Here is a 144179-nt window from a genome sequence, read left to right on the forward strand (position 1 = left end):
AAAGTGAAACTATCCCGGCTAGTCAGTCGGGCTGTTCGGGACTGCCGCGGTGAAATCGACGAATGACTCCTCCGTGCCTGAGATCCAAGCAGGAGCAGTCAAGCGCCGATAACACTGATCACAGGCGTGTGAATACACGCCAGTGATCAGCATGAGAGATCAGTGTGTGCAGTGCAAAAAAAATAACACTGCAAAAAAAAAGTGTTAATAAAGGTCATTTAACCCCTTCCCTAATAAAAGTTTGAATCACCCCCCTTTTCCCATAAAAAAAATAAAACAGTGTAAATAAAAAAAAAAAATAAACATGTGGTATCGCCGCATGCGTAAATGTCTGAACTATAAAAATATATAATTAATTAAACAGCACGGTCAATGGCGTACGGGCCAAAAAATTCCAAAGTCCAAAAAAGCTTATTTTTGGTCACTTTTTATACCATTAAAAAATTTATAAAAAGCGATCAAAACGTCCGATCAAAATAAAAATCATACCAATAAAACTTCAGATCACGGCGCAAAAAATGTGTCCTCATACCACCCTGTACGTGGAAAAATAAAAAAGTTATCGGGGTCAGATGATGACATTTTTAAACGTATACATTTTCCTGCATGTAGTTATTATTTTTTCCAGAAGTATGACAAAATCAAACCTATATAAGTAGGGTATCATTTTAACCGTATGGACCTACAGAATAATGTTAAGGTGTCATTTTTACCAAAGTATGCACTGCGTAGAAAAAGAAGCCCCCAAAAGTTACAAAATTGCGTTTTTTCTTCGATTTTGTCGCACAATAATTTTTTTCTGTTTCACTGTGAATTTTGGGGTAAAATGACTAATGTCACTGCAAAGTAGAATTGGTGACGCAATTAATAAGCCATAATATGGATTTTTAGGTGGAAAATTTAAAGGGTTATGATTTTTAAATGGTAAGGAGGAAAAAACGAAAGTGCAAAAACTGAAAAACCCTGAGCCCTTAAGGGGTTAAGCGGGGCGAGCAGAGGCAATAGGTGACCCGGACCCAAGGTACAACCTGGTGCTGGCCGGTGGCGAGGAAGGGTTAACGGACCTTAACAGTCATATGTGGGGAAACAGGTAGCGCCATGCTCCTGTCGCCCCTACCTAGAAAAAATAAAAAAGAAGAAAAAGTCTAAACACTAACACTAAAAAATAATCAAAGACCAGACCTGGAGCAATCCAGATCCGTGTTGCCTCCTATGACACTAAGCTAAAACTGAGTGTCTCTAAGGCAGGAGGCGGGGTATACCCTGCTGGGAGGGGCAGACTTCTTTTTTTGTATGCCTAGTGTCAGCCTCCTAGTGGCAGCAAGATCTACCCACGGTTCCTGTGTCCCCCAATGGAGCTGAATGAGAAATGACTGTTGTCTCAGATTTTTCCCAGCTTGCAATGCAGCCGAGACCTGACTCCATTAGTCAGCTGATGACAGGGAGCCTGTCTGCTTCAATGGGTGGAGCAATCGCTTGGTGGGGGAGGGATCAATCTGCAAATAATGCAACAGCTGTAGGCACCCTGATTGAAAACCACAGGTCTTTTGAATGAATGCAGCTCATTTATGTTTCAATGGGTGGGGTGGCTGATATGTGGGAGGGAGGAAAATGGAATTGTGGGATTTGTAGTCAAAAAAAGAAAAGTCAAACAGGAAATACCAGTTCACAAAAAGCTAGCCACAGCGTTATGGTAATCTCACAACATAGCTATTTAGCCCCAAGACAAGCGCAGATCCTTCCTAAGCATGTCCATTACTGCCTGCCAGGTACATACTAAAATCACCTTATGGTGGATAACCCCTTTAAGAGTTTCTACTTATTAAAACTGAACACTTCAGCATAATTCTACCAAAAACAGCAGCAGCTTGTCAGCTGGATATCAGACACACGTGAAGTCAGCAGGCTAAACTAATGTTGACACTGTGAGAGGATGTGAGAACTTTACCCTGCTCTGTTGGAGAATTGTTCACCTTTCTTTCTTTGGTACATGATGAAAAGGAGGTAACGAGCCAAAAGCTATTCAGGTGCCAAATTTTCCAAATCTGTTCTCTGCAGGACAGGCTACTCTGCACCATTACAATTAATTATTAATCCTGCATAAGACGTGTAAATTGATGAGTTTACTGGTATTATGTATAAAAGTCAAAGAAACTTTAGATAATAGAATATGTAGAATTACACCTGTCAAAAACAAACCTAAAGAGGTTGTCCAAACCTGTAACATTATCTCCTATCCTGTAGCATGCACATAGTTCCTCTTTATGGGAGCTGCCAAGTATAGCATTCAACTATTTCTGCGGCTCACATGGATGGACATTTATCAACGGGTTTAGTCAGGTTTTCTTTACTATAATTGTCGCAAAATTGTCGCAACTGCGATTACGTGTGTTTTCGTGCGACAATTTGCATGAAGAACAAGAAAAGCAAGAAAATTCAAACTTGCTTACGTAGTACATTTTTCAAAATGGATTTGCTTTAGTCGGGTATTTATCAACTGCGACAGTCGCAACTCCGCAAAAAAAAGTCGCAACAAGGTTAAAAATTTACTAAATTTACTCCAGCTCAAACATGGAGCAGAAAAAGCTACTACCAAAGTAAAAAAGGGAAAATTGCTTGCGTGAAAGAAAATCATCAAAAGGCTGAAACCAGTTGATAAATAAGTCACACATAAGCAAAAAAAAAAGTAAGGAAAAAATTACTAAAAAACAAAAGAATACATAAGCAAACACTGATAAATGTCCCTCATGGAGAGTAAACAGAGCAGTGACGCAATGCACATTTTGCAGCTCCCTTCTGACAGGAGATTTGGGTCGTTTTTCTTGAGATCCTTGGGAGGGGGGGGGCAGAAGTTAGACACCCAACTCCCCCACCCCATTATCCTCATTGGGACAACCCCTTCAAGCATCACAGCATATGGGCATGTTCACACAATGTATTTTTGCCTTTGTTTGGACTGGGGGGAAAAAATGCCCGTAAAGCTGCACAGGTCAAAAATTATGACCTGCAAGTCATCCAATGATAGTACTTATAGTTATTTATCCCAAACAGAGCTTGGTCATCAGTCAGAAAAAAAGGGTCGTCCCAGTCCTTGTTTGTTATATGTTGTCTTATACTATGTACATAACCGAAAGCATGAAAATAATGTTACAGTTGGTGGTCAAGTATGTCAAATTGCAGTCTGAGTTCGTACAAAGATGTTTTCTGGATGTGTCTACAAAGGACTCAAGTGCGCTGTTGCTCAGTGTCCAAATAAGTGCAGGTGGTATTTTCAAAGCTCCCTGCAATAGGCGAGGTAGCAGAATTTCTTGGCTAAAATGTAAGTGCTGATAGTATTCAGGAGAGGTACAGGCGTATGTGTGTTTATGAAGAGTCGTATCTGGATGATGACTCTAACTGGGTTTGTTTCGAAGGGGTCTGGTACCTTACAGGCTTTCTGCCTTCATCTGTTCACATCCTTTTTCCTGGCTATGGTGTAGTGTTTTATATTAAAGGGATACTCCGGCCCTAATACATCTTATCCCCTATCCAAAGGATAGGGGATAAGATGTCTGATCGCTGGGGACCCCCGCAATCTGTCATTGCGCACTCACCTTTGTGAGCTCTCCGCAGCGCTGGAGGCTCCAAATGTGTAGCGTAACGTCACAACTCCGCCCCCGTGTGATGTCACGCCCGCCCCCTCAGTGCAAGTCTATGGGAGAGGGTGGGAGCCTCCAGCACTGCAGAGCTCACAAAGGTGGGTGCGCAGTGACAGATTGTGGGGGTCCCCAGCAACTGGACCCCCGCGATCAGACATCTTATCCCCTATCCTTTGGAGTACCTCTTTAAGGAAAACAGTCAGCCTGTTCTTGCACATTAAACCCTGGGTTATAGTATGGGTGAACAGGAGTCTGATGAGGAGTCACTGACTAAAATACATACCTCAGGTCTGGAGATATGTCCTACCAAAGATCAGCGTCCATATTCTGTCAATTACTTGCTGGATGCGGGCCCCGTTGTTTGAATTTGCATATTCATTGTCTGTGACTCCATATCCTAGTGACATGGAGTTGCTGGTCACGTGAGTGCATGTGCCGACTGAGCGCTCGCATGACCAGTGACTTCATGTGGTTCAAGGCTTTGTATGGTGTTGTACTTGCAGTACAACACCGAAAGGTGAGTTACCACTACCTATCCATTTACCTGTTTTTACTTTTGATAAATGAATGTCTGCACTTTTTTTTTTTGTTCCTTTCTTCCATTTTACATATCATCAACTCCCTCTCTCAGGACTTTATAATTGATTCCAATGCACCAACTGGTACACGATGGAGTTGCTTAAAAGCAGTTCTATTTCTCTATCTTGAAGGGGGGAGACCTTCTTATTTCTGATTGGTTTTGTAGATGCCGGGGTTAGACATAAGGGGAGGGGGCGGAGGGAGGCATTTGTTGGGTGTTCGGATTGGCAACCATTATGTTTGTTTATTGAAAATGCAACACTGTTTATCCTCAACATTGTAGGCTACTTGAAGATTTTGTTCTTTGTGAATGCTTATTTTTGTCACTGGCATATTCTTTGAATTGATTTATTAGTGATTCATTAAAAAAAAAAAAGTCAAGTCTAAACAATGCTAAAGTTACACTTTAAGGAAGGGGGGGGGGGGGGGGGCTGACATTTCTTCACTGCTACCAAGAACAGCCAGGAAACCAGTTACGTTACATACACATTGTTCTGTGCTCCTGGCTTCCCCTCCTCTTCACAGCCTTAATTATGGGATTTCTCTTAGAAATACAAACTATAGGGTGGATCAGTTCTCAAAGAAAAATAACAAGCAAGATTAAAGTATTTAAGTATGAACAACAATGTTTTCTTTTTGATAATACACCTTGTAATACTTCTCTGAGCATAGTTAAACGTGTTTTGCAAGTGTCTTGGCCCAGTACGGGAGATGTTGCCCCATACCCTTGCTGCCCTGTCAGGCAGACTCCTTCAGTGTCCCCAAGGCCCCTTGCACCTGTTTCCCCCTGTACATATGTTCTGCAGTGTATTGTATTATAACATGTGTTGTATATTTAAAGCGCAACTGTCATGAGGATTGGGACATATAACCTAACCAAAGTGTGTGTGTATGGTGTTTATCCCTCTTATTACGGCTTTTATTAGCTCAAACACTTTTATATGCAACCACTGACAGTCAGATAGGAGTGGCCGAGGGTTCGCTATGCCCAGCGGCCACAACGCCCACCACACCTATCCTCTGTACACCGGCGCTGGGACCGCTGTGTGATTGACACACAGATCCCAGCGCATGCGCCCCTTATGTTTCATATGTAAGCGCCGACATTTCTTTACAGAGCGCTGACTTCAACTGTCTGACGCCTCTGTGCGCCTTCTCTTTTTACCTCTCCCTGGTCGGGAGATGCGCTGGACTCTTCTGTATTCATTAGAGACAGAGAGCGCTCACTCTCTGCCTCCAATATTGCCCGGGCGCATTGAGGTGTCAGACAGAGCGCTCACTCTGTAAAGAAATGTCGGTCAGCGCTTACATATGAAAGATAAGGGGCGCATGCGCTGGGACCTGTGTGTCCATCACACAGCGGTCCGAGTGCTGGTGTACAGGGGATAGGCGTGGCGGATGTGGGGTATAGCAGCCCCTGGCCACGCCTATCCTACTGTCAGTGGCTGCATATAAAAGGGTTTTTGAGCTAATAAAAGCCGTAATAAAAAGAGGTATAAAAGCAAGGCTGCAGGCATATTTTACACACCATGCACACACTGTGGTTAGGTTATATGCCCCAAACCTCTTGACAGTTGCGCTTTAAGAGTTATGTCATGTGATTGTTACCCAGGAGGTATCAGTGACCAGGCGATCCCAAGAGTGACCTATGGGCTCCCTGCTAGTTTCCTCCATATAAGCCCTGGGTGGAGCTTCTCTCTTGGAGCTCAGAGCGCTTGCTTCCTGCTGAGTGAGGTCCAGTGCAGTCGCCTAGTGTGTGTGTCCAGAGTGTTGGAGACCTCAAAGTCAAGTCCTGCAGCCACCACCAAGTCAAGTAAGCTAAAGTCACAGCTTTATGAGTCAAGTCAAGTCAGTGTCTGTCATCTGTCTTGTCATTGTGGTCTGCATTCAATTGTCCAGTCCTACTACAGGTCCCAGCAAGCCCTTAAGGTCTCTGCATCACTGGTCACTTCCTTTGGGCCCTGACTGAACTGTATTGCCTACCCTCAGTAAAGCTACTGTTGTCCGTAACTTGGTGTCGGAGTCTTTATCTCCCCCATGCCTAGCCCAGGATCCAGTGGAATACCTTCTGGTGGTTTTAGGCTAAACCACGCCCTGGCGTCACAAATACAAGAGGTTAATGCCATCTACCCCTAGGGTAACAACATCTGCCCTCATTGCTACCACACAAGACTGAGGAGCTGGGAGCATTAATGTATAATCAATGCTTAAAAATATACCGTATGTATCTAATGTAGCGTATTGCAATTAATGTAATTCTATATAGCTTACATATACCACAAACATAAATCCCCGCAACTAGCTGGACTCTTAATCTCATTTTTATTTTTCAACCAAATGTGCACACTTGGATTACAAGGGTTAGGTGATACTTAAGTGTGTGCATCAGAATTTTGGCACAATTTGCTAAAGAAAGAAAAATTATTTTAAAACAAATTGGACAAGAAAAATTGAGCTGTGTACTGTGAAGCCAGAGACTGCCTGCAGCAGGCAATGCATACTGTACGATGCAGTCCTGTGCTGCAGCAGCATGGGATGAGAAGCGTGTGGAGGAGGCAGTTTGGTTTTGTGGTACTCATAAGCATGGTGTGCTGCGACATTTAACAAATGAAAAATGAAAAATATACAAGAAAAAATGCTTGGGAAATGTGATAGTCATTTTAAAATACTGATGTTAATCTGATTTCTTTTTTAAGCACAAAAGGCCGATATCAACTGATGCACAGTTGTGGTCAGTTTCTGATAAAACAACTGAGCTGGTGCCACTAATACATGTGAACCCAGCATAATAACATGATGATAAGAGAAAAATCAACATCATTATGAAATTCTTAATTATTATTTTTTTTTTTTGCTTTTATTGTTTTCTTACCTTGTTTTGAATTGTTTCATCAATATCTTCCTACTCCTGTGTGTAATGATGCTCAAAGAATAACTACATTATACAATGCATAACTGAGGATTAAAACAAAACATTATTAAATGAATGTACCTGCAGTTTGTGGTTTGGCTGCACTGGTTATTGTTGAGTCCTGTCTGCATAACGCTTATTGATTTAAAAGGCCTGTATGCAGCTACTTGGTTGTGGAAACCCATGCTTGGGAACCCTTAGCAGAGGGTTGGTGACTATTTGCATGATGCATCTCAAAATTTGAATAGACCCTATAACTTTACATGGATTCCACTTTCTAGCTAAGTTGTGGTTCTTAAAGGGAATACCTTGGCAAAGCGTTATATAGGGTAAAATCTTTATTTTCACCATTCCCGGGGGACGCTCCTGCCCCCAGGGATGGTGAAGATATGAAGTTATAAACTAGTCACCGCCGCCGCCGTAAGTAGTCACCAGGGCGGGGAGCTCTTCTCACCTACTCCCATTCTTCGGCCGGCAGCGACGCCCCCTCCGCTTGATTGACGGGCAGCGTCATCGCTCTGCTCCGTCTGTTCAGTGAGCGGAACAATGACGCGGCCCATCAATCAAGTGGAGGGGGCGTTGCTCCCGGCCAAAGAACGGGAGTAGATGAGAAGAGCTCCCCGCCCAGGTGACTACTTACGGCGGCGGCGGTGACTAGTTTATAACTTCATATCTTCACCATCCCTGGGGGCAGGACCTTCCCCGGGAATGGTGAGGACAACAATTTTACCCTATATAACGCTTTGCCAAGCATTATATAGGGTAAAATCTGATGATTGGTTCCCTTTAAATACTTCCACTTTCAATAAACAGAAAGGTAAACCAGACCAAGAGATTTTTGCTGACAATCGGAGGTGTCTGGTAGACAATTCTCTTCCTCCACCTACTAAAAAAACTAGGCCTATTGCTTACTTAACCCCTTAAGGACCGGGGTTTTTTGCATTTTCGTTTTTTGCTCCTTGCCTTTAAAAAATCATAACTCTTTCAATTTAGCACCTAAAAATCCATATGATTGCTTGTTTTTTGCGCCACCAATTCTACTTTGTAATGACGTCAGTCATTTTGCCCAAAAATCTACGGTGAAACGGAAAAAAAAATCATTGTGAGACAAAATTGAAAAAAAACACCGTTTTGTAAGTTTTGGGGGCTTCCGTTTCTACGTAGTACATTTTTCGGTAAAAATGACACCTGATATTTATTCTGTAGGTCCATACAGTTAAAATGATCCCCTACTTATATAGGTTTGATTTTGTCGTACTTCTGGGAAAAATATTAACTTCATGCAGGAAAATTAATACGTTTAAAATTGTAATTTCTGACCCCTATAAAACTTTTATTTTTCCACGTATGGGGCGGTATGAGTGCTCATTTTTTTGCGCCGTGATCTGAAGTTTTTAACGGTACCATTTTTGCATTGATAGGACTTATTGATCGCTTTTTATTAATTTTTTCATGATATAAAAAGTGACCAAAAATGCACTATTTTGGACTTTGGAATTTCTTTGCGCGCACGCCATTGACCGTGCAGTTTAATTAACGATATATTTTTATAATTCGGACATTTCCGCACGTGGCGATACCATATATGTTTATTTACACAGTTTTTTTTTATGGGAAAAGGGGGGTGATTCAAACTTTTAATAGGGAAGGGGTTAAATGATCTTTATTCACTTTTTTTTTTTTTGCAGTGTTATAGGTCCCATAGGGACCTATAACACTGCACACACTGATCTTTCACATTGATCACTGGTTTCTCATAAACCAGTGATCGATGATTCTGCCGCTTGACTGCTCATGCCTGGATCTCAGGCACTGAGCAGTCATTCGGCGATCGGACAGCGAGGAGGACCTACGGCTATCCCGAACAGCCCACTGAGCTAACCGGCACACTTTCACTTTAGACGCGGCGTTCAACTTTGAACGCCGCGTCTAAAGGGTTAATAGCGCGCGGCACTGCGATCAATGCCGCGCGTGCTATTAGCCACGGGTCCCGGCCGTTGTTAGAGGTCGGGCCCGTCCCGCTATGACGCGGGGCCACGCCGTGGCCCCGCGTTATAGATTGGGAGCGGACAAATGACGTTCCAGTACGTCATGTGTCCTTAAGGGGTTAAAGGGGTACTCTGGTGGAAAACCTTTTTTTTTTTTTTTTTTTTTTAAATGAACTGGTGCCAGAAAGTTAGACAGGTTTGCAGATTACTTCTATTTAACCTTTTCAGGATGCAGGTCGTACGGGTCTAGGGTGACCCGAAAAATAAGGGACCCTGAAGGGAGAGGAGTGAGGTGGCAGGGGTGCCACCCATCCTATCCCTGTTATTGGTAGGTCAGAAGCGACCGACCAATAGCAGATCGGGGGCGGGGGGGTTAAAGTTTGGTTCCCTCGTTCTGCCCACCCATGGTAGTCAGGGCAGAAAGGGGGAACTGTGGTGTGGTTGGCGGTGGCGGTCCATTACCGGCGGCCAGCGGCAATCCTCTCCCTTGAGCGGCGATGACGTGCAGCCATCCTGCTGACTACGGAAGCCGGTGAGTTGTTGCCTAGCAATATCTAGAGAGCTACAGTTTGGAGACCACTATACAGGGGTCTCTAAACTCTAGCCCTCCAGATGTTGCAAAACTACAACTGCCAGCATGCCCAGAGACAGCTGTTTGTAACCACAATTCTTCTGAGCAAGAACATACCCCATATGTGGATGTAAAGTGCTCTGGGCACCATTGGGCATTTAGAGAGAAAATTTGTCCACAATTGAAGGCCACATGTGTTTACAAAGCTCCCATAGTGCCAGAACAATGGACCCCCCCCCCCCCCCCACATGTGACCCCATTTTGGTAACTACACCCCTCAAGTAATGTAATAAGGGGTACAGTGAGCATTTACGCCCCACAGGTGTCTGACAGATTTTTTTTTACCATAGGGGCTTCCTAAATGTGACATGCCATTGCCAAAACCATTTCAGCAAAATTTGCTTTCCAAAAGCCAAATGTGACTCCTCCTCATGTGAGCATTGAAGTGCGCCCGCAGTGCACTTGACATCCACACATGGGGTATTTTAACACTCAGAACAGAAGAGATGGGGTTACAAATTATGTGCGACATTTTCTCCTATTATTTCTTTAAAAAAATTTTAAATTTGGGGAAAAAACAGCATTTTAGTGAAAAAAAATTAACATTTATTTACACATCTAACTTTAATGAAAAGTCGTCAAACACCTGTGGGATGTTAAGGCTCACTGCACCCTTGTTACGTTCCTTAAGTATGCCATGTGGGTAATAGTATGCCATGTGGGTTGTTTTTTTTTTGTTTTTTTTGCTGTTCTGGCACCAGGGGCTTCCTAAATGTGACATGCACCCCAAAAACCAATTCAGAAAAACTCTCTTCAAAATCCCATTGTCGCTCCTTCCCTTCTGAGCCCTCTAGTGCACCCACAGAGCACTTGACATACACATATGAGGTATTTCCTTACTCGAGAGAAATTGAGTTACAAATTTTAGGGTGAATCAGCGCTAAAAGAGTGAGATTCAATAAAAAGTAATAAATAATAAAGTGCAATGAAGTGTAATAGTCTGTAGCAATCAATGGGTCTGCTTGAGAGTCGGTAAGGTGCAATGTGCTGAAAGAAATATTATATATATATATATATATATATATATATATATATATATATGCATGACTAATGCTCAAGGGATGCGTAGAACTCAGGCATGGTAGTTCTATATTCAATAACTGATAAATACCTGTATCTCCCTGATAATCTGTTAATCCAGTAAGTGTCAGCTTGTATACGATAAAGTGCATTGTACTGTGGTATAAATGAATAGAACTAAATGAAAAAAGATGCAAATGGAAATCTTTGTGTTAATTATATAGATAGTTGGTTTTATATTTGTAAATCAGTACGGTATACTGCTACTTATAGCCGCAGTAGTATATATAGATACTTGTCCTAAGCACAATGCTCTGCATTCATTTTCATAAAAATGCCTGCGATCCTTTAGGAAAATTTTCTCCGGATAGGTTGATGTACAAAAAGGGGCATCCAGAGTGTCACTGGCGATATGCAGGAATATGGTTTGTAGGGGAGGACGGGAGACAGCCCCGGCCGGTGGCGTCCCTACCGTTCCGTATCCCGCTGGTATCCAGGTAGTTCGCGGTCTCTGCTAGTGACGCCACTACAGGTAGCAGAAGAGGACAAAAACCGACGCATTTCGGAAGTAATACGACTTCCTTCATCTGGGATGGTGTGTCTAATCTCCTCCTGCTTTTATAAAGCTCCGGATCCTGATGGTTCGGTATGTACATATATCTGCACTGTCATAAAGTTATCCGGAAAAAAGGTTTACATTTCCTCTTTGTACATATATAGAATTATAAATCCGCAGTAGCTATTTAATAAAAAACAAATATCTCCATGTCCATATTTAATCCATGCGGCATGAGCGTATTTAATTCAAAAATCCAGCGGCTTTCTGCCCGTGACATTTGGGCTATAAAATCACCCCCTCTCCAATGTGGGGTTATCTTTTCCAGGCCAAACAATAGATTTTTTCCAGCCGACATAGATTTTATTACAAGGGCAACGTATTCCATAAATAACCCCCTGGGTCTTACAGTCTATGTGGTTTGCAATTCTTTTTTCCACTGTATTGTTCTTAATGGAAAATAAAGGGGTTTTGTTTTTCATTGCCAAACATGCTTGGCGACAGGGAAAAAAAAGCCTACTTTTAAGTTACAGATGGAACTAGTGGTAGATTTATTTTCCAGAATATGAATGATGGTTCCTTAGGTAACAATTCTCCAATCACTGTATCATCATTTTATAACAGATTCCAATGTTTTTTGATGATCTTTTTTTACCAAAAAACTTTGTGAACAGAAGGTAATAATAATTGGTATGTTTAATATTTCTGTTTCTTTTTCCTCTGAATGGGATTTTCTGCTAGTAATGTGTTTCGTTCTTTCCTTCTTACTCTGTCCATAGCATCAGTCAGTAAATCCTCCTTATATCCTTTACTCAAGAATTTGGATTTAAGGTTATGTGCTTCATTTTCAAAATCCTCCAGCATTGTACAGTTTCTTCTCAAGCGTAAGAACTAGCTTTTTGGGATATTGTCCAGCCATTGTGGTAAATGACAGCTACTTCTCTCAATGTAACTGTTGCTATCTGTCAGTTTTTTTAAAGTAGTGGTGATCAGTGCATTATCATTTGTATATTTAAATCTAAAAAGTGAATTCCAGTGGTACTATACAATGACATAAAATCTAGCTAAAAATCATTTTTATTAATATCGTCTAACCCCTTAAGGACCCCGCCAATTTTCACTCTAGGACCCGGCCATTTTTTGCACATCTGACCAGTCATTTTAAGCATTAATAACTCTGGAATGCTTTTACCTTTCATTCTAATTCTGAGATTGTTTTTTCGTGACATATTCTACTTTATGTTAGTGGTAAAATTTTGTCAATACTTGCATCATTTCTTCATGAAAAATTCAAAAATTTTATGAAAAAATTTAAAATTTTACATTTGTTTTACTTTGAAGCTCTCTGCTAATAAGGAAAATGAATATTGCAAATGAATTATATATTGATTCACATATATAATATGTCTACTTTATGTTTGCATCATAAAGTTGACATGTTTTTACTTCTGGAAGACATCAGAGGGCTTGAAAGTATAGCAGCAATTTTCCAATTTTTCACAATTTTCTAAATCGAAATTTTTCAGGGACCAGTTCAGTTTTGAAGTGGAGTTGAAGGGCTTTCATATTAGAAATACCCTGTAAATGACCCCATTAGAAAAACTGCACCCCTCAAAGTATTCAAACTGACAGTCAAAATGTTTGTTAACCCTTTAGGTGTTTCAAAGGAATAGCAGCAAATTGAAGGCGAAAATTCAAAATCTTCATTTTTTTACACTGGCATGTTCTTGTAGACCCAGTTATTGCATTTTTACAATGGGTAAATGGAGAGAAATCTTTCTAAAATGTGTAACTCAATTTCTCTCGAGCAAGAAAGTACTCCATGTGTGGACGTCAAGTGCTCTGCTGGCGCACTACAATGCTCGGAGGAGAAGGAGTCTTATTTGGCTTTTGAAAAGCAAATTTTGCTGAAATGGTTTTTGGGGGGCATGTCACATTTAGGAAGCCCCTATGGTGCCAGGACAGCAAAAAAAAAAAAAAAAAACACATGGCATACTATTTTGGAAACTACACCCCTCAAGGCATGTAACAAGGGGTCCAGGGAGCCTTAACACCCCACAGGTGTTTGACGACTTTTCGTTAAAGTTGGATGTGTAAATTATTTTTTTCACTAAAATGTGTGGACGTCAAGTGCTCTGCTGACGAACTACAATGCTCATAAGAGAAGGAGCGCCATTGAGCTTTTTGAAAGAGATTTGTTTGGAACAGAAGTCGGGGGCCATGTGCGTTTACAAAGCCCCCGTGGTGCCAGAACAGTCGACCCCCCCCCCCCCCACATGCGACCCCATTTTGGAAACTACACCCCTCACAGAATTTAATAAGGGGTGCAGTGAGTATTTACACCCCACTGGCGTTTGACAGATCTTTGGAACAGTGGGCTGTGCAAATGAAAAATTACATTTTTCATTTTCACGGATCACTGTTCCAAGAATCTGTCAGACACCTGTGGGGCGTAAATGCTCACTGTACCCCTTATTACATTAAATAAGGGGTGTAGTTTCCAAAATGAGGTCACATGTGGGAGGGGTCCATTGTTCTGGCACTATGGGGGCTTTGTAAACACACGTGGCCTTAAATTTCGGACAAATTTTCTCTTCAAAATCCCAATGGCGCTCCTTCTCTTCTGAGCATTGTAGTTCGCCCGCAGAGCACTTTACATCCACATATGGGGTAGGTTCTTACTCAGAAGAAATGGGGTTACAAATTTTGGGGGGCTTTTTTCCTATTTCCCCTTGTGAAAATGAAAAATGTAGGGTAACAATAGCATTTTAGTGAAAATATTTTTTTTTTTCATTTTCCCATCCAACTTTAATGAAAATTCGTCAAACACCTGTAGGGTGTTAAGGCTCACTATACCCCTTGTTACATTCCGTGAGGGGTGTAGTTTCCAAAATGGGACACATGTGGGTATTATTTTTTGCGTTTATGTCAGAACCGCTGTAAAATCAGCCACCCCTGTGCAAATCACCAATATACTCCTCAAATATAGTGCACTCTCTGGAGACCCGATCACCCGGAAAATTGTGATGATCTGACCTGTCAGTGACAGCCCAGATCATCCTGAAGGGTAGGAATGAAGTCGCAATACTGCGATTTTCTCCTATCCCCTGCCATTGGTCAGAATTGATTCTGACCAATGGCAGAGCAGGACAGTGGGTTGCCATGGCAACCCCCCGGTCTGACCACCCCTGGATATCGAGGGGATCGTGGGAAGAAGATGGAGGTCGGTACCTGCAGGAGAAGATGCCTGGAGACCCTGATCGTTGCTGGAGACTGCTGGATCTTGGGTCAGGTAGGGAAACTACTGTGGGGGAGGGGGGAATTGAAAGTGAAAGTAAAGTGATCTTTACTGTGGCAACCACTAGGAAGGCCAAACTGCAACTCCCAGCATGCCCAGAAAGCCAAAGGCCATCGTATGTCGATTTCATCATATGTCGGGGCCATCGTAGGTCGGGGAGTCACTGTATATAGCAAAGCCGAAACCAATACAAGAATACATAGAATGTATATACACAGCAAGAGTAAATAGCACTCAGAATGTATATATACACAGCAAAAATGGATAGTTTATAGCACTTACAGTTATTCGCCAAATTCAGCAGGACAAACTGGTCAGCTGAAGATGTTTGTAGGGTGTCCTCTGTTGGAATGATGGTATAAAATTATATATATATATATTTTATATATATAAACCACACAATAATAGTACTATCCCTACAATTACAGTCCTATACTAGCCCTGCCTCACAGTGGAGGATGAGCCCCCCACTTCAAGCGTTGACTGTCCGCTATATGACCCTATATCACCCTATTTTGTAATAAGGTCCCTAATGAAGATGCATCACCACTTACAGACTAAAGATAAAATACAGTGCAATAATGTGCTCAAAAGCAATATTGATAATAACAAAAGATAAAACCCAATATTTTGGGGGTCCTCAGGAGGGAGAAAAATAGATACAAGTTAGTAGCTATGTGAGAAGCTGATGAAGGCAATGCTACAATGAGGACTCTCCATAGCTGAGGTGCACATAGATGCCGTGCGTCCCTAACACTGGGAGCAGCCAAGATTTTTTTATAGCTAGATAGGAGAGGGAATAATTAAAAAGTTACACACCTGTATCGTCCCAAAGTCCGATGAAAATACATTAAATCCAATAAACATATCGCTCCAATGTTGATACCATGTGGAACGTCATCCGAGCGGAGTCCGGAAGTGTGTATCACGTATGCGCTCAGTATGTACTGAGGGTCATGCCAGACAATCACCGCCGGTCATTACGTGCGCTCTGTTGAATCTAGCGCACGCGCACAAAGTATATTGGCCCCTTAGTGTAATCTCCACCGGATATAGTATGCGTTCAGTATACTTCAGAGGAAATGCTTTACTTTTTAGATTTTTCTGATGTCATGACCACAGTGCTCTCTGCTGACCATTTTAGGAACTGTCCTGAGCAGCATATGTTTTCTATGGGGATTTTCTCCTGTTCTGGACAGTTCCTAAAATGGACAGCAGAGGTGAGCAGAGAGCACTGTAGTCATGACATCAGAGAAATCTAAAAAGTAAAGCATTTCCTCTGTAGTATATTGCCCCTAAAAAGTACTGGAAGGATAAAGATTTTTTAACCCCTTAAGGACTCAGGGTTTTTCCGTTTTTGCACTTTTGCTTTTTCCTCCTTACCTTTTAAAAATCATAACCCTTTCAATTTTCCACCTAAAAATCCATATTATGTCTTATTATTTGCGTCGCCAATTCTTCTTTGCAGTGACATTAGTCATTTTACCCAAAAATGCACGGCGAAACGGAAGAAAAAAATCATTGTGCGACAAAATCGAAGAAAAAACGCCATTTTGTAACTTTTGGGGGCTTCCGTTTCTACGCAGTGCATTTTTCGGTAAAAATTACATCTTATTATTCTGTAGGTCCATACAGTTAAAATGATACCCTACTTATATAGGTTTGATTTTGTCGCACTTCTGGAAAAAATCATAACTACATGCAGGAAAATTTATACGCTTAAAAATGTCATTTTCTGCCCCCTATAACTTTTTTATTTTTCCACGTACAGGGCGTTAGGACTCATTTTTTGCGCCGTGATCTGAAGTTTTTAGCGGTATGATTTTTGTTTTGATCGGACTTTTTGATCACTTTTTATTAATTTTTTTATAGTATAAAAAGTGACCAAAATACGCTTTTTTGGACTTTGGAATTTTATTGCGCGTACGCCATTGACCGTGCGGTTTAATTAATTATATATTTTTATAGTTCGGACATTTACGCACGCGGCGATACCACATTTTTTTTTACACTGTTTTATTTTTTTTATGGGAAAAGGGGGGTGATTCAAACTTTTATTAGGGAAGGGGTTAAATGTCCTTTATTAACACTTTTTTTTGCAGTGTTATAGGTCCCATAGGGACCTATAACACTGCACACACTGATCTTTTACACAGATCACAGGCGTGTATTAACTCGCCTGTGATCAGTGTTATCGGCGCTTGACTGCTCCTGCCTGGATCTCAGGCACGGAGCAGTCATTCGCCGATCGGACACCGAGGAGGCAGGTAAGGGCCCTCCCGGTGTCCGGTCAGCTATTCGGGATGCCGCGGCGGTCCCGAACAGCCCGACTTAGTGGCCGGGTCACTTTCACTTTAGAAGCGGCGGTCAGCTTTGACCGCCGCTTCTAAAGGTTAATACCGCACATCGCCGCGATCGGCGATGTGTGGTATTAGCCGCGAGTCCCGGCCGTTGATGAGCGCCGGGACCGACGCGATATGATGCGGGATCGCGGCGCAATCCCGCTTCATATCACGGGAGCCGCCGCAGGACGTAAATATAAGTCCTACGTCGTTAAGGGGTTAATAGAAGTACAATGGGGATCAAAAGTTTGGGCACCCCAGGTAAAAATTTGTATTAATGTGCATAAAGAAGCCAAGGAAAGATGGAAAAATCTCCAAAAGGCATCAAATTACAGATTAGACATTCTTATAATATGTTAACAAAAGTTAGATTTTATTTCCATCATTTACACTTTCAAAATAACAGAAAACAAAAAAATGGCGTCTGCAAAAGTTTGGGAACCCTGCAGAGTTAATATCTTGTACTGACCCCTTTGGCAAGTATAACAGCTTGTAAATGCTTTTTGTAGCCAGCCAAGAGTCTTTTAATTCTTGTTTGAGGTATCTTTGCCCATTCTTCCTTACAAAAGTCTTCCAGTTCTTTGAGATTTCTGGGCTGTCTGTCACGCACTGCTCTTTTAAAGGTCTATCCATAGATTTTCAATTATGTTGAGGTCAGGAGATTGTGAAGGCCATGGCAAAACCTTCAGTTTACGTCTCTTGATGTAATCCCCCATGGATTTCGAGGTGTGTTTAGGATCATTATCCATTTGTAGAAGCCATTCTCTCTTTAACTTCAGCTTTTTCACAGATGGCATCAAGTTAGCATCCAAAATTTGCTGAAATTTTATTGAATCAATTTTTCCTTCTACTCGTGAGATGTTCCCTGTGCCACTGGCTGCAATACAACCCCAAAGCATGATTGATCCACCCCCATGCTTAACAGTTGAACAGAGGTTCTTTTCATTAAATTCTGTTCCCCTTCTTCTCCAAACGTACCTTTGCTCATTCCGGCCAAAAAGTTCAATTTTAACCTCAGAACTTGTTTCCAAAATGCATCAGGCTTGTCTATATGTTCATTTGCAAAGTTCAAACGCTGATTTTTGTGGTGAGGATGTAGAAGAGGTTTTCTTCAGATGACTCTTCCATGAAGACCATATTTGTGCAAGTATCTCTTTATAGTGGAATAGTGTACCACAACTCCAGGGTCTGCCAGATCTTTCTGGAGGGATTGTGCAGTCAATTGTGGGTTTTGAATAGTTTTTCTCACAATCCTGCGAGCTGTTCTGTCTGATATTTTTCTTGGTCTTCCAGATCTTGCTTTAACTTCCACTGTTCCCGATGACTGCTATTTCTTAATTACATTCCGAACAGAGGATATTGACATCTGAAAACATTTTGCCATCTTCTTATAGCCTTCTCCAGCTTTGTGAGCGTCAACTATTTTCAGTTTCAGATTTCTAGACAACTGATTAGAAGAACCCATGGTGCTGATTGTTGGGGCAAGGTCAGATGAGTCTGGGCATTTAAAACCTTTGAGATTGACATCACCTGGTCTTCCCAGATGATGATTGAGAACAATCCATGACAGCACTGGCAGGTCTCAGCTTTGCAAAGGGGGAAGTGCATGCTATAATTTCTCCAGGGTGCCCAAACTTTTGCAGACGCCATTTTTTTATTTTCTGTTATTTTGAAAGTGTAAATGATGGAAATAAAATCTAACTTTTGTTGACATATTATAAGTATGTCTAATCTGTAATTTGATGCCTTTTGGAGATTTTTCCATCTTTCCTTGGCTTCTTTATGCACATTAATAATTTTTTTTACCTGGGGTGCCCACACTTTTGATCCCCACTGTAATTTACCAATTTGTTTAACTTTCTGGCACTAGTTGATTTAAAAAAAAAAAAAAAAAGTTTTCCACGGGAGTACCCCTTTAAGGCCAAAATGGTCCTAGTCCTTAAGGGGTTAAAAAACTCTGTATCATACCTTTCTTCTTGCTCACATAGTGCAATTCCCAGCAGGCATGACATCACTTCTGAGGGGGACAACTTCCGCCCTCACATGGTTGCAGTGCTGTGATGAATAGAAGAGCTCAGGCTCGGTGCATCGTTCAGTCTGTGTTGCTATCAGTGAGGCTCTCCTGCAGCTTTCAGTCTGTGCAGTTTTCACTTTCTGTGCAGCTGTCAATCAAGCTCAGTGTAGAGAAGCACTTCCTGAGTTTGGACTCCTGCCAGACCGGGAGGAGACCAAACTTACTGTATTAATTGTGGCAGGGAACAGAACAAAGCCACCTAGTGGCCATATATATTACATTTTAAACATATTTATGTTGATAATTTTAAAAGCCAGTGAATGGGAAAGTGCTAATTACACAAGGAACACTATATTAAAAGTTTTATTTGGGGACAGGTAGTTTTTTTTTTTTTTTTTTTAAGTGCACTTTATAGTACAAACATGTCAGTTTTACCATAAAGTGCACTGCATAAAAACAAAACCCCTCAAAAGTTGCAAAATTCAATTTCTCACCATAAATATTGTTTTTGTTGGTCCTTATGGCCAAAATGGTCTGCCTCCTTAAAGGAGAACTGTGGGGCAACACTTTTCACTTCCCATGTGCCTGCGCTGCGAAAAAAAAAACAAAAAAAACTTTAACTCACCTTCCTATGTTCCCTTGTTGCGCCAATATCGGCATCCCGTTCCTCCGGTGCTGCTCTGATTCATGGGCTCGGATCGTCACACTGCAGTCAGCGTATTGCCGGCCGCAGTGCTGTCCCACCTTGGCCGGTGATAGGCTGAGTGCACTGTCATGTAAGTAGCCCGGGCAGCAGGCAGAAGGTTAAAGAAGAATATACCATAAGGGAAAAATGATCTCCTGTACAAGGCCCTGGTTCTCCCTATATCTCTATATATCTCCATATATCTCTATGGGAGTGCCGGGGGGGGGGGGGGGGCATACAATCTAAAACATATCCCCTTTCCTTTGGATAGTGAATATGTTTTCCCCATGATACTCCTTTAAATGTCAGAAAAACAAAAACATGTAGTTGCAATATCAGCAGTCTTGTATTAACATTATTATTTCCCCTTTTAAGCTTTACAAATGCACAAATAATTCAAAGAAGTGAGAATTTTCTTCACAAATCTAAAGGCAGGGAGCTGTTCTAACCCCTTTGTCTATTATTCTTACTATAGGTGGTAACTGTCAGTGATTGAATTAGCCCTTTGCCAAATCAAATTCTATTCATATGTCAAGATAGGTGTAATTACTAGAGATTTATTTACAGATAAAACTTTTATTTTCACAGTCACAGTAGAACTGACAAGCTTTACCCCCAGGTCACCACTTTTTTTGCATGTGAAACTTTACTTGTAAGCTTTTCACTATACAATGATTTCTGTTTTTTTGGGTACAAAACTTACACATTTTTCTGAAAACCTCAATCTGAAAAAATATAAAACACAAAGAGGACTGGCAGCTGCAGCCTCCACTCAGTCCCAGGCCCTCGGACAGTGCCCGACCTGGCTGCTGTGCGGGACCATAGTGCAGAGCTGTGGCCTCTGTATTCTCCTGCCGACCTTTCGCTTCCTTTTGCCTGTGCTCAGTCATTTTTCTAAGTGTGGTCCCTGCCTGGCGTTAACTTTCACCAAAACAAGGGGTTTGCGACCTTTTTGCGACTTTTCCACAAAAAAGTTGCAATGATAAATTCCTGACCACTGCATCCACACAGACCGATTTGACTGTAAAGAGTGAGTTCTTGCAAATCAGCTGTGCGGCAAAATAGCGCAGAAAAGTCACATGCAACGGACACACAGCAAAAGAAAACCATCTCCCCCCCACCCCATTTATGATAATTTACACCAGAAAATTGGCGTTAACAATAGTAGAAATGTACAACAAATCAGTGGATACAAAAAAATGCCACAAACAAAAAATCGACTCGATCAGACATGTTATCTCCTATGCTTTGAATAGGGGATAACATGTCTAGGGACGGAGTACCTCTTTAACAACTTATCCTCAGGATAGGGCTGACATGCTGGATAACTCCTTTAGGGTCTATTCACACGTACAGTATTCTGCGTAGATTTGATGTGCAGGATTTTCTGCTGCAGATTTCAGTGTAAACTGAACACAGCTTGAAATCCTGTGCATCAAATATGCGCAGAATACTGTACGTGTGAATAGACCCTAAAAGGGGTTTTCCCGGCAAAATTGATTGATGGCCTATTCTCAAGATGGACAACAATGCCTGGCATTTACCTTAATGGGAGCGGACTACAGGCTTCCAGAATCGGTCAGATAACCTATCCTATCAATATGCCATTAAATAATGCTGCCTAGAAATATCCTTTCCGGGCTGCATAATATTGCCAATCTCGTTGAGCTATTATCCTAAATAGCAAAAAATATGCCAGTGACAGGATCCAGCTCCAAGTATCCAGAGACCATGAACTGGGAGACACTTGTCTATTCTAATTAATGTATTTCATTTTGCTCCAATCTATACTGTTGTCCCTTTCCAAAGGGCAGCACATATTGTGGTCACACATTTAAGTCACCCGCCCATATTTATTAAAATTATGCCAGTCTAGGTAAATTAGATTTCGAATGATTTGTGCCAAATGTATTAAAAGGAAAATACTTTAAGTTTAACATGGTTTGAAAAATGTATGACTGTCAGAAAACCAAATGTATGCCTGCTATGAGTAGTCCAGGGCCAGTGCTAGGCTACTTTGCACCCTAGCCAAGACTTACTTTAGCAACCCCATAGGTGGGAGGATATATTGTTAGCTCCTTTTACACAATATTATACCGTATACAGTACAGTAGATGCCTCTGGCTAATACATAAATAGGTAGGGAATATCCCTTTATTTGGTAGATGCCCCCACTATGTAGGTACCCCCCCCCTCAATTAGATATATGTCCCCACTAGGTACAATGTAGGTATGTAGATAAGTAGGGAATACCCCTGTAGGTGTGAAGATAGGTAGCTAGGGAGGTAATATGCATGTAGGCAGGTAATCCCTCTGTAGGTACCGTGTTTCCCCGAAAATAGGCCCTAGCTGGATTATCGGGGTGGGCTGCAATAATAAGACATAGACCAGTGGTCTCCAACCTGCGGACCTCCAGATGTTGCAAATGTTTGCAACATCTGGAGGTCCGCAGGTTGAAGACCACTGACCTAGACAATGCCCGGGCTGCAAATATTAAAAAACAAGCTTTAACTTACTTTAGTGACAGGTACTCTTTAACCATGTGAAACCACAACTCCCAGTACGATATAAGCAGTGGTAAGGGAATACTGGGAGTAGTTATGCTATACATAACTGCTGCATGTACAAGTGACACAATCAGGGGAATACAGCATGATATTATAGACTCATAGAGGGAGTCTTATCTGATCGGAGGAGATAACTTTTCCTTTATATTCTCTATTCAGTCAAGACCATCATAATGACTTCTCCTGGACATGACTCGTCTCCACAGAACCTGCCAGACAAACATTTTAGGCTCTTTTCTCCAGCACAATCCTCACCTCTATACAAACCCATTTGTATTGCCCTACAATAATAGTGCCCCCGTAAATAGTTAGAGAAGATATAGATCTATAATACAGGATATAACTCAGGATCAGTACAGGATAAGTAGTGTACAGTATGTACACCGTGACCTCACCAGCAGAATAGTGAGTACAGCTCTGGAGTATAACAGATGTTGCTCCTGATCCTGAGTTAGTCCCGTGCTGCATTCACTGTTATGCTGGTGGGGTCAGTTGGGGAGATTTATCAAAACCTGTGCAGAGGAAGAGTGGTGTAGTTGCCCATAGCAACCAATCAGATTGCTTCTTTCATTTTCCACAGGCCTCTTTAGAGGCCTGTGGAAAATGAAAGAAGCAATCTGATTGGTTGCTATGGGCAACTGCACCACTCTTCCTCTGCACAGGTTTTGATAAATCTCCCCCAGTGTGTACAATTACATTACTTACCTTGTAAATAGGTGTATATAAAGCAAGGTTTCCAAACCAGGGTGCCTCCAGCTGTTGCAAAACTACAACTACAGCCTTTGGCTGTCTGGGCATGCTAGGAGTTGTAGTTTTGCAACAGCTGGAGGCACCCAAGTTGGGAAACACTGCTGTATACAGTGACTCCACGCCAGCAGGGTATTCTACATAAGGAGTGCTCACCGAGCTTTTATCCATCTTTTCTCTCCACTGCTCTGCCGTCTGCTCAGCAGGACATTAGGCCCCGGCCTCATAGGCCACATGACTGACATCACCCGTGGTCCTTAAAGGGGTACTCCTAATACATCAAAAGGATAGGGCATACGATGTCTTTTCGTGGGGGTCCCGCCACTGGGGACCTCCGCAATCTGTCATTGCGCACCCACCTTTGTGAGCTCTCCGCAGCGCTGGAGGCTCCAAATGAATAGCGTGATGACCACGGGGCCGGAGTATCGTGACGTCATGACTCCACCTCCATGTGATGTCACGCCCCGCCCCCCCCAAGTCTATGGGAGGGGGTGTGACGGCGCTGCGGAGCGCTCCCAAGGTGGGTGCGCAATGACAGATTGCGGAAGTCCCCAGCGGCGGGAACCCACGCGATCAGACATTTTATCCTCTATCTTTTGGATAGGGGATAAGATGTATTAGGGCCAGAGTACCCCTTTAAAATGCAGCATATTCGGCAGATTTAGAGCAGGTCCTAGTCGGCCAGGACCCAATTAATGCAGGTGGTGAAGGGAGAGATTAAGAAATAAAAATAATTAAATAAAAAAAAACAGTACTGGCAGCTACGGGCCCCCAAGCAGGCTGGGCCCTCGGGCATTGCCCGAGTGTACGACCTGTCAGTCTGCCCCTGAGCTGACTAGTTTTAGCCTAGTGACGCCCCTGGTCTCGGTTGCTAATAGCCACCGGGTATGACGCGCATTCAGCTGCCGAGCATGCTTGATATACCTGGAGCCCGGGGAATAACCACTTTCCTTACAAGCAGAGAGCTTCAAAGTTAGAAAAATGCTAAATTTTCATGAAATTTGGGGATTTTTCACCAAAAAAGGATGCAAGTAACGCCGAAAATTTACCACCAAAATAAAGTAGAATATGTCACGAAAAAAATCTCAGAATCTGAATATTCGGTAAAAGCGTTTTCGAGTTATTAATTCGTAAAGCGACGGTGGTCAGAATAGCGAAAAAGGGCTCAGTCCTTAAGGTGAAAAAGGGCTGCGTCCTTAAGGGGTTAATGATCCTGTAGAGTGAATAATGTAAACAAATAAATTAAGAAAAACACAGAATAGCTGATTTTTGGTCACATCATGTAGCAGAAAAAAAAAAAAAAAAGGATAAAAATTCCTATCGAAACCAGAATTGCATCAATTAACCCATTCCCGCAGAATGACATATAAACATCATGTTATGCTGGTAGTTCGCGCATCCTGACATTTATATAAGTGATTCAGTTGACCCAGCGATGCACGGCATCGCACGGGTTAACAGGCAGAAGTCCCGCTGTTACCAGCGGGAGACAACTTCTGCAAGCCCCCCCAGGACCATCTGTGAATGGTCCTGGTCAGCGATCACTGTGATTGGTCCCTGTGGACCAATTACAGTCTCTCAGTTGACTGGGGGGGTTAAAGTTCAGATCCCCCGCTCTGCCCGCCCCTAGAAGTCCGGGCAGAGTGGGGGAAAATGACCCCGAGAGCTGCGGGGGGGGGGGACATACCGCAGGATCTGCGCTGACAGCGTTCAGCGGCAGGCAAGTGGAGGAGTCGGCGTCAGAGGCAGCAGTGAAGATCGCTGTAAAGTGATCTTCACTGCTGCTTCTATGAGTTTCAAAACTACAACTCCCAGCATGCTGGGAATTGTAGTTTTGCAACATCTGGAGGGCTAGTTTAGAGACCACTGTACAGTGGTCTCCAATCTGTGCTCTTCCAGATGTTGCAAAACTTCAACTCTCAGCATGCCCAGACAGTCCAGGCATGCTGGAAGTTGTAGTTCTATAACATCTAGCCCTTCAGATGTTGCAGAACTACAACTCCCAGCATGCCTGTGCAGTCTAGGCATGCTTGGAGTTGAAGTTATGCAACATCTGGAGGGCTACAGTTTGGACACCACTACACAGTGGGTCTCCAAACTGTTCTCCTACAGTTGTTGCAAAACTACAACTCCCAGCATGCCCTTCGGCTGTCTGGGCATGCTGGGAGTTGTAATTTTGCAACAACTGGAGGCACACTGTTTGGGAAACATTGTCTGTTTCCTAACTCAGTGTTTCCCAACCTGTGTGCCTCCAGCTGTTGCAAAACTATAACTCCCAGCATACACTGACAGACCATGTTGTAGTTTTGCAACAGCTGGAGGCACACGGGTTGGGAACCACTGAGTAACAAGTAACAAACTCAAGTTACAAACTCAGTGTTTTGCAACATGTGTGCCTTCAGCTGTTGCATAACTACATCCCCCAGCATGCCCAGACAGCCAAAGGGCATGCAGGAAGTTGTAGTAATATGCCTCCAGCTGTTGCATAACTACAGATCCCAGCATGCCCTTCTGCTGTCACTGCATGTTGAGAGTTGTAGTTTAGCAACAGCTGGAGGTTTGCCCTCATCGCCCCCCCACCCATGTGAACGTACATTCAGGAATTTATAGCGAGTTTCTCACTGCAAGTTTGAGATGGAGCAAATACTCCGCTGCAGCTCAAACTCCCAACGGGAAACTCGCTGTGAACTCCCGCCTGTGTGAATGTACCCTAAAAACACTACACTAAATAAAGGGTAAACACTACATGTGAAAAACATCTGGTACGGCACTGTTTCCAAAACAGAGCCTCCAGCTGTTGCAAAACAACAACTCCCAGTATTGCCGGACAGCCATTGACTGTCCAGGCATGCTGGGAGTTTTGCAACAGCTGGAGGCACTCCGGGGGCACCCTGGGAATCAGTGGCGTAGAATACCCCTATGTCCACCACTTTGCAAATCCCTAATCTAGGCCTCAAATGCGCATGGCGCTCTCTCACTTAGGAGCCCTGTTGTATTTCAAGGCAACAGTTTAGGGCCACATATGGGGTATTTCTGTATTCGTGAGAAATTGCCTAACAAATTTTGGGGGCCATTTCTCCTTTTACCCCTTATGAGAAGGTAAAGTTGGGTCTACTTCAGCATGTTATTGTAAATAAATTAAATTTTTTACACTAACATGCTGATGGTTGCCCCATACTTTTTATTTTCACAAGAGGTAAAAGGAAAAAAAGGCCCCCAAAATTTGTAACGCAATTTCTCCTGAGTACGGAAATACCCCATATGTGGACGTAAAATGCTCTGCGGATGCACAAAAAGGCTCAGGAGTGAGGGCGCCATGTACATTTGAGGTGATTTGCATGGGTGGAAATTTTTTTTTTCTTCAATTTACACATCCGACTTTAACCCCTTAAGGAATCAGCCCATTTGGGCCTTAAGGACAATTTTATTTTTACATTTTTGTTTTTTCCTCCTCGCCTTCAAAAATTCATAATTCTCTTATATTTTCATCCACAGACTAGAGGGCTTGTTTTTTGAGGGCTTGTTTTTTGTGCAACCAGTTGTCCGTTGTAATGCCATCACTTACTTTACCATAAAACTATTTGTGTGGGGAAATTAAAAAGAAAACCGCAATGTTGCTAATTTTGGAAGGTTTCGTTTTCACGCCGTACAATTTACAGTAAAAATGACATGTGTTCTTTATTCTTTGAGTCAATACGATTAAAATGATACCCATGATAACATACTTTTCTATTACTGTTGGCTTAAAGGGGTTCTCCGGTGCTTAGACATCTTATCCCCTATCCAAAGGATAGGGGATAAGATGCCTGATCGCGGGAGTCCCGCCGCTGGGGACCCCCGGGATCTTGCACGCGGCACCCCATTTGTAATCAGTCCCCGGAGCGTGTTCGCTCCGGGTCTGATTACTGACGACCCAAGAGGCAGGTGAGGGGACCTCCGGCTGCCATGCTGGAAGATCAAATCGCTGCGGCAGCGCCGTGGGCGATCCGATCATCCATTTTAGTGTCCGCAATGCTGCAGATGCCTTGATCTGTATTGATCACGGCATCTGAGGGGTTAACGGCGGACATCCGGGCGCTCGCGGATGTCCGCCATTACCGACGGGTCCCTGGCTGCTATCACCAGCCGGGACATGCCGCGCATGACACGAACATCGCTCCGATGCTCGCAGATATGCATAGGATGTAAATGTTTGTCCTGGTGCGTTAAGTACCAGCTCACCGGGACGTACATTTACGCCCTGCGTCGTTAAGGGATTAAAGAAAAGCCGCCAAACACCTGTGGGGTGTTAAGGTCACTGTATCCCTTTGTTACAAGCCTTGAGCGGTGCAATTTCCAAAATAGTATGCCATGTGTTTTTTTTTTTCCGTTTTTTACTGTTCTGGCACCATAGGGGATTCCTGAATACGACATTCCCCCCTAAAAAAACATTTCAGCAAAATTCACTCTCCAAAATCCCATTGTCGCTCCTTCGCTTCTGAGCCCTCTAGTGCACCCACAGAGCACTTTACATCTACATGCACTTTGCATTTACACTTAACATGTTTGAGTAAAAAAAAAATTGAGATTTTGAATTTTTCCCTTCATTTTTCTGCTATTCCTGTTAAACACCTAAAGGGTTAGCAAACATTACTTTGAGAGGTGCAGTTTTTATAATGGGGTAATTTGTGGGGTATTTCTAATATCAAGGCCCCTATAATCCACTTCAAAACTGAACTGGTCCCTAAAAAACTCAGATTTTGAAATTTTTTTGAAAAATTGCTGTTGAACTTTGAAGCCCTCTGATGTCTTCCAAAAGTAAAAACATGTCAACTTTCTGATGCAAACATAAAGTAGACATATTGTGTATGTGATTCAATATATAATTTATTTGGTATGACTTATTTTCCTTGCAAAGCGGAGAGCTTCAAAGTTAGAAAAAGGCAAAATTTTCACATTTTTCATGAAAGAAATGATGCAAGTATCGATGGAAATTTACCACTAACATAAAGTAGAATATGTCACGAAAAAACAAACTCAGAATAAAATTCATAAGTAAAAGTATCCAAGAGTTATTAATGCTTGAAGTGACAGTGGTCAGATGGGCAAAAAATGCTCTGGTCCTTAAGGTCAAAATGGGCTGGGTCCTTAAGGGGTAAAATGACAGATCATGTGCTTAAAAAAAATAGTCCTAAGGCCAGGTTTCCACTTGGGTTTTTCTTCTGGCAGTTTTTGGAAAACTGCCACTGAAGTTTTTGAGCCAAAGTCAGAAGTGGATCCATAAGGGAGGAGAAGTATAAGTGCTTCCATTATATGTCCTATTCCTTATGGATACACTTCTGGCTTTGGCTCAGAAACTGCAGTGGCAGTTTTCCAAAAACTGCCAGAAAAAAACCCAAGTGGAAACCTAGCCTAAAACAGACCCAAAGACTGAAAAATAGGTTTTCAGGCACTTATTTTGTTTAAAAAAATAAATGACTTCAGAACACCAATTTGCAGCTTTAAAAAAAATAAAAAAAATTATATGTGTTTATTAAATTTTTTTAACCCCTTTTTTTCTCCTATATGTACTAACTCATTTTTAATTAGTTATTTTTTTTTTTTTTTTTTTTACTTCTCATTCCAGATCTGTGCTGTGGTTTACTTGAGATTCGGAGTACGGTTACCAGCGTTTTTTTGGTTTAATGTTAATAAAATGTTTAACGAGGGCTTTTGGGGGGAGTGTTTTTTTGGAAAATTTTTTTGTTTTTTTGATTTACTTGACAGACTTAGTAGTGGAAGCTGTCTTACAGACTGAATCCAGTACTAAGCCGAGCTTAGCGTTAGCCACAAAAACAGCTAACGCTAACTCTCAATTATTACCCAGGTACCCACCGCCACAGGGGTGCTGGGAGGAGCCCTTACTCTGAGGGCATACTGGGAGTTGTAGTATTGTAGCGGGCGGGAGATGTGTGATGTGGATGGGTGGGATGTAAAGCAGTGTCCCTGTCCCCTCATTAAGTTAGAGTTAGGGGGATAGCATCAGATGGAGTCCGAGCAGCTGCAGAGTGATGCCAGCCCAGGCTCCTTTTAACATATGACGGAGCCGCAGAGTTTCTATATCCCATACTGTAATATCAAATTTCCTGCCGGGTCCTGTGATTGGCTGCTCAGTCCTGGCCAATCAAGGGACCCAGCGGGAAATGTGAAATTACAGTAGAGACTAGAAAAACTCTGCGGCGCAGAGGTAGGTTAAAAGGAGCCCGGGCTGGCATCACTCTGCAGGCGCCTGGGCTCCATCTGATGCTATCCCTGCTACCCTAACTTAATGACGAGGACACTGATTTACATGCCCCCTTGTCTCCCACCCGCACGCACAGCACCGCACATCTTTCACATGCTACCTACTACAAGACTACAACTCCCAGCATGCCCTCACTGTAAGGGCATGCTGGGAGTTGTAGTCTTGCAACAGTTAGCAGACAGATGAGAGATGTGCAGCATGGGCGGGTGGGAGACAAGTGGGGGGGGATGTAAAATCCGTGTCCCCATCATTATGTTAGGATAGCAGGGAGAAAAAAGTTTTTTTTAACCCCCTCAGGGACATTGGGTGTACTGTCTCCATAAAAGGTTAAAAAGTAGTACAACAATACAAAAACAATGTAAACATGGGTATTATTGTAATCCTATTGTCAAACATGTTCACTCTTTTGGCGGAGTCCACTCGGAAACACATTGAGATAACCCATTTCCAAGCGCTTCAGCACCAGCTTGTTTTGCTGGCTCCAGACGGAATTGAGAGTCCGTAGTGTGAATGAGACCTTAGAAAGCAAGGAGAGAAAAAATAAAAAATAAATAAATAAACTGTTAACATTCGTAACACAACAATAACAATATAATTGGGTAGTGCCATTATCGTATTGCCCTCAAGAATAAAATTGATATTTTTAAAGCACCTTGAACAGCATAAAATTTTTTTTTAAATAAAATAAAAATAATTCAAAGTTGTATTTTAGTTTTTTTGCAATCAATAAATACTTTTTCTTCGGTTTTGCCCTACATTTTACAATAAAAAAATAAATACAATTAACCCACAGTGGAAAAAAAACAAAAGCTACACCCCATAGGGAATTGTAGTTGGTATAATAAAATAATTATGGCTTTTAAGCTAATTAGATAAAAACGAAAATTGTCTGCGTCTTCTCAGCCCGAGACCTTGCCCGCCGTCTTCCTCACCTCACGCTTCGTCTCCAGTCACAGATCAGTCGCTGTATTTTCCCGCCTTCTGGGCTGTTCTGGGCGTGCTTACCAGGCATTTCTGGGCGTGGTTACCAGGCATTTCTGGGCGTGGTTACCAGGCTTCGCCAGCCTGTTTTGGGCGGAGTTATTTCTGGAGCACCGCCCCTTGCGCTAGGTGGGCGTGCCCAGCGCTCTCCACCTTTTCCCGGGATGTCGCTCCTGCACACTCGGGCTCGGAGGTGTCATGATGCCGGGCTCGGTGCTCAGTGTGCCCGGTGTTTGGCTCCTGGTGCTGTTCGCCGTGCTGGTTCCGGGCCAGGCCCATCTCTATGCGGAGGATGACCCGCTGGTGTCTCTGGAGATCGGGGGCTCCGGGCTGATGCTGAACTCCTCCAGCTGCTGGCTCGCCCAGTTCTTTGCCAGCTGGTGCGGGCACTGCCAGATGTTCAAGGCGAACTGGATGATCCTGGCGCACGATGTGAAGGGTAAGAGACCTAGGTGCCTAGGATGGGGCACAGCTGGCATGTTATCCTGTGCAGTGCCCACACATAGATGGGTAATGTAACCTCCTGCACACTGGCATACATTGGTTATATGTGATGCCCACCCGATGCCTTGTTACCATAAGAAGTACCTGAGCATGCAGTGTGCCAGTTTTATACATGCCATAGTGATCTGAATTTTTCAGATCCAAAAATATAACCTGTGCGATGTAAAAACTGTGCCAATCTGTGTTACAGAATTGCATGTTGGCACAATGTTCATCCGCTTTAAGGCACACGGTGCTTTGCCCATTGCTGTAATGATTATCATTGCAATCTGAACAAAGCTTTACGCCAGTGTTTCGCGATCAGGGTGCCCATAGCTGTAGCTAAACTACAACTCCCAGCATGCCCAGACAGCCTTCGGCTGTCTGGGCATGCTGGGAATTGTAGTTTTGCCACAGCTGGCAGTGCCCTGTTTGCATTTAGGCCATATTCACACATCTGGAATCTCAGTGCGGGATTGCGCCAGAGATTCCGGAGCAGCAGAATTCGGTAGGATTGTGCTGTGCACGGAAACTCCGTTTTCCGCGTCCGCACGGAATGCATAGCCGTCTATGAGACGGCGCATTCCTGTGCGGTCCTAGTGCTGTCCTATTATGTCTGCAGAATGTACGCACGGAGATTCAGTGGCGTGAACATAGCCTTAGTTCTTTTAAGGCTAGGTTCAGACTACGGAATTTCCGACAGAAATTCAGTCGTAAAATTTCCGTCAGAAATTCCGCTGGCTAAAGTGTCTAGTGTAGTGAGTGGTTTTCCGTTCACAAATTCACACTTTGGAATTTGTGAAGCGGAAAATCCGCTTAGTAAATCCGCTTAGAAGTTTCCGCCTGAAGAAAGGCGTTGCTCTTTCTTCAGGCGGAATTCCTCGCGGAACACATTGCAGTCTATGGGAGACTGCAGTGTCCGCGCGGTCCTAGCGCCGACTTATTCAGTCGGCGCAGGCGGAACTCAGAATCTCCGGGCGGAAATTTTCTGCCCGGAGATTCCGTAGTCTGAACCTGAGACTACGGAATTTCCGCCTGCAATTCCTCTTTGAAATTGTAGGTGGAAATTCCGCTTGCTAAAATGTACTGTATAGTGAATGGGTTTCGGAATTTGTGAAGCAGGATTTGTGGACGGAAAATCCGCTTGGAAATTTCCACCTGAAGAAAGGGGTTGCTCTTTCTTCAGGTGGAAATCCGCGCGGAACACATTGCAGTCTATTGGAGACTGCAGTGTCCGCGCGGTCCTAGCGCCCACTGATTCGGTCAGCGCTGGCCGCACTCGGAATCTCCGGGCGGAAATTTTCTGCCCAGAGATTCTGTAGTCTGAACCTAGCCTAAGGGTCTATTCACATGGCGGAATTTCCGCATGTGGAATTCCGCACAGATTCCGCCTCAAATTAAAGCTCAATAGACTTCTATGGGATTCCGCACTCCCATTCCCACTTCTGAATTTCCGCTTGCAGAATTCCACAAGCAGAAATTCAGAAGTGTGAATGGGAGTGCGGAATCCCATAGAAGTCTATGGGCTTTAATTTGAGGCTGAATTCTACTAGCGGAAATTCTGCTGTGGGAATAGACCCTAAAGAATGAACATGTTCCGCTGCAGAATTACCATAATGTGCAGCAGAATCCCATTGAGATCAATGGGATTCCGCTGCAAAGGGAATTTCCATAGTGTGCAAGGGCCTTAATGGGGTACTCCACCCCTAGACATTTTTATCCCCTATCCAAAGGATAGGGGATAAGATGTCTGATTGCCGACGTAATGAAGAAAACTGTGTCCCTGTAACGGAATGTGACCCTTTTCTGCTTTACAGCCAGCTCACTCCCTAACCCCTACTCCTAACCCTAACCCCCGACAGCGATCAGCACGGAGAAGGGCTCAGGTCACATTTGGTTACGGGTCATATTTTTTTTCACTTCAGGGGAGATCAGCTCGGCCAGCACGGCGTACTGAACACGAAAGCCATCTGGAGCGGATAGGGGATAAGATGTTTAGGGGTGGAGTACCCCCTTAAGGCTGGGTTCCAGCTTACGAAGCTCTGGACGGAAAAATTCAGTCCAGATTTAACAAGTGTGGTCAGTGCCGACTGAATCTGTCAGTGCTACCCTGTTTCCCCCGAAAAAATAAGCCCTAGTTGTATTATCGGGGTTGGCTGCCCTACCCCGAAAATAAGACCTAGGCCAGTGGGCTTCAACCTGCGGACTTCCAGATGTTGCAAAACTCCAACTCCCAGCATGCCCGGACAGCCAACGGCTGTCCGGGCATGCTGGGAGTTGGAGTTTTGCAACATCTGGAGGTCCGCAGGTTGAAGACCACTGACCTAGGCAATGCCCGGGCTGCAAATATTAAAAAAACACATTTTAACTTACCTTCGTCCTCCGTTCCCCCGTTGCTAAGAAACCGGCCTCACTGTTCTCCGCTGCTCTTGCTGCTTCCTGGTGTTGGGACGTCTCAGAGCCTTAAATGTTGTTCAATGTACATACGGTACCGTAAATAAATAAGCCCTACCCTGAAAATAAGTCCTAGTGTGTTTTTTGGTGACTAAAATGAATATAAGACCCAGTCTTATTTTCGGAGAAACACGGTAGGACTGAGCTGACATTGCCAGCAATTGCGGAAATTCCGCTCCAAAATTCCGTAGTTTGAACCCCCGGCCTACCTGTAGATTGGCTGAATTCTTATTTTTTACCAGTGAACAAGAAGTCAGGATGGATGTTTGTGTATGGTCAGGAATTCTGTCTAGAATAAGTCTGTGTCCGCTATGTGCACTTGGTTCCGTAGGTGTGCACAATGTATTGTTACAGGTTATTGTCATGTTTATTAGACTTTTATATTCATCGACTTCTGGCTTCTCTGTTGTTGCTCACTGCTGGGTTCCAGGAATGTTGGCTCCGGCTGATCCTAATCTGCAGGGACAGTGCCTTGTTTTTTTTTTTTTTTGACTTGTTAAAGGGGTAGTCCAGTGGTGAAAAACTTATCCCCTATCCTAAGGATAGGGGATAAGTTTGAGATCGCGGGGGGTTCGACCGCTGGGGCCCCCTGCGATCTCTCTGTACAGGGGCCAGGCTCTCCGGCCAGATAGCGGGTGTCGACCTCTGCACGAAGCGGCGGCCGACACCCTTCTCAATACATTTCTATGGCAGAGCCGGAGATTGCCGAAGGCAGCACTTCGGCTCTGCCATAGAGTTGTATTGAGGGGGCGTGTCGGCCGCCGCTTCGTGCGGAGGTCGACACGCCCCCTTCCCGCGGGCTGTCGGGGCTCCGTACAGGAGATCGCAGGGGGCCCCAGCGGTCAGACCCCCCGCGATCTGCAACTTATCCCCTATCCTTAGGATAGGGGATAAGTTGCTCACCACTGAATCACCACTGGACTACTCCTTTAATGTAAGAGAGTGTTCACACACAGAGGAAATACTGCAGATTTGTCCAATTAACTAAAATAGGGAAGTATTGGAAGTGATTTGAGGCACAGGATTTTCTGCTGTAGATTTCAATGTAAACTAAATTACTGAAAACAGCTTTTAATCTGCAGTTACAAATCCTGCGCATCAAATCTGCACATGATCCTGTATGTGTGAATAGACCCTTAAAGGGGTAGTCCAGTGGTGAAAAACTTATCCCCTATCCTAAGGATAGGGGATAAGTTTGAGATCGCGGGGGGTCCGACCGCTGGGGCCCCCTGCGATCTCTCTGTACGGGGCCCCGGCTCTCCGCCGAGATAGCGGGTGTCGACCCCCGCACGAGGCGGCGGCCGACACGCCCCCTCAATACATCTCTATGGCAGAGCCGGAGATTGCCGAAGGCAGCGCTTCGGCTCTGCCATAGAGTTGTATTGAGGGGGCGTGTCGGCCGCCGCCTCGTGCGGAGGTCGACACGCCCCCTTCCCGCGGGCTGTCGGGGCTCCGTACAGGAGATCGCAGGGGGCCCCAGCGGTCGGACCCCCCGCGATCTGCAACTTATCCCCTATCCTTAGGATAGGGGATAAGTTGCTCACCACTGAATCACCACTGGACTACTCCTTTAAGCAGAATTTCCACGTTGAAATCCTCTGTCTGGAATCCTTATGGAATCAAAGCCTTGTTGATGTCCATGTATAAGGAGGACGGTGATAGGCAAATGATCCCAGCGCTCCTCCAGAGTAAAAAGATTTATTCCAAGATGAGCACAACTAACGCATTTCGCGTCTGAACTGGACCCTTTCTCAAGTGTGATACACGCTCTTGAGAAAGAGTCCGGCTCAGACCCGAAACGTGTTGGATGTGCTGTCGTATTTGTTTTATTTTGGAATAAATCTTTTTACTTCTGGAGGAGCGCCATCACTGGGATCACTTGCCTATCATCCTTATAGTGTGTATAGCCAAAGCTCCTGAAGCTATCGGGTCCGCCCAGGACTGCTGACCAATGGCCATTTAACTACATGCTGATTTAGGTGTTGTGCTCTTAATGTAAGCGCAAATAGTTAAATGTATTGTCTTCCTGAGCTGATATTGCAATAATGCACTAGGACTGCGCCCCGGATTGTTTTCTTTTTGTTGATGTCAATGGAAGATTCGGTGAGGAATATTTTCTGCTTCAAAAATGGACATGTCCTTTCCTGAAGCAGAAAATACTCCTTTTTCAGGAACTTCTATTCGCATCTTTTAGGCTATGTTCACACCGCAGAATTTCTGCATTAATTTCTTCATGAACATTCTGAGAGAATTTATAGCCAATACAAATAAATTGGATTTCTGCAGTTGAAATTCTGCTATGTGAAGGGGATAGCAGAATCCCATTGATGTGTATTTGCTATAAATCCACACAGAATTCCATGCAGAAATTCTTCCTTGTGAACATAACCTAAGGCTTTGATTCCACAAGGATTCTGTCCCCGTAGATTGCGATGCATTTCTGAGCCGTGTTGTACACATGCAATATCCCCTGCTGGTCTTTGATACAGAATGTGCCCAAATGATTCCTCTTCAGGGTGTTTTTTCAGGATAGCCAGCAGTGTTATCTCTTCCCTTTGAAGTTTGTTTGCCATGTCACTGACTTGAAGGTCTAAGCTGAAAACAGTGATTTGCAATGTATGTTTTGCTTCTATTTTATTTTTCCTTGCATAACCTTAAAGTATAGTCGTTTACCAAGCGTTAACATTTTGGTATTTCTGTGATTTACCATTAAAGGGGTACTCCCATATTTTAAAACTTATCCCCATCCATAGTAGGCTGTTTCCAGCTGTTGCAAAACTACAACTACGAGCATGCTCGGACAGCATTCGGCAGTCTGGGCTTTCTGGGAGTTGTAGTTTTGCAGCAGATGAGTAGGGGGTTTAAGACTCTTTGCACCCTTGCCGATCATCATATATATGGGGTGGCAGCATCTCCATTACTTACAAAGCACAGTTCCATAGGTTTGGTAGCAACCATGCATGGTATTGCAACTTATCCCAGTAACTGGAAAACACTGGATAGGGGATAAGTGTCTAATCTGGGGGTCCGACTGCTAGGATCAACTGGATCTCCAGAACTGGGGTTGTCTCTTACCTCTGAGCGCTCCGACCCCCACTTTAGTATTCAATGGGATTCTGCTGCGCTGTACAGAATGTATTGCCGTCTATGAGACGGTGCATTCCTGTGCGATCCTAGCCCCCGATGTGGGGGTTATCCAGGAAAAAACCTTTTTTATATATCAACTGGCTCCAGAAAGTTAAACAGATTTGTAAATTACTTCTATTAAAAAAAATCTTAATCCTTTCAGTACTTATGAGCTGCGGAAGTTGAGTTGTTCTTTTCTGTCTAAGTGCTCTCTGATGACACCTGTCTTGAGAACTGTCCAGAGTAGAAGCAAATCCCCATAGCAAACCTCTTCTACTCTGTGCAGTTCCCGAGACAAGCAGAGATGTCAGCAGAGAGCACTGTTGCCAGACAGAAAAGAACAACTCTACTTCAGCAGCTAATAATTATTGGAAGGATTAAGATTTTGTAACAGAACTAATTTACAAATCTGTTTAATTTCCTGGAATACCCCTTTAATATTGGCTCCTTCACCTGAGCTACACAGAGGCTCTGCCATTGCCCTCTTAATCCATTCGCAAAGACCTTGTAGAAAAAATGTGCACACCCTGCTTAAAGAAAAATCGTATACATCTATTAAAGCAAACCAAAAAAGCCCCAGTGTGATGTCCTGTGGGCATGGCCACCAGCACCCAATTCTATAATAAGGTTTGAGCTAAATAAATATACCAACGAAACCTGAACATAACATACACAAGCTAGAGAAAAATAAACACGCCCTGCTATATAAAGAAATTCCTAAATCTTAATAAAAATAAAGAAACCAAATACAATCATAGGATCCTATATAATCTACTAAAATAAATAAATGCACCAGCACATAAACCCCATAGTAATTCATAAGAACCCTAAAAATAACTTATATGTTTTTTCAGATACAATGATAAGGTGCTGTGCAGTATTGAAGATATACTAGCTCAAGTATGCACCAAAAAACGTGGCCCAGTTAGACCAACAGCCCAAATGTCAGATACAAAACTGGCCCATCAAGGCAGGCGCGGAAGGAAAGTAACTTCCCCAGACCATGTTTACATGTTGGAATTTCCTGTGCGGAACTCCGCTTAGAATTCTGCATGGAGATTCCGCCGCAGCAGAGTCCCGTTGAATTCTGCTGCGCTGTGCACTCAACGGAATTTCATGCCAGATGTTTCCGGCATGGAAATTCCGAATTCCATGTCCGCAGAAAGAACAAACCTGTTAAAGGGGTACTCTGCTGCTCCGCATTTGGAACAAACTGTTCCGAACGCTGGAGCCGGCCCCCTCAATGCAAGTCTATCCGACTGTCACGCCCCCTCCCATAGACTTCCATTGTGGGGGAGGGGCATGACACAAGGGGCGGGGCTATGACATCACAAGCTCCTTCGTTCAGAACAGTTTGTTCCAAACGCTGAGCAGCGGAGTACCCCTTTAACTATACACATTTAAAAACAGTTAGTGCAATAGCCCTTTGTTAATTCATTAACACTGTAACAATCATTACATACTCAATGCGCAATTAAGTGCTGGTAACTTCCTCTGTAGTATACAGCAGCTGATAAGTACTGTAAAGATTAAGATATTTTTAATAGAAGTAATTTACAAAACTGTAGAACTTTCTTGCACCTTTTGTTTTGTACTCACCCCCCCCTCGGCGGGAAGTTAGGGTGAGCTGGTCCGGGCCATCTATGCTGCAGGGACCGTCCGGTGGGGATGGTTAGTCGTTGCAGGCTGTCCATTTTCACCGGGGGGGGGGGGGGGGGGGGGGGGGGGGATGGCGTACTCTTCTCCGCGCCCGAACTAGTGACGTTGCCTTGACGTTGCGCATGAACGTCCCTGTGCGTCATCGTCAAGGCAATATCACTACTCCGGGGCCGGGCGCGGAGAAGAGCCCCCCCCCCCCCCCCCTGTGAAAACGGACAGCCTGCAACGACTAACCATCCCCACCGGACGGTCCCTGCAGCAGGGGAGGTGAGTACAAAACAAAAGGGGGGGGGGGGGGGGGGCTGGATGATGACGAAGGCTGCAGTGGTCTTCAATCTGCGGACCTCCAGAGGTTTCAAAACTACAACACCCAGCATGCCAGGACAGCCGATGACTGTCCGGGCTTGCTGGGAGTTGTAGTTTTGCAACCTCTGGAGGTCCGCAGGTTGAAGACCACTGATGAAGGGATTGACAGGCGGAGAGCTCACATGAGTATAAGACGAGGGGGGGCGTTTTCAGCACAAAAAATTGTGCTGAAAAACTCTGCTTATACTCGAGTATATACGGTAGGTACCTTTTTTCGTAGTGGTATCGACTGTTCTGACAGTCCTGAGCTGCTGTTACTAATGATCACACATCATTGGAAATCCAAATACATGTATTATAATAGTCTGCAGTGAGTTCCCGATGACAGCTCCGAAGTGTCAGTATATTAAAACATTTGAAAAATGTTAGGAATTTTTTGTTTTCATCTTTTTTTCTTTTTTTTTTTATATTTTCGGTTCAAGGGTTCATCACGATGCAGTGAGCGGATCATGTCTGGATCTGTCTCCAGACTTGGGGCAGTCTGTTATAAGAATACAAAATTGTTTGGGCAAAGTTTCTGGTAGTTTGGGCAGCTGTGGGATGTGTCGCCATGAATATTTCTCTTCTGGGGGGGAAGAATGACTCTTTTGTTTCATACACTCCAAATATAGTTAGCTTCCCCAGAACCCTTCAGTGTGAATATAGATGAGACGTAAATAGGACTCCAACAGGGCAGTAAAAAAAAAAGTAAAATATATCTGATGTCCTAGGACTTTTCAGCATTAAAGGGGTTATGCAGGAATTTTTTTTTTTTTTCATATATATATAAACTGAAATATATCTAGAAAGTTAAACAGATTTGTAAATTACTTCTATAAAAAAAAATCTTAATCCTTTCAGTACTTATGAGCTACTGAAGTTGAGTTGTTCTTTTCTGTCTAAGTGCTCTCTGATGACACGTGTCTCGGGAACCGCCCAGTTTAGAAGCAAATCCCCATAGCAAACCTCTTCTACTCTGTGCAGTTCCTGAGACAAGCAGAGATGTCAGCAGAGAGCACTGTTGCCAGACAGAAAACAACAACTCTACTTCAGCAGCTGATAATTATTGAAAGGATTAAGATTTTTTAATAGAAGTAATTTACAAATCTGTTTAACTTTCTGGAGCCAGTTGATATAAAAAAATTTTTTTCTTCCTGGAATACCCCTTTAACCTGTTAAGGACCCAGGGCATACCTGTATGTCCTGAGTACGCTCCCGATCTATAACGCGGGGCCACAGCTAACAACGGCCGGGACCCGTGGCTAATAGCGTGCGGCATTGATCGCTGTGCCGCGCGCTATTAACCCTTTAGACGCGGCGTTCAAAGTTGAACGCCGCATCTAAAATTAAAGTGAAACCATGCCGGTTAGCTCAGGGAGCTGTTCGGGATAGCCGCGGCGAAATCGCGGCATCCCGAACAGCTTACAGGACAGCTGAAGGATCCCTACCTGCCTCCTCGCTGTCCGATTGCCGAATGACTGCTCAGTGCCTGAGATCCAGGCATGAGCAGTCAATCGGCAGAATCATCGATCACTGGTTTCCTATGAGATACCAGTGATCAATGTAAAAGATCAGTGTGTGCAGTGTTATAGGTCCCTATGGGATAACAATGATCAGTATAAGAGATCAGTGTGTGCAGTGTTATAGGTCCCTATGGGAGCTATAACACTGCAAAAAAAAAAGGGGGAAAAAAAGGGAATAAAGATCATTTAACCCCTTCCCTATTAAGTTTGAATCACCCCTCTTCCCCCCCCCCCCCCCCCCAAAAAAAAAGTGTGAATAAACATATGTGGTATCGCCGCGTGTGGAAATGTCCAAATTATAAAAATATATCATTAATTAAACTGCACGGTCAATGGCGTACGCGCTAAAAAAAATAAGTCCTATCAATGCAAAAATGGTACCGTTAAAAACTTCAAATCACGGCGCAAAAAATGAGCCCTCATACCGCCCCATACGCGGAACAATAAAAAAGTTATAGGGGTCAGAAGATGACAATTTTAAACGTATAAATTTTCCTGCATGTAGTTATGATTTTTTCCAGAAGTCCGACAAAATCAAACCTATATAAGTAGGGTATCATTTTAATCATATGGACCTACAGAATAAAGATAAGGTGTCATTTTTACCGAAAAATGAACAAAAAGGAAAGGTGCAGTGTCCGGCACTGCTGCTGATACCCACTAGGACCTAGGTATTGGGACGTGTTGGAGTTTCCCCCGAAGTAGTGGTGGTGCTCTGACTTTATGAAGTATATCACATTTCTAGCACAAGAGGTAAATGAAATAGTCGGCAGACGCCCCAAAGCTTCTTTTTCAGGGTTTCTTCTTTATTACATACTCACATACAAAACATTGTGCTGGGGGAGGAGAGGGATCACGGTGGGGGGCATTCACCGTCTGGCGACAGAATCTGTTTCACTCGATAGTCGAGCTTCTTCTGGCCGTGACACCTTGGAATACTATGCCGCTTCTTATACAGGTGGGTACTCACGTCTGATTTCTTAGACCCTCCCATCTGTCCTGACGTAGGAATTCAAGGCGTTGGCTTCGAATCTAGCATTGTAACGCCTTTACTTTACCTACCGTATTTTTCGCCGTATAAGACGCATTTTTTCTTCTGGGGGGGGGGGGGGGAAGTTGGTGCGTCTTATACGGCGAATAGCAGGCCGAGACCCGCAGCTAATACAGGACATTACCGATCGTGGTGATGCCCTGTATTAACCCTTCAGACACGGCGATCAAAGCTGACCGCCGCTTCTGAAGCGAAAATAACACTAACCCAGCTGTTCGGGACCGCCGCGGTGAAATCGCGGCGTCCCGAACAGCTTACAGGACACCGGGAGAGACCTTACCTGCCTCCTCGGTGTCTGCTCCGTGCCGGGATCCCCTGCATGGCCGGCGCTCTCCTTCGACGTCATCACATCGTTGCGCACACCGTCCCGTCATCCAATAGGAGCGGCGTGCGTAGCGACGTGATGACAGCGACGGAGAGCGTGGATCCCGGGGAAGAAGACTTCCGGAGCGTCGGGGACGCGGTGACAGCGATGAAGCGACATCCAGGGCTCGGTGACGGGTCCGGAGCAGCGGGGACACGTGAGAACTACCTCCAATACCAGTGGTCTTCAACCTGCGGACCTCCAGATGTTGCAAAACTACAACTCCCAGCATGCCCGGACAGCCAACGGCTGTCCGGGCATGCTGGGAGTTGTAGTTTTGTAACATCTGGAGGTCCGCAGGTTGAAGATCACTGTTGGGTTCAGAATCTTTTATTTATTTTTTCTAGATTTTGGACCTTTTAAAATGGGGTGCGTCTTATATGCCGGTGCGTCTTATAGGGCGAAAAATACGGTATGTCATAAGAATACGGCGTTGATATAAAACAATCGGTCGTGCATAATCTACCTTTATCATTCAAACCTATAGGACCAGTTGCAACAGTGTGGATTATCCAATATGTTTCTCGCTGCAGCAATAGGCGGTCTAAACTGATCCCTGGTCTGGATTTAACCCTCTCCACCCCAGAAAACGTTAGCACATCTGATTTTCCCCCGTGGACTTCCATTACATGGGCTATTAAACGAGGAGCTCCTTTTTAATGTGCGGAGCGAATACATATGCTCCCGTATTCTTGCACAGAGCTGGCGAATCGTTTTCCCTATGTAGTGGAAGCCACATGGGCAGTATATAACGTATACTACATATTTAGTTCGACATGTTATTAAATCAGGTACAGTATGTGTAACAGGTCCCATGCGCAATGTCTTTACCTCAGCGTTGAATTTGCAGAAATTGCATGTTCTACATGCAAAATTACCTATAGGTGTTAATTTTTCTAGCCACATTGTTTCTAGAGATGAGCGAACTTACAGTAAATTCGATTCGTCACGAACTTCTCGGCTCGGCGGTTGATGACTTTTCCTGCATAAATTAGTTCAGCTTTCAGGTGCTCCGGTGGGCTGGAAAAGGTGGATACAGTCCTAGAAGACTCTTTCCTAGGACTGTATCCACCTTTTCCAGCCCACCGGAGCACCTGAAAGCTGAACTAATTTACGCAGGAAAAGTCATTAACTGCAGAGCCGAGAAGTTTGTGACGAATCGAATTTACTGTAAGTTCGCTCATCTCTAATTGTGTCTTTCTTAGGAGGTAACGTTCTACTTTTTTTGTAAAATATCGCCTAATGATTTATTCTTTCTATATGAGATAAGTGGTTTACGACTGGCTATTTCTTTCAAATCTGTGTCTCCCTCTATAATGTGCCAGTTATGTCTTACTGCTTGCTCAATGATGTAATGGATTGGTGAGTTTTGAAAAGTAAAGGCGAAGCGTTTTTTAACCGGTTCTGACTTTTTCGTTTTTTTTTTACTTGTTAAGAAAGTTTCTTTATTTAATTTGTCTGCTCGATCTCGTCCTTCTTTTATTAATGCCTTGGGATATGACCGCTCCGATAACAGTTTAGCTAAATCATCCGCCTGTATCTTGTATAGGAGCGATTAAAGGAGTTACAATTGTTTAGTCTTGAGAAGAGACGTTTAAGGGGGGATATGATAAACGTATATAAGTATATTAATGGCCCATACAAAAAATATGGAGAAAAACTGTTCCAGGTTAAACCCCCCCCAAAGGACGAGGGGGCACTCCCTCCGTCTGGAGAAGAAAAAGTTTAGTCTCAAGGGGCGACACGCCTTCTTTACCATGAGAACTGTGAACTTATAACTTATAGAACAGTCTACCTCAGGAACTGGTCACAGCAGGAAAAATGAATAGGTTTAAAACAGGATTAGATACATTCCTGGAACAAATTAACATTAATGCTTATGAAGAAATATAAAATCCCATCCCTTCCCCAATATCGCGCCGCACCCCTACCCTTCAATTCCCTGGTTGAACTTGATGGACGTATGTCTTTTTTCGACCGTACTAACTATGTAACTATGTATGACTCTTCTGTTTCATTGTTTCTCCGTAATCTTACAAATTGTCCATAGGGAACACCCCTCTTCACTGAGTCCGGATGGGAACTATTGTAGTGAAGAAGGGTGTTCTCTTGATATGGGTTTTCTGTAACCTTCACTTGTGAGCCTGTTACCTGCCACAGAGAGTTTGAGGTCCAAGAACTCAAGTGATGTTCCACCAAATTGCGATGTAAAGGACATGTTGAGAGAATTGGCTGTATTAAGATATTTGACGAAATCATCGAACTGTGACTCCGATCCCGACCAGACTATCAAAATATCGTCCACGTATCGTATGTATAATTTAATGCATGTGATATATGGATTTGTGGACAAATAGACAATCTGACTATCCAGAACGGCCAGAAATAGGTTTGTGTACGTGCAGGACACCAGGGTTCCCATCGGGGTCCCGGTGTCCTGCCTGTACCACTGATCCGCAAACTTGAATGTACTGTTATATAACAGAAAAGTAAGGGCTTCCTCAATAAACAAAATGAACTCTGCAGACTTATTGGACCATATGAGAAATTCCTTTTATAGCTTCTATACCTGCATTGTGAGGGATGCGGGTATATAAACTAACTACATCAATGGAGCAGAAGCTCCATCCCGGTTCCCAATTCATGGTATGAATGGTTTGTACTAGATGTAAGGTGTCCTTAATGTATGCTGGTATAGATGGAAGCAGTGGGGACAGCAACCACTCAAGGTAATGAGAAAGATATTCGGTGACTGACCCCACTCCCGAGACTATGAGACGTCCCGGGGGTGGGGGTCTGTCCCTTGTGTACTTTGGGAAGGTGGTACCATGTTGCATTCTTTTTTGAGAGCATCCCTTGTTCTACGAACTTATGTAAGAGTGTGGTTAAACCAGTTAGAATTTTAGAAGTAGGGTCATTTTTTAGGGGGGTATATATAGACCTATCACTTAATTGCCTCTCTGCTTCTTGTATGTACATAGTCTTGTACATTAGTACGACGCTCCCTCCTTTATCGGCCCTAATAGTAACTAGATCCCCCCCTCTTTTTAAAGGGTAGCTCCCACCATCATGTTTATTTTTTTTTTTCTGTCCCTGCCTATTGCCCTTCTATCCCTAACACCCTCCCTGCCTTTATTTTAATTTTTTTTACTATTTTAAAAATGGCATTTATTTTGCCTGGTAGTGTGCTCACTACCAGGCAGACTTCCCCAGCAGGCACCACGTCACTGATGCCTGCTGGGGGCCAACTTCCGCCCTTAGTTCTCCTAACAGGGTGTCTCCAGCTGTTTCACCACTACAACTCCCAGCATGCCCTGACATCTACTGGCTGTCAGGACATGCTGGGAGTTGTAGTGGGGAAACAACTGGAGGCACACCGTGATGGCCGCACATCCCGCTCCCCGCCGCGCAGCCCACAACCCCCCCCCCCCCCGTCCCCGTTGCACCGCTCAACTCCCTCCCCTCCTTAGTTCACCTACTCAGTGTCCCTCCAGCTGTTTCCCCACTACAACTCCCAGCTTGCCCTGACATCTAATGGCTGTCAGGGCATGCTGGGAGTTGTAGTGGGGAAACAACTGGAGGCACACTGTGATGGCCCATCCTGCTCCCACCGCACAGCCCGCAACCCCCCTGGCCCTGCTGCGCCGCACAACCCACTACCCCCCCCCCCCTCTCCCCGCAAAAACATTCAGTAACAGACACAACATAGATAATCATACCTGTCGCCGGGGCCTGCCAGGGAGCCTGCGCGCGTCCTCTTCATTCAAAGCGCTCGCTCCCGCCTGTCTGATTGAGCGAGCACCGCAGTGAATGAATTCCGACTCATTGCCAGGCTTCAACGAGTTGAAATTCATTAGTGACTTCACTGCCCAATGGATTCGGCCACTAGGAGGGCGACCCCTAGTGGCCGAATTTAAAAGTGATTTTAAACTGTTTTAAAATCACTTTTTTTAATTAAAGTATTTTAGAGATATGTTGTAGTACTTAAGTACTACAACATATCAATTTTTTTTATATCATGACAGTGCCCATTTAAGTTCTTTGAGTGCTGCTTGTTCTACTTCCGATAAATTCACAGGTCCTTCCCTGTACAGTATAGATCTGACAAGTCCAGATGTCCACCCGGGGGTATGGGGGGGGGGGGATTAAACCTGGACTTCTTTCCTTTTGTGAAAGCGTTCAGACTATACTCTGCTGGGACATCACAGACAGGGTCTGTTTCTATGCATTTCTGCTCTATTAGGGTACATTCTTTAGGAAAAAAAGCCTAAACTGTCTATTGTCGCTGGTGAATCTGCTTCACATTTACTATGCTCAGTTGCATTTTTATTGAGGAATAAATTAAAGTCCTGTAAAGACTTAGCCAAGTCTATCTCAAATATCACCGGGTGGAATCGCTCAGTCCGTAGTTCAAGCCTCTGGATAACACGGTAGCGGTTTCTTCATTCAGTGTCTCTGAGGTCAGATTGATAACATTGGATACGGGAGGGTCTTCACTAGCATTGTTTTTCGCATGTCTCCTATCTCTGTTCTTCTTTTCTTTGGCTCTTTCTGATCTTTTCTTCCGTCCTCGCCGTGTGGATCTTTTCCTAAAGGGTAGGATGGATCTATTATATCCTGGATTTTACTTTGAGTCTTTTTACTGTGTTCACATTGGATGCGGTTTCTGTGCGTTTTTTTAGGTAGAAATTGAGAAAGGCGCCGGGCTTGTGGGAAGTTCTTATTCGGAGGTGCTGGTGCTTTACCATGCCATAGGAACTCCTTATCTTGATCGTAGTCAGATTTGTCCCTCAGGAATTTTTCACGCTTCTTTCTTTTCACCTCTTCCTGTAAAGAAATAATTCTGTTTTGCAGTTTGGGAAAAACGCACGTATCTGATCATCTGTGGCCCTCTTTCTGTATTCGGATTTTGCTTTTTTAAGGTCCTCATTTATTTTGTCGTGCTCAATTCTATTTCTAGTGAGCACGATTTGTAGCACTTTGATTGAATGCTCATGGTGTGCCTGCTTCCATATGCTTACAAATGTTGGATCGTCTTGGAACTGAGCTGGTGTTTTGTATGCGCTCAGTCCACATGGAGAACGCTCACTTTGCAGATATGACTGGAGTGAGTTGATTGTCCAGAAAACATTAATCTCTTTGTCAGATAGATTAAGAATGCTTTGCTCTAGAGCTTTAACATCAATGAGCTCAATGTCCTCTTTCAGATTACATTCCAAAAAATACCCCCCTGGATCCTCTCTCCCCGTGAGTCAGGCTGGGTTCACACTACGTTTTGTCCCATACGGGAGCGCATACGGCAGGGGGGAGCTAAAAGCTCGCACTCCCGTATGTCACCGTATGCGCTCCCGTATGTCATTAATTTCAATGAGCCGGCCGGAGTGAAACGTTCGGTCCGGTCGGCTCATTTTTGCGCCGTATGCACTTTTACAACCGGACCTAAAACCGTGGTTGACCACAGTTTTAGGTCCGGTTGTAAAAGCGCATACGGCGCAAAAATGAGCCGACCGGACCGAACGTTTCACTCCGGTCGGCTCATTGAAATGAATGACATACGGGAGCGCATACGGTCACATACGGGAGCGCGAGCTTTTAACTCCCCCCTGCCGTATGCGCTCCCGTATGGGACAAAACGTAGTGTGAACCCAGCCTAAAATGTTCTCCATCTTTTGTATCATCCCATCCGTATCTGTTAGGGATCGACCGATATCGTTTTTTTTAGGGCCAATACCGATAATCGGTGCAGGTTAGGGCCGATAGCCGATAATTTATACCGATATTCCGGTATAAGTTATCGGCTATTTAACCCCCTGCGACACCGCTGCAGATCATTGATTTAAAGCGGGCGCTTTAAATCAATGATCTGCAGTGGCTTTTGCGGGGCCATAGGCCGCCGCCACCACCACCCGCTTCTCTCCCCCTACCTGTCAGGGTGGTCCGGGCCATCCATCCATCGTTCCTGTAGTGTCCGGGGGCATTCCGGGTGGAGGGTGGTCCGGTCTGTCCTTCTTCTCTGGCGGGCCTCTTCTCCACTCCGGGCAGGCTCCGGCCTAGTACGCTGCATAGACGTCGCTGTGCAGCGACGCACCTGACGTCACGGCGTAGCGGCGTCTATGCAGTGTACTAGGCCGGAGCCTGCCCGGAGTGGAGAAGAAGACCGTGGGAGAAGGACAGCCCGGACCACCCTCCACCCGGAACGCCCCCGGACACTACATGAAGGAAGGATGGCCTGGACCACCCCCATTACGGGTAAGTTAAATTTTTTTATTCACTCGGAGGGTGGGGGAGGGGCCCGACCGGTATAGCGGTATGGGAAAAAATCCATACCGGTATACCGCCTAGCATCACTGTGGGGGGTGCGACGCGGTGCGGTGGGTCGGAGGTGCGGTGCGGCGGGTCGAGGGGGTAGCGGTGCGGGGGGCGTGGCATTATCGGCTTATCGGCAAGATAATTGCCGATACCGATAATGCCCAAAATCGTGATTATCGGCCGATAATATCGGCCATACCGATAATCGGTCGATCCCTAGTATCTGTGTCCATGTTTTGTGGCGTGGTGTCGGTCATATCAAGCGTGCTCAGGATCAAAGATAAGTTCACAGAAACAATAAGAACAAAAAGGAAAGGTGCAATGTCCGGCACTGCTGCTGATACCCACTAGGACCTAGATATTGGGACGTGTTGGAGTTTTCTTCGAAGTAGTGGTGGTGCTCTGACTTTACCGAAACCGAAAAATGTACTGTGTAGAAACGGAAGCCCCCAAAAGTTACAAAATGGCGTTTTTTAGTTTTTTTTTTTCAATTTTGTCTCACATTGTTTTGTTTTTTTTCGTTTCGCCGTAGATTTTTGGGTAAAATGACTGACGTCATTACAAAGTAGAATTGGTGGCGCAAAAAATAAGCCATCATATGGATTTTTAGGTGAAAAAATTGAAAGAGTTATGATTTTTTAAAGGTAAGGAAGAAAAAACGAAAATGCAAAAAACGGAAAAACCCCGGACCCTTAAGGGGTTAACCTCTTAAGGACTCAGGGCGTACCTGTATGCCCTGAGCCCGGTCCCGGTGTTTAAAACGGGGTCACGCCGTGACCCCGCATCACATCGGGTCGTCCCAGCTGCTATTCATTGCCGGACCCTGGGCTAACAGCGCGCGGCACCGATCGTTGTGCCGCGCACTATTAACCCATCAGACGCGGCGATCAAAGTTGACCGCTGCGTGTGAAAGTAAACGCATCCCGGCAGCTCAGTCGGGCTGATTGGGACATCGCGATAAAATCGTGATGTTCCGATCAGCTGGGATGCAAGCGGAGGTCTCCTTACCTGTCTCCGCGGCGTCCGATCGGGGTTTGATTGCTCCAAGCCTGAGCTACAGGCTTGAGCAATCGAGCCCTTATCTCGCTGATCCATGCAAAGCTATGGCTTTGCAGGGATCAGCATAAGAGATCAGTGTGTGCAGTGTTATAGGTCCCTATGGGAGCTATAGCACTGCAAAAAAAAAAAGTTAACAAAGGTCATTTAACCCCTTCCCTAATAAAAGTTTGAATCACCCCCCTTTTCCCATAAAAAAAAAAAAACTGTGTAAATAAAAATAAACGTGATATCGCCGCGTGCGGAAATGTCCGAACTATAAAAATATATCCTTAATTAAATCGCGAGGTCAATGGCGTACGCGCAAAAAAATTCCAAAGTCCAAAATAGCGTATTTTGGTCACTTTTTATATCATGTAAAAATGAATAAAAAGTGATCAAAAAGTCAGATCACTACAAAAATGGTACCGATAAAAACTTCAGAACACGGCGCAAAAAATGTGCCCTGATACCGGTCCGTATGCGGAAAAATAAAAAAGTTTTATAGGGGTTTTTAACATCTAAATTTTCCTGCATGTAGTTATGATTTTTTTCCGAAGTACGACAATATCCAACCTATATAAGTAGGGTATCATTTTAACCGTATGGACTTACAGAATAAAGATAAGGTGTTAATTTTTACCGAAAAATGCACTGCATAGAAACGGAAGCCCCAAAAGTTACAAAATGACTTTTTTTTTTCTTCAATTTTGTCGCACAATGAATTTTCTTTCCGTTTCACCGGAGATTTTTGGGTAAAATGACTGATGTCACTGCAAAGTAGAATTGGTGGCGCAAAAAATAAGCCATCATATGGAATTTTATGTGCAAAATTTGAAAGATTTGATTTTTAGAAGGTGATGAGGAAAAAATTAAAGTACAAAAACGGAAAAACGCTGAGTCCTTAAGGGGTTAAAGATCATTTTTTAGAGCAAATTTATCCCTTTTTTAGTAGTCCGTAAGAACTTCCCTAGACATCAGTAGAGGATAACCTTCATAACTTTCATCCATATTACGACCACAAGTCCTGGCCTAAATGTAGGTCTACAGACCATTATAATGCTGTAATTTTCTGGTCGTTAGACCAGCATGAAATACCCCCGTGTTTTGATTGGGTCCTTAGACTAGACCAGTATTCCCCAGTGTGTGTCCAGCTGTTGCAAAACTACAACTCCCAGCATGCCCAGACAGCCTTCGGCTTCAATGTGTAAACTAATGTGGTCCAGTTTCTGGAAGAAGTAGCTCTGGTTTTTCTAGTCCTGGATAACGCATTTAAAGGGGTACTCTAGTGGATTTTTTTTTTTTTTATATGAACTGGTGCCAGAAAGTTAAACCGATTTGTAAAGTACTGGAAGGGTAAAAAATCTTTACCCTTCCAGTACTTTTTATCAGCTATATGCTACAGAGGAAATTCTTTTCTTTTTTAATTCCTTTTTTGTCTTGTCCACAGTGCTCTCTGCTGACACCTGATGCCCATATAAGGAACTGTCCAGAGCAGGAGAAAATCCTCATAGCAAACCTATGCTGCTCTGGACAGTTCCTGACACGGACAGAGGTGTCAGCAGAGAGCACTGTGGACAAGACGGAAAATAATTTCCTCTGTAGCATACAGCTGATAAAAAGTACTGGAAGGATAAAGATTTTTTTAATAGAAGTCATTTACAAATCTGTTTAACTTTCTGGCACCAGTTGATGAATTTTTTTTTATTTTCCCCCCCCACCGGAGTACCCTCTTAAAATACAGTGTCCTGTGCATATTTGATGTGCAAGATTTGAAGCTGCAGATTTTGTCATTTAGTTTACATTGAATAATATAAATTGCAGCATAAAATCTGCAGCTTCCAATCCTGCGCATCAAATATGCACAGGATACTGTACGTGGGAATACACCCTCAGGGTGGGGTGACACACAGCACATCCGCAGCGTATTTGATGCTGGGGATGTGCTGCCGGCAGTCGCAGAAAGAGCTGGAGCCAGTTAGCTCTGTGTGTTAGCTCTTGACTGCTACAAGCAGACACGCAGAGCTGCAATGAGCTTGCTCTGCAGGTGCTCTGTGACTGCCAGCAACGCATCCACCATCTCTGTGTTCGGGCATGCTGGGAGTTGTAGTCTTGCAACATCTGGAGGTCTGCAGGTTGAAGATCACTGTTGGGTTCAGAATCTTTTTTTTTTTCTTCTAGATTTTGGACCTTTAAAATTGGGTGCGTCTTATATGCCGGTGCGTCCTATAGGGCGAAAAATACTGTAATTTTGTAGTGTGAATTGGGCCTTACAGGAAACATTAAAGTAGAATTGGGTAACAATTGAAATCAATAATTGTTGATTTTTATGAATCTCTCCACTTCTGACTAAAACTAAAGATCCAATATTCTGGCATATAACAGGGGTCTTTCTATTGTTAATTATCCCTTTAATAATGTACAGACCCTCTCTGTAGTAGAGATTGGAGTGTGAGGAACTGGTTTATGTTTCGTTCAGCTCCTTGATGACAAGACATCTGCTTCCCATAAACTCTCAGGAAATCTCTGGTCTTGTTCACATAGTAAAACTTTTCTTTTAAAAGACCTGGCAGGTGGGTGGTTAATTCAGGCAGTAACCAAGTTCTAACTATTTGCACCAGTGTTTCCCAACCACGGGCGCCTCCAGCTGTTGCAAAACTACAACTCTCAGCATGCCCGAACAACCAAAGATTGATTTGCGCATTTGTCATTATAGTTTGGACATTTTCTATCTACTGGATTCAAAAAGATTTGTGACCTTTTCAAAACCATGTTACCAAAATTGATTTCTCAGCGCCTATATTTTGGACCCTTGAATTAAAGGGGTACTCCGTTGGAAAACTTTTTGTTTTTTTAATGAACTGGTGCCAGAAAGTTAAACAGATTTGTAAATCACTTCTATTTATAAATCTTAATCCTTCCAGTACTTTTTTAGCAGCTGTATGCTACAGAGGAAATTCTTTTCTTTTTGAATTTCTTTTTTGTCTTGTCCACAGTGCTCTCTGCTGACACCTGATGCCCGTATCAGGAACTGTCCAGAGCAGGAGAAAATCTCCATAGCAAACCTCTCTACTGCTCTGGACAGTTCCTGACATGGACAGAGGTGTCGGCAGAGAGCATTGTGGACAAGACAAAAAAGACATTCAAAAAGAAAAGAATTTCCTCTGTAGCATACAGCTGCTAATAAGTACTGGAAGGATTAAGATTTATAAATAGAAGTGATTTACAAATCTGTTTAACTTCCTGGCACCAGTTCATTAAAAAACAAAGTTTTCCAACGGAGTACCCCTTTAAGACAGACTTGATGTATCGATGATGATGATGATGATTATTTTGCACACAGCGGTTTATATTTAGAGTTATATGTGGAGTGATCTATCTGTCCCTTGTAAATGAGATAGAAATGTTTTTTCCTTTTGGGAATTGATCATCCAAATGTAAATATTTTACACAGGGACTAATATGGAGAATGTACCGTATCTGGGATTCTTAGGGCTTGTTCACACAAGCAAAACCCGCAGTGAAATTTTCAACTTAAAGGGGTTATCCAGGAAAAAACTTTTTTTTTTTTTTTTTTTTTTATATATATATATCAACTGGCTCCAGAAAGTTAAACAGATTTGTAAATTACTTCCATTACATAATCTTAATCCTTTCAGTACTTATGAGCTGATGAAGTTAAGTTGTTCTTTTCTGTCTAAGTGCTCTCTGATGAAGTAAATCCCCATAGCAAACCTCTTCTACTCTGTGCAGTTCCCAAGACAAGCAGAGATGTCAGCAGAGAGCACTGTTGCCAGACAGAAAACAACAACTCAACTTCAGCAGCTGATTATGATTGAAAGGATTATGATTTTTTAATAGAAGGAATTTACACATCTGTTTAACTTTCTGGAGCCAGTTGACATTAAAAAAGTTTTTTCCTTGAATACCCCTTTAATATTTGTGCAGAATCCATCATGTGGATTTAGTTGCAGATTTCGATATTGATTTTTAATTTTCTTTTTACTTCTTATTGATTTCTGCGCAGATACACATGGAAAAGTGACCTGTTACTACTTTTCCAGTATGAAAAAAATACAAAATACTTTTTTTTAATTTTATTTTTTTATCACTTCCTATTGAAATCAAAGGGATATTGATTTTGATGCAGAATCTTAGTCGATTTGCCTGTGTGAACATGGCCTTACATACCAGAAGTATAGCGGATGGAGTGATAGTTCCAACTTGGTGATCATTTTTTTACGAACATTTTTTTGGAACTTTTGCCAAGGTAGAAATAATATAATAATATATGTAATAGTCCCTGTAAAATCTCAGCACAGAATGTCAGCCGTGGGTAAATAATCACTTGGGGAGAAACAAATAAACATTCTTTGTATTGTATGTCAGATAATTTTATAGCCGTAAACGCGTATTGTACATATTTGTACCATAACGTGAAGAAAGCCTCTTTTACGTATATTTCTTCTTCGCTAGTATTCTTTTTTGCTAGTCCTGTGTTGCTGTTAGTAGTAGAGCTCTGCGCCGTCATGGCAAACTGGTGACAAACTTTAGCTGAGCTCTTATAATGCATTCGTGTGGTATCTTGAAAATGACCTATTGTTTAACTCAAGTTTTTATGTTAAACATATTAAAGAATTTTTGGGGATGTTTTTACAAATTTTCTATTTTTCAAAATAATTCTAAAATAATCCTCAAATTTTTATTTTCACCATTAAAGGGATAGGGGATAATATGTCTGACCGCGTGGGGTCATGTCGCTCGAAACCTCCATCGTAATCACGCGCTGTGACTTCCCGGCTACTGCTGCTCGCGCTCAGGCAGACTCACGTCTTGCCTCATATCCGGTTCATTTTTAATTCTACCTGAGAAAGTGGGTGTAGACTATCCACTTTAATTTCTCCCATACACTGCACCCGCATAGAAGGGAATCTTGTGCCCCTTTATCTCTATAGCACACCCTCAACAGCATAGAGGACATTATAAAATATGACAGTGTAAGCTGTGAATTGACCACTGGGGGGGGGGGAGATCTAATACTTACTATGAACTCCTGTAGTTTCTCTGCAGTCTGTTGCTTTTTCTCTAGGCAACATGTAACTTGATCCCTCAGTGAGCCATTTGTCTGTCCCCTCAAGACAGACTTGTTGAGCAGTGTTTTGGCAGCCATATAGTGATCTTACTGAGTAGAAAATGCCCTAAATGGGCACTGTCAGCAACTTTATTTTTTGATATGTTGTAGTACTTATCAGTAATATATTTTCATTATTTATTTTTTCATTTTGAGGGTGAATTTTACGTTTGAAAACCGGCCACTAGGGGTCACCCTCTTAGTGGCCGGCTGCAGCCTGGCATGACGTCACGCCTGAAAAATGAGTGATTTTGGAGTGGCAATCAGTCCTTTTTCATTTAGCCTGCTCTCGCTCCCTGCCTGTCAATCAGACAGGCGGGAGCGAGCGCATTGGCTCCCCGGCCACTGGCTGGGAGGCCACTCCTCCCGTACGTGTTGTCGCCGCCGCTGACCCTCCACGCCCGCTGCCAGACTCTGCAGTATCAGTAAGCATCAGAAGGAGGGGTACAGGGGGAACTGTATATGGGGGGCTCTGTGTATGACGGAGGGAACGGGGTATGCGGGGGGCGGGGTGTTTGTGACAGAGGGAACTGGGTATGCGGCGGCGGGCGTAGCGCCACATGGCACTAAGTTATAGTTCATCTACACAGGGTGCCTCCAGCTGTTTCCCTACTACAACTCCCAGCATGCCCTGACAGCCAATAGATGTCAGGGCAAGCTGGGAGTTGTAGTGGTGAAACAGCTGGAGGCACCCTGTGTAGATGAACTAAGGGCGGAAGTCTCCCCCCCCACCCAGCAGGCATCAGTGACGTGTTGCCTGCTGGTGAAGTCTGCCTGGTAGTGAGCACACTACCAAGCAGACAAAAAGTTATTTTTAATATAGTAAAAAAAAAAAATTAAAAGCAGGGAGGGGGTTAGGGATACATGGGCAATAGGCAGGGACAGAAAAAAAATATAGGATGGTGGGAGCTACACTTTAAAACCACAGATGTCCCTAAAATAGTTAAAGTATTTTACTAGCGCAATCTCTGTATATTAAGTGAATCTATTACGTTCTTTAATTCAGTGTAACACATGATTGATGTGTAAGTTGGACAGAAAATCCAATGCTTGTTTTAGGAAATTGTAGTGTACATGGACACTGATATTTTACAGTTTTTTTTTTTTGGGGGGGGGGGTTATGTTTTTTTTATTTTTTTTTAATCTTTTTATACAATTTTTCAACTGATATTTTACTGTTATGCGGTGAGGAATGCCTTCTAGTCTAGAACATGCGGACAGATGACTTTCTTAGAAAGGGAAAGTATTTCCTGTGTCGTCTGTGATGGATTAGACTGCAAACGTGGAATGGAACAAGTTGGTCACAAACTATATTTTGTCTGATGGTATTTGGTAGGAAACATACACGCAGTCCTAAATACACAATAATTACCAGGTTAGTGAACTAGAACATCAGTAGAAGCTGTAATGTGCTTGTTCTGCAAAATTTATACCTCTTGGTAGTGGGATCAAATGTGCTGCAGATGAGATCAGCTCTGTAATTCTTCCTTATTCCATCTGTCATTTTAAGTGAATTAGATTCCAATACATTGTTTATAATGAAAAGAAAGAACTGTAGACATAAACTGCAAAGCAAATTCAGATGTAGCACTTTCCTAAGTACACAGATCACTGTAGATGTATTACCCATCTATGGAATTCTGATCCTGAGGAGAGATGATCCATAGATGAGGGTTCTCCTCGGGATAGGATGTGATAAGTTTTTGTCAGTATTTTGTATCCGTATTTGCAAGCTGAAACTTGGAGTAGAACCTCTACATACACAGGGAGAAACTATAACGAAAAGATTATAGTCTTTTTATTTGTTATAACTTCACACCTGGTTTTGGCAGATGCAATAGAAAATATGGACCAAAAAATTGAAGTAAGAAAGTGGGTTAAAAAGTACCTGTCACCAAATTGTTCTAAACTAACTCAGATTATGTTCCCTAACTACTCCTAAAACCTATCCAGCCCTTAAAAAAAAAAATCAAAGCTTTAAAAAGCTCTGTATCATACCTTTCTTCTTGCTCTTGCAATTTCCCAGGAGGAGAAAGTGGGCGCTTCCTGGCAGGCAAGACATCACTGAAGCCTACTGGGGGACCACTTCCGCCCTCACATTGTTGCAGAGCTGTGATGAATAGAAGACCTCAGGCTCTGTGCATGTTTTTCTGTGTTGCTATCAGTGAGGCTCTCCTGCAGCCTTCAGTCTGTGCAGCTTTCTGTGAGAATCTGTGGAGCTTTCACTTTCTGTGCAGCTGTCAAGGGGATAAGTGTTTGTAACGCTGCAGATGTCCTTTAATTTAGTAAACATTAAAATATTCAGCAGATACTGTACATGTGAACACACCCTAAAGAAGTATTCTGGGATTTTTTTATGTTGTGTTTTTGCGGTGTTGTTTTTTTTGCTTATATAGTGCAGCATAGACTGTTATTAGAGAATAATGTAGAGGTTCTTGTGCATGCCTTCTCATACCTGTGTTAGCTGATATGGCAGGCATAGGCTCCATGTCGGATGCACACAGAATCTTTGAAATTACTTTGTAATGCAGCCTACGTTTTCCATGAATCCTGTGGCTTTAGCTGGGACATGTATTTATTTTCTCAGGTTTCTAGTGCTGGAGATCACCCTGGTGAACCCATTAGACTTTTAAGTGGGTTGGTATCAGTTCACGCTTTGCCGTTTTTATGCATTTTCTTACTCAGAGTCTTGTTTAGCGAAGTATTGCCATCAGGCAAATATATTATGACGGATAATCATGACTGAGTTATTTTTTTGAAAATTTGACATCATGGGTAGAATTTCTACTGCATTTTTTCAAACATTACATGTTTAACATATTTTGCACAATTGCAGTACAGCATGTCAATTTTTACCATGATTTGAGGAAAATCACAGCAAGAACAGAAAAAAAAGCTGCAAAAAAATGTAATGTGTGAACACAGCCACAGGAAAGGTGTATGACTTCTCTATATCCTGATCCCATAGAGAGAGCAGATGGAGCTGGGAGGGATCTGGGAGCTAGTATTAGGGGATCTGGTAGGTGATGAGTTCATCCTGTAGTCCATAGAAATTCAGACTGATAATCACATGACCAAGTTAGAGTAATGAAACTTATAGATGCAGCTGTGCTGGAATAAAACAGATGGTGCTGTAGGACTAGCAATGGTGAGAGTTTAAGATGGGGAAAGAAAAGAAAAACCTGGAGTGCTTCTTTAACTAAAGTAAAGACAAATAAAATGTTCTGTGTAAATTGGAACTCAACTCCTGTGATCCCAGACCTATGATGAAATGAGAGCAGGTTCAGAGAATTTCTTGTGGCAAAGCAAATGTTTGCACATGCATGTACGTGATCCCTGTGTGTTTACAGTGGGTGGACCCATTTTCTGGGAATGAAGAATAAGAGGTTTCCACCTGTTGTATTTATAGAACCAGAGCAACTGAAATAGTTTAATCTCTATATAATGAACATTTAGGTAGATCAATCAGTGCTACATACAGCTGTTCTGTACTGGAGGACTGCAAAGGTGTGAATATATCTTCTTCTACAGCCACAGAAAGCACAGGGTATGGGGCTTCTACCTACGTGGCAGGATGAGCTGTGTTTTGGTTTTTCCCTTGTGGAAATTCAACACTCAGGTAACATATTAACAGATCTATTATTGACACAGTTATCACCTAACGGTACAACCACAACACAGCTACCACCTATCAGACTCTTAAGTTCTTTATTGAAGGCTATGTCTATTCATCCAAGACTCACAGATAAATGTAAAAAACTAACACTGATAAGTTTGTTAACCCCTTCCTGACACAGCCAAATTTTCAGTTAATAGATTTTTACGTCCTCACTTAAATTTTTCCAGCAATATAGCCATAGAGGGGCACAATGCCCAAAATATATAACCTTTTCTTTTTGGAACACAGAGCTCTCTGCTGACATCATGACCACAGTGCTCTCTGATGACATCTCTGTCCATTTTAAGAACTGTCCAGAGCAGCATATGTTTGCTATGGGGATTTTCTCTTTCTCTGTTCATTTTAAGAACTGTCCAGAGATGTCAGCAGAGAGCACTGTGGTCATGTCAGAAGAAAGCTCTGTGTTTCAAAAAGAAAAGAATTTCCTCTGTAGCATACAGACCATAAAAAATACTGGAAAGATTAAGATTTTTTAATAGAAGTAATTTACAAATCTCAAACATTGTAGAAAGAACCGCACTCACCCGTACATCGTGCACTAATATCTTTATTCCTTGGAACGTCAACGGAGAACACAGGATAGACAGTCGGCAGGTACGCCGGGGAACACTAGGTGTAGTTACAGCTGTTTCACGGGAACTCAGCCCGCTTCGTCAGACTCCGCCCTCTGGTGTCGCGTCACAGGTTATATCCACACCTGCGTTCACGTCATCAGAAGGGCGTGCACATACAGGTACGTGACTTAAAACCAACACATCTTTGCACTAATAATAATTCCTTTAGACAAACAAGTACTTTTGTTATAGAAAGACACAAAAATCCAACTTGTCATTAAGGCCGAGGTTGCCCTGGGCATCCGTGCGAAGGATAAGCTCTGCCTCTGCACGTAACAATAACTTTTTTCTATCGATCCCCTCTTTTGGCATTATTCTTTTTATCCCAAAAAATCTGAGGGCAGAAGGATCATTGTTATGGGCAACCTTCAGATGTTCGAGTACTCGTGGACACCCTTTTCCTGAACGAACCGAGTACAGGTGTTCTCTGAATCTGATGTTTAGTGACCTCGTGGTGCTACCAATGTAATAGCGACCACAGTCACAAAACATACAATAACAACCAAAGATTCTGCTTCACTTTTACGCACAGCCCGATGGCTGAGAAGGTGAAACAGAGTATTTATAAACATTGGTATCTGATCCAAAATGATCCAACCCTCTCCAGACTTTTTGATAATAAACCCCTTATCTCCTATAAGAGAGTCACTAATTTGGGCGACATGTTAACCAACAGTAAATACTCTGGTAAAGAGAATGCGGGTTGGTTAAGCAGCCCCACATCGGTCGGGATTTACCGCTGTGGGAGCTGCAAATGGTGTCCCAAACTCAAAATAGGCAAGATATTTACTATTGGAGGCATACACATCCAAGTGAGGGAGTTTATTAATTGCAAAATGAATCACATTGTATACTGTATGTTTTGTGACTGTGGTCGCTACTATATTGGGAGCACCACGAGGTCACTAAACATCAGATTCAGAGAACACCTGTACTCGGTTCGTTCAGGAAAAGGGTGTCCACGAGTACTCGAACATCTGAAGGTTGCCCATAACAATGATCCTTCTGCCCTCAGATTTTTTGGGATAAAAAGAATAAGGCCAAAAGAGGGGATCGATAGAAAAAAGTTATTGTTACGTGCAGAGGCAGAGCTTATCCTGCGCACAGATGCCCAGGGCAACCTCGGCCTTAATGACAAGTTGGATTTTAGTGTCTTTCTATAACAAAAGTACTTGTTTGGCTAAAGGAATTATTATTAATGCAAAGATGTGTTGGTTTTAATATTTTTATGGTTTTAAGTCACGTACCTGTATGTGCACGCCCTTCTGATGACGCGACACCAGAGGGCGGAGTCTGACGAAGCGGGCTGAGTTCCCGTGAAACAGCTGTAACTACACCTCGTGTTCCCCGGCGTACCTGCCGACTGTCTGTCCTGTGTTCTCTGTTGACGTTCCAAGGAATAAAGATATTAGTGCACGATGTATGGGTGAGTGCGGTTCTTTCTACATTGTTTGATGTTACAAGCGACTTGTGCCCTTCTAACCAGCACCCCGACATAGCACGCCAACACTGGTCTCCACATCTCCCTGTTGAACGGACACCACATCACGCTACCCTACGCTACCTATATCAGTATAGCGGTGCCGGACTGATTTCTTTCTGCTTCTACCTTAAGCTAATTTACAAATCTGTTTCACGTTCTGGCACCAGTTAATTAAAAAAAAAAAATGTTTCCACGGGAGTACACCTTTAAAACCACTTACATATATCATTAAAGAGGTTATCCAGGAAAAAACTTTTTTTTATATATCAACTGGCTCCAGAAAGTTAAACAGATTTGTAAATTACTTCTATTAAAAAATCTTAAACCTTTCAGTACTTTTGAGCTTCTGAAGTTAAAATCCAACTTTTCTGTCTAAGTTCTCTCTGATCGTGTCTCGGGAAACGCCCAGTTTAGAAGCAAATCCCCATAGCAAACCTCTTCTAAACTGGGCGTTTCCCGAGACGCGTGTCATCAGAGAGCACTTAGACAGAAAAGAATAGCCTTAACTTCAGCTCAAAAGTACTGAAAGGATTAAGATTTTTTAATAGAAGTAATTTACAAATCTGTTTAACTTTCTAGAGCCAGTTGAGATATAGATATATAGATAGATAGATTATATATATATATATATATATATATATATATATATAATCTATTATAAAAAAAAGTTTATCCCTGGATAACCCCTTTAAATTCACACAGGAAGTTTAATTTGATTCCAACAACTCTCTCGTGTTTATTTATAAAAAAAAAAAAAAAAATTGTCAATAAAAAGTATGCAGTGCACTCCCTCTAGTGGCGGTTACAGACATATATAATTATATGATATTTGTTTATATAATGTTTATTATATATTTAATCAGAATTTTAAACCTAAAATGATTTAATATTAAGATAAAGATTCCATTTCTGCTGATCTATTGTTATCTATCTTCAATAGATTGGGTGCTAACTGTCTCTGTTGAGTAAACAGAATTCTATGTAACACTGGAACAAGAACACTCAGTTCCACCCAATAAATATTATGGTTAATGATGGCCCATGGTGAAAATAAGTAAACTTTCATCTGTAAGCACAGAACACTCCCTACTGCTGCTAGTAACAAGTGAATGACTGATCTCAGGCCAAGGGCATTAGCAAAAGTTGAGGCGGCTGATGTGGGGTTGTAGTGCATACTAAATATACAGAAAATGCCGTAACTCAATATACAGAAAATGCCGTAACTGCAGAGCTTCAAACCTCATAGTATGGAAATCGGCACAAAAACTGTGCCCTGTTGGAAGCTACATGGCATTAGTTTCCATGACCAAGCAGCTGCATGCACGCCTTTAAGTCACCTAGCACATTGCCAAGTTTTGGGTAATGTGGTGTAAAGCACTGCGCTAATGGACTCTGGTACTGTGGAGACGTGCTCTCTTGGTTGACCAATCACACTTCAGTCTAACAAATGAGTCTAGGTTTGGAAAATGCCCGGAAGACATTACCCACCTGACTGCATTGTGCCAGCGTTGAAGTTTGGTGGAGGAAGGATAAGGGGTTGTGTATCAGGGGTTTGCCTACTAAAGGGAAATCTTTAATGCTTCAACATACCGAGACATTGTGGACATTTCATAACAATCAACGATTGACTCCAGTTAAGCTTCGCTGTCTATGTAAAGGGGTACTCCGCTACTCAGCATTTGGAACAAACTGTTCCGAACTCTGGAGCTGGCACCGGGAGCTTGTGACGTCATAGCCCCGCCCCTCATGATGTCACGTCCGCCCCCTCAATGCAAGTCTATGGGAGTGGGTGTGACAGTTGTCACACCCCCTCCCATAGACTGGCATTGAGAGGGCAGGGCTATGACATCACAAGCCTCCCCGGTTACAGCATTCGGAACAGTTTGTTCAGAAGGCTGAGCAGCGGAGTACCCCTTTTAAAGTGTCTATGCATTACAGAAAAAATCGCACAGCAGCCTGGACACCGACATGTTTCTGGCGCTTAGGTACCCTTAATCATGGCTTAATTTTGGACAATTGTTTGCTTCCAACTGTGCAGAAACACTTTTCTGTTTCAGCATGACTGTGCCCCAGTGTACAAAGCAAAGCCTAAAAAAAAGGCATGGAGGAGGAGTCTAGTGTGGTAGAACTTGATGAACCTCCTGACCTCATTCTCCTTGAACCTCTTTAAGATTAACTAAAACAGAGATTGTGTCTTGCCATTAACATCCAGCCAGCGTCACCTTTGTTTGCAGTAGTGTCGTGAATAAGAAACCTGGACTGCTACAGACTGGTATTGAATTGTCTTTAGCAACCAATCAAGGTTCTGTTTGGGAAACCAACAATGGTCTGGTTTGAGTATTGAGACCTTGTAGTAAGCTATTCAGTCCTGCCTATGCGGTGGAGTGACAGTCTGCCCCAACTACTTGTGTGATGATCTGCAGAGCCATTGCATACAACAGTCAGTCACCTATAGTGATATAAGGGACACTAACAGCCCAGCGATATTTGTAGGATTGTGAGCCAGACCCTCTCGCCCAACATCAGTGTCTTACAAATGCTCTTCTGGGTAAATGGGCAAAAATTCCTGCAGGCACCTTACAGAAGGGAGGAACCAGCTCCATATGAAAGGAGATATTCAGCAAAAATATATTTTACGCTAATTTGCCCAGGTTGTGTAATAGCATTTTAAAGAAAGCATCTACTTGCCTCCCTCGCTTCCCTGCAGCCTTATTATCACTGCTTCTGGTCTCTGAACTTCGCTTCCTAGTGCTATAGACAATAAGACACATTGCCGCTCAGCCAACCACTGACTGCAGCGGTGTCCCAGTGATTGGCTGAGCGACAAAGTGTCGTGCCATCGGCAGCTTTAAGAAATTAAGTTCACCGTGATAATGAGGCTGCAGGGAAGCAAGGGAGGTAAGTATAGGCTTTTTTATCTTACCACACAGCCTGGTTACATCAGTGGAAAATACATTTTGCTTGATACTACCTGGATTTAGAATGGCAGGTCCTATGTATCCAGGTCTTTGGGCCACCTCTTGTAGAAGTGGATGTCAAGTTATGCTCTTTAGGCTCCCAATCTTGTGTATTGTATGTCAAACTAAAGGCATTCTAGGATTACACTGTTTTTTTTTTTTTTTGTTTTTTTTTTTTTAAGTCCATTTTCCACTGACACAACATGATTTGCTATGTGATGAACGGTTTTCATATATCAGATATCTAATTAAAATGAGCACTATTTTACATAAAGATCCATCTTACTTAAAGGAGGATGTTACTGATAGACCCTGTTGCCCACATTTATAAAGAATTACATTTAAGAAAAAATGTATTATTAAAAGTAATAGATTAGGTGATTTTTGTTACTTTAAAGGGGTATTCCAGGAAAAATCATTTTTGTAATATATCAACTGGCTCCAGAAAGTTAAACAGATTTGTAAATGACTTCTATTAAAAAATATTTATCCTTTCAGTACTTATGAGCTTCTGAAGTTAAGGTTGTTCTTTTCTGTCTAAGTCCTCTCTGATGACACGTGTCTCGGGAACCGCCCAGTTTAGAAGAGGTTTGCTATGGGGATTTGCTTCTAAACTGGGCGTTTCCCGAGACACGTGTCATCAGAGAGGACTTGGACAGAAAAGAACAACCTTAACTTCAGAAGCTCATAAGTACTGAAAGGATTAAGATTTTTTAATAATAGTAATTTACAAATCTGTTTAACTTTCTGGAGCCAGTTGATATAGAAAAAAACGTTTTTTCCTGGATAACCCCTTTAATGACATCTTTTCAGCTACATATTAAGACATCAATTCTTCTAGAAGACTCTACCTTTTTACAAACTGTATCCAATGGAGCATGCCACTATCTGTTCACTTTTATGGGAGGCATAACTGAAGCTCAGTAAAGGCCTGAGTCCAGGGCCGGACCAAGACATTGTGCTGCCTGGGTGCAAGAATGAAATGCTTGAACCCAGGCAGCACATCAAGATCAGCCTATATCTCAACTGATGCCACAACTGATGACAACATTTATCAGTAGCATCCAGTGTCCAATGTTTCTAAACGCCGATCTGGCTTGTCCAACCTTTACGGAGTCCACATTGAGACGCCGGATGATTGTGAACCTTTCTGTTCAGATGAATAGGATCAGTTTCCCTCCATTGTACACCGGAGGGAAACTCAGCCAGACAACTGATACATGAGATCTATTAGATCCCCTTCACATATATATATATATATTTTTTTTTTCAGTGGAAAGGTAATGTTCCTTCATAGAGAGATATTAGGAGGACACATCCTGGGTGAAATTCTGTGTACAAAGGAGCTATAATGTAATGACAGGTTGGTTTGGTTCACCTCCCCAGGATTAGATGGTTCACACGACCAGACACTGAGTCACAACCCTGCACTATTTTGTATGAACTTTTAAGTTGGAGTTGCTATTTAATACATGAGGGAATCCCAGAAATAGTGATATTTCGTAATAAAAACTTTATAGCACTAAATGTTTTCACTCTATGGCTAATTTCACACCCATTGCCTTACTCAGTCCAAAAGAGAGTATTGGGCGGACTAGATGGGCCAAATGGCTCTTATCTGCAGACACATTCTATGGTTCTATGTAATTTAAAGGACATCTGCGGCAAAAGACAACTTATCCCCTATCCACAGGATATGGGATAAGTGTTTGATTGCGGGGGGGGGGGGGGGGGGGTGTTTGATTGCGGGGGGGGGGGGGGGGGGTGTCTGACCGCTGGGACCCCCGCGATCTCCTGTAGTTCCATGGGAGAGGCAGGGAGGCAGTGTTCGTGCCTCACCGCCTCTCCCATAGAACTGTATAGGGAGGGGGTGTACCATCGACCTCAGAGAGGTCGACGCTACGCGCATTAGCTGCTCACAGAGAGGCAATGTGGGGGCCCGTGCGGGAGGTCACAGTGGTCGGACCTCCTGCGATCAGAGACTTATCCCTTATCCAGTGGATCGGGGATAAGTTGTCTTTTGCTGCAGATGTCCTTTAGGCCTCTGTTATGATGGGTTTCCATATTTTTGCTGGATGGAATAGTACAAACTTCTTTACACTACTAACAATAGTGTATATATAGTAGAATATTTATTTGTATTTATTTTTAAATAAGCATTGGATATGTTTGACGAAGGCCCCGTTCACACTATAAAGTTGCTCCGTTAAAAGACCCGTCATAAACTTCCCTTAGAAAAGCCTTTAAAAACGGATGTCAAACGGCTGTTACAAAACCCTATTAAAGTCTATGGGATTTTTTGATTATCAGTTATGACCTGTTAAAGTCCGTCATGAATAACGGATATTATTTGTGACGGAAGAAAAAACGGCACATGCACTAATTTTTTACATCACATGAAACGGGTAAATTAACGGCCGTTATTTTTAACATTGAAGTCCATGGCAAATGGATGAGTCTTTATGTCATCCAATGCAGCTGGTTTACAATATCTGTTATTACATCTGAGCATGCTCGGAAGAGGTGACATCAGCAGACTCCTGCAGTGCTGAGGGACTACTACTACTTCCATCATGGAACATACTTGTTAACATGATGGGAGTAGTAATTCCCTGGCTGCGGGAGTCTGCCGGTGGCTGGGAAGGCTACATTAGTGTCTGTACTACAACAGACTCTGTTCCATGATGGGGGTTGTAGTACGGGGCTGAAGGATTGATTGCACCGGGTCTTACTTCTGAGACCCCATACGATCAGAAGTTATTAAGCAAGAGAGCGGGCGGCATGATCCGCAACCCTGCGATGTATCGTGTGTTTTTACTTTCATTTTTAAATCTTCTGCCGGGAGCCCTGAATGGCCAGTACTGAGGAGCCATTCAGGGCTTCCAGCAGGGTTTTTCAAATAAACATTGTGATTGGCAATGTATGCATATTAAAAGCGCTGTGGGGGCAGACATATAGCCTATATATCTAGCCCCCCAGCGCATTTATAATATGCCCCCCGTAGCGCATTAATAAAAATATGGCCAGCGCATGTGTAAATATATACCCCCAGCACATTTATAATATGCCCCCCCCCCCCCCCCCCCCCCCGCAGCGTATATTTATAATATGCCCCCCCGCAGTGCATTAATAAAGATATGACCCCCACCGGCGCGTTTATGCCGGCACATTTCTAAATTAATACCCCCGCCGGCGCATTTATAATGTGCCCCCCGCAGTGCATCAGTCACTGCAGCGCTATATGTTTAAAAGTATTTCTATCAGCAGCGCATCGGACCAGCAGCCGGCCGATGATGCTGATACAATACTTTTCATACATAGTGCTGCAGGGGCATATGTATATAGAAGCACTTCTATATAGAAGCTATATGTGAAAGGCCGGCCCGATAATGTTGATAGAAATACCTTTCACATATAGCGCCATAGTTGCATATTATGACAAATGCTCTGGGGGGTGGGGTGGCGGGGGTTTATATATTTATTAATGCGTCGGCGGGGGGTCATATCTTTATTAATGCGCTGCAGGGGGCATATTATAAATGCGCCAGGGGGGCTAGATATATAGGCTATATGTCCCCATGCCCACCCCACCCCCTCTGCAGCGCTATATATTTTGCCCCACACTACCACTCACAGTGTTCGTTTTAAAAACCCCGCTGGGAGGCCTGAATGGCTCGTCGGTACCGTCCGTTCAAGGCTTCCAGCAGGGGATTTTAAAATGAAAGTAAAAACACACGATACATCGCAGGGTTGCGGACCATGCCGCTCGCTCCCCTGCTTAAAAACTTCTAATCGCATGGGGTCTCAGAAGGGAGACCCTGTGCGATCAATCCCTCAGCCCCTGTACTACAACCCCCATCATGGAACAGGGTCTGTTCCATGATGGGGATAGTAGTACAAACACTAATGAAGCCTCCCCAGCCACCGGCAGACTCCCGCAGCCCGGGAACTACTACTCCCATCATGGAAACAAGTCTGTTCCATGATGGGATTAGTAGTAGTCCCGGCTGTGGAAGTCTGTAGGCAGGTGTTAAAATGTGCAACACAAAAAGAGAAACATAGCCGCACATCCACCATTTGTAATTTGATCTACTTGCTTCTCAGCATAATTTCAAAAACTAACAGGTTGTTAGTATACATTTTGATCAAAAAGTACAAGCCCACTCACCACGTCAAGGCCACCTTGTTAGAGTGGGTCCCTAACCTGAAACTGGCATAGCGCCCGGCGGCGGCCACTGCCTCAGAGACCCCATGTCCAATGTGGGCCACTCCACCCCACAGACAAAGCATCACAGAAACAATGGCCGCCACAGAGAACCCCACCAGTATGAAACCTACCATGTGCTTACTGCCAGAGGGCTGGGAGAATGGTAGGAGGAAACCCTTATGCAGTTTCATGCTAATTAAAAACGCCTGGGCCAAATGGGTGGAGCAGAGTGCTGGCCATGGAAGAAGGAAGAGACTACAAATGTGTTAAAATTGCCATAAAGGAGGGATATTATAACGGGTCTTAACGATGAATATGCCCGTTATTTTGGACATTATTCAGCCATTAGTACCCGTTATTTAATCAGTTATTATACATCCGTTTTTACACAGAAAACTGATGTTTTATAACGGGATGTATACTCATAGTGTGAAAGGAGTCAAAGTAGTATCTGTTATAGCCATACATCAGAGGTATACGTCGAGGAGTCCACCAGTTTTTACATAAACTCAATGTGATAAGAGCTTAAAGGGGTACTCTGCCCCTAGACATCATTTCCCCTATACAAAGTATAAGGCATAAGATGTCTGATCCCTCTGCTTGGGACCCCCACTATCTCCCTGCTGCACCCAGCGTACGTTTAGAGCATCGGGTGCAGCGCCGAAGGCTAGTGACGTCACGGCCACGCCCCCTCAATGTAAGTCTATGGGAGGGGCGTGACAGCCGCCACGCCCTCTCCCATAGACTTGCATTGAGGGGGCATCATGAGCCTCCGTATTGCCAGTCATCCATCAGGGAACAAAGTTCGGTTCGTGCACCGGACGTCTGTGGCGCCGCAGCCGAGATCGCAGGGGTCCCCAGCAGCTGGACCCCGCGATCAGACATTTGGCTTGGGGATAAGATGTCTAGGGGTGGAGTATCCCTTTAAAGCTCTGGCAGCAAAGGGTTCTTTCAGACCGGCAGATAGCTGTCCAGTGCAAGCGCCTATCAACTGTGTACATGTCTGTCTCCACATGTTGAAAGGGCCCTTCAGAGTAACTCTCCCTCTATGATGTGTCATATGGACAGGGATTTCCTTGGTCATGGTCCATGTACCTGTCAGACAAAACAGGTAATGGATTGTGTAATGGACTGTGCAGTGTGTTTTCAGTCCTCTGTTATGTGACGTAAGGGACTGGTAATTGTTTTCTCTTCCACTTTCCATACTCTTATGTACTAGGTGCGTTGGCACATACTGTAGGTGTTGTACATTACTTCTGCTATGTTGGTTCTTCTCAGTGATAAGGATCTTTGTCAGTCTAATCTAGGAAAGCAATAAAAATCTTCCTATGCACTTAAGGAATGTGTTGTAACAAGCTATAATATCCTTCATCTTTATGTTCATACCGATATCTCGAATGTTGACTTGTGTATAATATTTGGCGCAAACCAGTTCTATCATTTATCCTCCTGACCTAAATGATCTGTTCCTAGGGTGGGGTTCCTAGTAAACTGGGGTGTGCATGCATTTACATCCTGTTATTGTGAGAAGGTGGAGCACTCTTACCTCTTGCTTACCCACAATGCTGACAGGCTTAGATTTGCCTAATGAATCCATCTTTTTGACAACCTTTACACACCTGCCAACTCATTTTGTAACTTTTTAATGGTTCATAGTTGCAATCAAATTGTCTGGAATAACTGCATGTAAATCATGTTTATTAAATCAGTGCCAAATAGTGCACGTTCTGTACTACTCCTCCCTAGACAGATCTTTCTTATAGGGTGTCTACGTTTTTCTAATAACTCTAAACTCTCCATGACCTATTTTTATCAGTCCTTTTACAGGAGAAATTATTTGAGACAGGGCAGTTAAAAAATAAAAAAAATAGTTTTGTTCTGTCCCAAGAACATGTTAAACATTATTATCAGTTGGGGTCTGAGCATTCAGACCCTGAATCATCACAAGCAACCACATGGTTCTGTTACCCCTGTGTCTATAAGACCAGGACAGCCCCATTGACATTGAGCCTATACTTGTCACATTGACAAAGAGCCAGAAGGAAAACACTAAGCATTCCCTTCTTCTGATAGGTCGATGTCTGCAAACTCCCAACTGATCAAAACATTTGATGTTTCCACAACATATTGAAGGGTTTTTCTTTTTTTTTCATGTTCGTGTCTATTTTAATGGACTCTCCCAGCTTTCCTCCAGTGGAACAAGGCTAAACTGGGAGCCGTATGAAAGAAGTGCCCCCCAGGATGATGGTGATGATGCAGTTGCCGATAATGCATGGGCATTGCACCAATCACTTACCGAAATTGCTCAGCATCCCAGTGAGCCCTTCTGGCTTCGAACGCTCTACCCTTTCTCAGATCTCAACCATCCTTTGCCTCCTGAATGCCCTAAATTTAGGAAAATTCTCCTGCCCTAAAGTTTTAGAAAGATCTCCTGTCCCGGGGCAGGATGATTCCACCCTGGCAGAAGGCACTGTAGTATCTGAGGCAGAGTTTATATCTGTGTTGAGTTTTCCATTCTGCTCTGTCATTTTAGCAGACCTAAAAAAGTGATGGCGGAACTGTTACAGGCAGGACACAGACGTGCCTGATGGACCTTGTTGACTGTAATGGGGTCCTGTGGATTTCTAGCATGGTTTCTGCCATTTCCCAGACCCCAAAAAAATTACAGCATTGTGCACTATTTTTTTGTCATCTATCGGAATTTGTGACAAAGGCCCCCATCAGAGCCTCCAACACAGGTGTGAACCCTACCTTAGAAATTTCTACTACATACTAATCCATACTATATTTACAAAGTACTTTTGGCATGAATTTTGAGAGCTGATGATACCCAGGCCAAACTATTGTCTAGTTAGGAAGGCCAGGAGGAAAATGTATAAAAAAGCCCCAACCTAAAGGACTTGCCCATTCCTAAATGTTTATTTAATCAGAAAGGAAGGCATTAAATAGGAACCTGTTCTATTTCCCACTGAGATGATCACATACATCATGTGATGCTTCAGCCACAGTGATCTCTCCTGGCAGGTAACAGAGAAGGCCGGTGATAGGCTGCAGCATCCCGTGAATAATGTACATGCTGTCAATGCTGCAGGTCCAGCAGGGCAATATTTTAAGAGTGAGTTTTTTTTTTTTAATTTTATGTCCTTTCCAGCTTATCCCCAGTTAAAAAAAAATTATTCCTTACTCCCCATTTTCTAATAATATAATACAATGTATTTGTTTTCACGTAGCATATTCAGATATAGAGTATAGGCAACCAAACTGTTCAGGATGAAACCTATGGCTAATACAACACTGCTTCTTTATACAGACTGGAGGCCCGCTGTATACCTCGCTGTGCTAGACTGCGCCAAAGAGTCCAATAGCAAAATGTGCAATGAATTTGGAGTGCAAGGATATCCCACTGTACAGGTAAGTCTCCCTGTATTCTCTGTCCTCCTTCTCTGCTTGTCTTATTTTCCAATTTTGTATCTACAATTTTATTTTCATATTACCAGATTGAGTTTTTCTGTGCAGTATGAAGCCAGAGTGACCCCTTGTTATGATTTTTTTCCCTCCAGTTCTTTAATACGTTTACCAAAAAGACGACGGATGGCATCAAGTTGTATAGTATGTAAACTATGTTCCTTCTTCTTCTTCTATATTTTGTTTGATTTCATGGGGAAGCACTCTTTTTGTAATTTTTGTAGCAAACAGCCTTACCTAAGCAACTGTCAGCTTCCACTTTGCAGTGGTTGCAAATTTATGAAGTGTGAATTTTGTACACAGGCATAAAAAAAAGTAGCAAACCCCTCCAAAAATGTTGCAAGTCAAAGCCAGTTCAGGATCTGGCTTACAAAACCATTTGTAACAGTGCACTGTGTGTTCTCTACACAGTACTCTGTCTGCTATTATGTTATCTACTATACACAGTGCTCTGTCCTCTATTGTGTTATCTGCTATACACAGTGCACTGTCCTCTATTGTGTTAACCACTTTACAGAGCTTACCGTAGTTAAATCTGCAAACATTGATATTTTACTTTACAACCCCTCTACGATAATTAATAAAAATATTGAAAGGAATAGTGCCCTGAACTGACCCCTGTGGTACCCCACTAGTAAGAGTCAACCAATCAGAGTTATGTACCATTAATAACCACCCTTTGTTTTCTATCCTTGAGCCAGTAACACTTACATACATTTTCTGTGGCACACAACCTTTTCTGTGGTACAGCATCAAATGTTTTGGAAAAATCAAGATATATACCACATCCAGGGAATCACCCAGTGTGGAGCTCACCTCCTCATAAAAGCTGATCAGGTTAGTTTGACAGGAGAGATCACTCATAAGATCATGCTGATATGGAGTAATTCATTTATTTTAATTGAGATATTCCAATAAAGCATCTCTTAAAAAAAACTGAAAAACAACTTGCATACAGCGGAGGTTAAACTTCAAACGTCAATTTATGGCCCCTTTTTTAAATACTTTAAATACTTTTGCTATTTGTCAGTCCTGGAAACCAGAGCCTGTCACTATAGATGACAGGTAAAAAATGATTCCTTCCATATCTTATAGTTACTATAGCTAAGAAGAATGAGATAATGGGCTTCTGTAGATTATATGCATCAAAATTGTAAGTGTGGGTTTATTTTAAATGAATTTACTCTTTCATGTTAAGAAGCTGTGATATATTTAGCATAGGGTATGCTAACTTTTCTATATCCAGATCCAGTCATCACCGTGGCAAGAACCCTATGGAGGTTTGAAAAAGCTATCCATACTACATAGTATAAGTGTGTGCAACCCTGTCGATATGATTGAAGAAAATCTGTCATCAGTGTCACTATCTGTCTGTACCAACAGGTTCGTGCAGGTGACACTTAGGACAGATTTCCTTTAAGTTACCAACAGCGACAAAAAGGCTTGTGAAACTCTTTTTTTTGTTTGTTTGTCTGGTGCTAAAAGCTGGGGTGCTGAGAACTCTGCCCAAAGCATAGGGGTAGCTGCAGGTATGATTACTTTACAGTATAATCTGTGGGAGATACAGAAACAGATACTGAAACATCTCATAGACTTACACTATGTGTGACTACTAGGGATCGACCGATTATCGATATGGCCGATATTATCGGCCGATAATCACGATTTTGGGCATTATCGGTATCGGCAATTACCTTGCCGATAAGCCGATAATGCCCCGCCACCACCGCACCGCGACCGCCACCCCCCCGACCCGCCCCACCGCACCCCCAACCCACCGCACCGCGTCGCATCCCCCACCGTGATGCTGGGCAATATACCGGTATGGATTTTTGCCCATACCGCTATACCGGTCGGGCCCCTCCCCCACCCTCCGAGTTAATAAAAAAAATTAAACTTACCCGTAATGGGGGTGGTCCAGGCCATCCTTCCTTCCTGTAGTGTCCGGGGGCATTCCGGGTGAAGAGTGAACCGGTCCGGGCTGTCCTTCTCCGGCGGTCATCTTCTCCACTCCGGGCAGGCTCCAGCCTAGTATGCTGCATAGACGCCGCTACGCCGTGACGTCAGGTGCGTCGCTGCGCACGGGCGTCACTGCGCAGTGGCGTCTATGCAGCGTACTAGGCCGGAGCCTGCCCGGAGTGGAGAAGATGACCGCCGGAGAAGGACAGCCCAGACCGGTTCACTCTTCACCCGGAACGCCCCCGGACACTGCAGGAAGGATGGATGGCCTGGACCACCCTGACAGGTAGGGGGAGAGAAGCAGGTGGCGGCGGCGGCAGCGACCTATGGCCCCGCAAAAGCCACTGCAGATCATTGATTTAAAGCGCCCGCTTTAAATCAATGATCTGTAGCGGTGTCGCAGGGGGTTAAATAGCCGATAACTTATACCGGAATATCGGTATAAGTTATCGGCTATTGGCCCTAAAAAAACGATATCGGTCGATCCCTAGTGACTACCGTATTTTTCGTCCTATAGGACGCACCGGCGTATAAGATGCACCCAATTTATAGGTGCAAAATCAAAAAAAAATAAGATTTGAACCCAATAGTGGTCTTCAACCTGCGGACCTCCAGATGTTGCAAAACTACAACTCCCAGCATGCTGGGAGTTGTAGTTTTGCAACATCTGGGGAGGTCCGCAGATTGAAGACCACTGCATAGGAGGTAATACTCACGTGTCCCCGCCGCTCCGGACCCGTCACCGCTGCCCTGGATGTCGCTCCATCGCTGTCGCCGTGTCCCCGCCACTCAGGAACGTCTCTGCTGCCGGCCGGGTATCCTCACTTTCCGTCGCCGCCATCACATCGTTACGCACGCCGACGCACGCACGTGATGACGAGGAAGGAGAGCGCCGGCCATACAGGGGATCCCTGAACGGAGAAGACACCAAGACAGGTAAGGTCCCTCCCGGTGTCCTGTAAGCACTAACCCGGCTATTCAGTCGGGCTGTTCAGGACCGCCGCGATTTCACCGCGGCGGTCCCGAACAGCCCGACTGAAGAGCCGGCTTAGTGTCACTTTCCCTTCAGATGCGGCGGTCAGCTTTGATCGCCGCGTCTGAAGGGTTAATACAGGGCATCACCGCGATTGGTGATGTCCTGTATTAGCCGCGGGTCCCGGCCATTGATGGCCGCAGGGACCGCCGCGATAGGGGTGTATTCGCCGTATAAGACGCACCGACTTTTTCCCCCCAGTTTTGGGGAAGAAAAAGTGCGTCTTATACGGCGAAAAATACGGTACTTCCTGGTCAGGTGAAATTTCTACCTTCTCATTACAATATATTACTACAAGGACACTAGACCACTTGTTTGTTTTTCTGCTGTCATTCTTCTATGTTTCTATAAAGCAGTTTTACATGAAAATGAAGCTTTTATGTGTTACGTTTTTCTCTCATCACTATCCATATTTGCCGCCATGATCATCATGCCCCTCCCATATCCACCTTATATCTACAGGTCGTGATCCTGACATGATGAGACATTTCATTATTGACAAACTGGAGGCACAAAAGGACTCCCCACCCCCCGCATGTCCACCACTCGAGCCAATCAGGTATGAGCATAGACACTTCTATGTATATAACAAGTATAAATAGGTTTAATGGCCTCTTGTAAGAAACTTAAAATTCATCTGTTCTGTTAGGACTAGATCTAAAGAGGTTTTTTTCAATTAAAGGTCATGGAAAATTGCTGAGATATGCCATCAATTATTGATTGGTTGGGGGTCTCAGAGTCTGAACCCCCATTCATCGTCAGAATGAAGGCGCGGGTACACAAGAATGATGCCATTTTGCAGTTCCCCAGTCAAAGGTTTTGAAGCTCCACTCCACAATAAAGGCTTTGAGTACCTGTCATATCCCTCAAAAAGAAATGTTCCATGTTACTCAGTCCCTAATTCTAATCCTGTACACATACTTTGTATGTGTCTAGCACCTTTATTTATCTCACAAATACCTTCTTTCTTTTTCTCACTTGGGATTTTCATCCTGTGTTCTGGAGGGGACATGTCCGTCTCTTGCCCTTACTCTACATTACTTATCTTCCTCCCTGAGTCTGCTGTGCTGGAGTGAGCTGTCTCACCCTCACGTCCTGGACTTTACCCCTGCCTGTGTTTCAGCTGGGGCAAAGATGATGCTGCAGCCAGACAGGATATGTTCTAGATGATATGGGGACCCCTAGTGGTCTTTTTTTTTTTTTTTTTTTTTTTTTTTATAAGCAATGATTTCTATAATAAAGAAAAAACTAATTCTTATCAAGTATTTTAGAAAGTATAATGTACAATATATAAGTTTTTTTTTTTTTTTTTTTAATCTGGCTGTGTCCATTTAAGGAGCCCATTTAAGGGTCTCCCACTGATTATATATATATATATATATATATATATATATATATATATATATATATATATATAGTGTGTGTGTATGTATGTATATATGTGTGTATATATATATATATATATATATATATATATATATATATATATGTGTAAGTATGTATATATATATATATATATATATATATATATATATATATATATATATGGCTTGTTGGAGAATTATGCTATAACATTACTAGATGGAAATACCCCATTTATAAATGAATGTACCATACACAACTTCTGAAGCAACATTCTGCAAGAAAGTACATCCAACATATACTTTATTTTAATTTATTTTTTGTTGGATACCAGTCTTTTACAAACAGTGCCCCTCCAGCTGTTGAAAAACTACAACTCCTAGCATGCCCGGACAGCCTTTGGCTGTCCGGGCATGCTGGGCGTTGTAGTTTTGCAACAGCTGGAGGTGCACTGTTTGTAAAAGACTGTTGTATACAATAGCATAGTCAAATGCAGTTTTGTGTACAGCAAAATCAAATGAAATGGAAACAGTCAAACATAAACACAATGGGGGAGATTTATCAAAACCTGTGCAGAGGAAAACTTGCCCAGTTGCCCATAGCAACCAATCAGCTTGCTGCTTTCATTTTTATGAAGGCCTGTGAAAAATGAAAGAAGCGATCTGATTGGTTGCTATGGGCAACTGGGCAACTTTTCCTCTGCACAGGTTTTGATAAATCTCCCCCAATATGAACCCAGCCTTATACTATAGAACAGGCGTAGGCAACCTTCGGCACTGTAGATGTTTTGGACTACATCTACCATGATGCTTTTGCAGCATTTTGGCTGTAAGAGCATCATGGGAGATGTAGTCCAAAACATCTGCACTCCCGAAGGTTGCCTATGCCTGCTATCGAATATTTAAAAAAGGATGAACAGGGTTTTCTATTATCACAAAACCCTTGTAATATATTTTCTATTGAATTGAGTTTAGCTATAGGCACCGGACCCTACAGTGGTCTCCGACACAGAACTTGATGTTTGAAAAAATTAGGGGCTCCTATTAAAAAGAATCAGTATTATGGACACCCATTGATGTCAGTGAGGATGTCATACGTCGGTCGCTAACTGTACCACATTATTTCTTCCCTTGTAAATAACTTATTTGGGGACTCTGAGTAATGAGAACTCGCCATGGTCAGCTTTTACAAGTTCCGATCTAGCATAAAGCTGGATCCATACATCGTAAAATCATCAGAAAAATACGGCCGTAAAATGAGTATAAAAAAAGGCATATTTTTTGTGTAAAAATGTGCTCTGTGGAAAAGCTGCCATCAGTACACATGGTGCATAAAAACAATGGGCCTTATTTTTAGGGTTTTTTCCTGACCGGTATTTTTCCATGTTGTGTTTTTCCCTATGTTTTTCCTTTATTTATTTATTTTAACACCTGCTCTAAGCTGTCGGGGTTTGAAATCCACCACATTACATTTTTTTTGTGTGTGGGGGGGGGAGTTCTCCCTTTTTTGGGGAGACACCCCTTTTTCTGGTGTCCTTCCCTCTTTATGTGTGTATACTGAGTAAAGTGGAGAGACAGTAGAGTTTTCCTTAACACAACCCTTGGACAAGCAATATGTGCACTGACTGCTGCTTTTCTATAGACTCATTCAGAGCACATTATTACATAAAAATAGCCATTTTTATACCTATGTTACAGCTGGGTTTTTTTGATGTGTGAACCCATCATTAGGCAGGAAAATGGTTCAATAGAATATTTGTTTAGATTACTTGTGCATAATCCTGTTCCTGTATTACATGTTTTTTTGTGCTGAATAGACCAACTAGTGTGATGTTTTCTATTTTAGTGCCCCTGAGGTTGACTATTTTTTTGAAAATAATGATGAATCCTTCCTAGTTTTGATTTTTGAAGAACCTGGAAACTATATGGCAAGAGAGGTAAGTACTGTCCACTTAGCTGTGTGTAATACACTGCTCAAAAAAATCAAAGATAACACATCCTAGATCTGAATGAACGAACTAATCGTAGGAAATACTTTTGTCTTTACAAAAAAATCACACAAAAATGATCAATGGAAATCAAATGTATCAACCCATGGAGGTCAAATGGAGTCACACTCAAAATCAAAGTGGAAAACCACACTACAGGCTGATCCAACTTTATGTAATGTCCTTAAAACAAGTCAGAATGAGGCTCAGTAGTGTGTGTGGCCTCCATGTGCCCGTATGACCTCCCTACAATGCCTGGGCATGCTCCTGATGAGGTGGTGGATGGTCTCCTGAGGGGTGTCTTCCCAGACCTGGACTAAAGCATCCGCCAACTCCTGGACAGTCTGTGGTGCAATGTGGCGCTGGTGGATGCAGCGAGACATGATGTCCCAGATGTGATCAATCGGATTCAGGTCTGGGGAACGGGCAGGCCAGTCCATAGCATCAATGCCTTCCTCTTGCAGGAACTGCTGACACACTCCAGCCACATGAGGTCTAGCATTGTCTTACATTCGAACACAGGGCCATCCGCACCAGCATATGGTCTCACAGGGGATCTGAGGATCTCATCTCTGTACCTAACGTCCTACACAGCCCACACCTGTGGACGTCGGGCCCTCATGGATTCTGTTTCTGACCGTTTGAGTGGACACATGCACATTTGTGGCCTGCTGGAGGTCATTTTGCAGGGCTCTGGCAGTGCTCCTCCTTGCACAAAGGCGGAGGTAGCAGTCCTGCTGTTGGGTTGTTGCCCTCCTATGGCCTCCTCCCCCATCTCCTGATGTACTGGCCTGTCTCCTGGTAGCGCCTCCATGCTCTGGACATAGGCTGACAGACACAGCAAACCTTCTTGCCACAGCTCTCCATCCTGGATGAGCTGCACTACCTGAGCCACTTGTGTGGGTTGTTGACTCTGTTTCATGCTACCACTAGAGTGAAAGCACCGGCAGCATTCAAAACATCAGCCAGGAAGCAGAGGAACTGAGAAGTGGTCAGTGGTCACCATTTGCAGAACCACTTTTTTATTGGGGGTGTCTTGCTAATTGCCTATAATTTCCACCTGTTGTCTGTTCCAGTTGCACAACAGCATGTGAAATTAATTGTCAATCAGTGTTGCTTTCCTGAGTGGACAGTGTGATTTCACAGAAGTGGGATTGACTTGGAGGTACATTGTGTTGTTTGAGTGTTCCCTTTATTTATTTTTTGAGCAGTGTATACATTTTCGCTGTACTGCACATATTCCCCTTAAGAGACTTATTGTCATTTTATCTTCCACAAGAGAGTGCATCACTTTTTAATATGGAATAACTAGTAAACTTCACCAGCTCCATTTAAACAATAAAATACAATTTTGGTCATAAAAATGTTGGGTTGCTTAGTAGGAAGGCGGTGTTCATTTTTTTTTTAAGATTCTTCTCTGGGAGTCTTAAGGTCACCCTCTTAGCTCTGCAGGTGCCATGTTAACCAGTGAATAAACATTAAAAGGGTACCTCTCATCAAAAAAACTTTTGATATAATATAGATTAATGTATGCAGAATAACTTTACAATTGCATGTTATTAAAAAATATGCTTCTTTCTATTTAATTTTCCACTTTGAAGAAATGACCACTAGGGGTCTCCCTACCAGTCCTGGCAGCAAGCATTTCAGACTCATGCTGGAGTCCTAAACACTACGAGCTGCCAGTCTGCTTTGTTCACAAAGGAGAACACTCAGAGCTGCCAGCCTGCTTTGTTCACAGCCTGGTTGGCTGTGAACAAAGCAGGCTGGCAGCTCTGAATGTTTAGGACTCCAGCATGAGTCAGAAATGCTTGCTGACAGGACTGATCGGGAAAAATACAATAGAAAGAAGCATATTTTTCATTAACATGCTATTGGAAAGTTATTCAACATTCATTAATCTAAAATATATCAAAAGTTTATTTGATGAGAGGTACCCTTTAAGCACTCAATGCTCCACATATGTAGAATCCTGTAGTAATGTTCTGTCTTTCTCAGGTTGCTCTGGACATGGTCCAGTATCAGGGGGTCTCGGTACGGAGGGTTCTTAAGGACCAGTCTGAACTGATAGAACGATTCAAGGTATCATCATTCCCAACTGGCTTCCTTCTATGTAGAAATGGATCTATTAGTACAATAAACCTGTGAGTATCTGGCAATCTGGCCATGTGTTTTATTCCTCAATAAATTTGTTATGTTAAATGTTTTTCGCTCATTTGTTTTTTACAGAAAGGAACAGAGTCGTGCAGAATACACACAGTTCCTACGGTCGCTTCCTGGGGTGAAGAGGGTTATCGTCAATCTCATTGAGTGGTCTGCAAACCCTGTTGAGGACACAGTGGTTCGGAGGACTGTAAATAGGTATGAATAGAGGTCTCTTTCATGATCGGGCTTAGTTGCCTTGTAAAATGATTTAACTGTATGTCATCTGCCTCGTTTAGAGCCATACCATCAGTGTTGCTTTGATTAGAGCTGAGCGAACTTACAGTAAATTTGATTCGTCACGAACTTCTCGGCTCGGCAGTTGATGACTTTTCCTGCCTAAATTAGTTCAGCTTTCAGGTGCTCCGGTGGGCTGGAAAAGGTGGATACAGTCCTAGGAGACTCTTTCCTAGGAATGTATCCACCTTTTCCAGCCCACCGGAGCACCTGAAAGCTGAACTAATTTACGCAGGATAAGTCATCAACTGCCGAGCCGAGAAGTTCGTGACGAATCGAATTTACTGTAAGTTCGCTCATCTCTAGCTTTGATCTGATCCTGTGTTTAGATTCCATCAAATCAGGAAAAATGATAGGCATGGTCATGATTAAACCAACAGACCCAGATATAAGTCAGTTGGGTCCATCAAGCAACTGGTGGCATCGGTTGGACAAATCGGTCTTTGTCTTTATGGTTTCAATTAGGAATGGAAACCACAACACAATTGTAAACAGAGCCTAAGATTTAGCAGTGATTGGAAAGGATCGTAAGTTTTACCTACACAAATACATTGTAGCAAATTCTGTAGCAAAGAGATGTGTGCTGCCACAACTAGATAAAATTGTAGCAGGCCCTCAGCCATGAGTTGTACAGTGGTCCCTCAACATACAATGGTAATCCGTTCCAAACGGACCATAGTTTGTTGAAACCATCGAATGTTGAGGGGTCCGTGCAATGTAAAGTATAGGACAGTGGTCTACAACCTGTGGACCTCCAGATGTTGCAAAACTACAACACCCAGCATGCCCGGACAGCCAACGGCTGTCCGGGCATGCTGGGAGTTGTAGTTTTGCAACATCTGGAGGTCCGCAGGTTGAAGACCACTGGTAGAGGAAGTTGTACTCGCCGGACCGTCACCGCTCGTCACCTCTGCCCGGGATATCGCCGTCCATCGCTGTCGCCGCGTCCCCGGGGTGTCCCCGACGCTCTGGCAAGGCCTCTGCTTCCCCGGCATCCTCGCTCTCCGTCGCCGCCATCATGTCGCTACGCACGCCGCTCCTATTGGATGACGGGACGGCGTGCACAGAGACGTGATGACGATGGAGAGCGCCGACGATGCAGGGATCCCGAAGAGGACGCACCAGAGCCCCGAGGACAGGTAAGTGATCGTCACCGGACCACACGGGGCAAGTAAACGGCTATCTGGTGGCAGCTGAAGCAGTCTGCGCTGCCGGATAGCCGTTTATGCGATGGCCCCGACATACAAAAGCATCGTATGTTGATGCTGCCTTCAACATGCGATGGACTCTGAGAGGCCATCGTATGTTGAAATGATCGTATGTCGGGGCCATCGTAGGTCGGGGGGGGGGGGGGGGGGGGGGTCACTGTATTTGGTTTGCACAGGTTTTAGTTTGTAGAAAGCACAATATACATTAGAAAGTTACATACCTATTCATCATACAGTGGAAAAACACAGTTGTTTTTAAAGTTTTAATCTTGTCTTTTAAAATGAATGACCCATACTCAGGAAACGCCATCGATATTAGATCAGTGGTGGTCCGACTCCCAGCATCCCTGCCAGTCAGCTATTTGAAGGGGTTCAGCGCTCTTGCTAGTGTTGCAGCCTTTACCATGTTTACTCATCATTGAATGCGCCAGTAGTGCAAGGAACTGCGGCCATGTCCTGTTCACTAGAATGGGAATTTGCTGCAGTTCCTGGTATACGTCGTATGCAGTGCAAGGGGGTGTGCTGGTAAACATTAGAGGCTGATCTCCGGGATGCCAGGAGCTGAAACCCCGCTGATCTTATATTGATTCTGCTGTTAATTTTATCATTGAAATGAAACTTGGTACAGAGGAAATCCACTATAAGGGTAGGTCACGTGTGCCGGATTTACTGCTGCATATTTTCTTAGCCATTGAAGTCAGAAGGTAGACTCTTTATGACTATTAGAATAAGTTGAAGCAGATTGATGACTGTCGGAGAACCCTCTTTTTAAAAAAAAAAATAAATAATAATATTTTTTTTTTCTTCTAGAATTGCCTTCTGAGTATCAAAGCAGATAGATAAAGGTCCTGGATTTTGTTTAGATTTTTTTGTCATTTTTTTTCTTTTCTGGGGGGGACATCCCCCCCCCCCCTCCCCCCGGTGTTGTATGAAGGCTACTGCTGCTTTCTGAATACTGTGTTATGCAGTAAGCTTCCATACTTTCTCTAGGAGGAACTGCTACTCTTGTAGCTATTTTTATAAAACAAAAAGTGGTGCTTGAAGGGTGGGAAAATGGCCTCTGTACAGTTTAGGTTGGCGGCAGATCCCGCCTAAAGCTGAAGGACTTTGTTACTGCACAGTGTCTTTTGTCTTTGGGTTAGAAGACTGTTCTTGTCTTTGTTTTCTTCTAGTTCTGTTATCTACATGGCGGACCTTGAATCCTCTATCCATTACTCTCTGCGGGTTGAGGTGGCTCGGTATAGCAAATTAAATGGAGATCGTCTCAAAGCCCTGACTAACTATGTGTCTGTACTGAAAAAGGTGAGTGGGTAGATATAAACTGGATGTAGACTGGTCCACTAGTCATGTATTTTACCAATCCTAGTTTCTGTAAGGTGTAAAGGCTCATTCGTACTACATTTTTCCAAGCAGAATTCCGCTCTGGAATTCTGCTTGGAAAACATGGTGCAGCAGCCACTCATTGGGGGAGATTTATCAAAACCTGTCCAGAGGAAAAGTTGCCCATAGCAACCAATCAGATCGCTTCTTTCATTTTGCAGAGGCCTTTTCAAAAATGAAAGAAGCAATCAGGTTGCTATGGGCAACTCAGAAACTTTTCCTCTGGACACGTTTTGATAAATCTCCCCCCCCCCATTTGTTCCCAAAGGGATTCTGCTGCATCATTCACAGAATGTAGAGAGGCAGATGTTCCATTTCGGAAATTTCGGACTCCAGATATCACTGAAAGAATGAACATGTTAATTCTTTTGGCGGAATTAGCTTGGAAATGCATTTCTGTGTATTGTTTTGTCAGTACCCGATCCTGACGGAATCTCCGCCCGGAATATCTCCCTATTGTGAAGGAGCTCTAAACTTACATGTAGTTGTTATCCTAAATGGGTTACAGAGGTACAGTGATCCCTCAAGTTACAATATTAATTGGTTCCAGGACGGCCATTGTATGTTGAAACCATTGTATGTTGAAACCATTGTATGTTGAGACCATAATGGAAACCTGGTAATTGGTTCTGAAGCCCCAAAATGTCATCCAAAAATAGGAAAAAGTGAGGATTCAAGAAAAATAAGTAGATAACTAATACAGATAAAGCAAGTCCTTACATATAAAAGTAAGAAAAATCTGCTGGGAGCTGTAAATCACTGTCTATGTCAGTGTTTCCCAACCAGGGTGCCTCCAGCTATTGCAAAACTACAACTCCCAGCATGCCCGGACAGCCGTTGGCTGTCCGGGCATGCTGGGAGTTGTAGTTTTGCAACAGCTGGAGACACCCTGGTTGGGAAACAATGGTTTATGTAGAGGACAGAAGCTTCTTCAGGGTCCTATACAGTACACACAATGTCCCAAATGGAGCCACCCTTACTTGGTGTCCAAAGGAGTAACTAACCCTGGCACAGGTAAGGAGTAGTACAGAACTTGTAGTTCCTCCCTGTACTGTAGGGGGCGCTACCAGACACCAGTCCGTGAATGAATTTCAGTGATACAGGGGTTTTACCAGTGAATGCCCATTCTGATTGGTCGGTTCTTCCGGCCATTGACACGTTTCACAGATCTGGACTGTCTGTACATTGTATGTTGAGTCTGGTTTCAACTTACGATGGTCCAGAAAAGATGTTGAAACTATTGTATGTTGAGGCCATTGTAAGTTGAGGGATCACTGTATATAATAAAATTTTTACACATAAAATGTAGACTTTCCTTTCCATATCCATAAAATATACCAATTTCACATAAGGCATTACATATGTATATATTGCTTTGTGTATCTACTTGACTGTTACCTGATCTTTCTGTTAACAATGTATACAAAATGCACGATTCTAATGAGCGTAATACAAGCATATTCTTATGCCTGTATTTATTGTCTTTCCTAACGAATTTTACTCCAGCTGTAACAAAATTACAACTACAACTCCCAGCATGCCAAGACGAAGGCTGGTCGGGCATGCTGGGAGTTGTAGTTTTGCAACAGCTGGAGGCACATTGGTTAGGAAACATCGCCATAGGTCCTGGCCCAACTGTATGTCTTCCGATCGAAATTACAGCATCATAAAGCGCTATAATTCTACATGAAGCCATAATACGGGCACAAGAATGAGCCAAATTATGCGCATGTGAATCCAGCCTAATTGTATGCTATACTTTAAAGTGACCACTAGAGGTAGCTGCTTCAGTATTTATGTTATTTTTAACACAATAATCTCCTTCATGCTCATTATTGATTTTAAAACTAGGTCCTTTTTTTATTTGTTTTTTTTTGTATACTTGCTGCCTAGTGCTATTACAGTACTATACTATATGTTTTTTTAGTTGTTTGTTTATTTTTTTAATCCCTGTGTTACGTTGCACATATCTTAAACATGGAAAGCTGTATGTGTTGCTGAAGTAAAACTATGATGTGATCACCATCTATTTCTATCACAGTACTTTCCTGCTCGCCCTTTCTTGCGCACACTGCTGAATTCTCTGTATCCATGGCTGTATAACCAAAGAGCCAAGGTCGTGTCTTACAAGGATTTTTTAGATGCTGTAAATAACAAAAATCAGGTAAGTCGTACTCGGGCCTTTTTCCTGCCTCAGGCACCACAGTGGTGGACATGGCCTAAAACTAAGGACGATGTGTCAAATAACATACCGTATATACTCGAGTATAAGCCGACCCGAATATAAGCCGAGGCCCCTAATTTCACCCCAAAAACCCATGAAAAGTTATTGACTCGACTATAAGCCTAGGGTGGGAAATACATCATCCACCCCTGTCATCATCCAGACCCCAGTCATTAACACCCCCTCATCATCACCCTGTCATTATCACCCCCGTCATCATCATCCCATCATCATCCCCCACTGTCATCATCCAGACCCTCGTCATCATCACCCGCTCTTCATCATCACCCCCTGTCAATCCCTTCTCAGTGATCTTCAACCTGCGGACCTCAAGATGTTGCAAAACTATAACTTGTAGTTGTAGTTTTGAAACATCTGGAGGTCCGCAGGTTGAAGACCACTGCGGCCTTTGTCATCATCCAGACCCCCCTTTAGTTTTCTACTCACCTCCCCTTGGCGGGACGGAAAGGTGAGCTGGTCCGGGCCATCTATGCTGCAGGGACCGTCTGGTGGGGAGGGTTAGTCGTTCCGGGCTGACCATTTTCACCAGGAGGCCCTCTCCTCCGCTCCGGGCCGGCCCCGGACTAGTGACGTTGCCTTGACGAAGATGCACAGGGACGTTCATGCGCAGGTACGTCTGCTGCACATGGACGTCCCTGTGCGTCGTCTACAAGGCAACGTCACTAGGCTGGGCCCGGAGCGGAGAAGAGGACAGCCCGGAACAACTAACCCTCCCCACCGGACGGTTCCTGCAGCATAGATGGCCCGGACCAGCTCACCCTTCCTTCCCACCTAGGGGAGTTGAGTAGAAAACTAAAAGGGCTGGATGATGACGAAGGCCGCAGTGGTCTTCAACCTGTGGACCTCCAGATGTTTCAAAACTACAACTCCCAGCATGCCCGGACAGCCGATGGCTGTCCGGGCATGCTGGGAGTTGTAGTTTTGCAACATCTGGAGGTCCGCAGGTTGAAGACCACTGATTGACAGGCGGAGAGTTCACTCGAGTATAAGCCGAGGGGGGCGTTTTCAGCACGAAAAATCATGCTGAAAAACTCTGCTTATACTTGAGTATATACGGTAAGTGCCTTTTTCTTTACTTTGTGCTCAGGAGCAGAATGCTGTGCTGACTCCTCGTGTCAATTTCGTCTGGTGTCTTGGATCCAAGCCAGAATTCCGTGGTTTTCCATGTTCTGTCTGGACGCTGTTCCACCTGCTGACCGTCAGAGCTGCAGAGCTTGGATCTGAACAGACCAGTGAGTGACATTAAGGGATTGTACCTTTAGAAATCAGCATATTTAACCCCTTAAGGACATAGCATTTTTCCGTTCTTGCACTTTCGGCTTTTCCTCACCTTTTAAAAATCATATGATGGCTTATTTTTTGCGCCACCAATACTTTATAATGACAGCAGTCATTTTACCCAAAAATCTACGGCGAAACAAAAAAAAATCAGTGTGCGACAAGTCTACACAGTAAATTTTTTGGTAAAAATGACACTTTATCTTTATTCTGTAGGTCCATACGATTAAAATGATACGCTACTTATATAGGTTTGATTTTGTCGGACTTCTGGAAAAAATCATAACTACATGCCGGAAAATGAACACGTTTAAAATTGTCATCTTCTGACCCCTATAACTTTATTTCTTTTTTTTTTTCCGCATATGGGGAGGTATGAGGGCTCATTTTTTGCATCGTGATCTGAAGTTTTTACTGGTAACATTTTTGTTTTGATCGGACTTTTAGATCACTTTTTATAATTTTTTGGAGGAATTTTTTTGCGCATACACCATTGACCGTGCGGTTTAATTAACAACATATTTGTATAGTTCAGACATTTACGCATGCGGTGATACCACATATGTTTATTTTTATTTACAGTTTTGTTTTTTTTTTATGAAAAAAAGGGGCTGATTCAAACTTTTATTAGGGAAGGGGTTAAATCACCTTTATTAACTTTTTTTTTTTTCACCACTTTTTTTTTTTTGCAATGTTATAGCTCCCATAGGGGGCTATAACATGCATTATACAGATTGCAGGCACTGATCAATGCTATGTCATAGCTTAGCATTGATCAGTGTTATCGCCGCTTGACTGCTCCTGCCTGGATCTCAGGCAAGGTGCAGTCATTCGGCAATCTGACACAGAGGAGGAAGGTAAGGGACCCTCCTCGTGCGTCATAGCTGATTGGGACACCGCAGTTTCACCACGATGGTCCCGATCAGCCCGACTGAGCTGCCGGGAAGCTTTCATTTTCACTTTAAACGCAGCAATCAACTTTGATCGCCGCGTCTAAAGAGATAATGCCGGACATCTGCCTGAACATCAATGTCCGGCATTAGCCACGGGTCCTGGCTGCTGATAGCAGCTGGGACTGTGCGGGTATGATGCGAGCTCTGATCGGGAGCATCGTGCCGCAGCGCCGTTTATAAACAGCGTTTTGCGGCAAGAGGTTAAATCAGTTGGGGGTTTTATAAAAACATTTTTTAATTGTTTGTGCAGTCTTTTATTTTTTATTCTATTTATTTATTTACACATCTATTTTAAGGGGTTGTTCGGTAAAATGTTTCTTTCCTCCTAAATATGCCCAGCCTGCCTAATAAGACAATGAAAGCTTTAGCCCCGCTCCTCACTACCGCGTAGCCTCCTGAATCAGGGTGAACTGTGTTCGGCCGGTAACACTGCTTTCCCCCGAGCTGCAGATCGTAGCATCTACAGCCGTGGGAACAGTCAATGCCTCTCGCCAATCACTGACTTAGGCAGGACACCCCTGCGGTCAGTGATTGGCTGATTGGCACTGTGATGTCACATCTACAGCTCCAGCTGACTCCAGGAAGCAGACTCTCAGCGGCATCCCAACACCGGAGGCTGTGAGGAAGGTGAGTAATAGTTTTTATTAGGCAGGCTGGGAATATTAGAGGGAAATCTATTTCACCAGATACTATAAATAACAAAAAATATATTTTCACACTGGTAAAAGTGCAACCCCCATTGTTTATCAAAGATAATAATCTTTTCATGTTGAAGAAAGATTTATAACCATTTATTCTCCGACACACTTGATCTTTTTTTTTTTTCTGAAATCTTTCTTTGTCTTGTTAAGATCCACAGGAAGTTTTGAAGGCAATGCGAAGTTATGTCCGCTACTTTTTTGGCTGCAGGGACTGTGCTCATCATTTTGAGCAAATGGCTAAAGAGTCTATGGGCACTGTCCGCAGTTTGGATGAAGCCGTCAGATGGCTGTGGTTAAGTCATAACCGGGTTAATAGTAGACTGGCAGGTGAGTCCTAAATAAGCATGGAGTATCCTAGAAATCATCATGTGTACCAGATCTAGCATGTACCATAATACCCAACAATATGCTCACAGTTTGGGATTTATAGTGCTCTGTTTGTTTTCCAGAGATGCCACACGTGACTCTAAAATTTACTACAATACAGAAATTCAGTGTGTTGGCTGTCAAGCTGTATTTTGTTGCCATTAACTACTATGTATGAAACTGAAGGGAATTGTTCTGGATTACTAAAAGCGTTAGATTTTTTTTCCTCCTAGAATCAGTGTCACTCTTGTCCGTAGGTTGTGTAACTGGTAACAGAAAGATTGATAAATTACTTCTATTTAAAAATCTTAACCCCCTTCCAGTACTTATCAGCTGCTGTATACTCCAGAGGAAGTTGCGTATTTCTTTCCAGTCTGACCACAGTGCTCTCTGCAGCCACCTCTGTTTGTGTGAGAAACTGTCCATAGTAGGAGCAAATCCCCATAGCAAACCTCTCCTGCTCCGGACAGTTCCTGACATGGATAAAAGGGGCAGTGGAGAGCACTGTGGTCAGACCAGAAAGACTTATACAACTTCCTCTGGATCATACAGCAGCTAAGTACTAGAAGACTTGAGATATTAAAGTAGAAGTCATTAAAAAATCTGTACAACAAACATTTTGTCACCAGTTAATTTGAAAATGTACCCCTTTTAAAACTCCATTAAAGTGCAATACCAGACACAGCGTATGTACAAGAGTGGTGCCTTTTCTGGAAATAAAGCAGACCAATGCTTTTCTAAGGTTGGACAATCCTTATAATTCCATGTGTGGGTATAGAAACCATATTGATGCCGTATGTCCTGTCTAGTAAGCTGTTTAAGAACCAAATTGGTTAAATTAAGCTGCAAATGCATCTCTACTGAGAAAAGTCTTTAGTAGCTCTGATAACCATTGTTTTATGTATTTTTCCCTATTTATTTTTCTGTTATGGAACACTAATAACCATTTACCATATGACTTTTGCCATAGGGGATGCAACTGAGGATCCAGACTTTCCAAAGATTCAGTGGCCTCCTACAGAGCTTTGTCCAGACTGCCAGAAAATGGTTGACAATAACATGACCTGGGGTGAGCCTGCGGTACTCAGTTTTATGATGAAACGCTTCTCTGTAAACAATTTATCCTATGACTATTTGGAGGATGAAGCAGTCCTGTTGGAGGAGCAGCGAAAAGCTACAGGTGGAGTCAGGCCCAAAAGGGAGATTAAAGATGAAAAAGCAAACCCTGAAAAACAAAGCCAAGATAGTGATATCATCCAGACAGTAAAAGCAGAAGAACCAGGAGATACAGATACAGCTTCTAAAGCAAAACCAAGTCTCCGCCACAGACCTACCATAATAAGAATGAAATATTTTACAGCTTTGCAAGCTGAAAAAGGGGAGGAAGAAAACATTGTGGATTTAGATTCTTTTGAACATCATATTTTTCCTCGTAGGACATTACAGGATTCCAACTCCCACAATAATAGATATGCCATTCAACCAGAGAAAATGTTGGATTTGCCTGATTCTGATTTTGACCAAGAAGCTGTAAGAGCTCGCCTGCTTAAAAGAGGGGTCAATGCCAACTATTTAAATGGCGTGGTGGTAGAGAATGGTGATGTAAACTGGAAAGGGCGTTGGGTGAAGGTGCTAGAAGTTGGATTCTCTAAACTGGACATCAGCATTTGTGTCATACTGTATTTCCTCACCAGCATGTGCCTACTAGCTATGTACCTTTATTTAACTTTCCGGTCCCGCCTCAGACAGCGATGTTTTCGTCCACAGCCATGACTCAAGTCACTGTAGTGCGGTTTTATAGTATTACAGAGCTAATGTTTTAATCCTTTACAAGAGAACAAGGTGCCTTTTTTATCTGTGGACATTCTGTACCGATAGAGCACAACCACTCAAGACCAAAGCTAGACTCATCATAGTTGTCTTGCTTTTAAAAAAAATAAAAATTAGACTTTTGAGAAAAAAATTGCTGTATTTGGTGTATTGTAACCAGAAAAGAAGTTCAGAAATTCTTGAACATAGACATAAAGAAAATTCAAATGATTTAGTATTCTTCAGTAGTTCTAAGGAGGTAATGTGTCATCATGGGAAGACCGTCAAACTGGCATAGGCAGTGTTAGAGGCCATGCAATGCTCCCTGGCAAGTATCCCAGCCAGTGGGCACCCTTCTCTGTACTGACAAGAAATAAGAACCGCAAAACATCAGTCCTTAGATAAGTTTATATCCGTTTGGAGAAAAAAATCTGGTTTAGTTTGTAATCCCAAGTCAAGTTTCAGGGCTTCTTGAAGGGACTGAGCATTGAAGGGGTTATCCAACATAAGGTGACTTAAGTACTTATCTGCCAGACAGTAATGGGCATGCTTAGGAAATATCCGTGCTTGTGGCCCTCCTATTGGCCGAATGCATTCGGCAGTGACGTCACTAATGAATTTCGACTCGTTGAAGCCTGGCAACGAGTCGGAATTCATTCACTGCGGTGCTCGCTCCCGCCTGTCAATCAGACAGGCGGGAGCGAGCGCTTTGAAGGAAGAGGATGCGCGCAGGCTCCCTGGCCTCGCACGCCGGCCCCGGCTCCCGGCGACAGGTAAAATTCTCAATGTGACGGTTTTCAATGCTTATGCTTTTGCGAGGGGAGGGAGGGGGTAGTGGGTTGAGCGGCGCAGCAGGGCCAGGGGGGTTGCGGGCTATACAGGGTGCCTCCAGTTGTTTCCCCACCACAACTCACAGCATGCCCTGACAGCCAATAGATGTCAGGGCAAGCTGGGAGTTGTAGTGGGGAAACAGCTGGAGGCGCCCTGTATAGGTGAACTAAGGGGGGGTGGGGAGGGAGTTGAGCGGCGCGACGGGGCCGGGGGGGGGGGGGGGTTTGCGGGCTGCGCGGCGGGGAGCGGGATGTGCGGCCATCACGGTGTTCACCTATACAGTATGCCTCCAGTTGTTTACCCACTACAACTCCCAGCATGCCCTGACAGCCAATAGATGTCAAGGCAAGCTGGGAGTTACAGTGGGGAAACAGCTGGAGGCGCCCTGTATAGGTGAACTACGGGCAGAAGTGTCGGCCCCAGCAGGCATCAGTGACGTGGTGCCTGCTGGGGAAGTCTGCCTGGTAGTGAGCACACTGCCAGGCAGACAAAAGGCATTTTTAATATGTAAAAAAAAATTAAAGGCAGGGAGAGGGTTAGGGATAGATGGGTAATAGGCAGGGACAGAAAAAAGAAAAAAAGTGATGGTGGGAGCTACCCTTTAACTTTTAGGGAAGCGATCTCCCAGTATATGTCAATAGAGAGCCAGCTCTTTTCATTTTAGAGGTGATCTACTTTGCATAACATCCTTCAATAGGAACATTTAAAGTGACCATTTACATTAACCCCTTAAGGACCAAGGACGTACCGGTACGTCCTTGGTCCTGCTCTTCTGATATAACGCGGGGTTACACAGTAACCCCGCGTCATATCATGGCGGGCCCGGCGTCATAGTGAAGCCGGGACCCGCCTCTAATAGCGCGCAGCGCTGATCGCGGCGCCGCGCGCTATTAACCCTTTAGCCGCGCGCTCAGAGCTGAGCCGCGCGGCTAAAAGTGAAAGTGAAAGTTCCCGGCTAGCTCAGTCGGGCTGTTCGGGATAGCCGCGGCTAATCGCGGCATCCCGAACAGCTGACAGGACAGCGGGAGGGCCCCTTCCTGCCTCCTCGCTGTCCGATCGCCGAATGACTGCTCAGTGCCTGAGATCCAGGCATGAGCAGTCATGCGGCAGAATCGTTGATCACTGGTTTCTTATGAGAAACCAGTGATCAACATAGAAGATCAGTGTGTGCAGTGTTATAGGTCCCTATGGGACCTATAACACTGCAAAAAAAAAGTGAATAAATATCATTTAACTCCTCCCCTATTAAAAGTTTGAATCACCCCCCTTTTCCAATAAAAAAAAAAAAACACAGTGTAAATAAAAATAAACATATGTGGTATCACTGCGTGCGGAAATGTCCGAATTATAAAAATATATCATTAATTAAACCGCTCGGTCAATGGAAAAAATTCCAAAGTCCAAAATAGTGCATTTTTGGTCACTTTTTATATCATTTAAAAATGAATAAAAAGTGATCAATAAGTCCTATCAATGCAAAAATGGTACAGTTAAAAACTTCAGATCACGGCGCAAAAAATGAGCCCTCATACCGCCCCATACACGGAAAAATTAAAAAGTTATAGGGGTCAGAAGATGACAATTTTAAACGTATTAATTTTCCTGCATGTAGTTATGATTTTTTCCAGAAGTCCGACAAAATCAAACCTATATAAGTAGGGTATCATTTTAATCGTATGGACATACAGAATACATATCAGGTGTCATTTTTACCGAAAAATGTACTACCTAGAAACGGAAGCCCCCAAAAATTACAAAACAGCGTTTTTTTTTTCTATTTTGTCGCACAATGATTTTTTTTTCCCGCTTCACCATAGATTTTTGGGCAAAATGACTGATGTCATTACAAAGTAGAATTGGTGGCGCAAAAAATAAGCCATCATATGGATTTTTAGGTGTAAATTTGAAAGAGTTATGATTTTTTAAAGGCAAGGAGCAAAAAACGAAAATGCAAAAACGGAAAAACCTCCGGTCCTTAAGGGGTTAAATCACTACTCAGTTTCTCTAGTAAATTCTGACATATCACTTACAGACTAATTGTAATTTATTATTTTAGCATCATTATACCAAATACAGTTCGTCGGATATACTGTCCAGAATAGAAAAGTCCTCATTTTCAGTGTTTTATTGGGCAAGACAGGGTACTTAGTATTTTTAACTGTATTTTTAGCCAAAACTCAGGAACAGAACAGACACAGGAACTATAATTGAAAAATATTAACTTTTTTTTATTTTATTTTGTTAGTACTCTTCTTTTTTTTTTTTTGGCTATAAAATGCAAAGCAAAATGATCCCAGAAATCAAAAGGAAAAATGGTACGTTAATAACACAAAATAGAGAAAATGTGTGTAGTGTGGAGGTCTAAAGGTCATTGGTTTTAAAATGCTAGCATTGGAGGTATCTTCAGCCCTAGCAGTTAGCAAGGGAGTCAAGCTGCCAAGGAAAGTTGAGCTCCCATGCTGGGTGGTTACCTGCCTGCTGTAGAAAGAAGTCCAGTTAGTGACAGCTGTTAAAAAAAAAAAAAAAAAAAAAAAAAAAAAAAAATTTGCTGGTCACTTATTGTCATTTTAAAAAAAAATTAAGCAAAAAAATTTTTATTTTAAATTCGTAAGAGTTCATAAACATAGAAGGGCTGCGTGTATACAAGCTGTAGAGGGCCATAGACAGTCTGTCTGCCAAGATATTGCGCCTTATTACAGCGCCATTACTACTGGAACATTGCATAAAATGCTGTAAAATTAGAGGCATATAAGGAGTTGTCTGGTATCAAAAAATTTTTATATTTTGTCGTGGGCATGGTAAAAATAAAAGTGATACCAGCACCATGGTCACTGATGCTTGTTCCTGCTTCTGATACAAGATGTCTTCACAGAACCTGCCTATTCAGCCATCACTGGTGGATGCAGGTGGATGGGTAGGTTCTCCCAGTAAAAAAAAAAAAGTTAGACCCTCCCTGTAGGAAGTTAGATGGCCTCCCTCCCAGTTGGTAGGTAGCTTTAACTAGTAGGGAGGTCTCCTCAGTCAGAAAGATAGACAAGTCCCCCAGTAGCATAGTTTCCCCACATTAGGTAGCATAGATTTCCCACATTTAGGTAGCATAGCCCCCCCAACACACAGAAACACACACTTAGACACATTTACCTGGCCTGTGCAGCGCTTCTCCACTCTAGCAGCGGAGTAACGCACTGACATCCGCGATGACGTTCATCAGATCCGGGTCAGCCGGCTACAGACTCAGTCTAAAGTGCCCGCTGCGCTATTATGCACACACACGCTGGACCCCTGTGCAGCTGAACCAGCTTCACCTCCGATATGTCCAGCCCTCAATGCAAGCCTATGGGAGGGGGCGTGAGCTATCACGCCCCCTCCCGTAGGCTTGCATTGAGGGGCGGAGCGTGACATCACGCGGAGGCGTGGCGTCACACGCCGCCGGCCCTGTGGTTGCCGTTAATCAGACCCGGAGCGAACATGCTCTGGGGACTGATTACAAACGGGGTGCCGCATGCAACATCACGGGGGTCCCCAGCGGAGGGACTCCCGCGATCAGGCATCTTATCCCCTATCCTTTGGATAGGGGATAAGATGTCTAAGCACCGGAGAACCCCTTTAAGTATTGTCTTGTAATTTTTATACAATATATTTGGAAAGATAAATGTGGACATATATATGCAGACACTGGGGGACTAGAAAGTACTATTTATTTTTCCTTTGCTACCTACACTGGTAGATTATTATCTATCTAAAACAAACCTTACTAGGGCTGCTAAAGGGAGAAGGAGACCAACTAAGGAACTTACTGGAGACTTTATTTATAGCTGCCAGAGGAGAAAGGAGACTGACTAGGGAACTTACTGGGGAGTATATTTTTAAGGTGCTAGAGTATAGAAAGGGACTGAAACTGGAACTTAAATTGGCACTATTAGATTCAAAATCTTTTTATATGTTGTAGATCTTGACAAAACATTAACCTTTCTAATATACTTCATAAGAAAATTTTACTTCCTCTTTTATAGAAATCATGGCTTATTTAAAAAATTTAAGAATAAATAAAAACACCACTAGGTGGTCCCCCATATTATCCAGAACATAATCCTGCTTTGCTGCAGCTTCATCTTTGTCCTAGCTGGACCACAGGCAGAGACAAATAGGGGAATTCATCAATACTCATCTACTTTTTATTTTTACTATTTTAGTCATGAAAAGTCGCCTTGTTTTTTTTTTTTCAACTCCCTGCGCCAAATTCATGAAAAGTCACATGCCCCTTGATGAATTTGGCGCTCTGGAACATTACTTAAGATTTACCTCACAGTTCTCCTACATTCCCAGGCACACTGAGTAATTATAGAATCATCTGTCCTATCTGGGGATTGAACCCAGGACCTTATGGGATGAGCTAGTCAAAAAACAGTGCATCTACAGTCAGCACCACCGCTTATTGTTTTAGTAGAGTTGAAATGGGGGTTTCATTTTGAACTTTAATGCAAATGTGGAGAGTGAAAAAATGGGGTTTGTTGAGAGCGTTCCTGTGTGACGACGGCGGTCAAATAAAGCAGAGATCTGAGCCAGCACTTACTCAGGACTAACTTTTATTGCAAAAAGAAGTCAAACAGGTAAAACAGGACAACACATTTCGGCTCTCACTGGCGCCTTCCTCAGGTCCACAATAGTAGCTACAGAAGGAACATATACATAAATGTCAAAATAAATGAATGGAAATACAGAGACTTAAAAAGCACACATTAAAAAAGGTAAATAACCCTTCCTATTCTCTCTTCTGCTGCTAGAGAATCGCTAAACTCTCCTGTCACAGCCGAGGAGGTTACTGCTACCATCTCCGACTTAAAACTAGGTAAAGCACCAGGTCCAGATGGCCTTTCGGCCCTATATTATAAGAAATTTGATACTATTCTCACTCCCCACATTGTTTCTTATTGCAATAAACTTCTTTCTGGTTCCCCAATGCCCCCACGAATTCTTACACGCATCCATAATCGTCATCCCTAAACCACCCCTAGTCTCGTCCAACTATAGACCTATCTCCCTTATTAATCTAGATTCCAAGATATTCACATCCATCCTTGCCAAATGCCTCAATGCCATATTGCCGAGTCTTGTCCATAATGACCAGGTGGGCTTTATCCCTGGCAGACAAGCGCCCGACAATATCCGCAAAGTCCTCAATATTATCCATTGGGCCTCAGCTTCTAATACCCCCCTTACTCTACTCGGACTGGATATTGAAAAGGCGTTCGACACTGTCCTTTGGACGTATCTTTTTGAAGTTCTACGAGTGATGGGCTTCTCTGGAGCTTTTACGGACGCTATCCACTCTATTTATTCCACCCCAGTAGCTTACCTTAAATTACCTTCTTCCCCAATTACTCCTATAACTATTGGCAGGGGTACGCGTCAGGGGTGTCCACTGTCTCCAGCACTATTTGCCTTAGCTATGGAGCCCTTGGCGTGTGCCCTATGAAATAGCCCGTATGTGAAGGGGGCACTTATCGGCTCCAATGAATATTTAGTCAACTTGTTCGCAGACGATCTCCTACTCACAATAACCAACCCGTTAGGGTCTCTCCCCAACTTGTTTCAAATTTTGGACGCTTTCTCCGCAGTATCTGGCCTGGTGATCAATAGATCTAAATCCTAAGTTCTTTTCTGTAACACTCCTCGGACTGTGCAGGATGTCATCTCTGACAGCTTTTCTTTGACCCCTTCTTCTTCCTATATCCCATATCTAGGCATTTCTCTTTCTTCCTCTCTATCTGATTTGTACAGACTGAATTTCAGACCCCTCTATAAATCGATTAGAGAGGACTTTGCTAGATGGGATCTCCCACATATATCATGGCTAGGCAGAATACATACGATTAAAATGGTGGTACTTCCCAAGATTTTATACTTATTCCGCACTCTCCCGATACCGGTTTCCATGTCAGATTTACATAGACTTCAGTCGGATGCTTTCCGATTCATTTGGCAACGGAAACCCTCCCGCATCCCCAAATCGGTAATGTATTACCACAAGAGATTGGGAGGCCTCTCTGTGCCCAATTTTGCGAGGTATTACAAGGCAGCTAGATTAGCACAGCTACTATTGTGTAATGCGCAGTCAGCTTTCCCCAGGTGGATAGAGATTGAAAACTCTCTCCTATCACCTCACTCTCTATCTTCCCTTATGTGGATCTCCTCTCCGATCTCTCCATACATACCTTATGCTGCTACTATCTCTCTCTACTCCCTTCTCCTGTGGCGGTCTACCCGCTTCAAGCTATCCCTACAGTCTCCGGTCTCCCCGGTCCTTTCCTTTCATCGGAATCCCACCTTTTCACCTGGCTTCCGCCCATCGGACTTCTCATGGTGGACTTCTCTGAATCTTATCCTTCTGCATCATTTCTTGATGGGAAAGAGGCTGATGTCCCCATCTGAATTCATAACCAGATACCGCCCTCATCCTGAGGAATTTTTCCTTTTTTCCCAAATACTGTCCTTTTATCGCTCCCTAGTACCCTCTAACATGCTCATTTCCCCCACGTCATACGAAGCCATGGCCATCTACTCTCCACTCCGATTAGGCACTCTGTCCCTCCTGTACTCTTCATTCAATCAACCTACGCCCGATACAAAACTTGCATTCATGTCGCAATGGGAGACGGATTTTAATATTGATCTTACCCTTTCTTCATGGCATGAATGTTGTACGACTTTGGAACCAAGAGTCTGACTTAAATTCTGCCACACTGAACCGTGTGTTTAATTGTGAACCAGCAGTGTGCCTCCTAGGGCACAAGCCTAATGGGATGCCTAATGTTTTATTTCGCTTAACTCAGTTAATACTATTGGCTGCCCGCATACATATTGCCTCTAAATGGAAATCCCCTGACCTCTCGCTACCTATGGTGATCTCCCGTATTAACAATATTATGGTCATGGAACGATTAAACGCCTTAAGATTTGATACCATGCAGGGGTTTGAGAAGATATGAAACCCTTGGCTTTCCTCTCCTCATGCCCCTGACATGTCCTACTATTTTACTCTGTGATTCTGTGATTTTGTCTATAAACACGACCCCCACCCCCATAGGACCGGTCTCGCCCATTATTAATATTACCCTTACTCCTTTTAGATGATCTGCAGCTCCGTCCAAACCCTAGTGTCTCTTCCTATCACTCTTATCCGCCCCTCCTCATGTGTCATTCACCGGACTAGTTCTAATACGAGTTCTAGTTATGTTGCCTGGCACCCAACCTGCTTCTGTCCATACTGCACCTTTGACGTGGCTTAGTTGATGATTTGTTGTTGATTATGTCTTTTCAACCAAGCGCCTGCGTGCGCAATGCAAGGTTTATGAAACTTATCTCTGTGTTTTAATAAATTTTCTCTTTTTGACACTAAAAAAGGTAAATAATGGGGATGACCAGGAGGGTCATAAAACAAGTGGTCTAAAAACAAGTAAAAACCAACAAGTGGAAGAGGACTTGAATGTATAGGCCTATAGGGAGGGGGTTGTGAATGCACACAGTTTGCCATGTCCCTAGACATGTGGATGCGGACACGGGACATGTGCAGGGGCTTATGACAGGAATGTAGAATGGTGTATTAACAAACAGACAGGTGTTGAAAAGGTGGGAATTGGAACCATGATATGGTGGACCAATCCACCTGACGGGGAAGCAGTGGGCGGGCTGCACCATAAAGGTGATTCATATCCAGCGTAGGGAGGGTTTGGGGAGGACTCCGTGGCTGTATTGCAGGCAGGCGGGTCCACTGCGCAACGGTAAGATGCCCGGTATCAGGGCTGTGAGTCGGGGTGCGGGCATCTGGACGGGGAACGAAGATCCCCAGAGCACCGTAGTGAGGAGGGTGGGAGGGCTGCGAGCTGGGATGTGGGCATCAAGTTGGGAAACTGAGTTCCCCAGAGCGCCGCCGGGTAGTGTGTGGGAGGGGGGAGGAAAGGGTACTTACATGTGTGTAGTCCTGGCCAGGGTTCCTGCAGGTGGGCTTGTGGATCCGAAGTGTCGGCGCTCCGTTATATATACGGGCGCCACCACTTGGACTCTGCGACGCATGGGTGTATGGAGGGGTGGGGACCGGAATGTCTGGCTGGGAAGGGACAGGGGGAGGGTGGAGGGGTGACAGGTTGGTCAGGGTGGGATATGATGGGGCGAGGTGGGGGTGGGTCAGGGTGGGACAGAGTCAGAGGGGTGGTGTAGGGGGTGGGGGAGGAGCGGGGGGTGGGGAAGGACGGCCACAAGGGTGGACAGGGGAAGGGACCACACAACCCCAGAATGCGGGGTGGAACACAGAGAACCAACCACCGGAGGAACTCCCATAACAAAACAAGTCCTCCGGATCACCACGCATCAAACATACTTCCCCCTGAAACCCCGGGCCAGAGACCTGGCACCCCTGTTCCACTACCCCCCCCCCCCCCCCCCCACAGAGGTGGAACCATCCCTCCAAGAGAGCATCTGCTATTCTGTGTACAGCGACTCCCCGACGTGCTCCTACATCCGGAGAGAACTTCTAGAACTCTGTGAATCCCCTTCGGATCCATTTTGCATAGGGGAAATCACCATCGTCATCGGAACAATGGATGGAAGCTGGAGAAGAGACCCCGGAGTCACCCAACAACTTTGGCTCACCACAAAGCAGCATCTCCCAGGTTTATTTTTTAGGAATCCCTCCGCTGAGAACCCACAGTCCTCCGTTGACTCCAGTTCCGCACCTGTGTCGAACGCACAGAATAACACAATACTTCCAACCAACAACATCAGGCACCCCGATCCACAAACCAGCTCACAAACCACCCCAAAAAAAGAAAAGAAAGACCAGAGGATGCAGAGTTGGAAACAACAGATCCTGGCACAAGGCACATCACCCACAGTCCCAAAAAGAACAAACAGAACCCATAAGAATTCTCAATCTTTCAACCTATCAACTAAACGATGCGGAATGCTCCCTCCTAAGAAAGGGTCTGTCGTTCTGCCCCACTCGATATGAACACCTTCATAAGGAAATTGAAGCTAAAAAGGCATTTCGAACTGGAAAAGCTCAAGACCAAGTCAGGAACAACCACCACTGCCCCTGATCCCGATCATGTGCACCAGGATGTAAAGCCAAAAAGCTCTTTCTACCCACACCATCACAAGGGTCACCAATTGCATGCCTTCTACCATTCCGTGATGGAAGATTTCTCGAAGCTCAACACCATCCAACCCACCTCCAAGAAGAAGAAGAACCTCACAAGACTAGAGAATCAAGCCATAAAAACCTTGAAGGAGAACCAAGAGATAGTGATCAGAGGGCGGAGGAATCGTGATCCAAAACCGGGACGATTACGAAGCCGAAGCCCTCGAATTCTTTTGGACACCACATACTACGACCTCATCACAAACGACCCGTCGGCCATTTACAGCAAAGAGTACAACGAACTCATCCACTCCGCTTACATGGAAGGCGTCATAAACAAAAAGGAGAAGCTTTTGCTCCTGAACGGTTCTCCATAGATGGCCTTCTTTTATCATCTTCCGAAGGTCCATAAGTGCATCACTAAACTCCCTGGAAGGCCTATTATCTTGGGAATTGGCTCCCTTACGAGCCAACTTTCCCACTACATAGACCTTTTTCTTCAAGACATCGTGACCACTCTACCATCCTACCTAATGGATTCACCCAGCTTAATCAAAGATTTACTGACATTCCCCTGGGAAAAGGAATATCTATTTCTGACGCTCGACGTCACGTCACTCTACTCCAACATCTCACGTGACCTAGGGCTCAGGACTACATCTTAATATTTACACCAAACCAAGAGGTTCAAAGAAAAACAGATCAACTTCCTTCTAGACGGTCTAAAATTCATCTTGACCCGCAACGTTTTCTCCTATACCAACTCCTTCTATCATCAGAAAAAAGGCACAGCTATGGGGACCCGTGTGGCCCCCAGCTATGCGAACCTGTTCATGGGGGGGTTTGAATCTGAATATATCCTCGGTCCTACCCCCTTCCAATCTCACATCTGTTACTATAAACGCTACATAGATGATTTATTCTTTATTTGGAAAGGCGAAATGGATCAAGCTAATCGATTCATACAGCATTTGAACAGCAACAACTGGGGACTGGAATTCACCCCTACCCTGGACCCCAGATCACCTCGGAAAAATAATCACCACCACACACTTCAAAAAGGTGGATACAAACAGCTTCCTGGACTTCCACAGTGCCTATCACAAAAAATGGCTCCTCAATATACCTTACAGTCAGTACAGAAGGATCCGCAGGAATTGCATGAATCTTTCGGACTACAAGACACAATCCAAGATTTTACAAAATAGATTCCTACAAAAAAAAACTATCCGCCATTCCTCTCTATCTTGGCCATTGAACAAACCACCCTCCTACCATCGGATACACCGAAACAAAAAGAAAAGATAAAAACCAACAACTATGGCTATAATTTCATCACTAACTACACCCAGGAACATCAACAGATCAAAAAAACCTTGGATAAACATTGGAACATTCTCCTAATAGATCTGATCTTAAAGAACCTGATCCCAAAAAGACCTGGTTTGACCTTCCGGCGGGGGGCAAACCATCAAGAACATACTTGCTCCGAGCCGTTTAAGAAAAGGGAAAATAAAAAAGCTACACACCCTCACTCCGGGATCCTACAGATGTGGGAGTAAAGGATGCCTCTGTTGCCAAACCATTCTACACGGAAGACAATCCTTTACTTCAAAAAACATTACCACGACATTCAAAATACAGTCACATATGGACTGCGGGTCCTCGTTTGTCATATATTTGATTGACTGTGTATCTACATCGGCCCTAAGGAAACGTCTCAACGGCCACAGACATAACTGTCAAATAGGCTATTTAAAACAAAGTGTGTCAAGACACATCCTGGAAGACCACAGCAAGGACTTCTCGTGTTTGAAGATCACGCCCATCGAACACTTCCCCGCCGAATTGGACAACAGAGAAGCAGCCCTGAACAAACGGGCAGCCTATTGGATCTACAAATTGAAATGCCTAATGCCGGACGGTTTAAATGAATGCATAGAGTTAGGATCACACCTCCATATGCAACCCCCTTCCCCCCCCCTCTCTCCCTCTCCCCCCCCATCCATGTCCCTTCCCCAGTCCACCCTTGTGGCCGTCCTTCCCCGCCCCCCCGGCTCCTCCCCCCACCCCCTATACCACCCCTCTGACTCTGTCCCACCCTGACCCACCCTTCCACCCCTGTATTTGGACACACAGACAATAGCTGAAGGGACAAAAAATATACACATTTTTTAACCAATGTATATTACAAATATACATATAATATACATATAATAGGACTGATTGTGAAAGCCAAGCACTGTACTTAGCCATCTCCACCAGTCCAATGATGCTGTATGCATGCCTAATCCTGTTCACATGATTGATAGGAGTGTCAGTGGTGAGGCCCATACCGATCAGACCCATATTATCTATCCTGGTGATAGGTAATAGTAGATACATGTGCACAGCAAAGGTAGTATGTGAGAAGTTCCAAAGGCCCCTCTCCCACATAAGATGACACCAATTATATAAAGGGTAAAAAAAAAAAAACTGTCCTTCGCCAGTGCACACAATCAAAAATACGTAAGCCTCCTTATAATGCAATGCACTAGCGGCACTTTGCTGTAGAGTATAACATAGGCCAGTTGACATTGGTGACAACACTTCACATGTTCTAGTGTGCAAATTTTCCCTTCAGAATATATTCACATGTGGCAAATTTGTTCCAGAAATTTCTTGTATTGTCTCATTTAAATAGAGCTTGCAAAACCCATGTTCTTACTGCCAAGCAAAAAAAAAACATATTTTAAAGAATCAAATTTATTTTCAGTTGCAGAAATCTGCTACATGTCACTCTCCCCCTACATTGCTTGTTATATTACAGACGTGTGTGGGTAACCTGCCGACTTTCATGCTTGTAATTCTTTGTCTCATTTTTGTCCAAAACTTGAAAGATATCCAAGTCCTTGTGTAGTTGACCAGATTTTAAGGACAATACATACTTAACCATATTGCTTGGATTTATATACAGTAAATTAAATAAGTAGCCAAATAAAATCAGGCAAAGGACAGTCAATCCATGGAGCATGAATTAGACCAGTCTGGACAAGAAGACACAACACATTAGTTTTGTTAAACCATAATTGAATTCTGTTTGGATCAAGTGCTCTTGCCTTCCACTTGTCTTGTCCTCTACTTTCACTCGGAAGTTCTACTTTCTACGTCTTTAGTTATAGAGTGGTAAATTGAAGAATAAAGAAAAACTGCATAGGTAGCACTGGATGGGTTATTGTGACCATAACAAACCTTTACTTTCTTACCTTCCTTCCTGCATGGTCCACTTTTTAGCTCCCCTACTAAGATCTTTTTGAAAAGATTATAATGTTATAGATGCTCTTCTTACAACTGTCATTCCAATGCATGCAAAAATAATTTAACAGTAAAAGACTCTTAATAGAGTCTAGATCCCGTAGTTTTTAGATGTTTCTCAGGCATGTCCCTCTAATTTTCCTGTCAGAAAATAGGTGTCCGTCAAACTTATAGTCCCCCCTGCATAAATCTGGCTATCCATCATGATAGCACAAAAATGCCAAAGGGAAACTGATCCCAAAACTGATCCCATTGTTTCACGCACACAATGCGCAACTTTGTCATAAGTTGTGACCATCTCAGGCATAGAACAACTGGTTGGACACAACTAATATACCCTGTATAGAAAAATGTATAATTGAATCAGATGTTTTCATTCAGACCCTTTGACATAGATATATAAAATCAAAATCAAGCACCTTCCAGTGTAGTCACTTTTACCAACATTTGTGAAAGAATGAGTTTTTCATAGAGTTCTCTGAATTCCAACATAGTACTGTAATAGGAGCTAATGCTGCACCTGTATATAAGAAGAAAATGGCTGAGCTGGAGAGGGTGCAGAGGAGGGCGACAAAGATAATAAATGGTATTACAGGATCAAGACAGGTTATCAAGCTTGAATTTGTTTAGTTTAAAAAAAAAAAAAAAAGATGTCTTAGGGGCGATTTGATCACAATGTACACATATATGAATGGAAAAACACAAGTTGAAAAACACTGTCACGCCCCCTCCCATAAACTTGCATTGAGGGGGTGGGGCGTGATGTCAGGAGTGGGCGGGGCTATGACCTCACAGGGCTATGACTGTCTCCAGCATTTGGAATAGTTTGTTCCAAACGCTTAGTATCCCTTTAACCTCTTAAGGACTTAGGGCGTACCTGTACACCCTAAGCTCGGTCCCGGTGTGAAAAACGGGGTCACGCGGTGACCCCACATCACACCGGGTCACTCCCGACTGCTAACGATAGCCGGGACCCTGGGCTAACAGTGTGCGGCACCGATTGTTGTGCCGCGCGCTGTTAACCCTTCAGACGCTGCGATCAAAGTTGACTGCTGCGTCTGAAAATGAAAGTAAACGCTTCCCGGCAGCTCAGTTGGGCTGATCGGGACATCGCAATAAAATCGCGATGTTTCGATCAGCTGGGATGCAGGCGGAGGTCTCCTTACCTGACTCCACGGTGTCCGATCGCCGATTGATTGATTGCTCCAAGCCTGAGCTACGGGCTTGAGCAATCAAGCCCCTATCTGACTGATCCGTGCAAAGCTATGGCTTTGCTGGGATCAGCATAGGAGATCAGTGTGTGCAGTGTTATAGGTCCCTATGGGAGCTATAGCACTGCAAAAAAAAAAGTGAAAAAAAAAGTTAACAAAGATCATTTAACCCCTTCCCTAATAAAAGTTTGAATCACCCCCCTTTTCCCTTAAAAAAAACTATAAATAAAAATTAACATATGTGGTATCGCCGCTTGTGTAAATGTTCGAACTATAAAATTATATAATTAATTAAACCGCACAGTCAATGGCGTACACACAAAAAAATTCCAAAGTCCAAAATAGCGTATTTTTGGTCACTTTTTATATAAAAAAAAATGAATAAAAAGCGATCAAAAAGTTCGATCAACACAAAAATGGTACCAATAAAAACTTCACAACACGGCGCAAAAAATGAGCCCTCATACTGGCCCATACGTGGAAACATAAAAAAGTTACAGGGGTCAGAAGATGACAATTTTAAACGTATATGTTACGCCGAGCGCTCCGGGTCCCCGCTCCTCCCCGGAGCGCTCGCTACACTTCCCTCACTGCAGCGCCCCGGTCGGTTCCACGGACCCGGGGCGCTGCGTTACCACCTCCGGCCGGGATGCGATTCGCGATGCGGGTAGCGCCCGCTCGCGATGCGCACCCCGGCTCCCGTACCTTACTCGCTCCCCGTCAGTTCTGTCCCGGCGCGCGCGGCCCCGCTCCCTAGGGCGCGCGCGCGCCGGGTCTTTGCGATTTAAAGGGCCACTGCACCGCTGATTGGTGCAGTGGTTCCAATTAGTGTTTACACCTGTGCACTTCCCTATATCACCTCACTTCCCCTTCACTCCCTCGCCGGATCTTGTTGCCCTAGTGCCAGTGAAAGCGTTCCTTGTGTGTTCCTTGCCTGTGATTCCAGACCTTCTGCCGTTGCCCCTGACTACGATCCTTGCTGCCTGCCCCGACCTTCTGCTACGTCCGACCTTGCTTCTGTCTACTCCCTTGTACCGCGCCTATCTTCAGCAGCCAGAGAGGTTGAGCCGTTGCTAGGGGATACGACCTGGTCACTACCGCCGCAGCAAGACCATCCCGCTTTGCGGCGGGCTCTGGTGAAAACCAGTAGTGACTTAGAACCGATCCTCTAGCACGGTCCACGCCAATCCCTCTCTGGCACAGAGGATCCACTACCTGCCAGCCGGCATCGTGACAGTAGATCCGGCCATGGATCCCGCTGAAGTTCCTCTGCCAGTTGTCGCTGACCTCACCACGGTGGTCGCCCAGCAGTCACAACAGATTGCGCAACAAGGCCAACAGCTGTCTCAACTGACTGTTATGCTACAACAGTTACTACCACAGCTCCAGCAATCATCTCCTCCGCCAGCTCCTGTACCTCCTCCGCAGCGAGTGGCCGCTTCTGGAATACGACTATCCTTGCCGGATAAATTTGATGGGGACTCTAAGTTTTGCCGTGGCTTTCTTTCCCAATGTTCATTACACTTGGAGATGATGTCGGACCAGTTCCCCACTGAAAGGTCTAAGGTGGCTTTCGTAGTCAGCCTGCTGTCTGGAAAAGCCCTGGCTTGGGCCACACCGCTCTGGGACCGCAATGACCCCGTCACTGCCTCTGTACACTCCTTCTTCTCGGAAATTCGAAGTGTCTTTGAGGAACCTGCCCGAGCCTCTTCTGCTGAGACTGCCCTGTTGAACCTGGTCCAGGGTAATTCTTCCGTTGGCGAGTATGCCGTACAGTTCCGTACCCTTGCTTCAGAATTATCCTGGAATAATGAGGCACTCTGCGCGACCTTTAAAAAAGGCCTATCCAGCAACATTAAAGATGTTCTGGCCGCACGAGAAATCCCTGCTAACCTACATGAACTCATCCATCTTGCCACTCGCATTGACATGCGTTTTTCCGAACGGCGTCAGGAGCTCCGCCAGGATATGGACTCTGTTCGCACGAGGCGTTTCTTCTCCCCGGCTCCTCTCTCCTCTGGTCCCCTGCAATCTGTTCCTGTGCCTCCCGCCGTGGAGGCTATGCAGGTCGACCGGTCTCGCCTGACACCCCAAGAGAGGACACGACGCCGCATGGAGAATCTCTGCCTGTACTGTGCTAGTACCGAACACTTCCTGAAGGATTGTCCTATCCGTCCTCCCCGCCTGGAAAGACGTCCGCTGACTCCGCACAAAGGTGAGACAGTCCTTGATGTCTACTCTGCTTCTCCACGTCTTACTGTGCCTGTGCGGATGTCTGCCTCTGCCTTCTCCTTCTCTGCTGTGGCCTTCTTGGACTCTGGATCTGCAGGAAATTTCATCTTAGCCTCTCTCGTCAATAGGTTCAACATCCCGGTGACCAGTCTCGCCAGACCCCTCTACATCAATTGTGTAAACAATGAAAGATTGGACTGTACTATACGTTTCCGCACGGAGCCCCTTCTAATGTGCATCGGATCTCATCACGAGAGGATTGAACTGTTGGTCCTCCCCAATTGCACTTCTGAAATCCTTCTTGGACTTCCCTGGCTTCAACTCCATTCCCCAATCCTGGATTGGTCCACTGGGGAGATCAAGAGTTGGGGGCCCTCTTGTTCCAAGGACTGCTTAAAACCGGTTCCCAGTAAACCTTGCCGTGTCCCTGTGCTTCCTCATGTAACCGGTCTCCCTAAGGCCTATATGGACTTTGCGGACGTTTTTTGCAAAAAACAAGCTGAGACTCTACCTCCTCACAGGCCTTATGATTGTCCCATTGACCTCCTCCCGGGCACTACTCCACCCCGGGGCAGAATCTATCCTCTGTCCGTCCCAGAGACTCTTGCCATGTCTGAATACGTCCAAGAAAATTTAAAAAAGGGCTTTATCCGTAAATCCTCCTCTCCTGCCGGAGCCGGATTTTTCTTTGTGTCCAAAAAAGATGGCTCTCTACGTCCTTGCATTGACTACCGCGGTCTTAATAAAATCACGGTTAAGAACCGCTACCCCCTACCCCTCATCTCTGAACTCTTTGATCGTCTCCAAGGTGCCCATATTTTTACCAAACTGGACTTAAGAGGTGCTTATAATCTCATCCGCATCAGAGAGGGGGATGAATGGAAAACGGCATTTAACACCAGAGATGGACACTTTGAGTATCTGGTCATGCCCTTTGGTCTATGCAACGCCCCTGCCGTCTTCCAAGACTTTGTTAATGAAATTTTTCGTGATCTACTATACTCCTGTGTTGTTGTATATCTGGACGATATCCTGATTTTTTCTGCCAATCTTGAAGAACACCGCCAGCATGTCCGTATGGTTCTTCAGAGACTTCGTGATAATCAACTCTATGCCAAAATAGAGAAATGTCTGTTTGAATGCCAATCTCTTCCTTTTCTAGGATACTTGGTCTCTGGCCAGGGACTACAAATGGACCCAGATAAACTCTCTGCCGTCTTAGATTGGCCACGCCCCTCCGGACTCCGTGCCATCCAACGTTTTTTGGGGTTCGCCAATTATTACAGGCAATTTATTCCACATTTTTCTACCATTGTGGCTCCTATTGTGGCTTTAACAAAAAAAAATGCCGATCCCAAGTCTTGGCCTCCTCAAGCGGAAGACGCCTTTAAACGACTCAAGTCTGCCTTTTCTTCGGCTCCCGTGCTCTCCAGACCTGACCCATCTAAACCCTTCCTATTGGAGGTTGATGCCTCCTCAGTGGGAGCTGGAGCTGTCCTTCTACAAAAAAACTCTTCCGGGCATGCTGTTACTTGTGGTTTTTTTTCCAGGACCTTCTCTCCGGCGGAGAGGAACTACTCCATCGGGGATCGAGAGCTTCTAGCCATTAAATTAGCACTTGAGGAATGGAGGCATCTGCTGGAGGGATCAAGATTTCCAGTTATTATTTACACCGATCACAAGAACCTCTCCTACCTCCAGTCTGCCCAACGGCTGAATCCTCGTCAGGCCAGGTGGTCTCTGTTCTTTGCCCGATTTAATTTTGAAATTCACTTTCGGCCTGCTGATAAAAACATTAGGGCCGATGCTCTCTCTCGTTCCTCAGATGCCTCTGAAATTGAACTCTCTCCTCAACACATCATTCCTCCTGACTGCCTGATTTCCACTTCTCCAGCCTCCATCAGGCAAACTCCTCCAGGAAAGACCTTTGTTTCTCCACGCCAACGCCTTGGGATCCTCAAATGGGGTCACTCCTCCCATCTCGCAGGTCATGCGGGCATCAAGAAATCTGTGCAACTCATCTCTCGCTTCTATTGGTGGCCGACTCTAGAGACTGATGTGGTGGACTTTGTGCGAGCCTGCACTATCTGTGCCCGGGATAAGACTCCTCGCCAGAAGCCCGCTGGTTTTCTTCATCCTCTACCTGTCCCCGAACAACCTTGGTCTCTGATTGGTATGGATTTTATTACTGACTTACCCCCATCCCATGGCAACACTGTTATTTGGGTGGTCGTTGATCGATTCTCCAAAATGGCACATTTCATCCCTCTTCCTGGTCTTCCTTCAGCGCCTCAGTTGGCTAAACAATTTTTTGTACACATTTTTCGTCTTCACGGGTTGCCTACACAGATCGTCTCGGATAGAGGCGTCCAATTTGTGTCTAAATTCTGGAGGGCTCTCTGTAAACAACTCAAGATTAAATTAAATTTTTCTTCTGCATACCATCCTCAATCCAATGGACAAGTAGAGAGAATTAACCAGATCTTGGGTGACTATTTACGACATTTTGTTTCCTCCCGCCAGGATGACTGGGCAGATCTTCTACCTTGGGCCGAATTCTCGTATAATTTCAGAATCTCTGAATCTTCCTCCAAATCTCCGTTTTTCGTGGTGTACGGCCGTCACCCTCTTCCCCCCCTCCCTACCCCCTTGCCCTCTGGTCTGCCCGCTGTGGATGAAATTTCTCGTGATCTTTCCACCATATGGAAAGAGACCCAAAATTCTCTCTTACAGGCTTCTTCTCGCATGAAGAGATTCGCAGATAAGAAAAGAAGAGCTCCTCCCATTTTTTCCCCTGGAGACAAGGTATGGCTCTCCGCTAAATATGTCCGTTTCCGTGTCCCGAGCTATAAGTTGGGACCACGCTATCTTGGTCCTTTTAAAGTTTTGTGTCAAATTAATCCTGTCTCTTACAAACTTCTTCTTCCTCCTTCTCTTCGTATCCCTAATGCCTTTCACGTCTCTCTTCTTAAACCTCTCATCCTCAACCGTTTTTCTCCTAAATCTGTTCCTCCCACTCCTGTTTCCGGCTCCTCGGACATCTTCTCTGTTAAAGAGATTTTGGCCTCTAAAAAGGTCAGGGGAAGAACTTTTTTTTTAGTGGATTGGGAGGGTTGTGGTCCAGAAGAGAGGTCCTGGGAACCTGAGGACAATATCCTGGACAAAAGTCTGATCCTCAGGTTCTCAGGCCCCAAGAAGAGGGGGAGACCCAAGGGGGGGGGTACTGTTACGCCGAGCGCTCCGGGTCCCCGCTCCTCCCCGGAGCGCTCGCTACACTTCCCTCACTGCAGCGCCCCGGTCGGTTCCACGGACCCGGGGCGCTGCGTTACCACCTCCGGCCGGGATGCGATTCGCGATGCGGGTAGCGCCCGCTCGCGATGCGCACCCCGGCTCCCGTACCTTACTCGCTCCCCGTCAGTTCTGTCCCGGCGCGCGCGGCCCCGCTCCCTAGGGCGCGCGCGCGCCGGGTCTTTGCGATTTAAAGGGCCACTGCACCGCTGATTGGTGCAGTGGTTCCAATTAGTGTTTACACCTGTGCACTTCCCTATATCACCTCACTTCCCCTTCACTCCCTCGCCGGATCTTGTTGCCCTAGTGCCAGTGAAAGCGTTCCTTGTGTGTTCCTTGCCTGTGATTCCAGACCTTCTGCCGTTGCCCCTGACTACGATCCTTGCTGCCTGCCCCGACCTTCTGCTACGTCCGACCTTGCTTCTGTCTACTCCCTTGTACCGCGCCTATCTTCAGCAGCCAGAGAGGTTGAGCCGTTGCTAGGGGATACGACCTGGTCACTACCGCCGCAGCAAGACCATCCCGCTTTGCGGCGGGCTCTGGTGAAAACCAGTAGTGACTTAGAACCGATCCTCTAGCACGGTCCACGCCAATCCCTCTCTGGCACAGAGGATCCACTACCTGCCAGCCGGCATCGTGACAGTATAAATTTTCCTGCATGTAGTTATGATTTTTTTCAGAAGTACGACAAAATCCAACCTATATAAGTAAGGAATCATTTTAATCGTATGGACCTACAGAATAAAGATAAGGTGTCATTTTGACCAAAAAATGCACTGCATAGAAACGGAAGCCCCCAAAAGTTACAAAATGAAATTTTTTCTTCAATTTTGTCGCACAATGATCTTTCTCTCTCTGTACATGCAGTTGTAAACAGAGAGGAGAAGATTCAGAGCTGCCAGCTGAGCTTGTCTGTGTCCCGGCTGCAGTCTGAGATTTAGGACTCCAGCATGAGTCTGAAATCAATAAAAAGGGCTTGCGACCAGGACTGGTAGGGAGACCTCTAGTGGTCATTTTTTCAAAGTGGAAAATTAAATAGAAAGAAGCATATTTTTTAATAACATGCAATTGGAAAGTCATTCTGCATATGTTAATCTATGATATATCAAAAGTTTTTTTTAGATGAAAGGTACCCTTTAAGATGTACAAGGGTTATTATCTCTCTGTATTTCCAGCACTGGAGGATTACATGTAAAGATGCTTTATATCTGGGTCACATGACCTTCCCTCAGACCCGCTTCTGCTTGAGACTGCTAATACGTTCTAAGGGAGGAGTCTCCCAAGTCCAACCCTCTCTCCTCAAAACAGGACTGGGACTAAAAAAATAGACCTGGCACACAAACCCACATACAGGAGGAGAATGTATTAATGGTGTTGTTTTTGTGTGCTTTGGAGGCCCTACTAAGTTCCCCTTATTTATTTTTGTGGCTCATGTTCCTGAGTAATTGTGTCACCTGTTTAATTTTGGTGCAGTGTATGCCCCCACCCATCACAGGTATACCACCTCCCAGACACCTCACCATAGTGTACACAGGGGTCAGGGACTTGCCACGTTTGAGCAGTACCCTATTTACTAAAGTTGTACAGGTCCATGGGAGGACATAGTGGGTTAGCCAGCCTCAAGGCTACTGTGACCACACTGAGACTCTGTCAGAGAGACTACTACCCCCCAGTTGCCCTAAACTACCCCACCTATCCTCCACATTGGAACCACTCACATACACATTCCAAAATCTTGTAGAAAGTCTTCCCAGAAAACTAGAAGCCATTATGACTGAAAAGGGGGGGGGGGGGGGGCAACTCTATATTAATGCTTATGGATTTAGAATGGTCTATCCTAAAAGCTCCTATAGGTGTAATGAGTAGGGGTCCCTTTACTTTTGTACATATAGTGTTTGTACACCATCCCTTATTTACAACTAACACTTCAGTTTTTTTTGTTTGTTTTTTTGCCACTTCTTTCCTCTTTATAGAGTTATATGGGGGGGGGGGGGACTTTGTCAAAAGTGACTACTGTATCGGTTAAAATATAGTATTTTTGTGTTGTATTTATACAAAAGAAAATTAATAACATTATATATATATATATATATATATATATATATATATATTATTATTATTATTATTATTTTTCTCATTAAGGCTGTGTTAGAAGAAGTCAAATTTGCATTGTGAACATGACTTTACTTGTTCCTTATGGGAAAATGAATCACAGGTACGTTCTTCCCCATAGAGAATTTTTGCAGTGGTATCGCAACATCAATGTTACCTCAATTTGCAAGCAGCTTTATGTTGTAGTGTCCCTTGCCCTATAGGCACTTTGGGGGAGATTTATCAAAACCTGTGCAGAGGAAAAGTTGTCCAGTTGCCCATAGCAACCAATCAGATCGCTTCTTTCATTTTTCACAGGCCTTCATGAAAATGAAAGAAGCAAGCTGATTGGTTGCTATGGGCAACTGGGCAAGTTTTCCTCTGCACAGGTTTTGATAAATCTCCCCCAATATGCTCCTTCGTCCTAGCCTAGAACAAGATGGCAAATCCTATTAGAAGATATTTGCTGACAGCCCCCACAGCAGTGTTTCTCAACCCGGCTGTTGCAAAACTACAAATCCCAGCATGCCCAGACAGCCGAAGGCTGTCTGGGCATGCTGGGAGTTGTAGTTTTGCACACATCATTCTAATAGGCATTAATATAAAGTTTGCCTCTGCCATATAAGTGTTTTTTAATGACATATGATATAAGGGAATAAGCTACATTATAGGTTTTTGCAACAGGGCTTGAGGTTGTGACTCCATTTAAATGCTGAGCGTCAGCCTTCCCATTCCCTGGTATATCCCACCAATATTTCACAACTTCTCACATCTCCTCGTGCACTCTCAAGCCTTTCCATTGTGCGGAACATAAGCGAACAACAATTATTGTCTGGTCTTGAGTGGAGGACACAGTAATTCCCTGTCTGTCTCCACTTGTTATGGAGCGGAGACCTTAATCTATGGATAAGACGAGCATGAAATATGTTCATCACAATGTCAGGAACCCACCAGCGTGTCAAATTGTCCCTGCCGGCTGCTTAGCGCGGCCAAGACACATTTTCTCCTAAACTTTGTGTAACCCAAATAGAATTGATATGACAATGTCTATGGCCGTTGTCCCCGTGACAATGTACCAGCCTCATGTGACACACGTGTTTCTCTAAACGAAGGTGGGAATCCATGTTTATTGCTGCTACAATCTGTCCTGTTTGTGTGAAGCCCCTTATGTCACTGTGCCAGCTGTCTATACTAGTCATATCTCTGGCCCCTGATAATCTGGGTACTGGGGGATCCAATGTTTGCACTCACAGAGGAGCCCATCTGTTAAATCCTCATGTAACCAATTGGATGGTATTATGGAAGAAGTTATCCTGGGTAATCCGCTCCTGCCCTGCTGTGGATACATAGGGATAACGGAGCGGCTGCTAATCAACTCTATTAAGAGCTGGAGGGGGGCAATCCGATTTCATCTGCAGTATACGGATTTTATTCTAGTACAGCGCCAAAAAGTGACTGCTTCCTGTCCGTATTCCCTGACAGTGTGGACTGTGTAGTGTTATAATGTCGGATGCAAGTCTTGGACACTACTACTGGCTTGCTGTGCAGCAATAGGCAGCATGTCACGAGGAAGAATAGTCATTCAGGAGTATGGGAAAGCTGGATGACTAGCGTTGGGAAAGCTATAATTAGAACCATAGGGGGAGATTTGTCCAGAGGAAAAGTTGTCCATAGCAACCAATCAGCGCTCTTCTTTCATTTTTAACAAGGCCTCTGCAAAATGAAAGAAGCGATTTGATTGGTTGCTATGGGCAACTTTTTCTTTGAACAGGTTTTAATAAATCTCCCCCATAATGTTGTAACTCAGCAACCCAAAAACATGGCTTAAAGGAGTACTCTAGGATACGAAAACATATCCCCTATCCTAAGGATAGGGGATAAGTTTCAGATCGCGGGGGGTCCGACTATTGGGGTCCCTCTCAGTCAGCGGCCAGGGAGCATGTCCGACCACTGCATGACGCGGTAGCCAACACGCCCCCTCAATACATCTGTATAGGAGAGCCGAAGCGCTGCTTTCGGCAGTCTCCACCTCTGCCATAGAAATGTATTGAGGGGGCTTGTCGGCTGCAGTGTCATGCCCCCCCCCCCCACAGTAGGCAGCAGAATCCCCCACACAGTAGGTGTAGGCAGCAGGATCCCCCCCCCCCCCCACAGTAGGTGTAGGCAGCAGAGTTTCCCCCCCCTAGTATGTATAGGCAGTAGACTCCCCCCACCCCCCCCCCAGTAGGTATGGGTAGCAGAGTCCCGTCCCCCCCCCCAAAGTAGGTGCAGGCAGCAGAGTTTTTTTTCCCCTAGCCACCCCCCTTCTTTCTAGTAGGTGTTGGCAGCAGAGTTGGTGTCCCCATCCAGTAGGTGTAGACAGCAGAGTTTTTTCCCTCTCTCCCTCCCCCCCCCCCCCTTCCCAGATTGAAAAAAAAAAGTATGTATATATATATATATATATATATATATATATATATATATATATATGCTCACCTGATGTCCCACGCAGTGATCTTCTCCTCCGGAGCGCAGCAGGGGCCTGCGTCTTCATTACTCCAAAGTGCAGACGCTGATGAGTGACGTCATCAGCTCCTGCTCTGTTGCGTGGGGGCGGAGGTCACATCTCCTCTGTGTTGCCCACAGATACGGTTCACACAGAGGGGGATGTCTTTTCCTGTGTATGTGTACTGCACATACAGGAGAAGGCAGTACTGTCTGCCTGGGGATCCGGGACAAGTGTCTTTGATCCTTAGTAGTGGTAAACCCTTTACCCGGCCGGGCCCTCGGACCTCCGACCGGTCAGTCCTCCCCTGCTCTCACCCCCAGCCACCTACCCATGACTCTGGCTTTGACAATGACCTGCTTCGTCAAATTCCTCAATGCTTTGGTTTTCTGGTCCGCTGAGCCAGCAGTTACCCGCACTATGACCTGTTACCCTCTGCCAAGTAACTTAACTCCCTATACACTTACATTGTACTGTAATTTGTTGCGGAATTTCAGTATTTAGTATAAAAAATATGCAATGTGGAACTTCCCCTACGGTTGATCCTGTGCGGAATGTTCACCCTGAAAACAGGAGCAGACATTGTGGACATTTGAGTGTTCTGGCAGGCGCTAGGACCACTTGGATATGTGGCGTCTCATAGATGGCAATGCATTTCTGAGCAGAATATGCAGAAAGAATAGACATGTCTATTCTTTGTGTGAACTCCTGAATCGGGATTTCCAACGCAGAAACATCTGGCACAGAAATTCAGTTGTGTGCACAGTGCAGCAGATTGCCATTTAAATCGATAGGACTCTGCTGCAGCCGAATTTCCAAGCTGAATATTCCTATGGAATTCCTCTTGGAAATTCTGTCGTGTGAACATAGCCTATATGTCACTATTCCTTTAATTCAACTCGGTCCTATCCTTTTTGTCTTCTCTTATGCTCTCATTCTATTAAACTCAATGTCCCTCCCTCCTTCATCCTATTACTTTTCTGTCTCCCTCTACCACTACTTTATTATCTAATTTAACCTCTTTCTAGATCATTTTCTTTTCTCCCATACTTCTCTTTCATCTTTCTTTCCCCTTTGCACCACAAAAATAATTGTGATATAGGAGGGAGCTGAGGCTATATATCTCCCAAGGCTGCACACTCCATGGCTTATATTAGCAGAGTTCAAGGTTGACTTTATTTGACCTTGGGAGAGCGTTGACCATGAAATCGCTATTGCCATATATATTATATAACATATATATGTAGCAAAAGTAGAAAACAAGAATTTATGCACCATAGACAAAGAACAGCGCTGATTCTGAGAAGAGTAAAACACATCCTCTTTTTCTAATCTTACACAGTCACTTAAAGTCATTCTACATTTACATGGTTACTGTCATTTAAACAACTTCCCATCATTTTGTGGTCAATGTGATTCCTAACATATTTGTAAATTATTTAATTGGGGTTACACGGGCGGGTTACCCAAGAGTTTTCTGTGGCAGGTCTTCCTCGGCATGAATTTTTTGCAGTGGAAAATCTGCAGCAGACCCTATTGAGGTAATCGCCTTCGGATTTTCAGCTGCATTTATTCCACTGTGGAGGATCCACAGCGAGGAAACTCGTGGGTAAACCACTGGTGTGAACGTACCTTGAAGGTGTTATCCAGCATTAGAAAAACATAGCTGTTTTCTTACAGAAACAATGCCATTTATGTCCTTAGTTTGTGTGTGGTACTGCAGCTCAGTTCCATTGAAGTGAATGGAGCCAAGTAGCAGTATCACACACAGCCTGAGGACGGGTGTGGCACTGTTTTTGGAAGAAAGCAGCTATGCTTTTCTAATACTGGATAACCCTTTTTACCAGAAATGACTCCTTACCCCAGAAAAAAATGTTTGGATGAGTCTCACTGCATACACAATCAGCAGCTGACACATAGATATTTATCTGTTTAGATGCTGCTGTCATGGCTGGCAGCAATTAGCTTCATCATTGGTGGGTCAGGGGTTGATCAGCTCTCTCACAACCCGATAGAGGGTTGCAAAAACATTGTCATGGCAGCTTGAGGCCTTTAATAGACCTCCATAGCTGCCATAACCGATCTGCTATTACATCCTGCCATATTGCATTAATCTGTATGAGCAATTGAATGCTTGCATCCCTTAGGCTAGGTTTCCACTTGGTTTTTTTTCTGGTAGTTTTTGGAAAACTGCCACTGCAGTTTTTGAGCCAAAGTAAGAAGTGGATCCATAAGGGAGGAGAAGTGTAAGTCCTTCCTTTATATGTCTTATTCCTTTTGACTACACTTCTGACTTTGGCTCAAAAACTGCAGTGGCAGGACTCCAAAAACTGCCAAAAAAAAAAAACAAGTGGAAATCTAGCCTTAAGGTGATAAAAAAAAAAGTGTAAAAAAAAATAAAAAGGATATATAATATATATCTAAAAAATATAGGAATTTAAATGTATGGAAATGCTGTGTTTGAACTATTTCAATATAATAGAAGTTGACTATCTCATGTAAATGGAAAATATGGAGCTAGACATCAACTTTGACCAAACTGATGATTTTACTCAATAACGTACCACACGGATGCTGAAGGACATACTGGTTATATACCAACCTATATTACTTACTTCTTATTTTTTCTCTTTTAGCTATAACCCGTATTGTTCACCACTTCTATTTAAGGACTTGATTCATTATGTTGTTTATTAAATCCTTTTTAATGTCATTATGATCTGTGCCCAGTATTGAACTGTTTGTTATTCATTTCATCTACTGATGAGATAACAATTGTTTTCAGTTTTTCTGGCCAGTGGAGTAGCCCTTTAAACAAAAAAAATATTCTCATTTTCATATATTAACCTAAATAAAAAAAAATATTTAAATTTGCATCGTCATGTGCAAAAACTTTTTATATAATGCAGGGATGTGGAAATCCTATCGCCCGACACCCAGGACATGCAGCTCCAGGCAGCTGAATTTTTTAATCCTTTAGACCGGCATCGGGCAAGCAGAGTCACACTGACTATCCTCTTTTATTTAAAAAAATAAAAATACGGCAGCGCTGACTCGTGCCCGCTCCATATCCGCCGCCCCCCCAGCTGATTTCAGTAGCTGGAGGCCGCCTTTAATAACCGTCATGCAGCAATCACTGCGGCTGGCTATTTAACCTTTAGATCACCGCTGTCAAAGTTGACAGCAGCGATTAAAAGGACATGGTGGTCCAGTGAGGCAGATTTCCCCCCCGCAACGCGATGGTGCGGGGGGGGGGGGTTTGGGGGTTGATGATCCACTCCTCTGATTGCTGCTGTGGGTCTGTATTTGATTGAGCCTGCCTGGAGCAGTCTCAAGTAAATGAGCACAGATGACACAGATCAAAGGAGTTCTATGGAACTTCATTGATCTGTATGAGGAATCTAATGATTTCTTTTTAGGGTCTATTCACACGTACAGTATTCTGCGCAGATTTTATGTGCAGGATTTCTAGCTGTGTTGAGCATCAAATCTGCACAGAATACTGTACATGTGAATAGACCATTAAAGTGTAAAAAAAAAATGTATGTAAGTTTAAAAAACACACACTTACGTATTTAAAGTTTACATCACCCCTCCTTTCCTATTTTCCCCCAAAAATGTTTTTAACAAAATAAAAATAAACATAACATATTTGGTATTGCCGCGTGCATAATTGTCTGAACCATTAATATATAACATATATCCTGTACAGTCAATTGCGTAAACGGAAAAAAATACCAAACCAAATGTCTGATCAATACTAAAACGGTACCAATACAAACAACAGATTAAGGCGCATAAAATTAGCCCTCATTCAGACCGGTATACGAAAAAATAAGTGTTATAAGGGTCAGAAAATGACAATTGAAAAAAAAAATTTTTAGATTAGTAAAACCTAACTGAAACAATACAAATTTGGTATCGCTGTAATTGTGCCAGCTTAAAGTATCAAAATAACATTTTATATCAGTTTCACCTGACAATTTTTTTTTTTTTCAGAGCATATATTATGGTAAAATGAAAGGTGTCATTACAAAGTAAGATTGGTCTCACATAAAAAAACAAGCCCTCATATGAGTCTGTAGATCAGTGTTTCCCAAGCTTTTTCGGGTCGGGGCACACCTCGGAAATTTTTTTTTCCTCGGGGCACCGCTACCGAGGTTGACAAGCAAGAAAAGGAAAAACGGTAAAAAACGCAATGCACTATATCTATTTATGTAGTTTAAAGTGCTGCTTTATACAGCAACTCACCAATGACATCTTCTCTAATTTGCATCGTTGCCTTCTCTTCTCCATCTGCTCTGGGCCATCATCACGATTTCTTCCACACACAATTCTTCACCTTTAACCCCTTCAGGACGGAGCCCATTTTGGCCTTAAGGACCGGAGCGTTTTTTGCACATCTGACCACTGTCACTTTAAACATTAATAACTCTGGAATGCTTTTAGTTATCATTCTGATTCCGAGATTGTTTTTTCGTGACATATTCTACTTTAACATAGTGGTAAATTTTTGTCGATACTTGCATCCTTTCTTGGTGAAAAATCCGTAAATTTGATGAAAAATTTGAAAATTTAGCATTTTTCTAACTTTGAAGCTCTCTGCTTGTAAGGAAAATGGATATTACGAATACATTTTTTTTTGGTTCACATATACAATATGTCTACTTTATGTTTGCATCATAAAATTGACGTGTTTTTACTTTTGGAAGACACCAGAGGGCTTCAACGGTCAGCAGCAATTTTCCGATTTTTCACAAAATTTTCAAACTCAGTATTTTTCAGGGACCAGTTCAGGTTTGAAGTGGATTTGAAGGGTCTTCATATTAGAAATACCCCATAAATGACCCCATTATAAAAACTACACCCCCCAAAGTATTCAAAATGACATTCAGTCAGCGTTTTAACCCTTTAGGTGTTTCACACGAATAGCAGCAAAGTGAAGGAGAAAATTCACAATCTTCATTTTTTACACTCGCATGTTCTTGTAGACCCAATTTTTGAATTTTTACAAGGGGTAAAAGGACAAAATTTTTACTTGTATTTGTAGCCCAATTTCTCTCGAGTAAGCACATACCTCATATGTCTATGTAAAGTGTTCGGTGGGCGCAGTAGAGGGCTCAGAAGGGAAGGAGCGACAAGGGGATTTTGGAGAGTACGTTTTTCTGAAATGGTTTTTGGGGGGCATGTTACCTTTAGGAAGCCCTTATGGTGCCAGAACAGCAAAAAAAAAACACATGGCATACCATTTTGGAAACTAGACCCCTCGGGGAATGTAACATGGGATAAAGTGAACCTTAATACCCCACAGGTGTTTCACGACTTTTGCAAATGTAAAAAAAAAATAAAAAATTTTACCTAAAATGCTTGTTTTCCCCAAAAAAATTTATTTTTAAAAAGGGTAATAGCAGAAAATACCCCTAAAAATTTGAAGCCCAATTTCTCCCGATTCAGAAAACACCCCATATGGGGGTGAAAAGTGCTCTGCTGGCGCACTACAGGTCTCAGAAGAGAAGGAGTCACATTTGGCTTTTTGAACGCAAATTTTTCTCTGGGGGCATGCCGCATTTAGGAAGCCCCTATGGTGCCAGGATAGCAAAAAAAAAACACATGGCATACCATTTTGGAAACTAGACCCCTCGGGGAACGTAACAAAGGGTTAAGTGAACCTTTATACCCCACAGGTGTTTCACGACTTTTGCATATGTAAAAAAAAAAAATTTTTTTTACCTAAAATGCTTGTTTTCCCAAAAATTTTACATTTTTAAAAAGGGTAAAAGCAGAAAATACCCCCCAAAATTTGTAACACAATTTCTCCCGAGTACGGCGATACCCCATATGTGGCCCTAAACTGTTGCCTTGAAATACGACAGGGCTCCAAAGTGAGAGCGCCATGCGCATTTGAGGCCTAAATTAGGGATTGCATAGGGGTGGACATAGGGGTATTCTACGCCAGTGATTCCCAAACAGGGTGCCTCCAGCTGTTGCAAAACTCCCACCATGCCTGGACAGTCAACGGCTGTCCGACAATACTGGGAGTTGTTTTGCAACAGCTGGAGGCTCCGTTCTGGAAACAGTGGCGTACCAGACGTTTTTCATTTTTATTGGGGAGGGGAGGGGGGCTGTGTAGGGGTATGTGTATATGTAGTGTTTTTTACTTTTTATTTTTTGTGGTAGTGTAGTGTAGTGTTTTTAGGGTACAGTCGCACGGGCGGGGGGTTCACAGTAGTTTCTCGCTGGCAATTTGAGCTGCAGCAGAAAGTTTGCGGCAGCTCAAATTTGCAGCCAAATACTTACTGTAATCCTCCGCCCATGTGAGTGTACCCTGTACGTTCACATTGGGGGGGGGGGGGGGACATCAAGCTGTTGCATAACTACAACTCCCAGCATGCCCGTTGGCTGTCGGTGACTGCTGAGAGTTGCAGTTTTGCAACAACTGTAGGCACACTGGTTATGAATCACTGAGTTTGTGACCTAACTCAGTGTTTCACAACCAGTGTGCCTCCAGCTGTTGCAAAACTACAACTCCCAGCATGTACGGTGCATGGTGTACGGTGACTGCTGAGAGTTGTAGTTTGCAACAGCTGGAGGCACACCGGTCGTGAAACACTGAGTTAGGTAAAAAAAAACTCTGAGTTTCACAACCAGTGTGCCTTCAGCTGTTGCAAAACTACAACTCTCAGCAGTCACCGACAGCCAACGGGCATGCTGGGAGTTGTAGTTATGCAACCAGCAGATGCACCACTACAACTCCCAGCATGCACTTTAGCTGTTTGTGCAAGCTGGGAGTTGTAGTTAGACAACAGCTGAAGGTACACTTTTCCATAGAAAGAATGTGCCTCCAGCTGTTGCAAAACCATAAGTCCCAGCATGCCCATAAGGGAATGCTGGGAGTTGTGGTTGTCTGCCTCCTGCTGTTGCATAACTACAGCTCCCAGCATGCCCTTTTTGCATGCTGGGAGCTGTTGCTAAGCAACAGCAGGAGGCTGTCACTCACCTCCAACGATCCAGACGCTGCAGGTCAGTCCCGCCGCCGCAGCTGCTCCTGGGGCCCCGATCCCAACAGGGGCGCCGGGGATCGGGGTCCCCAGCACCCGGGGTGCACGTCCCGCACCCGCTCACGTCCTCCAGAAGAGGGGCGGAGCGGGTGCGGGAGTGACACCCGCAGCAGGCGCCCTGATTGGTCGGCCGGTAATCCGGCCGACGAATCAGGGCGATCGTGAGGTGGCACCAGTGCCACCTCACCCCTGCAGGCTCTGGCTGTTCGGTGCCGTCTCTGACGGCCCCGAACAGCCAGTAATTCCGGGTCATCGGGTCACTGGAGACCCGATTGACCCGGAATCGCCGCAGATCGCTGGACTGAATTGTCCAGCGATCTGCGGCGATCGCCGACATGGGGGGGCATAATGACCCCCCTGGGCGATATGCCGAGATGCCTGCTGAACGATTTCAGCAGGCATCCGGCTCCGGTCCCCAACCGGCTAGCGGTGGGGGCCGGAATTCCCACGGGCGTATGGATACGCCCTCGGTCCTTAAGGACTCGGGATTCAGGGCGTATCCATACGCCCTATGTCCTGAAGAGGCTAAACCTGCAAAACAAACCTATTAGGCGCCAAACTTTTTTTTCTTTTTTTTTACATGGGTGACAGAGGGGTGTAGAAGAGTGGACATGGGTGACAGAGGGGTGGACATGGGTGACAGAGGGGTTTAGAGGGGTGTAGAGGAGTGTACATGGGTGACAGGGGTGTAGAGGAGCGTACATGGGTGACAGGGGTGTAGAGGAGCATTCAGAGGGGTGTAGAGGAGCGTACATGGGTGACAGATGGGTGTAGAGGAGTGTACATGGGTGACAGATGGGTGTACATGGGTGACAGAGGGGTGTAGAGGAGTGTACATGGGTGACAGAGGGATGTAGAGTAATGTACATGGGTGGCAGGAGGGTGTAGAGGAGTGTACATGAGTGACAGATGGGTGTACATGGGTGACAGAGGGGTGTAGAGGAGTGTACATGGGTGTACATGGGTGACAGAGGGGTGTAGAGGAGTGTACATGGGTGACAGAGGGGTGTACATGGGTGACAGATGGGTGTAGAGGAGTGTACATGGGTGACAGAGGGGTGTACATGGGTGACAGAGGGGTGTAGAGGAGTGTACATGGGTGACAGATGGGTGTACATGGGTGACAGAGGGGTGTAGAGGAGTGTACATGGGTGACAGAGGGGTGTAGTGGAGTGTACATGGGTGACAGGGGTGTAGAGGAGCATACATGGGTGAAAGGGGTGTAGAGGAATGTACAAAGGGGTGTATAGGAGCGTACATGGGTGACAGGGGTGTAGAGGAGTGGACAGATGGGTGTAGAGGAGTGTACCTGAGTGACAGAGGGGTGTAGAGGAGTGTACATGAGTGACAGAGGGGTATAGAGGAGTGTACATGGGTGACAGAGGGGTGTAGAGGAGTGTACATGGGTGACAGATGGGTGTACATGGGTGACAGAGGGGTGTAGAGGAGTGTACATGGTTGACACAGGGGTGTAGAGGAGTGTACATGGGTGACAGAGGGGTGTAGAGGAGTGTACAGAGGGGTGTAGAGGAGTGTACATGGGTGACAGAGGGGTACAGAGGAGTGTACATGGGTGACAGAGGGGTGTAGAGGAGTGTACAGAGGGGTGTAGAGGAGTGTACATGGGTGACAGAGGGGTGTACATGGGTGACAGAGGAGTATAGAGGAGTGTACATGGGTGACAGAGGGGTGTAGGGAGTGTACATGGGTGACAGAGGGGTATAGAGGGGTGTACATGGGTGACAGAGGGGTGTAGAGGGGTGTAGAGGAGTGTACATGGGTGACAGAGGGGTGTAGAGGAGTGTACATGGGTGACAGAGGGGTGTAGAGGAGTGTACATGGGTGACAGAGGGGTGTAGAGGAGTGTACATGGGTGACAGAGGGGTGTAGAGGAGTGTACATGGGTGACAGAGGGGTGTAGAGGAGTGTACATGGGTGACAGAGGGGTGTAGAGGAGTGTACATGGGTGACAGATGGGTGTAGAGGAGTGGACAGATGGTTGTAGAGGAGTGGACAGAGAGGTGTAGAGGAGTGTACATGGGTGACAGATGGGTGTAGAGGAGTGTACATGGGTGACAAAGGGGTGTAGTTGAGTGTACATGGGTGACAGAGGGGTGTTGAGAAGTGTACATGGGTGACAGAGGGGTGTTGAGAAGTGTACATGGGTGACAGATGGGTGTATATGGGTGACAGAGGGGTGTAGAGGAGTGTACATGGGTGACAGAGGGGTGTAGAGAAGTGTACATGGGTGACAGAAGGGTGTAGAAAAGTGTTCATGGATGACAGAGGGTTGTAGAGAAGTGTACATGGGTGACAGAGGGGTGTAGGGAGGTGTACAAGGGTGATAGATGGGTATAGAAGAGTGAACATGGGTGACGGGGGCATAGGGGTGACAGAGAGGTGGACAGGGGGTGGACATGGGTGACAGGAGGGTGGACAGGGGAGATGGAGTCAGAGGGGTGGACAAGGGGGTAAAAGAGGGACAGGAGTGACAGAGGGGTGGACTGGGGTAACAAAGGGACAGATGGGTGAACAGGAGGGTGGACATGGGTGACAGAGTAGACTACGGGGGTAGACGGGGGTAAACATGAATGACAGGGATGGACAGGGGAGTGGACAAGGCAGACGTGGATGACAGGAGGGTGGACATGGGTGACGGGGATGATAGGTGGGGGGACATGTGTTAGTGCGGGTGGACATGAGTGATGGGGGGTGGACATGGGTGACAGGAAGGTGAACATGGGTGACATGGAAGGGTGGACATGGGTGACAGGGAAGGGTGGACATGGGTGACAGGGGGGGGTGGACATGAGTGACGGGGGGGTGGACATGGGTGACAGGAAGGTGACATGGGTGACGGGGGGGGGGGTGTGGACATGAGTGACAGGGAAGGGTGGACATGGGTGACAGGGAAGGGTGGACATGGGTGACAGGGGGGGTGGACATGGGTGACGGGGGGGTGGACATGGGTGAATAGGGGCTGGACATGGGTGACAAGGATGTGGTCAGAGGGGTGGACAATGGAGGGTGAACATGGGTGACAGGGATGGGCAGGGGTGACAGAGGGTTGGATGGGGGTGGACATGGATGACAGGAGATTGGACATGGGAGACAGGGGGTCAGAGGGGTGGACAAGGGTGACAAAGGGACAGATGGGTGAACAGGAGGGTGGACATGGGTGACAGGGTAGACTACGGGGGTAGACGGGGGGGGTAAACATGAGTGACAGGGATGGACAGGGGAGTGGACAAGGCAGACATGGATGACAGGAGGGTGGACATGGGTGAGAGGGGAGGTGGACATGGGTGACGGGGATGATAGGTGGGGGGGACATGTGTGAGAGGGGGTGGACATGGGTGACAGGGGGGTGGACATGGGTGACAGGGGGTCAGAGGGGTGGACAAGGGGGTAAAAGAGGGACAGGAGTGACAGAGAGGGGTGGACTGGGGTGACAAAGGGACAGATGGGTGAACAGGAGGGTGGACATGGGTGACAGGGTAGACTACGGGGGTAGACAGGGGGGGTTAACATGAGTGACAGGGATGGACAGGGGGGTGGACAAGGCAGACATGGATGACAGGAGGGTGGACATGTGTGAGAGGGGGTGGACATGGGTGACATGAAGGTGAACATGGGTGACAGGTAGGGTGGACATGGGTGACTGGGGGGGTGGACATGGGTGACTGGGGGGGTGGACAAGGCAGACATGGATGACAGGAGGGTGGACATGGGTGACGGGGATGATAGGTGGGGGGACATGTGTGAGAGGGGGTGGACCGGAGTGACGGGGGGGGGGGGTGGACATGGGTGACAGGAAGGCGACATGGGTGACAGGGGGGGTGTGGACATGAGTGACAGGGAGGGTGGACATGGGTGACAGGGGGGGGGTGCGGACATGAGTGACAGGGGAGGGTGGACATGGGTGACAGGGGGGGTAGACATGGGTGACAGGGTGGGTGGACATGGGTGAAAGGGAGGGATTACATGGGTGATAGAGATGGACAGGGAGGTGGACAAGGCGGACATGGCTGACAGGGGGGGGTAGAGGGTGGACCTGGGTGACGGTGGGGGGTTTAGACAGGGTTGAGAAGGTGAACAGAGGGGTGGAAAGGGTACCGTACCTTAAGCAAGCCGGCCCTCGCAGCTTGCAGTTCCACAGCAGGCATGGGAGTCCAGCACAGGTGCAGCTCGTTCCTTTCCCAGGCAGGGACCCATTTTCGTCTCACTGCGCCGTAAGGGAGAGGGGGACGGAGGGTGAAGGAGGGGGACGCGGGGGACACAGGGAACAGAGGAGGAAGGAGGGGGAACACGGGGGATGCGGGAGACGCAGGGGACGGAGGGGATGCAGGGGGACGCTGTGCGCGCACTGCGCACGCAGACTTCCCTTCCCCCCTGCGCCGTCAGGCCGGGGCGGGACATTTAAAAAAATAATAATAATAAAAGAATTCACGGCAAAATCCCGCGGCACCACGGGCAGTGCTGAACGGCACACACGTATGCCGCGGCACCGCGGTTGGGAATCACTGCTGTAGATGGTAAAAATAGGAGTTATGGCTATTATAGGGCGAGGCGTAAAAAAAACAAAGTGAAAAAAACTAAAATTATCTTCTGGACTGCTGGTACAACTAATAACACTCAAATCAGTTTCCTTATCCAACAAACTTGCACTATTAAATAGAGGCCTACACAACGCAGACACAAATTTCAGGACACCATTCTCTCACATTTTGATAGCATACAGGACACTTATTGCATCCAGGTGGAAAACAACCTCCGTACCTTCTACAGCCGACATCATAGAAGCTGTTAAAGGGGTATTCCAGGCCAAAACTTTTGTTTATATATCAACTGGCTCCAGAAAGATAAACAGATTTGTAAATTACTTCTATTAAAAAATCTTAATCCTTCCAATAGTTATTAGCTTCTGAAGTTGAGTTGTTGTTTTCTGTCTAACTGCTCTCTGATGACTCACGTCCCGGGAGCTGTGGAGTTCCTATGGGGATATTCTCCCATCATGCACAGCTCCCGGGACGTGACATCATCATTGAGCAGTTAGACAGAAAACTTCAGAAGCTAATAACTATTGGAAGGATTAAGATTTTTTAATGGAAGTAATTTACAAACCTGTTTAACTTTCCAGAGCCAGTTGATATACATAAAAAAAAGGTTTTGCCTGGAATACCCCTTTAAATCTAGCTGCTTTTATGACATCATATGCCTGGAAGATGAACAACAGAAAATGGAGAAGTTGGACGAAGCATTACCCTGTGAAATAAATATCTCCAGCTGTTTACCTACATCGTTGTCATTGCAATGTACCTGAGTTTTATGTTTTTACCAAGGTCCCTGAAAATATCATACTGTATATGATATCCCATTGAGAGATATTAGCTTACTGTGCCATTATTTATACTCATACTTATATTTATTCTTACATATATTAGCTTATAATTGGCACATTCATTATGTGATACATTCTCCATACGATTCCATGGAACATGACGAGACGAGAGAGGGGAGGACCACGAGATCCGGATTCATAATAATAAACCAATTGCTGACGCATCAGAAGTATGATTATATAATACTTAGTGATTATGATTATATGCAACTTTAATTCTTTTACTTAAATTAATTTATATCATTTAACCGGATTTGACTATACAACATCCTTATAATTTTTTGATTACATTTTTTAGATAGACAAACCTATAATACTACTGAGTATTTGTTCGATTCAAATTCTATATGAATATGATACATTGTTTTTTAATATTCTTTTAGCCATGTTTTGTTTTCTTTGGCCAATATTTCTTCTAAAAATGTTCTCAAAAAACAATAAAAATCATTTAAACCATAAAAAAAAAAAAATTGGCCCAGTCCTTGAGGGGTTAAAGTACTTTTTGGTCTGCATTATTAATAAAGACCTCATTTACATAGTATTTTGTTGAAATTATTTTGTGCAAAAGGACATTATGCTCCTGTTTTAGTCCCTTTGGGGGATATTTATCAAAGTTGTCTATGTCCTGCATCAATTTAGACCAAACTACAGAGGGTGAGGCTGGTCTATTGTGCACCTAATTTATCAAATGGCGCACGGCTCTTGATAAATTCTGTTCACAGACTTCGTGGTCTATATTTAAACCTGCTCCAACATGGTCTGACATTTCGGCGTACTTTCAGCCGTTGCGACTAGTCGCTGAAAAGTCGCTTTTGATAAAGTCAGCACCAATGCATTTTCCAATGCATTTCTGTCAAAAATAGACTAGCATGCATCATGTTCTAAAAATCCTCTAGGGCAAAAGTCGCAGAAAAGTCGCATATTTAGACTGCAACTTTCTGTGCGACAAATTTAGACAGGAAAAACCAGTCTAAATCCTTTGATAAATATCCCCCTTTGACAAGTATTTATTTTTTTATTAATTTCCACACCCCTGTAATGTATGTAATATATGTATACAAATATATATTTTTGTACTATACATTGGTTATACACTGCTCAAAAAAATAAAGGGAACACTTAAACAACACAATGTAACTCCAAGTCAATGACATTTCTGTGGAATCACACTGTCCACTCAGGAAGCAACACTGATTGACAATCAATTTCACATGCTGTTGTGCAAATGGAACAGACAACAGGTGGAAATTATAGGCAATTAGCAACACCCCCCCCCAATAAAGGAGTGGTTCTGCAGGTGGTGACCACAGACCACTTCTCAGTTCCTATGCTTCCTGGCTGATGTTTTGGTCACTTTTGAAGCTGGCGGTGCTTTCATTCTAGTGGTAGCAGGAGACTGAGTCTACAACCCACACAAGTGGCTCAGGTAGTTGCAGCTCATTCAGGATGGCACATCAATATGAGACTATGGCAAAATGGTTTGCTGTGTCTGTCAGCTTAGTGTCCAGAGCATGGAGGCGCTACCAGTAGACAGGCCAGTACCTCAGGAGATGCAGAGGAGGCCGTAGGAAGGCAACAACCCAGCAGCAGGACCGCTACCTCCGCCTTTGTGCAAGGAGGAGCACTGCCAAAGCCCTGCAAAATGGCCTCCAGCAGGCCACAAATGTGCATGTGTCCACTCAAACGGTCAGAAACAGACTCCATGAGGGCGGTATGAGGGCTCGACGTCCATAGGTGGGGGTTGTGCTTACAGTCCAACACCATGCAGGACACTTGCCATTTGCCAGAGAACACCAAGATTGGCAAATTTACCACTGGTGCCCTGTGCTCTTCACAGATGAAAGCAGGTTCACACTTAGCACATGTGACAGAGTCTGGAGATGACGTGGAGAATGTTCTGCTGCCTGCAACATCCTCCAGCATGACCGGTTTGGCGGTGGGTCAGTAATGGTGTGGGGTGGCATTTCTTTGGGGGGGCCGCACAGCCCTCCATGTGCTTGCCAGAGGTAGCATGTCTGCCATTAGGTACCTAGAAGAGATCCTCAAATCCCTTGTGAGACCATATGCTGGTGCGGTTGGCCCAGGGTTCCTCCTAATGCAAGACAATGCTAGGCCTCATGTGGCTGAAGTGTGTCAGCAGTTCCTGCAAGAGGAAGGCATTGATGCTATGGACTGGCCCACCGATTCAACAGACCTGAATCCGATTGAGCACATCTGGGACATCGTGTCTCGCTCCATCCACCAACACCACGTTGCACCACAGACTGTCCAGGAGTTGGCGGATGCTTTAGTCCAGGTCTGGGAAGACATCAGCCACCTCATCAGGAGCATGCCCAGGCGTTGTAGGGCGGTCATACGGGCACATGGCCTCATTTTGACTTGTTTTAAGGACATTACATAAAGTTGGATCAGCCTGTAATGTGGTTTTCCACTTTGATTTTGAGTGTGACTCCATATCCAGACCTCCATGGGTTGATACATTTGATTTCCATTGATAATTTTTGTGTGATTTTGTTGTCAGCGCATTCAACTATGTAAAGACGAAAGGATTTCATACGATTAGTTCATTCATTCAGATCTAGAATGTGTTATCTTAGTGTTTCCTTTATATTTTTGAGCAGTGTATGGTGTGTCTCAGCTGGGACAAAATACAGTGTGGGAGGACAAGCAGGACTTTGTGCACTGAGTTCCTGTGACACACAATTCTGGCTCACACAGAAGACTGATGGACAAGCCTGGAGCCTGCACGGAGCCCTGTTTATCTCGCCCCCACTACCTGTATTTTTCTTGGTGTTTTTGGTGTCACTGGCTCTTGTGGAGTTGTGAGGCTATATGCACACAGTATTTTTAAACTCTTTTTAAGCCTTATAAAATGGCTCAGACATTTTTTGTCTTTTTTTTTTTTTTTGTAATTTTTTTTGGGGGAGGGGGGGCATTTGGACCATTGTTTTGTGCTTTTCTTCAGGCGTTTACTGCTTATTTTATATGCTGCAGTAGATGTTAAAATGCAATTGGAAAAACTAACCATTTGGGCTGTAGCCGACTAAAACAAAAGGAGCAGAATAGTCTACAAATCTGGCAATTTTTGGACTCTTTTTGAGATTTAAAATGATCATTTTACTCTGGTTAACCTGCCCCCTGTTAGCAGACTTTTGGTCTGCAGCCCCCCTCCCCTGCTGATTGCAGAGATTACAGAAACCTTCCTCTCTTCTTCCCCAGCTGTCTTACTCCTGACTATGATTCTGGGCTTGATCCAAACTCTGCGGAAAGACTTTACTGGCCTGTTATTGACAGTGGCGAGATGTGTGATTCCTATGAGGTGGCCCCGTACCCTTGATGCCCTGTCAGGCAGCCTCCCTGCAGTGTCCACTGGGCCCCACTGCATCTGTTCTACTGTAATTGTATAATATCCCCTATGTTATGTATATAAGAATGTTGTATCTTTAAGAAAGGTTAACATTTGGTCATCAGTTGTCATGTGAGTTGTCATGTGATTGTTACCCAGGTGTCAAGTCAAGTCTACAGCTACAAGTCTACAAGTAAGCTAAAGTCACAGCTTAGTCTGTCTCCAGTCAAGTCAAGTCAGTCACTGTCATCTATTGTCAAGTCAACGTGGCCTGCACTAAATTGTCCAAAACCACTGTAAGTCCCAGCAAGCCCTTAAGGTCTCTGAAGTCACTGGTCACCTTGGTGGGCCTGGCTACACTGTATAGACTGTACCATCTGTCACTCAGTAAAGCTACCGTTGTCCGTAACTTGGCATCGTAAGTCATTATTGCCCCCGTGCCTAGCCCAGGATCCAGCGGTATAGCTTTGGGTGGTACTGAGGATAAACCACGCCCTGGCGTCACGAATACAAGGAATTGGTGCCATCTGCCCCTAGGGTAATTCCATCTGCCCTGCATCTCACACCCCATACAACAACTTTTGCCATCCTACGAACAGGATACGGGTGTGAGGCCCCCCCCCCCAGTCTGAACTGTGTCCAGTATTGTGAAAAAAATCGCATGCCGATGCAAATTAAATTTGTGCTTTAAAGTGTACAGGACTTTGTCAGTGAAAAATGTTTTACCCGAGGCGCTTGTGAAATAGAGGGGGAGGTGAAGAAGAGACTGGTGTCCGCCATTGTGAAGTGTTCAAGTACTGTGTCAACCATGTGCAAGATCAGTTCTGAGGCTATGTTGCATTACAAAGTGTTGCCTGTACCTGCAAGGGTTAAAGATGTGCTGGAGAAGCATGCAAAAATGGCCCACACTGGTCAGTGTCCCGCCCCTGTGTGTGGAAACCATGTGACTGTATTGATGCCGAAGTGGAACTGTAAGGATCCGCCCCTTCTTGCCGGGGGAGCAGAAGTCAGCACTGCACCGCATAAGCACTTCCTGCTGGCAGCCATTTTCCCGGAGCCCTGTATAAAAGGAGCAACGCCGCCGGATCCTCTCAATTTGCCGGAAGAATGCACGTGGAGCAACATGGCGGAAAAGGCAAGCACGAGGTCGGAGAGTCCTAAGATGGTGCCGGAGGCTCGGATAGTTTCCGCGGAGCAAAAGTTTCAAGAGTTAGCTGACCATCTCCAGAGGATCTCCATCGGGGCCAAGGAGGCCTGCTACCAAGTCCCGCTGCCCAAGGACTATGGAGACTGGCCAACAACCCCGGCGAAGGATACGCCGAGATTTTCAAGAGGATCATCACCGGTGAGGATGTCCCCTCACCACTGGACCTGGGGGTCCTGGGCTGAAATCCAACCTGAGGAGTCAGAAGTGAGTACCCCGACTGAGGCCGCTTTCTTTACCCCTCCTTCCACCCCTAGCCCAAAGCAAACCCCCAGGTCCAGAAGTCTGCTGTACGTCCCTGCTCACTACGGTTACCTAAGTGGATGTTTGGCGATGAGCCTGGACTGATATGAGCCTGCCAGGGAAGTTCAATCTCCCAGTCCCGACGGCCCAGTCCGAGAGGGCCAGAAGAGAAGGCCAGGTCACCGAGATTGTAGAAGGGCTGAGGGCCCAAAGAGTGGAAAGATATGGGCCGAAGCTGCTGTCATATGAGGTGCGACAGGCACAGCAACAGGACACTAAAGCATTAGGGGCCCTGAACATTAGAAAGCTGGAAAATCCCCGAGAGAGAATGCCACCCCTGGAATGCCGCCGAGCCACGGTCGTGAAATTCGACAAAGTGCAGGGGTTTGGCACCCTCATGGACTGTCGTCATGGTGGGACCATCTTGGTTAATTGTTGAGCAGTGCAGGGAGACCATCTCCCCCCATCACTGCATTTTCTAGAGAGTGGGGAGATTGTGGAGTACACTTCTGTACAGAGCATGAGAGGAGAGTTGGTGGATTCGGTGACCCGTCCAAATAATCCAACTCAAGTTCCATTTGCCTACTTCTTATCGGACGACTGGGACACAGATCCCTTTGGTTTGCTGCCACCTAATGTCAGAGGTACCGTCCAGAAGGATGAGCTCTACATGCCCGAAGTGCCTGTCATGGCACCAAAGTATCTACCACAGTCATCTGTGAATGTGCCCAGGCCTACTCCTGTGGTCGACGAGGTTTGCTCTAACCAGCGGACACCAACCGAAGTGCCTTGGCTTACTCACGCAGAGGAGGTTTGCTCAGCCCAACAGGCATCAACTGTGGTTCCCCCAGTGGCGCAAGCTGCGGCGGTGCTAATGGTGGTCACCATCAGCCCCACCATTACTAAGTCTACCTTGTCCCAGGTGAACTTGAACACTCGAGTGAGTCCATTAGAGGGGGCACAATCCCGTGGACCCCGTTACATGTCCCAGCCTCAGAAACAGTCCGACAGGTGAGGTTGGGAAGGCAAATATCCAGGCTGAAGAAGTCTACCAGTGATAATTCTGCTATCTGTCACTAACTTTGCTTTGTGAAGTACTTTTGTTGTTACAGGTTCTGCAACGTTCAAGAAGAAGTGCCTGATGTACTTGCCAAGAAGTTTATTCGTAACCATATATGTAAGCAATGTGCCCGGCTTTTAGCAGTTATTCTTTACTGAGAACTCAGAACATACCAGAACTGTGGAGCGGTACTAGAAAAACATGTATATACTGTCAGAGTAATATATTTTCATTTATATTTTTGCACAAGTGAGTACACATGGTGGTGTTCTATAATGTTTATGGTGTGCTGTAATAAAATGTATGTAATGTGTTTGTACAAAAATGTTTAAGCGTAAAGTGTCTTTTGTTCATGGCAATTTATATAGGCAGTATCCTGACCAGATCAGGAAAAGCGTAGCCACTTTCCGCCATGACAACTATCAGCTAAGTATAAGGAATAATGGTAGTGCTGTGTACAAAGTTGTCAGTATAACACATAGTCTAATTCAATCAGCTTAAATAATGTATTATATAAAATAGTCAAATGCCTAGTTAGGACTATATCTAACATGCACATTTCCATTCCATAATTCACCTGTCTAACATATTTCCTGGCCAGAGGGTTCCCCTGAAAATATAAATAAAGCACGTAGAGCGACAGAGTTGCTGCATATAAATGTAACACTGACATTTTATATATAAAACATGTATAGAGTTCTGGGGAGAAGTGGTTAGTGCCGATGGGGCCCCAGTAGCTAAGGCAACAAGTAGAGAGCCTGAGGCAGCCTGATCTGACTCAAGTATGTCTTCATAGTCTTCATAGTCTATGAAGACATACTTGAGTCAGATCAGGCTGCCTCTGGCTCTCTACTTGTTGCCTTAGCTACTGGGGCCCCTGCACTAAATTGTCAAAAACCACTGCAAGTCCCAGCAAGCCCTTAAGGTCTCTGAAGTCAATGGTCACCTCCGTGGGCCTGGCTACACTGTATACATGTGTCACTCAGTAAAGCTACCGTTGTCCATAACTTGGCGTCGCATTTACCTCTTCCTTAAGGTTTTGACCTATGGCCTCTTAGCACCCTAGCCTGGATATCACTGACTTGTGTTGCTTTTGCAACAGATTCTCCCCTCTGCGCACCATTCTTTCTTCCCCTCTCTATTTCTTTTCTCCTTGTGTTTTTCCAACTCTTTCTTGCTTTCTCCTCTAAAAACTGTTTCGGTTTACTGTTCCCGTTTTTATTTTATGGGTACTCTATCTCAACTATGCCCCGAGCAAGGCCTTTTGCAACAAGCTATGACCCTTTTCCTTGTTCGGTCCTTTCCCTGCCCTCCTGGTTTTCAGTGATTGTTCTGTTGTTTCCAGGACCCTCCATCCTCTCTTTAGCTGACTCTTTGGCCACCATGTATTTGTGTACCTTGCTCTCACCTGTCCGTGTTCTTTCTTTTGTAAATGCAATGTTGAGTTCCCCTCCCTGCTTGACTTCTGTGCTCACTGTTTTTGCTGTTTTTATAATAAAGCTTTGCATATGAAAAAAAAGTCCCGAAAAGTAGTATGTAAATTTTAATTAATATTGAACTCCTGCAAATGGAAGTGCAACAATAAGTTGACAAATTGAGGGGAATTAACACTTCTGTTCTCTTGTGTGCCAAAGTTTGGCCCATGGCAGGAACATTCTGCTTACTATTAATGTACCCTCTTTGGGTGACCCCTTTTTTTTACATGTTCACGTTCAGATGTTAGAAAGGCAGATTAAAGTGACCAATTTTTTAGTGCACTATTTTAGGGTGGGTTCACACTACAATTTTACTCTACGGGGGAAGCAAAAATCGGGTGCTTCCGAACCCCAGTTGGACCTGGCCCATATCTAATGCATTTCAATGAGCTGACCAGAGTCGAATGGTGACTCCGGTTGGCACATTTTTGCCCCGTGTCCGCGGCATACCACTGTTTTAGGTCCGGTCAGAACACCGGATATGGAGCAAAAATGTGCCAGCCGTGGTCACCGTTTGACTCTGGTCGTCTCATTGAAATGCATTAGATATGGGCCCCCCAGGATCACACATTTGTCCCCTATCCTGTACGTTTTAAATATCCAGAATACCCCTTTAAAGGGGTACTCCGCTGCCTAGTGCTTATTTCACCAACTTTTTACCTCTTACTTGATGACTTCACATAACACCCCTGTACTGTATGCGCCTTATCCATTAGCGTTGTCGTTCCCTGAGTTGGCGTTCTGTCTGGCTCACGTTGTTGCTTATTTCCTGTTGTTCGGTCCGTGAAAACTACCATTCCCCTAATACTTTGCGGCCTGATAATGTGCTTAAGTGCCACCTATTTTTCCTTGTTATTCCGCCCATCCTTTTTTTTGTTCACGCCTATTTGCATGTCCCTTTTTTTTTATTTCCGCCCATAGGCATCCTAGCTTCCGCCCCTTGTTTCTTCTTTCCACGCCCATTATGTTCCATCGTTCGGTAGAGAAATGTGCGCCTGCGTGTCCCTACGCTGCCAGCGTAGTGCTAACGTAGCATACGTTAGTAGCATAGCCATGCGCAGTTCTCCTTCCAGTTCAGGACTTACGTTCCTAGCGTAGCCCTGCGCATGCGCAGTTGTTATTACAGCTCAGTGCTACGCTACTAACGTAAGCCCTTATCTGTAAGGACTACTGCGCAGGCGCAGGGCTACGCTACTGACGTAGCTGATGTTAGCACTACGCTGTAAGCATAGTGCTGAGAACGCGATTCACAAAATGACCAGACATGCGCACTACACGCCGAAGACGACTCTTAAAATATATATGACGCATGCGTCTGACGCAAAGGACGATTGGACCAGGCTAGGACACTCACACAAGGGGCGCCAAAGAAAGTGAAAAACGTAATTCCCACACAATTTCAAAGAATAAATATTCAAGAAGTGGGCCAGCTTGACTACGCGGGAGGAGGGAAATGCGGACGTCAACGCCGACACTGCAGGGCGGGCTGACAACAAGATGGCCGCAAACGTTGTCAGCAGTCACAAAGCACCAAAAAAATACACTACTTCCTACACATAGGAACAGTAAGTATAACGGAAATAATATGCATTAATGACACCGCAAGCATATTAGAGAGTTAAACAACTTTACACAATGGGCAAATGTATTGATAAAGTCATAGCAGCGGAGTACCCCTTTAAAGACTGTAATGCTGGGGTCACACAAAGATGGAAATTATTAAATGTCAGAGTCTAGTGCAGGTTGGTGAAAAGTTGCATCTTATTTTTTCTCAAACCATTTGGATCACACAAAACTTTGCGACTATTTACCAATCTGTGCTGCACTTACCATTTGGTAATGGACTTACCATTTAGCAATTAAATTTGCTAGCAGATGTAATATGCGTCTGAATTTAGCCCCCTGGTATTACTTGTCTGGGAAAGGGACATCCACAGTCACACTATAAGGCCATGTTCACACGTCCAGGAATCAACTTGTGGAATTCCGCATTGGAATTCCACTGGAGATTTAGGAGCAGCAGAGTCCCCTTGATTTCAATGGGATTCTGCAGTGCTGTGCACATGTCCGGAATTTTCTAAAACATCTGGCATGGAATTACTGTTTTCTGTGTCGGCAGAAACAACGAATTTGTTAATTTTTTCTGCGGACACTGCACGGAATGCATTGCTGTCTATGAGACAGCGCATTCTGGTGCAGTCTTAGCGCCAGGTTATTATGCTGGCACTCGCACTCTCTGGAATGTCCGCACTGAGATTTTCCACGTGGACATTCCGGACGTGTGAACATAGCCTAAGGGTCATTAATGCACTCACCAGCCACTCCTTCAGTACATTGTGTACGATACTTACAGGTTGACGATCAGGAAACAGGTCATTCTACTTAGGTAATTGTATGCCATTGAACAGAGAACACTGTTTGTTTTGTGTTGTTGTTTTTATACTTTATATTCTCTGTCATTTTTTATTCATATTCGATTAACTTGCATGATATAAGCAAATGGCTTGCATTATCCATAACGCTACTTTGTATTACTGTATGCCTTATGTCCTGGCCAAAACACTATGTGGGGAACTGATCATTTATTTCATTGCTTTCTACAGCTATATGTTGCGTGTGTTGTTTTTTATTTTTTGTTTAGTTTTTTTGCTGTTTATTTTTTTTTTCTTTTGCGCAATGCTTTTTTTGCTTTTTTTTTTATCTTCTAGCTAAGTGCTTTTTCCCAAACTGTTCTTGGTGGATACTTTTGGATTTAGTGGTCACTAATTTTATCATTTGCAAATAATCACAAAGTCGCATTTCTACACTGCAAAGCGTGAAAACAAACCGTAACTGTAACTGTGAGAAATAGTGTTGTGAAGTCATTTTTAGAGATGAGCAAACTTACAGTAAATTCGATTCGTCACAAACTTTTCGGCTCTGCAGTTGATCACTTATCCTGTGTAAATTAGTTCAGCCTTCAGGTGCTCCGGTGGGCTGGAAAAGGTGGATACATCCCTAGGAAAGAGTCTCCTAGGACTGTATTCACCTTTTCCATCCCACGTGAGCACCTGAAAGCTGAACTAATTTATGCAGGATAAGTCATCAACTGCCGAGCCGAGAAGTTCGTGACGAATCGAATTTACTGTAAGTTCGCTCATCTCTAGTCATTTTGTTAGTTTTGGCAGACTTGAGCATTATTTATCACACATTGTGAGACTATATGATAATTTATGCATACTTTCATCCAAAAATCTGTAACAAAAGTGGCCTGAAAAATTACAAACAAAACAACTTTGGTGATAAATCTCCTCCTATATACTCACATGGGGGAGGGGGGGTGATCATGTTGGTGTAAAGTGATTTTCTACCTGGTTTGAAGTTGTGTTTTTTGACTACTTGCACTAAATTTATTACAAAGGCACAAGTCCACACAACTTAACTAACTCATGTGAAAATCTTGTTGAAAGCACTTTTTCTCTAAGAGCAAAATATTGAAGTTGGCCTGCGCCAAAATGTCATGCATTGTGCAAAAACTTGCGCCTAGATGTAGAAAGGCGCAGTTCTTTTTTTTTTTTTTTTAAACATATTTTTATTCAAAATTTTCAAATTTTATAAACTTGCCCACAGGGCATTCCTGTGAAATAATGTGTAGTATAGATATATTAACTATAACAACAAGACATATTACGATACAGCATTATCAAATCAATCTAGCATCCCGTACCCCTCCCCCACCCCATCCTAATCAGTAATCAGAACGCCAACCGGCGTAAGTCATTCAGGAGAGTATCATGATACTATAGGTGAGATCCCCTCGCATCGGAAGCCAATAAAGAAATACGAATCAATATCAAACAGGAACTCGAAGCCGGCCCAACGAGCCGGAAATGGATCTAGTAAGATACCAGGTTGTGTCTGTAAATGGTTGCATCAAAGAAATCAATTCCTCATTCGAATAAAAGGCCAGCATGAACGTTTTCCATTTCTTAAAAAACCATTTAGCCGATTTCTCTCTTGTTCTTAAAATTTCAAGGCGATCTAGCATCAGATATTTTTTCACTTGCGCTATAACTTCCATAGGCGAGGGCATGTAAGCCGACAACCAATGAGTTAAGAGACACCGCTTGGCCCCCAGTAGAATCGTGTGGTGCAATAATGTCAGAGAGACATCCTCTGGCGGTATGTGTAGGACTATAAGTAAAGGAGTCAAAGGTAAAGCGACTTTTAGTTTCCTATCTATCAGCGTGAAGAGAGCGGTCCAGAAATCCTGAGTCTTAGGGCAGGTAACTAAGCCGTGCAATAAATCAGTAAAGGGGGCATTACAGTTAGGGCAGTCAGTCAGTCTGTCAGGTCTGTCAGGTGTCCGGGGTATGGTGAATCCGTAGGTAGCGTGGTGTAATATTTTAAATTGCGTTTCCCTCCAATTTTCGTTAATTACAGCCTTGCGTACCTTAGCCCATCCCTCCAGTATTGGCACAGAGGAGTCAGAGATCCCGAGTGTGGTTTCCCAGTATCTGAATAGAGAGGCAGAGGCAATCCCACTCCCCTTTCTGGTCAGATGTCGGTACAGTGTAGAGAGAGAGTGAGATGGATTGGCTGAGGTCACCAGACTATCAAAAGAGGTAGTTGAGCTTATTCGAGAAAGGTCAGCCAATCTTGGTGTTAGAAAGGACAGAACCTGTCGGTATGACAGATGCTGACCTGGACCAAGACCATATTGGGCACTCACTTCGGCAAACGAGAGATATCTACGTTCGGTAGGGTGCAGTAGTTGGCCAACAGATTGAAGGCCAGCTGATCTCCACAGGGCAAATAAACTGTTCTCCGAACCTTGTGGGAATTCAGGGTGGGACCATAGGGGCATGTACTTAGACAGGGAAAAGGGCAGGCGCATAAGGTCCCTGCCTATTTTCCACGTGGCAATTGTGTCCCTTATAATAATGCTATTTTTTATATGTGTTGGCAAGTTCTGGAGTTTGGAGTGAAGAATTCCAGCCAAGGACCATGGTGCGACCATGGCTGACTCCAGTGCAATGTTAGAGTATGTCGATTCACCCCTAAGCCAGTCTATGCAATGCCTATATATACATGCCACATTATAGTGCCTCACATCCGGGAACCCCACCCCCCCTTTCTCTTTAGGAAGCATCAACTTTGATAAGGCAATACGGGGTCTCTTATTGGCCCAAATAAATTTAGTAAATGCTGACTGAAGTGACTGGATATCAACCCTCTTAAGGAGGAGTGGAATCATTTGAATGGGGTAAAGCATCTTCGAAAAGCTAAGCATCTTTAGTAGGTGGCATCTGGCTAGCAGGGAAAGCGGTAGAGACATCCACCTCTGCAACTCTCCTATTATTTTGCGGAACAACGGGGTAAAGTTAAGAGAGTAGATTGAAGAGGGGGACCTCCCCACCAATATTCCCAAGTACTTAAAGGAGGATCTGGTAACTAGGATCGGGAATGGCATTGATGCAGAACTGTGAGACAGGGGAATAGGAGAAATGTCCAGTAGGACGCTTTTTTCTACATTAACTCGGAACCCCGATACCTCCCCAAAATCAGAGAGGATGGTAAACACCCTCGGTACAGTCCTTACCGGATCAGATAAGAAAAAAAGGATGTCATCCGCAAATAAAGTATGAGAAATTCTTTGGGAACCCATCTGTATACCTAATGATCCCCTTTCCCTCTCAATGAGGAGAGATAATGGTTCAATGGCCAGATCGAAAAGAAGAGGGGATAGGGGACATCCCTGCCTAGTCCCCCTCTCAGGAGTGAAGAGATCAGATAAGAAGCCCATAGTGTGGAGACGTGCTCTAGGTGAGGCATAAAGGGAGCGTAAGTAACCGAGAAAGGGCCCTCCGAACCCCATTGCCGACAGTACTTCCCACAGCCATTCCCAGCGAACACAGTCAAAGGCCTTTTCGGCGTCAATCGATAACAATGCCGCTGTGGGATGTCTGTGGGGCCGTAGATTTACCTCATCCAGTACCGAGAGCACCGCTCTAATATGAGAAACCGAGGAGCGTCCCTTGACAAAGCCCACCTGGGCCGGAGATATTAATCTTGGTAATACAGTTGCCAGTCTGTCAGACAAAATTTTGGAGACTAACTTTAAGTCTACATTGATTAAAGAGATAGGTCTATAACTCCCTGGTAATAAAGGATCCTTCCCCGGCTTAGGCAAGACCCTGATGTGCGCCACATTAGAGGACGGCGGGATCGGGTCACCAGAAAGGTAAGAGTTGTACAGGACCAGCAGGGAGGGAGCTACCTCATTTGCCAAGATCTTGAAGAAATCCCCGGAGAAGCCATCAGGACCAGGGGCTTTATTAAGTTTGAGATGTTTAAGGGCCCGATCTAGCTCCTCCGAGGATATCTCTGCCCCTAACATTTCCCTTTCCTCCGATGTCAATGAGGGAAGAGATGAGTGTGAGAGCCATTGTGTGGGGTCTGCCATGGGGACAGTTGGCGCTGAGTAGATGTCTGCGAAATAGCTAGCTAAGATACCATTAATTATTTTGGGATCCCTGTGGGTAACACCTCTAGTATCCTTCAGGGCAGTTATGTTACTCACCGGGAGGGCACCCTTAGCAAAGCGTGCCAATAGACGACCCGGTTTGTTGCCGAACCGAAAGAGAGAAGCTTCAAAATTGGATCTTTTGAGGTCGTCTCGCCGCTCTAACCAGCCATCATAAGATGCCTTGGCTGACATCCAGAGTTTTTTCGTGGTCTCAGTCGGCACGGCAACAAAGTCGGTATAGGCCCTCTGAAGAGCAGAACCGAGAGATTTAAGCTGTGAAGCTATTTTACGTTTTAGGGAGGTCGTGTATGCCAGGATTCTCCCTCGTAAAACTGCCTTAGCAGCATCCCAAAACAATTGGGGATTGGTTACATGTGCCGCGTTATCCGCAGCGTATTCCCCCCACCAACTTTTCAGGAGTGAATGAAAATGCTCATCTCTTGCCAAGCTGGAAGGAAAGCGCCACAGGAAGTCAGATCCACGAGGGACCGAGTCCTGTTGCTGTAATAATAAGGGAGAGTGGTCAGAGATCACCATGTCAGTCAGTGAAATGTCCTCGGTCTTTAGTACAAGAGAGTCCGATAAGAAACAGTAATCGATTCTCGACCAAGAGTCATGAGAATGAGAGTAATGGGAATAGTCTCGTCCATCGGGATTTCTCGCTCTCCAAATGTCCGTCAGTCCTAAACTCAAGGTCCACGGGCCCAGGAGACCGTCTGCTCGCCTAGGAACCGGTCCCAAGGTCCTATTGGAACGTCTGTCTTCCGTCCCATGCATTACCATGTTGAAGTCGCCCATTATCACTCGTTGAGAAGGAGAAAGAGGAGCTAGTCGCCCTGTTACGTCAGTCAAGAACTGGTCCTGTCCGTCATTGGGACCATAAATATTAACCAAGGAGAATTCGTCAGAGGCCGTTTTTACGTGAACTGCGCAAAAACGTCCTCTGTCATCAGAAACTACATTAAGAATGTCACAGGTAAAGTTCCTATTAAATAGTATTAAGACTCCGGCTTTTCTCGCTACAGCCGCCGAACCCTCAACCCTCCCTACCCACCATTTTTTCATGCGAGAGAAATCGGCTAAATCAAGGTGGGTTTCTTGGAGTAATGCTATATCAGGTGAAAGTTTTTTAAGATGTCTCAAAACTAGGCTTCTCTTGCGAGGGGATCTCAACCCTTTCACATTCCATGACACCAACCTCATAGAAAGGACCTACTAAGAAATAAACCAAGGATATGAGTCGTGTATACCTCTAGTTGGGACTAAAGAGGAACTTCCAAATACTCTTTAGGAATGAAACACAATCCCACCCCCACTCCGAGCTGGATATCCCTACCTCGGGGACCACTTATCCACTGCTCTAGGGACTTCCCTTTACCACTACCTAAGGATATGCCAAACCAACAAGGGAGCCCCCCCCCTCCTCCCCCTGAGTGACTAGATAGAAATGTGAGTATGTCCGCCAAGATTATAGTAAAGAGCCCGGTGGCTCTCGAGTGAAAATAACAAGTAATACAAGTATCCCAATGCCCAAAGGTGAACCAATAATCAGCTAACCGAAGAGTGAGGTATCTGAGGAGACTCGAGACCGTGTCTTAGTAGGAGGGCTAAAAAACCGGTAACTGGGAAAGATGGGTATACTATGACCAATCCACCCCCCCTTCCTAAGTATTCCCCTTCTAACCTAAAGAAGAACCTCAACATTACTGAATTACCATATTTGTTTATTTCCCCCCCTCCCTCCCCCACCCTTTCCCTTCCCCCTTCGTTCCCTCCCCATTTTTTCCCCCCCTCCGCAAAACAATCTTCCCCACTGCTTCCCTAACTGCCGGAATTCTCCAGGCCCCCACCCTCTCATAGCCCAGAAAAAGAGAACTTGAAGAGGTGCGAGAGGATCCCTACTTTCCCACCCCCCCTCCAATACAAAGATCCTGTTCCCAGCCCCCCACCCTCCTCCCTTCCCGAGTCTCCAACTTTCCCACCCTGTAGGGCCGGTAGTCTCCTTAACCTACCCCGTATACTGAAAACAGAACCTTCAACATATTCAAGTGAACCCCCACATATCATGATGTCAGGACATGGTGGATACTGAAAAATAATAATAAAACATGAACAACAAAAGTCCTGTCTAGGGCCATGACTAGATCATATATCTGGTGCACAGTCAGTGATGCACAGAGTCTCTGATGGAATCAAAATAAGAGAAAGTCCATAGGGATTTTCTGGTTTCACGGCCTAGAATGGCACCAAGTCCACAGAGTCCGATTCAGCAGGAGGAGAAAGACTCCAAGATTACTGGGGCACCTTCGAGTATTATGTCGATTTGCCAGGTGGACACATGTAGTAAACAGGGATAACATATAGACAGGAAAAGAGGTACCTGAGGATGCAGCTCAAGTCTATACAATGTTCACGATGGGTTCCCGGAGTTCCATCTGTCCCTCCTGTCTAGAGGGGGGCGCTCTTGTGAAGGTGGACCCTGCTGGGGAGAGGAAACCACTGTGGGATCCGGGCGACGATCCAGAGGGGGAGCGATTCCAACCCCCTCCCGCTGCCTCCGCTGATGAGAAGGAGAGCCGCCGGTGTCGTTGCGGAGAAGAACCTCCAACTGCGCAGAAGCTTCCTCCGGGGAGCTGTAGATCGCAGAATGGCCGTCGGGAAAGAAAACTCGTAGGATAGCCGGGTATTGAAGAGTGAATCTGATGCCCCGCCGATGCAGGGACAAGCAAAGAGGGGAGTATAATTTCCGCTTGCGGCTAACTTCTGCAGAGAAGTCGCCAAATATTAGAAGCTTTGCTCCGTCCAGGGTCAAGTCAGTGTTTCTTCTCTTAAACGCCCGAAGAACTGCGGTCTTGTCCTGGAAATCCAGATACCTAGTGATGACTTGGCGCGGTCTAATACGCTGTTGCGTCCCCAGGTGCCGTCCAGAGTCCCGGCCCTCTCTGAGATCCGGGCCCAAGCGGTGCGCCCGCTCAACCTTGCATGGTCGGGGCAGGCCCAGTAATTTTGGCAACATGAATTCGCACACATGGATGAGATCGACAGCCGGTACTGATTCAGGTATCCCCACTATTCGCAAGTTATTTCTGCGGGACCTGTTTTCTAAGTCTTCCATCTTATCCCCCAGACGCTTGCATTCAGCTTCCAACGAAGAGAGTCGTGTGTGAGAGGCAGCCTCAGTGGTCTCGAATGCCTGCACACGGTCTTCTACCGCCGCCATACGTGCGCCATGTTGCGACACAGTATTTTGCAGGTCTAAGAGGGTAGTCTGTATTGCGGCCACTATCGATTCCTTAACCTTGGGCACTATCTTCTCGGCCACCGCAGCAGCCAGGGTCTCATAGTCGATCCCTGCAAGCTCTACCCGATCATCCCCATTAAGCCCACTACACGTGGAGAGCGAGGGAGAGGGCGCTCTGCTGGATGCAGGGGAGGAGGCCATGCTTGATCTTCCGCACCGACTCCCCGAGCGCGGCTCACCTTTATTTTTGGACTGTTTCTTGTCTTTATGGTTGCCCATCGGGATCAAGTATCTGTCCATATACCCCGGGCGGACACTGGTGTTCAGCGTTAGAATGAGGCAGGTGAAATTTGCGGGTATAGTAGGAGAAGGTAGAGGAGCGGGCTCCCTGCACGTCCTCACAGCATGGCGCCGGAACCGGAAGTTGCGCAGTTCTTTTAATGTTACCCCTGGAAATCACAGCTGGAAATTTGTTCTGCTACAACAGTTTCTACAAAAAGCACTTACTGTGTGAACAGGTGCAACATTTTGGCTCAATTAAGCCACTGCGCAAAAAAGTGTGCAAAAAACTGCTCCACCACCAATGATAAAGTCCTCCCATGGCTTTAGGTTGGTTACTGGCACATTTTTGCTTCGGTATTACCACCAAAAATCCAAGTCCTGCATTAAGCTGGTGTTTAACTGGCTTTAGGCTGTGTTCACACACAGAGAAACAGATCTGCAGGGAGTTGGTTTTTTTTGTGTTGAATTTTTTATAGATTACATATAGAATCAAATCAAAATCCATACGGGGGTACTCCACTGGAAAACATTTAGTAAATTACTTCTATTTAAAAATCCTTCCAGTACTTATCAGCTGCTGTATTCTTTAGAGGAAGTTTTTTCTTTTTGAATTTCTTTTCTGTCTGAGTACAGTGCTCTCTGCTGACTGTCCAAAGCAGGAGCAAATCCCCGTAGCAAACCTCTCCTGCTCTGGACAGTTCCTGACATGGACAAAGCTGTCAGCAGAGAGTACTGTGGTCAGACAGAAAAGAAATTCAAAAAAGAAAAGAACTTCCTCTGGAGTATTCAGCAGCAGGTAAGTACTGGAAGGATTAAGATTTTTTATTATTTTTTAATAAAGTGTGCGTATCACTTTTTTCTCTCTATTTTTTAATTTTTTTTAGGTAGTACTACTACTCCCAGCATGGAACATACTGTTCCATGATGGGAGTAGTAGTACCTGTACTATAGACATATCGCCCCGTGTGT

At 44.4% G+C, this 144179-nt stretch overlaps 1 protein-coding gene across 1 annotated transcript; it reads left to right on the forward strand.

Moving 5' to 3' along the window:
* Nucleotides 1–30294: 30294 nt before the first annotated feature.
* On the forward strand, nucleotides 30295–89289 carry QSOX1 (quiescin sulfhydryl oxidase 1). Its single transcript, XM_056531948.1, has 12 exons — nucleotides 30295–30658; nucleotides 69950–70050; nucleotides 70200–70248; nucleotides 73559–73655; nucleotides 76304–76394; nucleotides 78444–78589; nucleotides 78675–78806; nucleotides 81265–81394; nucleotides 83514–83636; nucleotides 84805–84949; nucleotides 86800–86976; nucleotides 87986–89289. The coding sequence occupies exons 1-12, from the start codon at nucleotides 30418–30420 to the stop codon at nucleotides 88786–88788; spliced, it is 2235 nt and encodes a 744-aa protein (XP_056387923.1). The 5' UTR covers nucleotides 30295–30417; the 3' UTR covers nucleotides 88789–89289.
* Nucleotides 89290–144179: the final 54890 nt, after the last annotated feature.

Source organism: Hyla sarda, chromosome 7 (genome assembly GCF_029499605.1).
Source record: "Hyla sarda isolate aHylSar1 chromosome 7, aHylSar1.hap1, whole genome shotgun sequence".
In the NCBI taxonomy this organism is placed as follows: domain Eukaryota; kingdom Metazoa; phylum Chordata; class Amphibia; order Anura; family Hylidae; genus Hyla; species Hyla sarda.

Bases quoted from the DNA above. Each gene is read 5' to 3' on its own strand.
- QSOX1 (XM_056531948.1), top strand. From the start codon at position 30,418: ATGATGCCGGGCTCGGTGCTCAGTGTGCCCGGTGTTTGGCTCCTGGTG. The intron at 76,395-78,443 runs GTAAGTACTGTC...TGTCTTTCTCAG, and splicing joins GAAACTATATGGCAAGAGAG to GTTGCTCTGGACATGGTCCA. The intron at 84,950-86,799 runs GTGAGTGACATT...TGTCTTGTTAAG, and splicing joins GCTTGGATCTGAACAGACCA to ATCCACAGGAAGTTTTGAAG.